Raw genomic sequence first — 144,179 nt, 5'->3', positions numbered from 1 at the left:
CATCTCCTTACAGCAGAGGGAATTTTATCCAAACATACAAAGGCTCCAATTGAGAGACTAAGAACATTCCTTTGGGGGCTGGGATTGTGGCTCAGAGGTAGAGTGCTTGCCTAGCATGTGTGAGGCACTGAGTTCAATCCTCACACCACATAAAAATAAAATGAAGATATTGTGTCCACCTATAACTAAAAAATAAGTATTAAAAAGAAAATACTCCTTTTTCAGGCCTTTTGCTAGAGCTCAGACTATATAACACTGAACAGAGGTTACAGAGTATAAAGCACACACCAAGTCCAGATTGTAGCCCTTTCCATAATATTTTGTGTACTCATGAAACAAGATATGGGTAATCTGCAAAGTGTAAATGTAGTCTTATTCCTTCACAACCTTGTTTCCTCCCATGTTGCAATCTGAAGAAGCCATTTAGCATTGTATCATATGATGAGATTACAGATGCTCTATGACTTAAAATGGGTGATGTTTAAAAATCCATCATTTATTAAAACAATTAAGTCATGGTTTTGAAATAACCATCTTGGAGTTACTGGCATTATTATGGAACCTTAAAAATATTATGCAGAAACTTTAGAGAGAACATATAGGTCCTCCTTAACTTATGATGAAGTTACATGCTAATATATCAACAGTAAATTGAAATTTTCATATGTGAAAAATGCACCAAACCTACCAAACATCCCAGCCTAGCAACACAGCACGATGTGGAGTATTGGCTCTTTTTCTTGCAATCACATGGCTGACTGGGAGCTGTGGCTCACTGCCACTGCCCAACATTATGAAAGAGAATTGTACTGTACCACATATTGCTGGTAGTGTAAAAGATCCAAATTTAAGATTTGAAGTACATTACAAAGTGGTATAAGAAGAAAAGGGGGTTTTAAGAAGAAGAAATTCACAGTCAGTAGAGAGAATCAGTAAGCAAAAGATTGAACAGTATTCTTTAAATTTGGTAATTAAAAAGTTGTTGAGGGGCTGGGGCTGTAGCTCTGTGGTAGAGCATTTGCCTTGCATGTGTGTGGCACTGTGTTCCATTCTCAGCACCACATATAAATAAATAAATAAATAATTCATCATGACAAAGACCACAATTTTCAAAAAAAAAAGTTATTGAAAACTTACTGAAGGTGGTTTGATAGTGTGTGTGAAGTTTTGGAGTACAAGAAATTTGAAAATGGAAAATTCAAATAATGGTATAATCCAGTGAGGAGAGGAGTATGCCCAGGAAAAATGGCATCGAAGTAAAAAGAAAGTAAAAATCAGTGAGTTAAGATCAAAGAATATAAAACTAAAGGTGCTGTTGAAACATCCCAAGGTGGCTGTTTGTGCAGGGAGTTGTGGTTAGATAAGGTACCAGATCTCCAATGGATGTTGTAGACCACAGGCCCATATATTAAAAAGCAGTGAGGAGGGAATGAGCGTGGTGTGGTCACCTACTCTAAGCATTCAAAGTCACCAGGAAATGAGAGACAGAGATGGGCAAAATAATGCAAATCAGCAAATGAGGAACCTGATTGATGCTAAAAATCTCACCCTCCAAACAGGCAGCAGCCTGAAATATCTTAGGTTTGGCAGAATAAGTCCTCCCCAGTACAGAAGACCAGAAGAGGAATGGACCTAGTCCAATTCCCCCTAAAGTGGGCAAACCAGAAGTGTAAGATGTTCTGCTAAAGGGTAGAGGATATGTCTAGAAGAGATGATGGCTGATGAGGATGGGGTGTGCAGGAACTTGACAAGAAGCCAGGATGTAACTGATGAGCCTCAAATGTCCCCACTCAGGCACTGGATGTATGGATGTCAGAATGGACCTGGTACCGCATGTGGTATTGAACCTCAAGGGAATAGGGAAGAGGGATGGCTCTCCTAGTCTCCTGGCTAAGTTTCAGTGCTTCCTCAGAGGAAATGGTTAGAAGTAGGAGAGAGAGACATTGAGTGTGAATTTTCTCCTTAGGATGGTTAATCCACGATCAGTTCCCTCACGCCAAAGTTTTCTTATTTTCTTTTTTAAGTTTGACTTTATTTTTGATTGACTTGTCACACAATTGTACATTTTGAATGGGATTCATCATGATATTTCAACACATGCCTATATTGTGTAATAATCACATTAGGGTAATTAGAATATTCATCACCTTAAACACTTTTCATTTCTTTGAGATAAATCTCTTCCAGCTATCTCAAATATACATGTTTGTTAACTATGGTCACCCTACTATGCAATTGAACATTATAAATTTTCTTATTTCAGTGAGTGCAACAAGGATCAAGAAGGGATTTCCCCTACCATTTAGGGTCTCCTATTCTCTTTCTCATGAAGCTCCTTTCCTCCAGAATCTTCCAGACTCCACCATTATCTCCCTTCCTTAACACATGCTTTGACGATTTTATCAGGTATAAGTTTGATAGTACAGAAGTTATTGAAATGTCCCTAGTGTAAAGGGGAATGACAGCTGACAGGCAGTGGAGAAATAGGCAGACTCCTGAAAACAAGAGTCAGGCAGCTGAGTGTGAGCCTTAGCTAACTCTATGTACCGTCATGCACGCATGATGATATTTCTGTCAATTACAGAACATGTATCAATGGTGGCCCCATGTGGTGTTATTACCTAGGAACTGCATAGTTGTTTTAGTTTGTCTTAGTTGTTTAAGGACAGTCCATGAGGGTGACACACAGTGAAGAAATTGATGAACGATGCTTTTCTCAGAATGTTTCTTTGCCATTTATCATGCATGACAGTACTAGTTTTATGGTTTGAGGCAATTCCCTCCACACATCTATCCAAAAAATACATTAATATCTATTCAGAAGGAATTTTCTTGGGATTAAAAGATGTTGGCCCAAACACTTTTGATAAACAATAAAGCCTATATTATATTAAAGATGTTAGGGAATATGGTAAATGGGGTAAGAAATGCCCAAATGGAATGATTTGGATATTCATAGAAGAGAACACATTCCCCACATATTATAGTTGATTCTTTCCTGATGATTTTACTCTTTATATGGACATAGAAGATAGGTGGTGCAGAGCACACCTGTAATCTCAGCAAGACTGAAGCCTGAGGCAATAACACAGAAAGATGTAAAAAATCACAATTTTCCCTGAAAATTGTCTCAGAATCTCTTCTCAAGTCAAACAGGTCCACAGTCTCCTCAGTAATATTTTGTAAGTTAAAACTGCAAGTTACAAATGCTTATTCTTTTTTTTAATTAAGTCACCAAATTTTCTTTCTTTTTTAAAAATATCTTTATTATATTTACTTATTCTTATATGGTGCTAAGGATGGAACCCAGTGCCTCATGTGTGGGAGGCAAGCGCTCTGCCACTGAGCCACAACCCCAACCCCCACAAATGCTTATTATTTATTTTCTTTATTCCTAGTAAAAGGCTTCAGTAAGGAAGGAGTCAAACAATTTTATTTTTTTAACCACAGCTTAGGTAAAAACTTCCTATACAGATAAGAAAACCTTGTAAATCTTTAGCCTCCAAGTGCTTTAGAACTCAAAAACAAATAACAGTGAATGTCATTGTGAGAGTTGTTCTTGTTCATTTATGATCTTAAAACCCCTTGTACCATTATCAAATCCCTTCCAAAGGCAGGGCATGGTGGCGCAGTTCTGAAATCCCAGTGGCTCAGAAGACTGAGGCAGGAGGATAAAGAGTTCAAAGCCAGCTTCAGCAAAAGCGAGGCACTAAGCAAATCAGTGAGACTCAATCTCTAAATAAAATACAAAATAGGGCTGGGGTGTGGCTCAGTAGTTCAGTGCCCCTGAGTTCAATCCCCAGTACCAAAAAAAAAAAAAAAAAATCTCTTCCAACTCCAAAATAAACTAAATACATGAATACTTTTTGAATTGCAGCAAGTTTTTCACACTCGTGAATAAGTCAATTCTGTTACTATTTTATAACCTGAATAAAATTGCAAAGGAATGCTGATTTTGGTCCAAAAAAAGGCATTTTATCAGAATTCTTAGAGCATTCCTTACCCATCCATACTTGCAAATCATGGGTGCAAAAACACAGACAGAAAAATTGTCAGAAAATGTAAATGTCTTTAAAAACACCTCTATGTGAGAAATCATTAACATAAAATGGTGAGGCAAGTAAAAATGAATTGCATAGATAACAGCAAAACACATTACTCTTGAAGCAATTTAACTAGGATTTGCATTTATTTGAATGAGAGAAATAATTGCTAACATGTATTGAATGTTTGCTTGCAATAGATATAGTTGTAGTCATTATACCCTTATTAATTCATTAAATCCTCACAACACTATGAATTGCAATTACTTCCATTTTACAGAGGCACAGAAAGATTATCCCACCCAAGCTTCCAAAATGGAACTTAAAGCCAAGATTTACAGCTAGGGACTCTGGCTTGAGAGGTCATGTCCTTAGACACAAACCATATCACTTTCAGACCCTCACTTGATGAGAAGAGAAGTATTTATTAAAGCTGTGGCATCCAGAGGACATTAAAACTATGGCTTTAGAACTCAAAAACAAAGAAACAATGAATGTCATTGTGAGAGTCTACTTATTCATTTATGATGATCTTAAAACCCCTTGTACCATTATTAAATCCCTTCTAAAGGCTGAGCACAGTGGCATGCACCTGTAATCCCAGTAGCTAGGGTTCAAGAAGAGAGATCCAGGAAGGAGGTGGATCTCATTCCTGAATGGGGGTTCTGAAGATAGCATGCCTAAATCTGTCACTTGTTAAATGATCCCTTCTCAATTTCCCATAAGTTTCCAGATAGCCAAAAAGAATTTCTGCATTTAATAAATTAAAATCTCTGAGGAAGATGGGAAAGTGAGAGATGATTTTCACTCCATAGGGAGTTAAATTCTAGAAAGTATTTAAACCTAGATATCAAGAACTTGTGTTGAATATAGGGAAAAAAAGAGATGAAAAGAAAGAATGTAACTATTTCTATAAGTAATTTGGTTATGTTTAAAAAAGAACTAGTGGACTTTCAGACAGACCACAGGTGACAAAGTACTGATACAGAGCCCTGTGATGATTCTGGTATGGTTAAAATAAGTAAATGATTAATCAAGGCAAAGAATACATTGTAAAAATAACATGACTGCTCTACAGAAGCAAAAGGATGGTAGGAGAGAGAGAGAACACATTGATAGCAGATTTACCTTATAAATCAGACAATTAGAGGAAGACAAATGTCAATTACTAAAAGTTTCCCAAGGCAATTGATGCTTCCAATCCAGACCATAGTTTATATATAGCAATGGTTCTCAAAAGTGTGGTCCACAAATCACACTTGACTTGTTAGAAATGCAACTTTTCTGGTCTTACCCCAGACCTCCTGAATTAGAAACTCTAAGCAGGAAATAACAATCTTTAATAAGACTTTTAGGGTTTTGATACACCCTAAAAATTTGGAATCTTAGTTTACAGTTTCTTTTGACCTGGAGGATCCTATTTAGATAGTCAACTTGTACTTAAAACAAACAAACAAAACAAAAAACCAATAAAACCTCTATTGAACTAAATGTTCCTCTGAGAAGTATCTGAGAATTTCAACTTCAAAAGAAGTCTATAGCCTTGCTTATGGCCAAAATAGAATAACAGAAACTGAGTGTATCATTCCAATGAAACAATAACAAAACACACACACACACACACACACACACACATTATTTTTAAAAAATAAAAAGGCAAAATGAGTTTTTAAAAAATCCTAGACAGCAGGTAACACAAGATAGTAATTACTGAGAGATAGGAAGCAAACATGGTGAGCCTGCTAATTGCCCCAGCTTCCTTCCCCCAGAGTTTCTAGGGTATGATGTAAGAAGAGGGAACAGTAGCAGATCACAGCATACCTATTTACAGGATAGATGAAAAACTAGCAAACCTGAAACCTACAACCCAATACAAAATGGAAAAAGGTTTGAACAGATACTTCACCAAAGAACTTTCACACAGGTGACAAATAAATGCAGAAAAACATCATTAATCATTAGGGAAACTAAAAATCACAATGAGATGCAGTAGATCTATTCAAATACCTGAGATAAAAAAAATTGACTATACCAAGTGTTAACAAGCATCGAAGCAAGTAGAATTCACATATTCTGCTGATGAGAACCTACAGTGGTGTGCTTATTTTGGTACTGTTCTTAAAAACAGATAAATACCATCATATGATCAAGTAATTTCATTCCAAGATAATACCCAAGAGATAAGAAAGCATGTGTCTATACAAAGACATATACAAATATTCTTTGCAGCTTTATTTGTAATACACATAAAATTGGAAACAACGCAACAACAATTGTGTAAACAAATTTATTCCAGCAGAATGAACTTAACTATTGATGCACTCAATAACACAGATGAATCTCAAAATAATATTGCTGAGTGAAAGAAGCCAGTCCAAAAGTGTGTGTGTGTGGGGGGGGGACTACACACTGTATAATTAAATTTATATTTAATTCTGGAAAATGAAAACTAAAGAAGTGACTCATAGGGGGTCAATAATTGGGTGGAGATGAAGGAGAAGACAGGAGATGAAGGAGGAAGAGAGGAGAAAAGAGCATGAGGAAAACCGTGGAGGTTTGGGGTATGCTCATTATCTTAATTGTGGTGTCTATTCTGTGCCTCTTTTTGCCAAGACTTGTTTTCCAGAACTGGAAAATCAACTAAAGAAAGGTAAACTCAATTCTGCATTGGCTGACAAAGGCTTCCGGCGTATTTACATTTTCACAGGAAACTTAAAATCTAAGGAAACTTCTAGAAAGAAAGAATCCTCTCTAGAGACAGACTTATATGCTGGGGCAGACACTGTTCAGTAGGGAAGCAACTTTCTGGAACTGCTCCAACCATGTTTCCCCCATGAGTTATGACTTTGTTCCCAGGGTAACCAAACCTAGGTAACACATCCATTAAAACTGGATTCTACACAGATGGACATTATTAAAAAAAAAAAAAAAACCTTTTTATGGTTACAATTAAAAAGTAGTTAGTAGAGTGATATTTTCTATTTTTCAACAACTTTCCCCCCAATAGTTGTATCATATTGAACCCAGTCTTGAAAATCAGGATCAGGTCCTTGTTCCCCCAACTCAAGAAATGCCAAGACAAAAGCAAAAAGTAAATTTTATTTAAAAAAACAGAATGAAAAAAGAAAGAGAGAGACACTCCTATGGAGCAGAGAGAGCCCAGAACTGGTGCCTGAAGGAGTGGAGGTGTCTTGCCCCTTTATAGATTTTTGGTTTCCTTTCTTTTCATGTCCCCTCCTCTTATCTTTCCTTTGTGACCAAAAGGCAAAGTGACCAAAGGGCTGGAAAGAACTGCCCACTGGGTACCTCTCCATATTTTACACACCTGCCCAAAAGGCAGGAAAGGAACTGCCCAGGGGGTACTCATTAACAACTCCTTGCTGGGAGGAACAATTCCCTGGAGGCTGAGGTAACCTTGGAAACCAGTTGCAAGGAAGGGGGAGTGTTCTGGGGTATTAACATTTTATTTCCTTTTGAATTAGCTCCCACCTTTCTGACTCAATTATTCCTTATCTACCCTGACTAAATGTCCTTTGCCCTAGTCTCAATATCATGAGGATTCTTGCCTCAGTCATTACAGTGGGAGCATGGTGATTTTCCAGTTCTATCATTGCTAACATGTTTCCTATTTTTAACATTCAGCAAACTACTCCGTTGATGAGACAAGTTGATGTCTCTCAGGATGCAAAGAGCACACGAATCTAATTCCAACGTAAGCTCAAACATATCTGAACCATCTACTGGAGAAGGAGAAATAACCTTGCTGAGTTCTAGAATTCACACAGAAGTTCTGGGTTTTAACATTTTGAAGTACAAATATAAGATTTCTATTCCAAAACTATAGTTCTTGAGAGACTATATTCTTACTATATCATAAAATACAAACGCTTGAGGATCCAGTCACAAGACGAGGCACCCACCCTTGGAGATGATCAGAAAATACCATACAAATATGAATACTCATGCTGCCCCAGTTATAAAACCACATTTTTCATCAGGCAGTGCCTTTCTAGACATTTTAATTTGAGTCTATCTTTCTCTGCCACAGGTTGACTGTATTCCAAAAGCATGAAAACCTGCTGGAAATGAGGATGGCTTGGCACAAAGTCCTGCAGCCTCTCGGGGGACAAATGCCTGCCATGACGAGGCACACTGTCCTCAAACAATGCCATCTTTTTATTCATGCTCACCATCAAACAGAACCAAATGCTCAAAGTTTCTTAGATTTTCTTGTGATCCTCTTCTTGGAAGAAGATTATTTTCATATCCAGTACCTAAACTTCTAAGCACATTGTCTCCTCTCTATAGCAGGCTGCATTCCTGAGGCTTCTGTGCCTTGGATTAGTAGGATCACTGTGTGGTTCCTTCCAGACATCCTCCCACACTTGCCCCCACCTGCCCAGACCTGGAGTTTCTGTCAGATCCCCTGTATCTCCCGTCAGAGCCCCTGTAGCTCTCATGCACACAATTCAACATCCACCTGACTCAGGTCCCAACTATGCCCTTTGGTCCCAACTATGCCCTTTGGTCCTTGAGAGGATCATTTTATTCCTTCTCTAAGAAAAGTTTTGCTTGGAAGGAAAAATCAACAATTAACATAGGAAATGAGATGAAGTGTCAGGAAACTAGGATCATCTCTACATCTCAAGTAATGATAATAATGACTACATACTACACACTTCTCATTTTAAAAATTATTTCATATGCTGAACACCTAGATGCCTGAAATTACAATGATGATTAGCTTCCAACAGTACCAATCTATTTTTTCAAAAAGATTTAATACTCTCAAAATTTGACCATTAACTTTCTTTTAAGGATCTTTGAGATCTGGTTAAAATAGTACAGATAATTAGCATAGAGATCCAGTCAAAGTGTAGAATGGCCCTCCCCTTCTGGACCAAAATTGCCATCACATAGTTTGGGCTTAAAAAATTGAGGAAACTTTGGGCTGGGGGTATAATTCAGTGGTTAGAGCACTTGCCTACTGTGCAAGAGTTTCTAAATTCAATCCCCAGCACTGCAAAATAGATATTTAAGAAACTTGAGAAATTGCTAAAAGCCCCTGCTATCTATCTCCCTGATTCCTTTGTGAACACATCAAGTCTTTACTAAGACAAAATTGACACAGGAAGGACTCCACTAGAAGTAAATGATGGAAACCTAACTCATATTGGCTGAAACAAAAATGGACTTTATTAGCTCATCAAAATGAAGTCAAGATACACATTTGGCAGATGAATTCAGGAGTAAAGACAGTGTTCTCTAGCTGGGTTTCCATCTCCTGAAGCCTGCTTCCCTTCCTATGTAACTTCATCCTCAGAGGGGCTTTCTCCATGGGCCCAGAAAGGTCACACCTACTCTTTGGCATGTCCAGTCCTCATAAGCAGACATTTCAGAGGAAAGAGTAAAGCCTCCTCTTGCCTGCTGTCCACACTGTTGAAGTTCTTCCCAGTGACCTTTCTCTATAGCATCTCAGACAGTTGATCTTCTCTTTCTGCAGATTCTTAATTTCCATGTTATTACGTTCTTTGTCTGCCTTCTCAGATCTCTTCCCTTTCATGCCTCCTAAATTTTGGCATTTCCTAAAATTCTGTGCTTAGTTATTCTTTTTAATTAGAAAATGTGTAAAATAATATATACATGCATACATATTTGAAATATTAATTTTTTAATTATACATGTAAACACATTTGTAAATAATTCTACTGGATTTAGTTCACATAAAATAAAAGACATCTGTTTTCAGTGACTTTTGGCAAATGTAGTAATGTAATTACTACTGCAATAAAAATATAGAATGCTTCCTCTTCCCCCCAAAATCTCTCATACCTCTTTGCCTTCAAATCCTTCCCCTACCTACAGCCCCAGACAGCTAATCTTCTTTCTTATTCCTAAGAAATAAGAATAATTTTGTTTATTCTAGAATAAAAATAGAATCATATATATATATATATATATATATATATATATATATATATAATTTGTATATAACCAGAATCAAGTAATATATATTCATATTTTTGTAGTACTAGGGATTGAACCAAGGGACCTACCACTGAGCTATACCCCCAATCCTTTTATTATTTTTTATTCTGAGACAGGATCTTGCTGAGTTACCCAAGCTGCCCTCCAATTTGCTATGTTCCTATCTCTGACTCACAAATTTCTGGGATTACAGGCATAGGCCACCACACCCAGCATTTTTTTTATGGATGGTTTCTTTTACTTGCCATGCTATTTTGATATTTACTCATGTATTGATATTTACTGCATGTATTTATAGTTCATTTTTTATTAATGTCTTATTCCTTTGTACAGATATACTAATTTATGTATCCATATACCAACTGGTTAATGCTCAGGTTGTTATTAGTTTGAAACTAGAATAAATTATGTCACTATGAACATTCTTCTACAAGTGTTTATGTGGCTATGTATTTTCATTTTTCTTATGTAAACATGCAGGAGTGAGATTGCTGGTTGTTGATAAGAATGTGCTTAACTAGGGCTGGGGATGTGGCTCAAGTGGTAGCGTGCTCGCCTAGCATGTGTGCGGCCTGGGTTCGATCCTCAGCACCACATATAAACAAACATGTTGTGTCCGCCGAAAACTAAAAAATAAATATTAAAATTCTCTCTCTCTCTCTCTCCTCTCTCTTAAAAAAATGTGTTTAACTATATGAAAATAGTTCTACTATTTTTCAAAATAGTTCCAAATTCCGGCACCATTTTTCATCACCATCACCAATGAGTGGATGTTCAAGTTACTTCATATCCTTGCCAATGTTGCTATTGTCCAGTTCTTTAACTCTTGATAGACATGTGGTTTTAATTTTCATTTCTCTGATGATATAGGTAACATTGAGCATCTTTTCATGTGCATAATGACCATTCATATATATTCCTTATGAAATCTATTCAAATGTTTTACTCACCTTTAAATAGGTATTAGTCATATTATTCAGTTGGGAGACTTTTTTATATATTCTTCATACAAGTTATTTGTCAAATATATGCCGCATCTTTGCTAAAATTTAAGCTCTCTAATGATATATTTGCCATTTATTGTTGTACTCTTAATGCCTCTCACAGTTCTTGGCATATGGTACTCAATAAATAATTGTTAATAAGCGAATGAACAAGTTTCTAAATGTGCCCAGTAAACTGCAATGGAGTCAAAGACAGATTTAAGAATTGCAAGATGTCCCCACCATCTTTCCTTAATTTCAGAAAAAAGGGATTTTTCTCATTTAAAAAGTACACGGAAGTGCCTATCATCTAGCCAGGCTCCAGCCTCAAATTGTATCTCCCAAACCTGCTCTCTTTCTACTTGATTCTGGTGAAACCAGGGAGACAAGGACTAATTTGACTAATGGCAGATGGCCTCAGAGTTCCCTCCTGTGTTTAGTGGCTTCCGGAAAAGTGATATAGGCCAGTAGCTATCAAACTTGAGCAGTCATAATTATTCCCTGGAGAGCTGATTAAAATATAAACTGATGGATTTCATTCCCAAAAGCCCATTCACTAATTCTCCAAAGAATTCTCAATTATCAGTGGAGCTACTCTTGGTCCAGTAATCACACTTTGGGAACCAGGGTTGTAGGTAAATGTTTACCAAGTAAACAGTCTAGAATGTTCTCCATCAGACACCCTCATACATAACAAGTGGCATGGGAAAAGAACTCATTTTAGTTCCTAACATCAGTATAGATAAATGCATGCCAGGCACAAGGAGTTGTACACGTCAACCTGAGTATCAGGTATAGATTTGATCAAGGAAATCTGTCAACATGTAAGTGAAAACAAAACAAAATATAAATAAAACCATAAACAAATAGGCCTATAAAAATATTCTAGGCCTAAAGGGAAAAGGATAAGTATCCTGAAAAATTAAGGAGGGAGCACATCTCCCTCTACACAATTCTCTACAGGAAAAGATACAAACTTATCTCAACATTTGCTTGGTATTCTTAATAAAGAAGCACACCATTTCTGAAAATGGAGCAAGAAAAACCATGGGAAAGATTAGAAGTTCTCCAGGAAAAGTCCCAACAGGCACAAGAAGGCTGAAATAAGAGAAACTAAAACACTGAAAAATAGAGGGCAAAAACTAGATCCAGTTTCAGATAATATAGTTTGGCATTTACACTACAGAATATTAAATAAGTTATCTGAAAAAAAAATTCAAGAAGGTCTTCCAGAATACAAAGTAAATGCACAAGATAAAAATGAAAAGAGAGAAGCTGTTGGATATGGGCAAGGTAAGTGAGAGAGAAGAGAGGAACTTAAGACTAGTAAGGCTCATGAAAGAAGTCAGAAGTGACCAAACAGAAAGGAAAACATAAGGATATAACAGAGACTTCTGTTTTCAGCAATATGGTAGACTAGACTTCCTTTAAAAAAAAATCAGCACAAAATATGTAGATATGATAGATAAAACCAAACAACTATCCTTTTAAATTCATAACTGACCTTCCAAGAAAGTAGGAGAAATCCTCAAAGACTCCAAAAATGAAGCAGAATTTGGAGCTCTTTTGAGTTATTGCAAGTATCACCAACCAAAAAGTTTAAATTTTTGTTAATGTAATGAAGCAGATAAGGTTTCCGGCCCATATTTTGAGTAATGTAGAAGTTAGAATTGAGACTTCATGGAAATCCTAGAGATATCAAGGATTCCTTCTCAGGAAAAGACTTCCTGTCAGCAATGGAAGAGGACATGAAAATTTGTATGTCTTATCCTAGGCTCTGAAAGAGTTGGAAATGCCTTTCCTTGAAATCATAATTTTAAACTTGACTTTGTGAGAACTTAGGGTCTAAAAGCCCACTACTTGCATGATCATGAACCCCCAGGACAAAAGCTTCCAATAGCCCTAAATGGGGACACCTCGGTGAAACACCTGGTCAAAGAGGGATAAAGTCTTCTTGAAAGATATCCAAAATTTCCAAAGATGAAGCCTGGCTCTTCAAACATGATTCATAATTCAAAATATAAGGAAACTAGAATTCACAAGTAAGGATGAGAAACCATCACAAACAGTAGAATAAGACCCCCAAGAACTTTAGCCTAAGTAAATATCAGTTTTAGAATAGATGTTGAAGGAAATTAAAGATGAAACTGAAAACATGAGATAGGAACAAGATACTATAAAAAAGAAAAAAATTTCAAAGAATCATATAGAATATCTAAAAATAAAAATATAACAATTAGCTGGGCGTGGTGGTGCACGTCTGTAATCCCAGCAGCTTGGGAAGCTGAGACAGGAAGATTGGGAGTTCAAAGCCAGCCTTAGCAAAAGCAAGGCACTAAGCAACTCAGTGAGACCCTGTCTCTAAATAAAATACCAAATAGGGATAAGGATGTGGCTCAGTGGGTGAGTGCCCTCGAGTTCAATCCCCAGTACTCAAAAAAAAAAAATATATATATATATATATATAAAACAATTAAATTTTAAAATTTAATGACTACAATAGAATACCAAAGTATGTAGAACTGAAAAGAGAATAACTGAACCAAAAGATGCAATTAAATAAATAATCCAGAAAGCAACACAGAAAAACAAAGAGATGGTAAATAAGAAAAGTTGATATAAACTTTTTTTTTACACCAGAGTGTAAAGTTAATTTACATGTCATGGAAATAGAAATAAATGGAAGAGAGGAACCCTTTTATTCCTCACTTAATTAAATTAATTTTTTACTCAAAATGTTAAATACAAAGTCATTAAGTGAAAAATATTTTATTCATGTTGACAAAATTTTGATGCATTACACCCCAATCCCAAGATAGCCAAAGCAATTTTCATACAGTAAATTATATTGATCCTCCAATGAAAACAAGTTTATGTAATAAATTGTAATATAAAAGTAAGCAAAAATACTTTTTTCACAAACTTTAATGTAATGGAAGTTTATTATTTATTTGCTTTGAGAGAAGGTAGTGGAGGTAGAGAGGTATAGGAAAGTCATACTTTGGGTAGTACATTTTTTTTTTCCTTTACCTTTGGGAGAAATCATGATTATCTTGCATTCAAAAGAACAGAGAAAAATAACCATAGGAAAAAAATTAAGGGGCTGGGGTAATAAGTCAGTGGTAGAGTGCTTGCCTAGCATGTGTGAGGCACTTGGTTAAATTTTCAACACCACATGTAAATAAATAAAATAAAGATCCATTGAAAACTAAAGAATATTTTTTTAAAAATCAAAGATAAACATAGTATTACTTCAAACTGGATAAATACTGCACATGTAACTATAAAGTCATGGGAGATTCTACCACGTCAACTCCATGACAGAGAACAGTTCTGGATTCACTGAAAGTGTTCAATTCAAACTAGTTTGTATGATATTCCCTGACAGTGAACTGTTGTGTTGAGTTAACTGATGAATACAGTTTTGTCTGAAACAGAAATTTAAAATAAAACATCTTCTAATATATTTATTCTGTATGTTACTGGATTAAATAAAACCATTATGCTGGGAAAAAAGAAAGTAATTGTCTAAAAAGTGGTAAGGAGCGTTATTAAGGCAGAAAGTTACTAACAGAACACTTACTACAGAAGATAATATATACTTGAAGGATTAATGACCAAGACATTTTAAAAGTTGAAGGAGAATACAAATCCTTAGGTTCAGGAAGCACAGTGATTCTCAGGAAAGAACAACTAAGGAAGTCTATACCCAGACATTTCAAGGGGAAACTGCAGAACACCAAAGGCAAAGAGATAGCTTAACACCAGTCAAAGAGAAAAGACAAATTATTTACCAAAGAACAATAGGTAAGCTGACAACTTGATTTTCAATAGCAATAATAGAATAAAAAAAAATCAGTAGAATGTTCTCAAAGCTATGAAAGTAAATAATTGCTAACCTAAAATATGTGCCCAGGAGAGTATATGGTTCGCTCTCTGACAAAAGGTACTGATACCTCCTGGTTATACCCATCTTTTAAGAATGACAATGAAATAAAGACATTTTTAGACAATCAACAAACAAGTCAATTCTCTCTCTCTCTCTCTCTCTCTCTCTCTCTCTCTCTCTCTCTCTCTCTCACACACACACACACACACACACACACACACACACACACACACACTTCTAAAAGATATACTTAAAAAAAGAGTATTTGGTCTTTGTCCACAGGTGAGTACGGTCTCTTGGTCCACATGGTGTCAAAGTGGGAATATCTCTAAAGTAGATTGCTCCAAGTGGCATTGCCCAGTGGGCGACTTCCTTATACATCCCTGCAAACTGCAGCTTCCTCCATCAGAAGGCTGGAAGCCCCAGTGGTCATCCTGAGTTCTAGGATGCTACTTTGGTCCCAGCATGAACATTACAGTATTGTCATTTCCCCCTGAAGGCAGATTATAAGAGACCAAAATATGTGATCCTCCATTGAAGCAAGAAGACGAACTGGATAGTAGAGGAAACAAAGTGGAAAGAAAGTCTGTCAGAAGAAGCTTAAGAAGAGATGAACAGATAGAGAGGCAACAAGACTTGGGAGGCAAGCTGCATCCATCTCCAATAAACTATAGAATGAGGGGGGAAGGATGTGACTGTAAGAGCAGTCATAGACTATAAAAAGGATCTTGCCTGTGCTCCAATGGCTTTCTCTACAGAATCAAATAGCAGGCTTTTTGACCACAAGGGGTCTTGTTTGTTGATCCCTGACCTAAAAGTTTAACTGTAGCTGGAGTATCTGCTTCTAAAATTTGGTGCTATTGGCCAGAGACTGCAATATTCCTCATCTCCCAAGCATGAGTGTCCTAACTATATGATGGCTTGCTTGCTTCCCCAGAGTGGGTAATCCAAGATAGCAAGAAAGAAGTGGCAATAGCCTTTAGGACATAGCCCCCAAAGTCACATATTAGCAGTTCAACTGTTTTCCACTGGACACTCAAACCGAGACTGATACTTTGTTGGTGGGGACTACACAAGGCATGAATACCAGGAGGCAGCCATCAAGTGGCTACCACTGTCAATTCCTTAAATAAAATCCTTGTGGGTTTTGTTTCTCTCATCATACCCATACAGAAGTAAGAATAATACAAACTTTTATATTCCAAAAAATAAAATTAAAAAAAAAACAGTCATTTTGGAAAAATGCTTCATAATAGTCCAAGAATATTCTAAATTAATTCCAAATATTCATACTAGACATGCTTTATTTATAAAAAAAAATAAATCTCAAGAATATTTATAAACTTGCAAATATCCAAGTAGGGGAGAGAAAAAAAAAACAACCTTCTGTGAAAGAAATCAAAATTAAGCTGCTTCCTCAGACCCTCCTACCCTGAGGTCCTAAAGAGGATGGGAATATTTGTACAGACTCTGAAGGGGAAATATACTCAAAGTGACAACCATGTATCCATGAGGAAGACACAGTCTTAGAAAACTGCTCATGGATACCTGGCTGGATGAGGAAATACAAAATTAAAAACTAAAACAAGAAAACCAAAATCAATTAAATAAACAGGCCTACACATAAATAGCTGCTGTAAATATAATTAAAATTCAACATAGAAACAAAAAGAAAATCTAACTATTAAAAACAAGGAACCAAGGGTAGAGAATGAATAATTATATATAAATAATATAGGTCTGTTCCTCTGATTAACCATAAGAAGCTAAGAAGCCTGAGAAGAAAGAAATGGAAGTAAATGTGCTTTCTCCACAGGACTGGATAAAAATTATGACATCTAAGCTGAGGTTGGAAGAGCAGTGGGAGATGCTCAGGAAAATGGTGGGGAGTAGGGGGCATTGGTGGCCAACAGCAAAAATCCACTCTGGATGAGACAAACACAATTCAGTTTATGGGAAGGAGACAAGAGTTCACAGATGCAGTTCAAGGGCAATAGTGCTGAACTCAGAAAGACAAACAGCAACACTGTAGAGTAATCACCAAGGTTAGCCCTGTGAACTTGTCAGAGTACTTCCCCTGACATAATGAACCCTAAGCATGTTTCTGTATTGTGTCATTCTTCCTAAGATTTGAAATCCCTGTAGGTCACACCAATGCAAGCCTGCTATTAGCCAGAGGCTGGCAGGACTGTCTTTGATGCCCCACAGGACAGCTCATGGTCCAAGAAAAGTACGGGAAATTGAAACGCTGTTATCAACAGGAGGAAGGTGGATGCCAGGCAACTTCAAAACCGGAGAAATGAGGAAAACAGGCTGATGAGTATAGCAGAAACCAGACCACAAAGAGCCTTTTAAGTCATGCTAAGACAGGTGGATGTTTTTCCACATAAAAATGGGAATAAATAAAATTCTAGAGCAAGAGAGTAACAGATTCAGTTTCCATTTCATTAAAATGACTCTGGCTGCCAAGTGGAAAGGAAACGGGAGAACTAATAAGACTGTTGCAGTAATCCAGATATAAGGAGGTGGTCCAAATCAAAGGAGGCTCAATCCTCCTATTAGTGGTTATGCATCGGCCAGTTCAAACAACCATGGATGAGAAATATCTGGGGAAAATAATATATGTCTTTGCTGAGCACGTACAGATTTCTTTCTCTTCTTATGGCTCCCGAAACAATGCAGTATAACAACTATTTAAAAGTATTTATAGCGTATTAGGTATTACAAGGAATCTAGAGATGATGTAAAGCATATGGGAGGATTGATCTGGCTGTATGTAAATACTATGCCATTTTATATAACAAACCTGAGTATTGGTTCCAGAATCCCTCCCAGGATAGAGAGGGACAACAGTAATAGCTATGGGTCATGGAAAAACACGTAGACCCTGAAAGAGTAAAGCAACAGTGACCCAGAACCAACAGATTTGGATTGGGGCATGGTGCAAGAAAGTTAAAGTATCAGAAAACAATGTGATATAGGAAAAGCTTAGTTCTCCACCCCTCCAACTAGTTGGCATGCTACATGCTATCCATATCAGAACTACATAACTTAATATTTGGCTCAGAGGCAAATTTGAATCTCATTCACATAAACAATGTGTACTCCTGTCATTTATGACCTTCTTTTCCTTGATTCTGACTTTTACTCTCTTTATTTGTTTTAGTGACACTATGTATATATCCTTTTTTGGTACCGTCACCTAAGATATCTTGAAATTTTGAAAGACTTCACCATCTCCATTTCCTCAACTGAAATTCATTTTCCTGTCTACCTGAGTTCTTAATGGCTCCATCATGTTCCCTATAACCCAAGATTTGTAGCCTTTGTCAATTAACAGTATCGTTCCCCCCTTGTCTTTCTTCTGTTGCTCACCTTGAAATTTTATGTATGTGAAAAAATTTTTTAATATTGTCACATTTTTCATTCCCATGTACTACTACTTTAATCTCTTTTCCTCTTACTTATCCATTCCATTAGTGTCCTAATTCTCCCCTCCATCCAACTGTGCATGTTTTAGTCAACTTTTTCACAGCTGTGACCAAAAGACCTGACAACAACAATTTTAGAGGAAAAGTTTGGGGTTCACGGTTTCAGAGATCACAGTTCACAGACAGCCAGCTCCATTGTTCTGGGCCTACACTGAGGCAGAATCATGGCTAAAGAGTGGGATGGAAGAAAGCACCCCAGGACAAGGCAATCTGGAAGCAAAAAGTGTTCCTCACAGGAACAAAATATATGTCCCAAAGGCAAACCCCCAGTGACCTAACTCCTCCAGCCACACTCTGACTACAGTTACCACCAGGTTAATCCCTATCAGTGATTTAACACACCGATCAGGCTCTTATAACTCAATCATTTCACCTCTCAATGTTCTAGTATTGCCTCAAACATGAGTTTTAGGGGGACACCTCATATCTAAACCATAACAATGCACCATTGCCATATTAAATTCTTCTTTTAAACACTCATGATTCGTCAGTGCTAATAAATTAGGTATAAGCCCTTCCTTAAGGCATTAAAGATTCCCTCTCAATATATTATAATATGACAACACTAGGAACACTTAAGACTCCCGTAAGTTGAAATCACATATTAGGGCAGTGGGACTACTTTTCTTTGCTTCACATTTGTTTCTCAGGTCCTAGAAATACCCACAGCCTGTCACTCAAGGAAGAGGAGGAGTGAATAATACAATAGAAGATTTGGGAGATCCAGCTCATTCTCTTTCTGTCCCCTTCTTTGAGGGACCTGCCTGCCTAGACCATGGGCTGTGAACCATTCTCAGCCTTGATATAAGCTTAGTGCAGAAGCTGTACTGGGGGAGTTTAGAAGGGCAAGGTAAGTACTGGGATTGTTCAGGATGGGCAGGTCTGTTTGGTTCTCCAGTTGAGTATCAGGAATTTCATTATTGCCACACGCTTGAATGAATCTGGAGGCATGTGAAGATTAAAGTTTTTTGGAACTGGTGGAATTGATTGGTATAACTTTTGTGGGAATTATACCAAGTTCAGGTCATGCGGGATTTTTTTTTGGCTGGGGGAAGGGGTACCCGGGATTGAACTCAGGGACACTCTACCACTGAGCCACATCCCTAGCCCTATTTTGTATTTTTTATTTAAACAGGGTCTCACTGAGTTGCTTAGTGTCTTGCTTTTGCTGAGGCTGGCTTTGAACTAACAATCCTCCTGTCAGCCTCCCGAGCTGCTGGGATTACAGGGGTGCGCCATTGCACTGGGTCATGTGGGATTTTAAGCCTTGACAGTTTTCCATAGACAATATTGCTACCTATTGCCTGATGTTACCTGTTTTTAAAAAATATCTTTATATTTTTTTATTTATTTTTATTTGGTGCTGAGGATCGAACCCAGGGTCTCACACCTGTGAGGCGAGTGCTCTACTGCTGAGCTACAACCCCAATCCATGATGTTAGTTCTTTAAGCCTGGATGAGCTATCTCAGACCACCTAAAAATTTTGACTTGGTGGCTTTGAATATGGGCAAGAGGATCTTTCTATATTGCCTCAACTGCAAGCACTGACCACTTTCAGGTGATCTTAGCAGCCTCAGTCAACATTAGCCACAAAAGCCTTAATAAGAAGACTTAGGTTAAGATAGAAAAAAATCTTAGTCTGTAGACAGCTGTAGATAAATAAGTCACTTTTGTCCTTAATTCTATTTATGTGATGAATTACATGTAATGATTTGCATATGTTAAACCATCCTTGCATCCCTGGGATAAAACCAACTTGGTCATGATGTATAATTTTCTTAAATGTTGTAGAATACAACTTGCTAGTATCTTTTTAAAAAATATTAATTTTTTAGGTGTAGATGAACACAACACAATGCCTTTATTTTTATGTAGTGCTGAGGATCGAACCCAGGTCCTGCCCGTGCTAGGCATGCGCTCTATCACTGAGCCACAATCTCAGCCCTTGCTAGTATCTTTTTAAAGAATTTTTTTCATCTAGGTTATCATGGATATTGGTCTATCATTTTCTCTCCTTGATGAGTGCTTATTTGGTTTAGTGATGAGGGTGATACTAGTTTCATAGAATGAATTAGGAAGTGTTCCATCCCTTTCCATTTCATGGAATAATTTGAGAAGCATTGGCCTTAGTTCTTTAAACATATTGTAGAATTTGGCTGAGGATTTATTTGGTCCTGGCTTTGCTTTGTTGGAGGTATTTTTGTTACTGCTTCTATCTCAGTGCTAGTTATTGGTCTGTTTAGGTTTGCTATATCCTCTTGATTCAATTTTGACAATTCATATATACCTAGAAGTGTATCCATTTTTTCTTATTGAAATTTAAGTTTTCAATATAGTCCTTAATGATCCTCTGGATTTCTGCTTTTTCATCTCTGATTTTTATTAATTTTGGTCTTCTTTTTTATTTTGATTATTTGGTTAAGGGCTTATCAATCTTGTTTATCTTTTCACAGAATTTTTGTATTTTTTTATTTTTAATTTCATTGATTTTGGTTCTGATCTTAGTTATTTTCTTTCATTACTGGTTTTGGAATTGGTTTGTTCTCCTTTTTCAAAGACCTTTAGATGCATCATTAGGTTGTTTATTCACATCTTTCTGATTTTTTAATGTAGCCACTCCATAGATACACACTTTTTTTTAGAACTGCCTTCACAGTGTCCCAGAGGTTGCTACATTATATCACTATTCACATTTGATTCTCCCATCAGTTCTTTGCTTGCCAGTTGAGAAACACAGAGCACTTTTCAAATGGTACTTCACTGCGCAGCCTCTAGTCAGCTAAGTTAAGTCTTCTTTCTGATCTATGCCAAATTTGTCCCTTATGCTTTCTATCCCTGTGTTATCCTTCCCCCCTGCAGTTAATCAGCACAAGTGCCACTACCACAATCAGCTGGGTTCCAATGTACTCAATGTTCTTGATTCAATGCACCCAAGTTTATGAGTCGCTAAGACACTTTGTATGATATTAAATTTCAGTGAATTTCCTCTTTCCCCAACTGCTTAAATCCAACACCATGGAGAAACTAGGAATGCAGCCTTCCACTAGACCACAATCTTGAATCTCGATTGATTTATTTCTAAGAAGAAAATCTGATTGTGCAGTCCCTTACTCAAAACTATACACACACACACACACACACACACACACACACACACACACAAAATAGATAAAAAATTTTGGCAAACAAGGCTGAGGCAGATTGAGGAGTACTCACCACATCATTATAGTGAGTCACATTCCAGATATAATACAATCCACTATCTGGGTGTCTATGGCCAATAGAAGTTCGATGACTCCATGGCTACATACCTGATACTCCAGCATCAGATAAGCCAGGGGGCAAGCTACAAATTCCAGCTGAAAGCTGTGCATGTAAGGCCAAGACCTAGCCCACACCTCTTGGATCCTTCCAGTTTCCCTGGCCTCCCAAAGAGGAGTATCAGTGAACCTGCCCTTTACAACTTCCTCTTGCCCTCTGAGCACCAGATGCCTGAGGAGGCCAAGCAGTTAGGGCTGAGAAGCATCAGAAGGTCCAGCCTGCCTGCCATTAATCTCTGCTTTCTGCCTACATGGATCCCCGCTTCTGCCATAGCCTCCGAGCATGACTCTGTGCCCCACTTGCCCAGCCCCTGAGTATTCTCAGTAGATGGACTGCAGCAACAGACAGTAGCAGTTCCTTCCAAGACATCTCCACAGGGCAACCCCATGACAACAGAAGAGGCCGGAAGACAGTGGCTGGGAGGATCACCACCTGCTTTCAATGGCTGTGCTGTTGCATGCCATGTGTCAGCAAAAATGTGGCTCCCATGGAAAGAGGGCAGAAATCTCATAGGTACAGAAACACAGTGGCTCCAAGGGGATGGACAGCCGAGACAGACCTAACCAATGGATAGCCAGAGGACCTTGTGCTCTCTGGATCCTGACATCACAACGTGGGCATCAGTCACCTGGACTCAGACAGCTGCAGGAGGGGGGTGTGCTACCTCGCACAGGCTTCTCAACATGGGTTCCACTCAGGAGTACCTCTGGATCCACTTGGACATTAGGAGTCTCCTCTGCTTCTACCTGCAAGAGACATCAGAGACTATTTTCCCTGGGACACTCCTTCTGCCCTGTCTTCTCCTTTGTCCCATGCTTCTGGTATGGGAGAGATGTTTCTCAATAAATTTGTTTCTCACGACTTGTATAATAAAATTGATGCTCCAAAGAGTTTTTTTTAAGGCTAATTAGACAAAAGGGAGGGAGGCCTGGGGGTGAGGGCAGGAGCCCACCAGCTATCCTCTTTAAGGATTGAACTACTACGTTTCCCTCTCCTCTTCAGCAAAGATAGACTCACTCACCTTGAGCCGGTGTAGAGAGGACTCACTCACCTTAGACTACATAACCAGGAATTTGCTCACCTTTTCCAGCATTCATGGAAACTCACATGCCCTGAGTCAGTGTAGAGCTCTCACTTGGTTTGACCTAGAATGGACTGAGACTTACTCCCCTGGGCCAAGGGGAGATGGAGCCTCTCCTCTTGAGCCAGAGTAGAACCGACTTAATTTTAGCTGATGGCCTTTGCCACAAGGAACTCCTCTCCCAGCCTTAAGGCCCCTTGCTGAGGTGTATGGAGAGGGTGAGTAGTAGCTATTGGAGAAATCACATCTGAGAAGGCATTGGAGGGGCCAGAGTTCCTTGGCATCATTTCCATAATTCCATGTGCAGGGAATGAAGAAGTGGGACAGAGGGTAGGGGAAGGTCAGCCTGCAACAGTGACTAGGTGCTTCACCACTGCCATGCAGCCTCTCCACCCAAATCTCCTCAAGGACACTGCCACAGGTAGTAGAGAGGGAGCATATGAGATTCTTCCCAAATGTCACCTAGGTTTTACTGACTCTTATTGGGTTATTTAAAGAAGTAAACCTTTTTATCCCAACCTCCCTTTGCTTTCTTGTGGTGGAAAAGTCTTCTTGGATTGAGTACCTTTTGGCAAGTTCATGATTTATCTCTGTTGATCAGGTGGGGTGGAGGCCATTCTTCTCACCCATTTGCTAAGGGCTGTGAATTTTTACACTCTGGTGTTAACTGCTTCTAAATTGTCATTCTATTCTTCCCTCCAACTATGTTTCTTACATCCCAAGTCATTTTACATTTAAAACTAAATACTATATTCTGAAAATAGATCACTGTACTATCAAGTCTCCCCACAAAACTGATATGCGAGAAGATGCAACAATTCAGAGGGGAAATGATTGAGATATGAGAGCCTCAACCTAATCAGTGTGTTAATGCACTGCTGGGGATTATCTGAGTGAAACTAGAGACAGGTGGGGTGTGGTTGGAGGAAGTGGGTCATTCCTTTGGAGTCTTGCCTTTGTGGTGTATATTTTGTCCCTTTCTGCTTCCTGGTGCAATGTCCTGAGCTGCTTTCTTCTGTCATGCCCTTCCACCATGATGTTCTGCCTCACCTCAGACCCAGAGTAATACAGTTAGCCATCTATAGATGGAGACATCTGAACCTGTGAGCCCCAAATTAACTTTTACTCCGCTCAAATTGTTTTTCTCAGGTATTTTGGACACACCAGTAGAAAAAACAATTGACCAAACAGTTTCCAATTGTGAAATCATCAGGTGCTTGGAAAGTTTTTTGAAAGAAAAAGTCTTGGCATATTTTTTCTAAAGAGAAAAATTCCCAATGGTAGTAAATCTCCCTAAGTGAAAGCCACTTCCTAGACTGAGGCATGAGCATGCTGTGTGCTGCCAGGAAATGGACATTTTCTGATCCAGTCTTGCCTAGGGAATGGATTGCTTAATTGCTGCCTCGAAGATTGCAATGTTCAGAAGATTCTGGGAGGCAAAAGGGGCATAATGAGGAGTGTGCCTGACAGCAAGCTCGGTGCCAGCTGGACGACTCCATGTCTACAGGGGCACAGTAACAGAGATGTGCAGAAATCCTGGAGGATGGGAGGGAAGCAGTGTAGAGAGAAATGGCTTTTGTGAATTTTGCGTGGCTTTGTCTCAGGAGTACAAAGACAGGGTGTCGTGGGCTCGTATTTTCCTTTAGGCCCACCACTGGACTAGGTTGTGACTTGTCGGGCAGGTGTTCTGCTTGTGACTTCTAGAAACAGATGTTGGCCTTCCTCCTGTGGACAATGTAACTCCCCCTCTCTAGGTTAGAAGGAAGGGCTGACTTAATTAAATATGCGGATACTGAGCCCCTTCATGCTGAGGCCCTTCCAGCAAGTGGTGCCCAATCTATGGGCTCCATCCCTACAGCCAGTGCTCAGTTTTCCAGTGTGGACCCCTATTCTCTCAGAGGCCTCCTTTGGTCCACAACTTCCTACAGCCTCTTATTGCATGCTGGTCAAAAGTGCAGTCAAGTGGGAATGGATGTTTGGATCAGTGTAAGTCCCCCACTCACAGGAGGTTATGGGCAGCAGTCCAGCAACCCAGATGTGATGTTTATCTTCACAAACCCTGAGTAGAAGCAGGCCTCAGTTGCACAGGGAGAGCTAAATAGTTTCCTTTACAAAATATGAAGCCTCAGAAAACAGGAAATGGGTTAATAAATAGAACTACTTTCAACACACAAGCTTTATAATTTAAATGAAATAGATCAGTTGGTGAAAAAGCAAGAACCAAAAGAACCATAAGAATGGGAACATTAAAGGAGACCCTCATCATTACACAAATTACATGTATGACGATGTGAGGGGGAAAAAAAAAAAAAGAAGTGTGTCACATTAGATTGAGTAGAGAGAAGTGAGGGGAGGGGAGGGGAGGGGGGATAGGAAGGACAACAGAATAAAATAGACACTACTATTGCTGTATGTATATATGGGACTGTACGACCAATGTGATTCAGCAACCTGTACACTCAGAAAAAGGAGTAATTATACCCCATTTGATTCAAATGTATGATATGTCAAGATCATTGTACAGTCATGTGTAACTAATTAAAACAAAACAAAACAAAAAAAGAATGGGAACATTGAGATCTGCCCACACCAGCCTGTGTGGGAACTAGGCTCACAATAGGCCCAGGTCCACTCATCCGCCAGCAGGGCAGACACCCACTGGAGCCCAGCCTCTGGCACAGGACCACCCCTTCCCTCCAGCAGACTACTGCAAGAGCCCAGGCCTGGCCCAGATCCACCCATCAATTTGCGCAGGACCCGGTCCACGGTAGGTCCAAATTTACACCCCCTCCCCCCAGAGACTAAGCCTAACCCACTTCCATCTTGGGACACTGCAGTCATTGCCATAGCCTTCCCCACGCAGTAACCCCTAACTTTTTGATAGTAGAAAGGGCCTAGAAGCAGCTGCTTCTCAGGACAAGCATCCCAAAGAGAGTATGAGGCCTACCCTTTCAGCCTCATCTCTGTAGGACATGGTTTCCTTCTTGGGGCACCTTAATTATTATCTCGAGTTACATCAGCTATTGCTGCCACCACCTTTAGATGCAGTAACATACATTGAGGGACACTAGCAGGGTCTGGATGCCCAACAACAAGGTGAGGTATAGACAATCTGCACGGGTACTACAAGAATACAGGGTATAATTGTAATATCTCAGATCCACACTGCAAAAAGGAAGACACATAGACAACATGAAAAAACAAGGGAGGAAAGTGCCCCAAATAAACCAGGGTAGTATAACAGAACTCATGGACAGTGAAGTTGATGAAATATCAGAGAAGTTCAGAATATTCATAATTAAAATGCTCTGTGAATTAAAGAATGACCTAAATGAGAAAATACAGGAAAAAACCGATCACTCCAACAAAGATATAAAAGCAAATACAGGTAGCCAAAGATTACTTCAAGAGAGAGATAGAAACTCAGGGAAAAAAAAAAATCAGTCAGAAATCCTTGAAATGAAGGATACAATAAACCAAATTAAAAACTCAATAGAAAGAATAGCCAACAGACTAGATCACTTGGAAGAAAGAACATCAGATAATGAAGACAAAGTATACAATCTGGAAAATAAAGTTGATCACACAGTGAAGATAGTAAGAAACCATGAACACAAGAATTATGGGACAGCATCAAAAGACCAAATCTAAGAGTTATTGGGATAGAGGAAGGCACAGAGTTTCAAACCAAAGAAATCTACAATCTCTTCAATGAGATAATATCAGAAAATTTCCCAAGCACGAGGAACAAATTGGAAAACCAAATACAAGAGGCATATAGGACTTACATGGAGAGCAGGGCAAGCCCCTGATTCCCTATGACTTGCATCCTTGTATGATTATCTTTTCTCCTATCTGGTTGATTTTTGAAGTTAAATATTTTTTCCCATCTCTTTAATTTTAGATATGTTCTACAAGTATTTCTGTGTGTTTTCAATGGGCTTTCCTTTTAACATGAGAAAAAGAAACACCATACTAATGTGAAACCATTGGAGTTATAACTTTAGTAACGTACAGAAGGTTACTCCTATACATCTCCACTCCCAACCCTCTCAGTTACTGATGTCACAATGTAACAAGTATGTGCATTGTGTGTGGAATCAAGGATGAAGTGGCCTTTGAGGGCCTGTGGGCCTCATCATGGTGAACAAATTCTTAGGCATCCCCTGGACCAGCAGAGGGTCCCATGATCTCTTTAAAAAAATAAGCTATTCTGTTCCCTGGAGCTCTTGGTGGGGGAGGGGGGTCCTGCAAATTCCTGAGATGCCCATAATGTATCTTTCCTATTGTGTTTGTGCAAACTACTTAGCATCTCCTTAGAAGTTGTAATCTCTTCAAGAAGCACAAGTTTCTAATCCCCAGCTTTACATGTACTTTTCTGACCAAACTACAAGTATTTAAAATATGCTAGCTCTGTATTCGCCTCCCCATTCTCACAGTAAACCAGGCTAAAGATTGCCATCAATAGCCATGTCAGTGACTGAACATTGTGCTATCCTGAAAGTTCCTCCACCAGATTAGTAGTCCATCATTTTTACATTCAACCTCACACATAGTCTCAAGACATGGCAAAGTGTAATCAAGTTCTTGGTACCAATTTCTGTTTCAGTTAGCTTTCTTTGTCACTGTAATCAAAACTCCTGAGAAGACCAACTTAGAGGATCACAAGTTTATCCGTTTATCCACTGCTATGATTTCAGAGATCTCAGTACATAAATGACCAACTCTATTGCTCTAGGCCTAAAGTGAGGCAGCACATCATGGGTCAAGGCCCAGCAGAGAGAAGCTGCTCCCCTCATGGAAGCAAGGAAGTAGAAAGAGGGGGAAAAGTCACAGGAGAGAAGCACCCCTCCAGGGCATGTCCCCAGTGACCCACCTCCTCTAGTCATGCCCCACCTGTATGTGGTTACCACCTGTTTATTCCATTGAAACTAGGACCATCTGATTAGGTTACAACCTCACAATCCAACCATTTTACCTTTGAATATTCCTGTATTAACCTAGGAGTTTTGGGGGGACAACTCATATCCAAACTACAAAAGGCTGTCAGCCTGTCTACTTGGGACACTGAGGCAAGAGGATCATACATTCAAGCCCAGACTGAGCAACTTAGTGAGAGCTTGTCTCAAGTTAAAAGGCTGGGGATGTACCCCAGTGGTACGGCATTGCCTAAAAATGTGTGAAGCTTTGGGTTCAACTGCCAGTATCTGCAGGCAGGTGGAAATGGGGGGAGATGGTGCTTAAGGGAATGAGTTCATCCCTAATGCCCCTTTCCTTATGTGAGAATAAAGCAATGAAGTGCTTTGATCTTGAACTTGTCAGTTTATAGAACTGAAAGAAGTTAATTTCTATTAATTACCCAATCTTAGGTATTTTCTTTACAGCAGCACAAAGGGACTCAGTCATCTGGGAATGCCTTTACTTCTTCCCCCTATGGGAAGAACAGTTTTGCTAGTTCTAGGATTCTTGGCTTCCACATTTTTCCTTCATCACTTTGAATACATCAACCCCACTGCATTTTGCATTCCAGGGATTCCAATGAGAAATCTGAGAAGAGAAATTAGCTGGGTCAAATGGTGCTTCCATTCCCAGCTTTCCAAGGAATCTCCATACTATTTTCCAAATTGGCTGTACCAATTTGCAGTCCTACCAGCAACATATGAGTGTACCTTTTCCCCCCCACAACCTCACCAGCACTGGTTGTTTGACTTCAAAATGGCTGCCATTCTTACTGGAGTGAGATGGTATCTTAGAGTAGTTTTAATTTGTATTTCTCTGATTGCTAGAGATGATGAGCATTTTTTCTTGTATTTGTTGATTGATTGTATATCATCTTCTGAGAAGTGTCTGTTCAGGTCCTTGGCCCATTTGTTGATTGGGTTCTTTGTTTTTTATTCTTTTTGGTCTATACCCAAAAGATCTAAAAACAGCTTACTATAGGGACACAGCCACATCAATGTTTTTAGCAACACAATTCACAATAGCTAGACTGTGGAGCCAACCTAGATGTCCTTCTATGGATAAATGGATAAAAAAAAAATGTGGCATGTATACACAATGGAATATTACTCATCACTAAAAAATAATAAGATCATGGCATTTGCAGGGAAATGGATGGCATTAGAGCAGATAATGCTAAGTGAAGTTAGCCAATCCCAGAAAAAACAAATGCCGAATATCTTCTCTGATATAAGGGGGGTGACTCAAAATGGGGTAGGGAGAAAGAGCATGGGAAGAAGATTACCTCTAGATAGGGAAGAGAGGTGGGAGGGAAAGGGAGGGAGAAGGGGAATTGCATGGAAGGTGGAAGGAGACCCTCATTGTTTTACAAAATACATGTATGAAGATGTGAGAAAAAAAAAGAATAGTGTCACCTTAAATTGGTAGAGAGAAGTGATGGGAGGGGAGGGGAGGGGATGGGGGGAAAGGAAGGATACTAGAATGAAATAGACATTATTATTACTGTGACTGCATGACAAATGTGATTCTGTAACCTGTACACTCAGAAAAATGAGAAATTATATCCCATCTGATTCAAATGTATGATATGTCAAGGTCATTGTACTGTCATGTGAAACTAATTAAAACAAATAATTTTTTTTAAAAAAAAGAAATACAATGTCCATATAAAAGTAAAAAAAAAAATCTGAGAAGACCTTATGGGGAAATCATGATTAACCCCTCCTCCCTCTCACCCTCATAGATGTTAATACTTTACAGTGTCTTAAGGAACACAGCATTTTGCTATAGTATCACAGTGTGAGTGAGGTGTTACCATCCTTTTGAAATTAATTATTCAAGAGTTGGAAGAAAAAGGAATTGGATACCTTGAGTATAGATATGTTGAGGTCTTTCAAAGCCAAAGTAATGATAGATTCTTAGACTTAAAATGAAAAAATCCATTGAAGTTTTGTACAAATTTTAATTTCTAAACAAGTAAAATATCATCTCAATAGCCCACTGAAGCCCAAAGCTCCTGAAATACTTTTTGTTTTTTTACCTACATGAAGTTTAATTAATGAGTCTTTTCCAGCAGTATTTACTACATCACTCAAAAGAATAAGTCTTCACTGAGAAATTCAGAATACTTCATTTTCACAGTAATTTTAAGTTGTAGTGATGAAAACTTAAGACAGCTTCCTCAAAGGAAATTAAAACATTGATGAATCCAATGCAGCCAGTGTTTTGCACATCCAGCTTGACCGTCCTGTAATTTAGACTGAGTCTTTTGGAATAGTTATTCCTTTTTATTAATTGTATTGTTTTCATGAAGCCATTCGAGGAAAAAGCTGAACATTGAAAATCATCGACAAAATACCTAAAGAAGGAGCCAGCCAATATACTATAAAAAAATTGAGGGAAAGTGCATCAAAACACATTAAATGAAGTAAAAATGCCACTGCTGTTTTAAATAACTGCACATGTTAGATTTCCCCCTGCATAGGCTAAAGAATGATGCGTGGAACCATCATGTGGATAGGAATCTTGGTTCAGACCTTCTGGAAGTGCAGCAGAGTGCTGTGGAAGATAAAAGAGTAGATGGCCTCTGTGAGGATCGCTTAGGGTAAACTGGCATGGATGGGATTTGTAAGCCAAGCTCCACTGGCTGAAGTAATACTTGGCCAGACCCAGATTCCACAGGGTGATTATGCAGTACTAACCAGCTGAGATAATAACCACACTGCACCTATCTCAGGGGACATTCCTCCCAGCATCATCTGTATCATCACACCACACAAGTAGCTAGAAGTGCCCACCGGAGTCGGGCCATGCACCAAGAGGAATAGATTAGCATCATTGTCCAGGTGCACTAAGCAGTTGTAACAGAGCTGGAAGGGAGCTAGAAACTCCAAGAAGAAGGGATGGACCTGGGACCTGTGCAGCTGCGGGGGCAATCACGTGGCCCAGCCCCACCATGGACAATACAAACCCAAGGTGGAAGTGCAGGTTTCCTAGACCTGGGGCCAGAGCCACTGCAGCGTGACGTGTCTCCCCTACAATCGACTAGGGTGTCTGCCCCTGCGCCAGCCGAGGTGGTCTGTGGGCCTGAGTCGGAAGTCTGCAGCCCCGCCCCTACTCACGCCTGTGGGGTGGGACCAGCTCTAGGCCAGTGGGAGGCTGGGGAGACCCAGGGCCATCATACCAGAGGGATCCTAACCCTTTCCCGGGAATGGGAGTTAGGGGGTTGGAACCAGAGCCAGCGAGGAGAGGAGGTGAGGGGTGGCGAGGGAGCTGTGCTTGAGCGTTGGTGGAGGGGCCAACGGTCAACCAAGCAGACATGCTTGGCCTCCTTCTGCTTCTGGAAGCCGGTGTGTGGTGGGGGATGTAGGATCATTTCTTAATCTTATTCAGAAAGTGGCAAAGGTCTGGGGACTTAAAATCACTGGGGGCTCTGCCCAGGCAAGACTGGGCCATTATTGGCCCTGACTTCACAAGGAGTAAGTGAGGAAATTTCAAAGAGCAGGTATTATAAGAGATGCTGGGCCTGGGTTTTTGTCCATCATAAGTATAGGAAGCTCTTGGTGGTGGCCTATAGCATGCTTTGTGGTTGTGGTCTTTGGATATTGGTTTTTTTTATTTGATTTTGTTTTGGTTTGTTTTTTATTTTTGGTTTGTTGTTTTGATTTTTTTTTTACTTTTTTTTGTTTTTAGCTAGCATTCTTAGTTGGTGTTCCTGCTTAGGATGAATTGTAAGAGTAGTCAGACTAGTGTGGTGCTGCAGGAGCCCTGCTCCTGTGATGAGATTCCCTTCACAGACCATTATCAGCTCCTAAAGACCATTGGGCATGGTGGGTTTGGCCAGGTGAAACTAGCCCGCCATCTCCTCACTGGGGCAGAGGTGGCAGTAAAAATCCTGCCAAAGGAGGGGCAGGTGTTTCCAGTCCTCTCTGAACCAGATATCATGATGACTCTGAGCCACCCACATGTGATTCAGCTATTTCAGGTTATTGAAACTGTCCAAAATGCCTACCTCGTGATGGAGTACGCAAGTGGGGGACAGCTATCTCACCACATCCAGGCTGGTGGCATGCAGGAGGAGGAGGCACGGAGACTGTTCAGGCAGATCGCAAGGGCTGTGGACTACTGCCATAAGAAGGGTGTCGTGCACCGAGACCTGAAGGTGGAAAACATCATGCTGGATGCCAGAGGCAACATCAAACTCATCGACTTTGGCCTAAGTGCCAGGTTCATAGCTGGGCTGAAGTTGAACAGGTTCTGGGGCACTCTCTCATACCTTGCTCCTGAAATCGCCTTGCGACAAGAGTATGAGGGGCCCCCAGTGGATATCTGGAGCCTGGGAGTCATTCTGTATTTTATGTTGACAGGGAAATGCCCATTTATGGGGATCACCACTAAGCACCTGCTGAAGCTGATCGTGTGCGGAAGGTACCAAATCCCCCACCATGTTCCTACCTATGCACAAAACCTCATCTGTAAACTACTGACTGTGAACCCCAAGCAGCGGCCCACAATACAGCAAATCCTGCAGCACCCATGGCTGAGGCAGAGTGAGTATTTACCATATCATTATCATGACCCACTCCCCAAACACCCAGATCCTGCAATAATGGCAATCCTGTTTGATATGGGCTGTGACCCATACAATACCTGGGTGTCTGTGGCCAATAGAAAGTTTGATGACGCCATGGCTACATACCTGATACTCCAGCATCAGATAAGCCAGGGGGCAAGCTACAAATTCCAGCTGAAAGCTGTGCATGTAAAGCCAAGACCTAGCCCACACCTCTGGGATCCTTCCAATTTCCCTGGCCTCCCAAAGAGGAGTATCAGTGAACCTGCCCTTTACAACTTCCTCTTGCCCTCTGAGTACCAGCTGCCTGAGGAGGCCAAGCAGTTAGGGCTGAGAAGCATCAGAAGGTCCAGCCTGCCTGCCATTAATCTCTGCTTTCTGCGTACATGGATCCCCGCTCCTGCCATAGCCTCCCAGCATGACTCTGTGCCCCACTTGCCCAGCCCCTTGAGTATTCTCAGTAGGTGGACTGCAGCAACAGACAGTAGCAGTTCCTTCCAAGACATCTCCACATGGCAACCCCATGACAACAGAAGAGGCCGGAAGACAGTGGCTGGGAGGATCACCACCTGCTTTCAATGGCTCTGCTGTTGTATGCCATGTGTCAGCAAAAATGTGGCTCCCATGGAAAGAGGGCAGAAATCTCATAGGTGCAGAAACACAGTGGCTCCAGGGGGATGGACAGCCGAGACAGACCAAACCAATGGACAGCCAGAGGACCCTGTGCTCTCTGGATCCTGACATCACAGCGTGGGCATCAGTCACCTGGACTCAGACAGCTGCAGGAGGGAGGTGTGCTACCTCGAACAGGCTTCTCCACACAGGTTCCACTCAGGATTAGACCTGGACATCAGGAGTTTCCTGTGCTCCCACCTGCAAGAGACATCAGAGACTGTTTTCCCTGGGACACTCCTCCTGCCCTGTCTTCTCTGTCCTTTGTCCCATGTTTCTGGGATGGGAGAGATGTTTCTCAATAAATTTGTTTCTCATGACTTGTATAATAAAATTGATGCTCCAAAGATTTTTTCTTTTTTAAGGCTGATTAGACAAAAGGGAGGGAGGCCTCAGGGTGAAGACAGGAGCCCACCAGCCACACTCTTCAAGGCATGGCCTACTGTGTCCCACTCTCTTCTTCAGTTTAGAGACTTGCTCACTTTGAGCCAGTGTTATTGGGGACAAAATTAGAAAAGTTGCATTCACTTTTGCACCATTATAATGTTAAAAATCTTCATATGTTTGAGACAGTCTGTTTATATTTAAGTTTCAGGTAAGAGCTTAGAGGTAATTTAGGTCAAATTCATCACTGTTGAAAGACACTAAAAGCCAAAGTCATGTTTCTGACTGGTTGATTGCACTGACATTTAGGAACAGAGCCAGCCTAGAACCAAGGGTTCTATGTCTACCCAGCCTCCTTCCTTTACTTGACTCATTCATTTATTTATAGATTCCTTCAAGATATACTTTTGAGGGCTTATTTTCTGATAAGCCCTAGATAGTAACACTTGTTATTATTATTTGTAGCCAAAATCATAAAATTATCCAAGTGTCTATAAAATAATAGCCAAATCCAATACAATAGTATGTGGCAACAAAAAGGAACAATTATACACAAACAACAAAATAGATTAATCTAAAAAATTATGCAATGTGAAATGAGCCCTGTATAAATAACATGATCACTACATTGATATAAAATATTCACAAAGGAAAAATCTATAGATATAAAGTAGATTTGTGGTTTTGTAGGGCTGGAAGTAGCAAGGATTGACTGAGAAAAGACAAAAGGCTATTTTGAGGGGTGATGGACACATTATAGAACTTTTAAATAATGGTTGTTCAACTCTAGAAATTACTGAGTCTGCGTGTTTATAATTTGTGGACTTTTTGGTGGGTAACCTATAAATTTACTTGAAAGGCAGTAGGTTTGCTTGGGAGGCTAAGGTAGGAGGATCACAAGCTCAAAGCCAGAAATTTAGCAAGGCTCTAAGCAACTTTGTGAGAACCTGTCTTAAACTAAAAAATAGAAAGGGATGGGGTTGTGGCTCAGGGGTTAAGAGCTTCTGGGTTAAATCCCTGGTACCAGGAAATAAAATAAAATAAAAACAAAAACAGTAGGTTTAAACAAAATTGATAAAACCTTAGATTAAGAAAACAAAATAAAACCAGAGATTAAAAAGGATACATTAGGGCTGGGATTGTGGCTCAGCGGTAGAGCGCTTGCCTCACACGTGCAAGACCCTGGGTTCAATCCTCAGCACCACATGAATAAGTGAAACTTAAATAAACAACTGCAACTTAAAAATTATTTTTTAAAAAGAATACATTTTGTATTAGTCACAGTGACAAAAAATACTAAAAAAGAATAACTTAAAGGAGGAAAAGTTAATTTTTCCTCAGAGCTTCAGAGGTTTAGTCCATGATGGGTGTCCCCACAGCTCTGGGCCCAAGGTAAAGCAGAACATCATCGCAGAAGGGTGTGGTAGAGGAAAGTTCCTTGGCTCATGGCAGGCAGGAAGCAAAATCAAGGTACCAGAGGCAAAATATAAACCCCAAAGGCAAACCCCCACTGACCTTTCTCCAACCACATATTACCTGCCTATAGTTAACCCACTACGGTAGTCCATTTCAAATTATTAATCCACCAAATGGATTAATCCATTAAGTAAGTTACAGCTCTCATAACTTAATTTCACATCTGAGTATTGCTACCTTGTCTAATATGAGCTTTTTAGGAGAACACCTTATATCCAAATAACATAACACATTACAACTGATAATAGAAGTACTATCGTAATGAAGTAATTTTTGTTAAAATAGAAGTACAAAGGATTATTACAGATTGTTATAAACAACTCTATGACAAGAAAATTAATAACCTAGAAAAAAGGATACATTCTCTATTATAAATTCCATATACCTACACCCTGATGTGACTTGCTACACTGTTGGTTTTATAGTTATTTCATCAATAATAGTGTCACAAATTCAAACTACAAAATGTTTTATTTCTGTCCAATTCAACACGTGGAGTCACACAATTGATAAATGAGTGCACTTATGACATAAATATCCGCTGATATTTTAATTTACTTAAGGAGTAAAAAAATTGTATTTCAATGATGTCAACTACTTCTTTGCTGAATTGAATGATAGTTTTTAAATACTGAAAGAATGGTTTCTAGATTACATTTTGGTTACTGTAAAAAAAAAATACAACTTAAAGGAAGAAAGGTTTATTTTGGCTTCAGAATTTTTAGTCCACGGTCATCTTGGTTTGGGTCTGTAACACCACATATATCATAGTGGGAGCATGTGGTAGAGGAGGTGAGCTCACCCAATAACAACCAGGAAATAAAAAGTCAAAAGAGAAAGGAAAGGACAGGGATCTCAATATTCCCCTCAGGGCACACCCACAATGAACTAACTTCCTTCACTAGGCCCTACCTACTAAAGCTTCTACAACCTCCCAATAAGTGACCAGCTAAGGATCAAGGCTTCCACCTATGGTGGAGTAACAGGAGGTATTCCAGATCCTAACTATAGCAGTTCCCCAGTTTGGAGGAATTCAGACATGACATATTTTAAGTTTGCTCATCATCAACATTTTAATTCTCACTCTATTTTTTTTCTCTCATCACTTTCTTAAGTTTAGAGATAATAAGCAATAAGTCAAAACTTGCTTTGCACCATTTAAAAATTTCCATGGAGGGCTGGGATTGTGGCTCAGAGGTAGAACATTTGCCTAGCATGCATGAGGCACTAAGTTCAATCCTCAGCACCACATAAAAATAAAATAAAGATATTGTGTCCACCTATAACTAAAAAATAAATGTTTAAAAAATTTTTAAAAAATAAATAAATAAAAATTTCCATGGAGTAAACATCCCCATCATGGCTGATTTCAAAGGATCAATACGGCATCACTGAATGCAAATTTGGAAAGAGATGTGTAAACACATACAATAAATAATCTTAAGAGTATAAATAGGGGGATCCAACATGGCGGCCGGCGAGGAAGCAGCGATTCTAACGTCTCCACTTTAACGGGATAAGAAAGACCCATCGGAACAGCGGCAGCCTACCTACGGAGGAACTTCTAGCATAATTCCCTTAAGAAGAGAGCTGCCGTGAACTGGTAGGTTTATTGGAAGTAACAGTTTGTCCCAGAGAAGTGGATCTTGGACGGCCACGCGGGCACAGAGATCTAGTCCCGCAGCCATCAGCCGCTCCAGCAAGCGGCTCCCCCGGGAGGCTTAGGTCTCGCTCTGGGAGGAGCCGCCTCACCCGCCCAGTTCCTAACCACGCAGCCACAGCTACCCGGCTCTACAGGTAGCCCCGCGGCGGGTGCAGAAATCAACTCTTGCAACCAGCAACCGCTTTTGCAAGCGGCGGACACCCGGAGCGACTTGGCCTGCCCCGCCCGAACCGGAATTCGGCCTCCGCCATCCGGGCTCCCCTGGGAGGCCTAGTGCTCGCTCTGGGAACAGCCGCCTCACCTGTCCGGTTCCTAACCACGTGGTCGCAGCTACCCGGCTCTACAGGTGGCCCCCCCCCGGCGGGCGCAGAGGTCCAATCCCGCAACCACCAGCAGCTTCTGAAAGCGGCGGTGGCCCGGAGCGGAGTGGCAGCCCAAACCGGCAGACACCTCCGCCATATCGGCTCTCCCGGGAGGCCCTGCTCTCGCTCGGCGAACAGCCAAACCACCCGCCCGGATCTTAACCACGCAGACACAGCTGCCCTGCTCTTCAGGTGGCTCCTGGTGGCCCGACTCAGCTAGAAGGGTCCCTGCATGGCCCCGCACATGGCCATGCCCTCCGGGCTCTGCTAATAGCCCCGCCCACCTGGCAAACAACCGGGAAACTTCAAAATCTCTCTGTGGGCATGACCGCAAGGACCAAAGGACTCTCGACCCCCAACTCCCCTTACTGCCAGAGTCAGGCAGACCTGAGACCCACCAACGGAACAGGCCTACAGGCCTGTCAACATGGTAGATACGCCACTCCAATTGGAGTAGGGGCAGAGCAGAGCAGCCGCCCACATCCGGATCAGGCCCAACGACCCGAGGGGGTGATAGTCATATCGCCACAATTGGAGGGGGGGCAGAGCAGAGCCGCCACCCGCACCCGCAGGGTGGGCAGACCTGCGAACAACCGGCAGAGCAGGCCTAGCGGCCCGGCAGCGCGGTATTGAGATCACCCCAACTAGAGAAGGAGCACAGCCACTACCCGCCCTGCAAGGGAGATTTTTCAACTATACAAGAGCAATATAAATAATTAGGGGGAAAAACTCATAAACACAACAGTTTCACCAAGCAGAAAGAAACATGAGCAGCATGAAAAGACAAGGAAAGAAAGGACCACAAGCAATGCAGGTCAACTCAACTTTAGAAGAGGTAATAGCTGCAACAGATGGAATGTCAGATAAAGAGTTCAGGATATATATGCTTTAGATGATCTGGAGTCTCAAGGAAGACATGAGACAGCAAAATCAGACAATGAAAGATCACATTGACAAACAAATCCAGGAAGTAAAAGATCAATTTCACAGGGAGATAGAGGTAATAAAAAACAAACAAATAGAAATCCTAGAAATGCAGGAAACAATAAACCAACTTAAAAACTCAATTGAGAATACTACCAGCAGAGTAGATCACTTAGAAGAGAGAACATCAGACAATGAAGACAAAGTATTTCAACTGGAAAAGAACATAGACAGCTCAACAAGTCTGCTAAGAAACCATGAGCAGAACATCCAAGAATTATGGGACAATATCAAAAGACCAAATTTAAGAGTCATTGGGATACAGGAAGGCACAGAGCTCCATACCAAAGGAATAAACAGTCTATTCAGTGAAATTATACGAGAAAACTTCCCAGACTTGAAGAATGAGACAGAATCCCAAATCCTAGAAGCCTACAGGACACCGAATGTGCAAAATCATAAGAGATCCACACCTAGACACATTATAATGAAGATGTCCAACATACAGAATAAGGAGAGAATTTTAAAAGCTGCAAGAGAAAGAAAGCAGATTACATTTAGGGGCAAACCAATCAGGATAACAGCTGATCTCTCAACACAGACTCTGAAAGCTAGAAGATCCTGGAATAACATATTTCAAACACTGAAAGAAAATGGGTTCCAACCAAGAATCGTGTATCCAGCGAAATTAAGCTTCAGGATAGAAGATGAAATTAAAACCTTCCACGATAAACAAAAGTTAAAAGAATTCGCAGCTAGAAAACCATCTCTTCAAAAAATCCTTGGCAAAACATTACAGGAAGAGGAAATGGAAAATAACATTGAAAACCAACAATGGGAGGTAGGAAAATAAAGGGGGGAAAGTAGTCAAAGAGAATAACAAATCAGGTTTAGTAACATCAATAAACAAATATGGCTAGAAGAACAAACCATATCTCAATAATAACCTAAATGTTAATGGCTTAAACTCACCAATTAAGAGACACAGGCTAGTAGAATGGATCACAAAACAAGACCCAACAATATGCTGCCTACAGGAGACGCATCTGATAGGAAAAGATATTCATAGACTGAAGGTGAAAGTTTGGGAAAAATCATACCACTCATATGGACTGCGGAAACAAGCAGGAGTGTCCATACTCATATCTAATAAAATAGATTTCAAGCCAAAGTTAATCAAAGGGATAAAGAAGGACACTTCATACTGCTCAAGGGAACCATACACCAACAAGACATAACAATCATAAATATATATGCCCCAAATAATGGTGCAGCTGTGTTCATCAAGCAAACTCTTCTCAAGTTCAAGAGTCTAATAGACCACCATACAATAATCATGGGAGACTTCAACACACCTCTCTCACCACTGGACAGATCTTCCAAACAAAAGTTAAATAAGGAAACTATAGAACTCAATAACACAATTAACAACCTAGACTTAATTGACATATATAGACTATACCACCCAACATCAAGTAGTTACACGTTTTTCTCAGCAGCACATGGAACCTTCTCAAAAATAGACCATATATTATGTCACAGGGCAACTCTTAGACAATATAAAGGGGTAGAGATAATACCATGCATCTTATCTGATCATAATGGAATAAAACTGAAAATCAATGATAAAAGAAGGAAGGAAAAATCAAGCATCACTTGGAGAATGAACAATAGGATGCTGAATGATCAATGGGTTTTAGAAGACATCAAGGAGGAAATTAAAAACTTCCTAGAGTTAAATGAAAACACAGACACAACATATCAGAATCTATGGGACACATTGAAAGCAGTTCTAAGAGGAAAATTCATTGCTTGGAGTTCATTCCTCAAAAAAAGAAAAAAACCAACAAATAAATGATCTCTTACTTCATCTCAAAATCCTAGAAAAAGAAGAGCAAAACAACAGCAAAAGAAGTAGAAGGCAAGAAATAATTAAAATCAGAGCTGAAATTAATGAAATTGAGACAAAAGAAACAATTGAAAAAATTGACAAAACTAAAAGTTGGTTCTTTGAAAAGAAGGTTCTGTCGACCCTTAGCCATGTTAACAAAGAGAAGAAGAGAGAGAACTCAAATTACTAACATACGGGATGAAAAAGGCAATATCACAACAGACACTTCAGAAATACAGAAGATAATCAGAAATTATTTTGAATCCTTATACTCCAATAAAATAGAAGATAGTGAAGGCATAGATAAATTCCTTAAGTCTTATGATCTGCCCAGATTGAGTCAGGAGGATATAGACAACCTAAACAGACCAATAACAATAGAGGAAATAGAAGAAACCATCAAAAGATTACCAACTAAGAAAAGCCCAGGACCGGATGGGTATACGGCAGAGTTTTACAAAACCTTTAAAGAGGAACTAACACCAATACTTTTCAAGCTATTTCAGGAAATATAAAAAGAGGGAGAACTTCCAAATTCATTCTACGAGGCCAACATCACCCTGATTCCGAAACCAGACAAAGACACTTCAAAGAAAAAAAACTACAGACCAATATCTCTAATGAACCTTGACGCAAAAATCCTCAATAAAATTCTGGTGAATCGGATTCAAATACATATCAAAAAAATTATACATCATGATCAAGTAGGATTCATCCCTGGGATGCAAGGCTGGTTCAATATACGGAAATCAATAAATGTTATTCACCACATCAATAGACTTAAAAATAAGAACCATATGATCATCTTGATAGATGCAGAAAAAGCATTCGACAAAGTTCAGCATCCCTTTATGTTCAAAACTCTAGAAAAATTAGGGATAACTGGAACATACCTCAACATTGTAAAAGCAATCTATGATAAGCCACAGGCTAGCATCATTCTGAATGGAGAAAAATGGAAGGCATTCCCTCTAAGATCTGGTACAAGACAGGGATGCCCTCTCTCACCACTTCTGTTCAACATAGTCCTTGAAACACTGGCCAGAGCAATTAGACAGACGAAAGAATTAAAGGCATAAAAATAGGAAAAGAAGAACTTAAATTATCACTATTTGCAGATGATATGATCCTATACCTAGCAGACCCAAAAGGGTCTACAAAGAAGCTATTAGAGCTAATAAATGAATTCAGCAAAGTGGCAGGATATAAGTTCAAAACGCATAAATCAAAGGCATTCCTGTATATCAGTGACAAATCCTCTGAAACGGAAATGAGGACAACTACTCCATTCACAATATCCCCCCAAAAAATAAAATACTTGGGAATCAACCTAACAAGAGAGGTGAAGGATTTATATAATGAAAATTACAGAACCCTAAAGAAAGACATAGAAGAAGACCTTAGAAGATGGAGAAATATACCCTGCTCATGGATAGGCAGAACTAACATCATCAAAATGGCGATATTACCAAAAGTTCTCTATAAGTTCAATGCAATACCAATCAAAATCCCAACAGCATTTCTTGTAGAAATAGATAAAAGAATCATGAAATTCATATGGAATAATAAGAGACCCAGAATAGCAAAAACAATGCTAAGCAGGAAGTGTGAATCAGGCGGTATAGCAATACCAGACTTCAAACTATACTACAGAGCAATAGTAACAAAAACAGCATGGTACTGGTACCAAAACAGGTGGGTGGACCAATGGTACAGAATAGAGGACACAGTAACCAATCCACAAAACTACAACTACCTTATATTTGATAAAGGGGCTAAAAGCATGCAATGGAGGAAGGATAGCATCTTCAACAAATGGTGCTGGGAAAACTGGAAATCCATTTGCATCAAAATGAATCTGAATCCCTATCTCTCGCCATGCACAAAAGTTAACTCAAAATGGATCAAGGAGCTTGATATTAAATCAGAGACACGGCATCTGATAGAAGAAAAAGTTGGCTACGATCTACATACTGTGGGATCAGGCCCCAAATTCCTCAATAGGACACCCATAGCGCAAGAGTTAACAACTAGAATCAACAAATGGGACTTACTCAAACTAAAAAGTTTTTTTCTCAGCAAAAGAAACAATAAGAGAGATAAATAGGGAGCCTACATCCTGGGAACAAATCTTTAATCCACACACTTCAGATAGAGCCCTAATAACCAGAATATACAAAGAACTCAAAAAATTAGACAATAAGATAACAAATAACCCAATCAATAAATGGGCCAAGGACCTAAGCAGACACTTCTCAGAGGAGGACATACAATCAATCAATAAGTACATGAAGAAATGCTCACCATCGCTAGCAGTCAGAGAAATGCAAATCAAAACTACCCTAAGATACCATCTCACTCCAGTAAGATTGGCAGCCATTAGGAAGTCAAACAACAATAAGTGCTGGAGAGGATGCGGGGAAAAGGGCACTCTTGTACATTTTTGGTGGAACTGCAAATTGGTGCAGCCAATTTGGAAAGCAGTATGGAGATTTCTTGGAAAGCTGGGAATGGAACCACCATTTGACCCAGCTATTCCCCTTCTCGGTCTATTCCCTAAAGACTTAAAAAGAGCATGCTACAGGGACACCGCTGCATCGATGTTCATAGCAGCACAATTCACAATAGCAAGATTGTGGAACCAACCTAGATGCTCTTCAATAGATGAATGGATAAAAAAAAATGTGGCATTTATACACAATGGAGTATTACTCTGCATTAAGAAATGACAAAATCATAGAATTTGGAGGGAAATGGATGGCATTAGAGCAGATTATGCTAAGTGAAGCTAGTCAATCGTTAAAAAACAAATACCAAATGACCCCTTTGATATAAGGGGAGTAAACAAGGACAGGGTAGGGACGAAGAGCTTGAGAAGAAGATTTACATTAAACAGGGATGAGAGGTGGGAGGGAAAGGGAGTGAGAATGATATATAAGAGGAAAGGAGGGGTAAGACAAGATAATACAAATGGAAGAAATGATTTACAGTAGAAGGGGTAGAGAGAGAAAAGGGGAGGGTAGGGGAGGGGGGATAGTAGAGAATAGGACTGACAGCAGAATACATCAGACACTAGAAAAGCAATATGTCAATGAATGGAAGGGTAACTGATGTGATACAGCAATCTGTATACGGGGTAAAGTTGGGAGTTCATAACCCACTTGAATCAAACTGTGAAAGATGATGTATTAAGAACTGTGTAATGTTTTGAACGACCAACAATAAAAAAAAGAGTATAAATAATGGTAAAATGGAGTAAAATAATTAAAAATAATTATAACTGAAAAGTGATCAATATTGAGTTTTTAATCATATTTGTCATACAATTTAAGTTCATGAGATTTGATTTTTTAATACTGATAGTATTTAACTCTATGGCTTATTAAATTTCTGGAATTTTAACAACCCACCCTCATCAACTAACTCCAGTAAGCCACTGACTCCCCTGTTTTACCATTGAGAAAACTGAAATTCAAAGAGACTATTACTAACTTCCTATGGTCACACAGAACAGTGTCAACAAGTTGTCTAATTCCAAATCTCTCCCTTAACACTGTTACTGATGGTTTACCCACACTATACCCTAACATCTTCATGTGAATGGATTTATTATTTATTATATAGTCATTGCCTTCTTTTCCAATAGGTCAAATGATAACCTAACCAGACCAAGAGTAATGAGTAAGTAGAAAAAGAACATTTATCTACGTATGCTTTGTTAAGAATACAGCGGGATCATTCCCTCCTAGGATTTGACTAAGAAAGAGATCAACATTTGCTCATGAACTGGTGAAAATAATAGATTGTTTTTTAAAAAATATTTGTCATCTGATGTTTCTTTTCAGATATTTTCACTGTATTTAATGAAAATGTTAAGACTTACCTTAAAGAACACAATGAAGGACAATGTTCAATTGTGACCTGAATGATTCATGGACACTTATACATATTCAGACCTATTTTTGTTTGTTTAGTTTTGTCTTGCTTTGTTTGGGTTTTTGTTTTATTTTTTGTTTTTCTCATTCCTAACATCTTTTTAAGGCAGTTCTTTCTCTTTTTTATTTTATTTTTATTTTTTAGTTGTAGTTGGACACAACACCTTTATTTCACTTGTTTATTTTTGTATGTGGTGCTGAGGATGGATCGAACCCAGGGTCTACTGCTGAGCCACAACCCCAGCCGCTAAGGCAGTTATTTCTTATAGATAAAAAGTTTGAGGACTAATATATTTCATTATACTACAGCAGTTTTGTTCTTATACTATTTTACTTTTATTTTTACTATTAATTTTTAAATTTTTATTATATACATCTTTTCTCTCACCTGTTTCCCTTGAACCTCTTTATGTCTTTTCCTCTACTAATAGCCAACCTTAACTGATCTATCATTCCTCCTCCATTTTCTACTTCTATTTTCTCTCCCCCTCCCTCACAAACATCATTTCCTACATTATTTCTTTTCTATCTCTGTTCACAACTTAAAAGTGTAAGTATGTACATAATCCTACTGTATTAACTGTGGACAACACCTAAACACATCATCTCTGTTTATTGTGAAAATTAACATAATAGATATCTAAGCAGGAACTATTTGGTTAGATGCTATAAATGGTTTGTATTGGTTGATGTATTATCTGTCTCCCCCTAAATTGTAAGGTACTAGAAACCTTCAGAGTTCTTATAAGTCCACAGGGAAGAAACTCTACTCCCTCAAAATCATACTGTCAAATGAGTAGACACCCAAACAACATGAAAAAGCAAGGGAAAAAAATCATCTCAAACAAATAAATATAATTCAATAACACCACAGTGGAAGAAATGACAGAGAAGGAGTTTAGAATGTTCATAGCTAAATTGATCTGCAAAGATAACAATGATGTAAGGAAGAAAATACAGGAAGCAAAAGATCCAATAAAGAGAGGTTCTTAAAAAAGAAAAAAAAAACGAGCAGAAATTCTCAAAATGAAGAAATCAATAAACCATTAAAAATTCATAGGAAGGCATCACCAGCAGACCAGACCAATTGGAAAACAGAGTTTCAGGAAATAAACACAAATTATATAATACAGAAGATAAAGCTGACCATGGAGATAAGATATTAAAATAACATGAACAAAACTTTCAAGAAATATGGGATCGCATGAAAAGACCAAACTTAAAAGATTTATCAGGATGGATGAGGGCTTGCAGATACAAATCAAAGGAATGCACAATCTTTTCAATAAAATCATATCTGAAAATTTCCCAAACCTTAAGGATGAAATGAAAAACCAAATACAGGAAGCTTACAGGACCACAAATATATAAAATAAAAACAACAGACCCACACCAAGTCACATTATTATGAAAATATCCAACATCCAGAATAAGGACAGAATTTTAAAGGCTGCCAGAGAAGAATGTGAGATTACTTTCAGAAGGAAACCAATCTAGATCTCAACTGATTTATTTCTCTGGGTTGATCCTGAAGGCCCAGCAGTTCATGGAATAACAATACATACCAAGTGCTGCACAAAATTGGATGCCAACCAAGAATACTATACACTGCAAAATTAAGCTTCAGATGTGCAGAGAAATAAAAACCTTCCATGACAAACAAAAGTTGAAAGAATTCACAACTAAAAAGCTTGAACTACAGAACATTCTCAGTAAAATATTTCATGAAGAAAAAATAAAAAATAAAAGTGAAAAACAGCAAAAGGAGGAACTACACTAAAGGAATAGCCAATCAAAGGAGAAACTAATTCAAAATAAAAAAACAGAAATAAAGCACAATGTCAGGGAATAAAAATCATTTTTCAATAATAACATTGAATGCCAATGGTCTAAACTCATCAATCAAAATACATAGACTGGCAGATTGAATTTAAAAATAAGTCCCAATAATATGCTGCCTCCAAAAGACTTACCTCATAGGCAAAGAGTGAAGGTAAAAGGATGGGAAAAAAACATATCATTCACATGGATCTCATAAATAAGCAGGTGTCTCTATCCTCATATCAGATAAAGTGGACTTCAAGCCAAAAGTTAATCAGAAAGGACAAAGAAGGCCATTTTATACTTCTTAAGGGAACAATACATTGACAAGACATAACAATTTAATTATTTATGCCCCAAATAATGGAGCACCTACATACATCAAACAAACCCTTCACAATTTCAAGAACCAAATAGACCACAACACAATTATACTAAGTGACCTTAATATACCTCTCACCACTTGTTAGATCTTAAAAAAAGAAACTTAATAAAAAAACTACAGAAATAAAAAATACAATTAACAATTTATACTTAACAGACATATATAAAATATTTCATCTATCAATAACTGAATGCACTTTCTTCTCAGCGGTTCATAACTCCTTTGCTAAAATAGATGATATCTTGTGCCCCAAAGCAACTCTTAACAAATACAAAAAAAATAGAAATAATACCTTGTATTTTATCAGATCATAATGGAATGAAATTAGAATGCAATAATAAAATAAAAAACAGAAGCTGGAGACTTAAATAATACACTGTTGAATGACCAATGGACAGCTGAAGAAATCAGGGATGAAATAAAAATATATATACTTAAATGAGAATAGCGACACAGTTACCAAAATCTCTGAGACACTATGAAGGTGGTTCTAAGAGGAAAGTTCATTGCATTGAATGTATTCTTTAAAAGAATAGAAAGTCACCAATTAAATTGCCTAACTATATGTCTCAAAACCCTAGAAAAAGAAGAGCAAATCAACACCAAAAGCAGTAGAAGACAGGGAATAATTAAAATCAGAGCTGAAATTAATAAAATTGAAACCAAAAAACAAATCAAAAAGCAACAAAAAATAAGTTGGTTTTTTGAAAAAAATACATAAAAAATTGACAAACCCTTAGCCAAACTAATGAAGAGAAAGATAAATATCAAATTACTGAAATTCATGATGGAAAAGGAAATATCACCACAGACACTAGTGAAATACAGAAGACAATCAGAAACTACTTTGAAAATCTATACTCTAATAAAATAGAAAATCATTAAGACACCTACAAATTTCTAGAGATATATGACCTACTCAAATTGAATCAGGAAGACATAAAAAATTTAAACATATCAATTTCCAACAATGAAAGTGAAGACATCATCAAAAGCCTTCCAACAAAGAAAAGCCCAGGACCAGAGGGCTTCTCAGCCAAGTTCTATAAACATTCAAAGAAATATTTACACCAATACTCCTCAAATTATTCCATGAAATACAAAAGGAAGGAATCCTTCCAAACTTCTATGAAGCTAATATCACTTCGATACCAAAACGAGACAAAGACACATCAAGAAAAGAAAACTTCAGACCAATATCCCTGATGAACATAGATGCAAAAATTCTTAATAAAATACTGAAAAACTGTATACAAAAAAAAATATATTTAAAAGATAGTGCTAAGCTAGACCTATAGCTCAGTGGTAGAGCACTTGTCTACCACAGGTGAGGCACTGGGTTCGATCCTCAGCACCACATAAAAAGTAAATAAATAAAATAAAGTTATAAAAAAGTTTTTTTAAAAAAATATAGTGCACCATGATCAAGTGAGGTTCATTCCAGGGATGCAAGTTTGGTTCAACATACAGAAATCAATATGTAATTCATCACATCAATAGATTTAAGGATCAGAATCACATGATTATCTCAATAGATACAGAAAAAGCATCTGACAAAGTTCAGCATACATTCATGCTAAAAACACTAGAAAAACTAGGGATAGTAGGAACATACCTTGGTAAGCTATATATGCTAACCAAGACCAACATGACTGTAAATGGAGAAAAATTGAAAGCATTCCCTCTAAAAACTGGAACAAGACAGGAATGCCCTCTTTCACCACTCCTATTCAACATAGTCCTGGAAATCCTAGGCAGAGCAATTAGACAAAAGAAAGAAATCAAATGGATATAAATAGGAAAAAAAAGAGCTCAAACTATCCCTATTTGCTGATGACATGATTCTATATTTAGAAGACCCAAGAAATCAGGGATGAAATAAAAATATATATACTTAAATGAGAATAAGGATGGGAAAAAACATCTAGAAGCTTTCTAGAGGAGTTTTTCCACCAGAAAGCTTCTAGAACTCATAAATGAGTTCAGCAAAGTAGCAGGATATAAAATTAACACCCATAAATCAGTTGTATTTCTATACACCAAATAAGAATCAGCTGAGTCTTCATTGGTGTATAGAAAAACTATACCATTCATAATAGCCTAAAATAAAATAAAATAAAATATTTTGGAATCAATCTAACAAAAAAAATGAAATACTTCTACAATGAAAACTACAGAACACTAAAGAGAGAAATTAAAGAAGACCTTAGAAGATTTTCCGTGTTCTTCAATAGGCAGAATTAATATTGTCAAAATGGCTACACTACCCAAAGCACTATACAGATTTAATGCAATTCCTACTAAAATTTCAATGATGTTCTTAATATAACTAGCAAAAGCAGTCAGAAATTCATTTTGAAAAAAAAAAAGAGGCCCAGAATAGCTAAAGCAATACTTATCAAGAAAAATGACACAGGAGACATCACAATATCAGACCTTAAATTATACTTCAGAGCTATAGTAACAAAAACAGCATGAAATTGACACAAAAACAGATATTAAGAACAATAGAACAGATTAGAAGACAGAAAGTCATACCCACATAAATATAGTTATCTCATACTAGATAAAGGCACTATAAATATACACTGGAGAAAAGATAGCCTCTTCAACAAATGGTGCTGGGAAAACTGGAAATGCATATATACTAGGATAAAATTGAACCTCAATCTCTCATCCTGCACAAAACTCAACTCAAAATGGATCAAGCACTTAGGCATTACACCAGAGACTCTGCACCTACTAGAAGAAGTGGGCTTAGAAATGAAATTCCTTAATAAGACTCCTATAGCACAAGAAATAAAATTAAGAATTAAGAAGTGGGATGGACTCAAACTAAAAAGCTTCTTCTCAACAAAAGAAACAGTCAATGAGGTGGAGAGACAGCCTACATTTTGGAAGCAAATTTTTGCCACACACACTTCTGAACTCAAAATACTTAACACCAGGGGCTGGATTGTGGCTCAGTGTAGAGTATTCACCTAGCATGCACTGGGTTCAATCCTCAGCACCATATAAATGTAAAATCAAGATATTGTGCCCACATAAAGCTAAAAAATAAATATTAAAAAATACTTAATACCAAAAAAAAACCACAACCCAATCAATAAATGAGCTAAGGAGTTGAATAGACACTTCTCAGAAAAAGATATACATTTGATCAACAAATATATGAAAAAATGTTCAACATCTCTAGTAATTAAAGAAATGCAAATCAAAACTACTCTAAGCTTTCATCTCATGCCAATCAGAATAGCAGTTATCAAGAATACCTACAACAATAAATGTTGGCAAGGATGTGGGGGAAAAGGCACACTCATACATTGCTGGTGGGACTGCAAACTGGTGCAACCAATCTGGAAAGTAGTATGGAGATTCCTTAGAAAACTTGGAATGGAACCACCATTGGACCCAGCTATCCCACTCCTTAGTCTATACCCAAGGATCTTAAAATCAGCATACTACAGCAGGTCAATATACAATAGCTAAACTATGGAAGCAATCTAGATATCCTTCAAAAGATGACTGGATAAAGAAACTGTGGTATATATACACCATGGAGTATTACTCTGCAATAAAAGAGAATAAAATTATGGCATTTTCAGGTAAATGGATAGAGTTGAAGAATATCATGCTAAGTGAATTAAGCGAATCCAAAAAACCAAAGGCCGAATGTTCTCTCTGATAAGTGGATGCTGATCCATAATGGGGGGCGGCGTGGGGGAAAAATGAAGAAATTTTGATGAGGGAAAGGAGAGGGTAGAGAGGGAAGGAGAATAGGGGCAGGAAAGATGATGGAATGAGATGTCATCATTACTGTAGGTAGAAGTATGACGCACATATGGTGCGACCCATTATGTACCACCATAGACATGTAAAATTGTGCTGCAATTGTATACAATGAATCAAAATGCATTCTGGGGGCTGGGGTTATAGCTCAGTGGTAGAGCACTTGCCTATCATGTGTGAGGCACTGGGTTCAATCCTCAGCACCACATAAAAAAATAAATAAATAAAGGTATTGTGTTCGTCTACAACTAAAAACATTTTTTAAAATGCATTCTGCTGTCATATATACTCAATTAAAATAAATTAATAAAATAAAAAGGAATCAATGAGATGGTATCAAACTAAAAAATTTCTTCACAGCAAAGGAAACAATCAAGAATATGAACAGAGGGCCTACAGAATGGGAGAAAATCTTAACCAACAGCACCTCAGACAGAGCATTAATCACCAGGATATACAAAGAACTCAAAAAAAATTAACATCAAAAAAACAAATAACTCATCAAAAAATGGGCTAAGGAACTGAATAGGCACTTCACACAAGAAATCGAAAGGTCAAAAAATATCTGAGGGCTGGGATTTTAGCTCAGTGGTAGAGTACTTGTCTACCATGTGTGAGGCACTGGGTTTGATCCTCAGCACCACACAAAAATAAATAAATAAAGATATATATATATATATATATATATATATATATATATATATATATATATATATTCTTACATCTCAGGCAATTAGAGATATGTAAATAAAAACCACATTGAGATTCCATCTCACCTTAGTCACAATGGCAATTATGAAGTATCTAAGCATCAATAAATGTTGGCGAGGATGTGGGGGAAAAGGTTCACTTATACATTGCTGGTGGGACTGCAAATTGGTGCAATCACTCTAGAAAGCAGTATGGAGATTCTTTAGAAAACTTGGAATGGAACTACCATCTGACTCTGTTATCCCACTCCTTGGAATATACCCTTAAAGGACTTAAAATCAGCATCTACAATGATGCAGCTCTTCAATGTTTATAGCAGCTCAATTCATAGTATGGAACCAACCTAGGTGCCCTCAGACAGATGAATGGATAAAGAAAATGTGGTATATACGTACACAATGGAATATTACTTAGCCACAAAGAAGAATGAAATTATGGCATTTTCATTTCATCCAATAAATGGATGAAACTGGAGAATATCATGCTAAGTGAAATAAGCCAGTCCCCAAAAGCCAAAAAGACAGAACGTTCCTTCTGACATGTGGATGCTAACCCACAACAAGGAAAGGGAAGATTAGACTTGACTTTGATCTAGACAAAGGGTAATGAAGGGAAGGGAGGGGAGAAGCAAATAGGAAAGATGGTAGAATTAATCAGACATATATTTCCTATCCTTATATATGAATACACAACCAATGCAACTCCACATCATGTACAGCCACAATAATTGGAACAAGTTATATTTATTCTATATTTGTATTTCAAAATATACTCTACTGTCAGGTAAAAAAAAAAAAATTAAAGGGGGCTGCGAATATAGCTCAATTGGTAGAGTGTTTGCCTTGCATGCACAAGGCCCTGAGTTCACTCTCTAGTACTTTTTTTGTATACACACACACACACACACACACACACACACACACACACACACACAAACTCACGTTTCATCATTTTAATCCAACCATGAGATGTAGTAACTTCCAGCAGGACCAGAGTGGAACAAACGGACAATTCTTTAAAAAAAATAATCTGTTCAGTAATTATGTTGTATAAAAATCAGAGTAATACTAAACCCATCAAAAAGGAATATGGTAGAGAATTCAGAGTTAGAAATAATTACAGCGCTTGCCATAGAGGAGTGAGACATGAATAGTGAAAATTGAATAAATAGCTCTCGTTCCACAACAAAGATGTGTACAAAATGTAATGTGGGGCTGGGATTGTGGCTCAGCGGTAGAGCGCTCGCTTGGCACGGGCGGGACCCGGGTTCGATTCTCAGCACCACATAAAAAATAAATAAATAAATAAAGGTCTCTCTCTCTCTCTCTCTCTCTCTCTCTCTCTCTCTCTCTCTCTCTCTCTCTCTCTCCTTTAAAAAAAAATGTAATGTGGACCCTGGAAAGATTTGAAAATGGAATTAAAATCAATCCAACTCTGAAACATACAAAAACATGTTTAGGAAGTATCTTAATTTACACAGTGGAATTCCAATAGAAAAGCAGTTTGAGAAGTTCTAAATAGAGTAAGTTCAGCCAAAAAGCGTGTGGTCTTGCCATACTTGACCACGCAGCACCTCAGCTTCTGTTTCAGCGTCTCCCGCCAGAGAATTTGGGTTTAGCCGCACATGCGCAGTCAGTCAGGTCCCACTCGGCCCCGCCCTCAGAGACACCGAGCTCCAAGAGCCGCTGCCGTCAGGACGCTCACGAGCGTAGTGCTGCGCAGACGCAGTCGGGGTCCGTTCGCGGACCTAGCGCCTTTTCCTGTGGCTTGGCTGTCTTCTGGTTTGTCAAGTGCCGTTGGGCTCCGTAGGTGCTGAAAATCTGGGGTCGTGGACCCCGGCCAAGACTCAGCAGCACGGAGGTGCCGGGTGTCGCCGAGGGCGCGGGGCCGGGCTCCGGAGGCGGCGTGCCCTGCCCCGGGGCCCCGGTCCCTGCTGCAGCCGCGGCCCTGGCTGCTGCCCCCATCGCGGCCCCGGCTTCTCAGTTCACTCTGCTGGTGATGCACCCATGTGGGGGGCAGGACGAGGCCTCCGCGGAGAGCGTCCTGCGGCAGGCCCCGCTCCCGTCGGGCAGCGTCGGAGTGGGACAGCCGGTTGGGTACCCGTGTGAAGTGTCAGGGGATGCTGAGGAGGACGCAGGGGAGGATGAAGCGGACCTGTTGGACACTTCGGACCCCCCAGGGGGAGGCGAGAGCACAGCCAGCTTGGAGGATCTGGAGGACGAGGAGACACACTCTGGCGGCGAGAGCTGCAGCGGGGGAACCCGGAGACGGGGCAGCGGCGGGGGCAACATGAGCAAGACTTGCACCTATGAGGGCTGCAATGAGACCACGAGCCAAGTGGCCAAACAGCGGAAGCCGTGGATGTGCAAGAAACACCGCAACAAGATGTACAAGGACAAGTACAAAAAGAAGAAAAGCGACCAGGCCCTGAATTGTGGTGGGGCCACCTCATCTGGCAGCGCGGGAAACGTCAAACTGGAGGTATTGCAGGGGTCCTGGGGAGTGGGAGATGGAAGAAGAGACCCCACGCTTGCCGAAAACCCTATTGCCAGGACATGCCCACTTATTCCTGGATGATGGAGGTTGCAGTCACATCATTTTCTGTGTGGTACTACCCTTTTGAATTATGGTTTTTGGAATTTTAACTTTTCAGAATTATTATTTTGGGGATTTTAGACATTAGAGAACTTAGGCTTAAGTGATTTTGATCTCTTGGAAGTTCAGTACTTGGAATTATGGCATTTGGGATTGTATCTTTTGGAATTGTCCTCACCACTTACTAGAGGTAAAAGGAGTCCTTTGACAGTCTGATAAAACCTAATGAAGACTGTTCCAGAAAAAAAAAAAAACATATACAGATGTTTAATGTTGCATACAAATTCATACAGTTCAGGATCCCTGTAGATCCTAGACCCACCTCTATTCTTGTAAAATAATATATTTTACCAGATCTTGGATTAAAGAATTTATGCAAATAATCATCTTACTTAGTACAGAATGGAAGTTAGTAAAAGGAATCAGGTTTGTCCCTTATATGTTCCACAGGTACCCATACACTTCAGAATTCTTTACAGAGAAAAGATAATACTCCTCTTCAAGGAAGTATTTTATCCTTGACTGTTTTTGTTTACTTGTTTTGTTTTTTGTTTTTGTTTTGAATTACCATCATGTACGTCTGTAGTGTGGGGGGAAATGTATAAACGACAAATAGATAGTAAATTAGCATCTCCCTATCCATAACCCCTCCCCAAAAAGAACTTTAATAATTTCTCTGTTTTAAAATAATTTGCATGGGTTTTGTTTTGTCTTTTTAGGGAGGAGAATTAATTACTGTAATACTAGGCCATTTGTCTTTTCTTGTGTGACACTTCCCCAGTTTTGAGGAGATTATAAGAGCTCTAAGTCTTGATCTTTGTTGAAAAGAGCCATTTAGAATATAATAAGGGCCACCATAGTACTGCTATAGTAGTTTAAGGTGGAATAGCTCATTGAAGGCTGAGATACTCTGGAAAGGCTTTGCAGAGGAAATGTGTATAGGCCAGAAAGGAGGCTGTTTCTTCTGTGCTAGGCTGTAAGTGGAGTCTCACAACTCTTCATCAGTGAGGTAGGTTCTGTATTACATAGATGGAAACTGAGTCACGTGAAGGGTAAGTAATTTGGCCTAGGTCACACAGCCAGCAAGTGTTCAAACATAAGCAGTCTAATTGTAGAGCTTCACTTTTATTCCCATACTGCTCCATGAAAGGAGAGTCAGAATACTTCAGATAATTGGAACAGTATTTTGTTATGCCAGGGAAATTGTTAAGTACTTTAGATTTTCTAAGGTAACTAGGGGTATATATTTTTAGTAAGTATGCTGATTTGTTTAGATTTTGATATCTGAGGGTAATGTCATCATTATAGGACTTACCGGTTTTATTTATATCAGTGGCAAGAAACTATTTATGCCAGTGCTCTCTAATACTTTCAAACCAATTTCTTTTTTTCCCCCTAGTGACTCCTACTGAATTCTGAAAGCTGTTTATCATTTGCTTGTTTAAGCAATGTTTTATTGCCTCACCCTTATTTTGGTTATAAATTGGGCTAAAAACTATCTAGTGTCTCATTAGCAGTGTAAAATTGCCTCTGAGTTCATATATTTCATTCAAAGGCAGGCAGACTCTGTATCTTGACCCAGATAGCTCCATATGAGGAGAATGTTCAATTCCGCTTGACATTTTTTATAACAATGAAGATAGCTCTGAAGTAACTCATCACCCTCCCACCCCAACTTTTCCCCCTTCAACATGCAGAAGAATCCAGGTTGAAATCCTGGAGGGCGGGAACTGAGGAGATATAGTTAACTTCCATAGCACCTCTCCTATGACAATGAGAGGCTTTCCCAAAGTTTCAGAGGAACTGGGCAAAAGGAAGAGAAGCAAAGATGAGTTCATTACATCTCTGAAATGCTTACCATTGTGGGTTATTATGCTGTTAACTATTAATATTGTTTGTTTTTATTATATCCCAGGAAAGTCCAGACAATATACTCTCTATTGTCAAACAAAGAACAGGATCTTTTGGGGATCGTCCTGCAAGACCTACTCTTTTAGAACAAGTGTTAAATCAGAAAAGATTGGTAAGAATCGGCTTGTATAATAGTTGCAAATCTATTAATGAAAGTTGTTTGTTGTAAGTGGAACTGTTTTAGTGTTTGAGATTTTTAAAATTTATTAACTGGCTAACAAAATTGTATTTTGCCACTTGCCAGCACACGTTGAATCTCATAGATGTCGTGAGGACTGTAAGAGCAGGAATACTTTTAATTCTGTTTCTTCAATGACTAAACTAAACTTTGACTATCTGAGAAAGATAGAATTCTAAAAGAGACTTTCCTTGTTTTCTGAGGTTTATGGAATAATGCTTTAATGTTGAAGTATGATTAAGCCAATATTTAATACAGATCTCTATTGCAAATTTGATAGAAGGAATCAGAAGTAAATAGTAAAGGATCGAATGTTCACTGATTATTGGAATATTAGTAATTTGAGGTCATAAAAGAATATACCCACCCACTGTACACCAAATTCCTGAATCTTAAAATTTTTAAAAAATAGAATTGGGATTTTATCTAAAAAATTTGGCATTAGGTGTTTCTAGCTTAAAAGACAAAGTAACAAAAAAGATTATAAATTTGACCCATAAAAGTGAATGCTGTAGTCAAAAACAGTAAAAATCAAAATGCAAAGTAACAAAGGGAAAAAAATAATTGCCACAAATATAAAAGTCTGTGGTTATTATGGTTGAGATCTTTTCTTTTTTTTCGAGATAGCATTGTTGTTGTGTTACTCTGGCTGGTCTCAAACTCCTGAACTTAGGCTCAAGCAGTCCTTTTATCTCAGCCTTCCAAGTAGCTGGGATTGTAGGCATATCCCACCCTGCCTGGCAAAAACATTCAAATAATTTGATGAGGAAAAACCTTTAGCCTCAATATACTGCAAATGATAAAAAACAAAAGTATTAGTATCAAATGGAATGGAAAGGTAGTCAATATCAATAAAATGAAACAGTAAATAGTAAGTGAAAATTATTTAATAATTGCACACAATAATGGTGAAGATTTCATGAAATGGGCACTGACATTCTATTGTCCTATGTTGGTACAGCAGTTTTACAAAGCAGTCAAGCAGTATATATCAGGAGTCTTAAATGGTCACCTCTTGACTCAAATCAAAACTAATATTTTGCAAAAAGTAAATTCTAAATATGGATAAAGTTAAGTGTAAGGAGAATGCCAGAAATGTATTTATCACAAGTTGTAAAATAATAGTTAAAAAGCAATTTAAATATCCAGATGTATCATAACAGCTTAGTAGATAATTGTACATTTACTTAATAAGATTTTGGACTATCTTTACCAATACTTTTTAAATCAAACTGTTCAATAAAAAGTAATATAAAATAATTCATAAAATTTGAAAATATTTAATGATAATATTCCCACTTTATTTGGTTTTTCTTTTTTAACTTATTGGGGCCAAAATCACATCAAATTTTATTATTAGTTTGCAGCTTGATTGCAGTCCATCAGCTACAACAATGAGTTTGATTAAGGCATGTTTAATTTTGTAAATATAGTGTTTGTTGTGTAGGGACACATCAGAATAATTCTATAGCATGAATACAATCTGACTATATAAGAGTAACATTCTTAACAATTTTTTTTCTTTTTTTTCTTTAAGTCATTACTAAGAAGTCCAGAAGTAGTGCAGTTTTTGCAGAAGCAGCAGCAGCTATTAAATCAGCAAGTTTTGGAGCAAAGACAGCAGCAGTTTCCAGGAGCATCTGTGTGAGGAAACTTATCAGGATCCTCAACATGTTTTTCTCTTACTGTAATAGATGAACATATTTTTATACTAAAGATAATTGGGTAAGATATGCCAGTAGAATATAAACATTTTCCTGTAAATGTATGTGTGCAATTGGGGATAAATAAGTACTGCACTTTTTGCATCCTTTCAGGTGAACATGAGTTTGAAAATATCAGTTTATCTCCCCAGAGTAGCATTTAATCAAAATTTTTTCTAAAAGTATGTTCCACTTCAGTCATTGTTACTGAAGATAATGAAGCCAGTTACTTTCTGTGCAAGCCATGAAGTTAACAGGTAATAATCTTGGAATATCTAACTCTGTGGTTCTCATCAAAAGGTAGTTGGACATATGTTTTTTAGGTTGTCATAGTGGACTTAAATTGCTGGTTTTTAGTGAGTGGGCCAAGAATGCTGAATGTTTTGCAGCGTCTGGATAGTCCCACACAACTAAAAATTATCTTACCAGCAATGTTAATGATGTTTCTCTTAAGAAACACTTAAGATAGCTAGTTGTAAAGATATGATGTAGTTAGAGCACCTAGAATTGGGTTCTGACAATAATCTTTCTTTGCAGTTAAGATTGGAGCTGACAGAGAGGTAAGCATGTTTTATACATCTAAGGAAAGTTATCATTGATCATTATTTGTCTGTGCAATTAAGAGATGTGCCGGTGGGCTGAGGTTGTGGCTCAGCGGTAGAGCACTTGCCTAGCACGTGCAAGGCCCTGGGTTCGATCCTCAGCACCACATAAAAATACATAAACAAAATAATGGTATTGTGTACAACTAAAAAATAAATATTTTTAAAAAAAGAGAGATGTGCTGGTAAAACCTACATGAAAGATTCAAGTATGCCAGAATGAATACATCTCCTAAAGTTGGCTTCTCACTTTTCTGTTACCTATTAGTGTTGCTCTCCCACTAGACAAGACCCTTTTATGGAATGGAAAGGTAGTACAGATACAGTAGGGGCTGGGGATGTGGCTCAAATGGTAGTGCACTCGCCTAGCATGCGTGAGGCACCGGGTTCAATCCTCAGCATCACATAAAAATAAAAGATATTGTCTCCACCCAAAACTAAAAAATAAATGAAAATTTAAAAAAATTTTTTAAATGATACAGTAAATAGTAAGTGAAAGTTATTTAATAACTTATGTGTTGAATTTATGAATAGTATAGATGTATCTCAACTGAATGCTGGGACAGACAAATCTTAATATTTATTTTTCATTAAGAAAATGAAAAAGAGATTCTTTTCAAAAAGAAGAATCTAAAAATAACAGCACTTCAACATTTCATCAATGGTTTTTGATGTTCAACTATTTTAAGACTGTGTTTTAAGACTGTGTTATTCCTAAATACTATTAAAGAATGATGGGTAATCTGAACACATTTTTTTTTTTTGTATTTTCTCCTAGGAAAACTTTGAAAAGGCAAAGCTACCAATAAAAATAACAAATCAAATATCAAGAGATATTAGAATAATAAATGTATGTGTCCCAAGATGAACTTACAAAAATTTGTTAGTTTCTTGTTTTTTAACTCTGAGATATATATTATGTTAAAGTTAGTCATAGCTGTTCTAAGAAGCACTTATGGAAAGAATGTTTTTCTTCATTTTTATGTATGTTTTCTACTTAAATATCTGCAGAAACACTTTTGCCAAAATTATATCATTAAAGTTCAGTTGTTGACCTTTTCAGTTGTCTTATTTATTTGTCTATTTTCTTTAATTGTTTCACATTGGATGCAGAGGAATATACTTCCTATTTGTTATTGTACTGACACTATTGAGAGCTCTATTGAATCCTTAGAGCTTAAGATGATTTTTAAGGAGGAACAACAACAACAAAAAAAATCAGCTTTTGCTTCTTCAGATGGAATAAGAGGAAGAGGAAAGGAGGAAAAGTAATAGGCCAGTGAAAGCTGAGTGGAAAGGGATGAAATATATGTAGTGAGTAGAGCTTTGAGATGATTACTGCTGTTAAACCCTAATGAAGTTCATTGAATGGCTCGGAATCTTCATCCTAGGATATATTTTAGAATAAAGTAGCTGTCCCTTTACTATTTTGAATTAAGAATAGGCAGTTTTCGGATACAATTTAGTTTTGTTGCCTACCACATTGAAAAATTTATTCCTTTAAAACTATGAAAGCAATGAAGTTTTTTCTTATTTGGGATAAATTTATTTAGTCCCCAGTTTTGTGTTCTTCTGTGTACTCATGACTTTGCAGCTCCTGCCACCAAGACTGAATTTATTTTCCTGCCCCTTAAATCTAGAGGACTGACCTATGATTTGTTTTGACCAAGTTAATTCAGACTAAATAACAGTGAATCAGCCACAAGTAGACTTCTTAAGGTTTTAAACTCTTCCACCTATTTTTTTAGACTTCTATCCAACAACTAGGGTAATAGCCTGACCTGCAAGACAGCTTACTGCAAATAAGTTTGATGCATCCAAGATCAGCCGAGCCTAGCTCAGATTTGCAGAATGATCCTATTGACCTATAGATTATGAAGCAATAATAAATGCTAAAAATTGTAAGGGACATAGTTCTAGGATGGTTTATTAACACAGCATTCATGTTACAGTAGGTAATCCATACACTATTACAGTTATTGCTACATAGCAAGTCACTAAAAAATATGGTGGCTTAAAACAATAACATTATTTCTCATAGATCTTAATATGATTACTATGATTTTAAGTGGTTATGCCCATGCTTTTGGCCTAGGAATGCCAAGTACAAGGCTCCCTCACACCTGCTCTTATGCAGTGTGACCCATTAAGAATTGGATTTTACTTTTTCACCTCCTTGAATCTGTGCAGACCCTATGATGATTGTTAACAGAATGTGGCAGGAGTGATGTTGTACCAGCTTCATATTAGATTAAAAGAAATTTTGTAAGTATGGATGTGTATACTTGTAATAAAAACAAAGGAATAGGATGGAGTTGTAGCTCAGTGGTAGAGTGCTTGCCTAGTAGCATTGTGAGGCGCTGAATTTGATTCTCAGCACTGCATATAAATAAGTAAAGATTCATTGACAACTAAAAAAAATAGTTAAAAAAACATAAAGGACTTCACAACTTCCATTTTCCAGCAAAGTTGGGAGAGAAATAATCTGTTAATATGGGCTACAGGAAGTGGTAAAGGACTTTATAGAAAAAATGTTCAGTAACTACCTTAAAGCCAATGAGAGAGGTAACCAGCAGCTGGTAGCCTGCTTTAATGGTAATGCACTTTTGATTAGAAATGAAGCCCTGCAACAATAATATATAAAATACAATTCTCACATTAATATCATGCCAAAGAATCCAGACAAATAATGTGTGCATGATTCCACTTAATAAAATAGAAATGCAGGTGCAACTGTGCTCTGAGATCACAAAACAGTGGTTCCACATGGCAGGAGGCTTCCAGCATTCTGGTGCTACTCTGTTGTTCAGCATTCTGGTTATGCATTCATATTCAATTAGTGAAAGTTCAGCCGTTTATGTATTTATGGTTTTTACCTTTGCAGTATATGTTTTGAACTTCAATTTTTTAAATAGTTGTTTGTTTAAAGATATTCTCAGTGGTCCTTGCAGGTGGATGTGGCATGAATAAATTCTGGCCTGTAGAATATTGAGCAATAGCCATGTGTACAACTTCCAGATAGTACCTTTAAAAAGAGAAAGCAACCAGTTTCCCCTCTTCCTCCATCCTGCTTCCTGGAATGTAGACAAAGCAGTAGATCATCCATGGGCCAAATGGTCACTCACTGGGGAAAGTGAAATAAGATAAAAGGAAACTGTGCTTGGATGGCCTCAGGGAACAGAATCACAGCCCTAGCCTGGGATGCTTTGGGATTACTTACTTGAAAGAAAAATGGAATGTATTGTTCCTCCCACCCATGGTCATTTTAATGTCTATCATAATTGTTGTTAGTATAGCCAGCCAAATTTGTACCCCAAATGATACTGAAGGTAAAAGAAGTGGCAAGTGGCATTAAAGACTTGGACTCCTGGGAGCCATAAATTTGTCATGGTGATATTATTTGACAAGACTTACCCGGCAGTGATAGTAGAAAAGATAAATTATAGGTTTGATCTAGAGTCCAATTAGTTGACAGAGAGGATGAGGGCGTTAGGGTGTTTTTAACAGTACTTAATAGGAGATGAGAGTTAAGGCTGAGCAGAGAATGAATGAGACCCACAGGGACTAAAGGTTTCTGTGATGTTGCAGTGCAAGTGTAGGAAGAGAGAGGATACAAGAGATTTTTAAGGAAAAAATCCTTGAAGGTAAACAGTAAATACTACTCATTATAATAAGTTAATGGCTACCCCAATTTTTATTATACTTTATACCAATGTATATCAATTAAGTAGGCCCTTTGCTCAACTAAAGACCCTTCCTAGTCTGCTTCTGGAAGAATTTGACTTAGAGCATTGGATAAACAAAGCTAAAGGATTTAATGACAGAAGGGGAGTTAGGGAAGGCTCACTTAGGAGGAAGCCCATGGCAATTTGTTACAGCTCATTAACCAGCAGCTCTAAAGTATGTAGAAATTTAATTTTTTTAAATGGCAAGAAAGAAAAAAACTATAAAATAGTTGTTTTGCTTCAGGCATAGTCAGCTCAAACTACTATGGAGAAAAAGAAGGCAATCAACCAGGTATCCTTCCAAAAAAGTGTGTCTCAATATTTGCCAAGAATGGTAAGTAGATGGTAATTAAACTCTTAGTTGCTATTCATAAATAGGCAAATTGTAGGTTACTAAAATTTGGATATGCATGCAGACATACATGTATATAGAATTGGAAATTGCTTTCATAAAAGAATATTGGGGGCACTGGTAGTTTGGGTAGGAGGTCAGGGCCACAAGGGTGGTCAGGAGACAATCTTGTTGAAATAACCTTTTATACTACTTAAATTTTTACATTGCACATAGAATCTTTTCAAAAATATTTTTATACTACAAACTAAAAACTGTGTCAGAAATTAAAAAGAGTAGACACCTTGTACTTAATAATTATTTCTCCTTTGCTTTCTATTTGAGTCTATGGAAAAAAATAAGCTTTTACTAATGAATCTTCCTTTGCAAATATGTGCACATATTTGTAGTGAGATTCATACACCCCCCATTTCAGTTGGCTTTTTCATCATTGACAATTTTAGGGGAGGAAAGGATTATTTGGCATATACTGTTTCAGGGATCTCAGTCCATAGATGGCCAATTCCATTTCTCTGTGCCTGAGGTGAGGCAGAAAACATGGTGGAAGGGTGTGGAGGAGGAAATCAGCTCAGGACATGGTAATCAGGAAGCAAAGAAAGAAAGCTCTACTCACCAGGGACAAAATACAAACCCAAAGGCCCAGTGACCTACCTTCTCCCACCACGCCCATTCAGTTATCAACCCATTAATCCATATCAGTAGATTAGTTCCCTGATTAGGTTACAACTATAATAAACTAATTTCACCTCTAAACATTTAAAAAATTGTTTTAGATGTTGATGGACCTTTATTTTATTCATTTATTTATGTGCAGTGCTCAGAATCAAACCCAGTGCCCTACAACATGCTGGGCAAGCACTTCACCACTGAGTCCCAACCCCAGCCCCTCACCTCTAAACATTCTTATACTGTCTCACACATGACCTTTTGGGGACATTACATATCCAAACTACAAACCTCTCCTCACCCAGAGTTTCTTACCATCCATCTTGAGGTCCCAAATGCATACTTCCCTACTGAAAGTGCACAAAATGTAAGTTAAAGACAACATGAAACAAACAAACAAAAAAAACCAGTTTCCTAGGACTTTTATAGTTTCCCAAACAATTCTACATACTTAGGTGCTCTTTGCAACAATCTATAATACGTGCACAACTGTTATTATAGATACAGAAGCAGGATTGCAGAGTTTAAATCAGTTGTTTAAGATAGCACAGATACTGGACTTAGATGCCCTCTCATCCCAGGTTACTTATTACATACTATTGTAATCATTGCAGTGAGGCCAGTGCAATATGAAAACGCACCTTGCATCCTGAGGATATATCCACTATCACTGGACCGTAAGAAGAAGACTTTAAATATATATATAATAAAGCTTTCAAAAAATATATATATATAAAATAAAGCTTTAAATATATATAATAAAGCTTTAAATATATAGATAGATAGTAGTTGGACACAATACCTTTATTTTTATGTGGTGATGAAGATCAGACCCAGTGCCTCACATGAACTAGGCAAGTGCTCTGCCACTGAGCTTAATCCCAGCCCCAGAATAAATCTTTTCTACAGATTAAGCCTTAGTTTTTGCAATGTGTTAGAAGTTGAATTTTATTTAAACTAACCCTAATTATATTACTTTAGAAAGTAATTTCTTATGTGCTAATTCATTTAAACCTCAAACTATGACAAGTATTATTGTCTGTTTTGGGATGAGGAAAGAAACTCGGAGAAGTTTACAGTAACTGTAAAACAGTTCTGTTAGAGGAGAGCCAAGATTTGAACATCAATCTACCTCCAAAAGTGGTGATCTTTCCATAGTGATATGTTGTTGCTAAAGTAAACACTTACACTTTTAAATAAGTGCCTAATATAATAGGCATTTCAATAGATGGTAAACAAAAACAAACAATAGATGTACTATGACATTAAATACAACATTAAATAAACCAGTTATAATCATATGTTCTGAGCTTCTTTCCAGATCCCCCATCTTGTTTTGTTTTCTTTTTTTTTTTTTTTTGGTTCACCCATCCTGCCTTCCACATATCACCCAACTTCAAGGTAATCTTTGTCACAACCCAGTATGTATTTTCCCATGCTTATTTAATTTTATATAAACACATATACACATTTAGAATTGTCATTGTTTCATTAAAATATGGGCACAGTATACATTCTGGTCCATGAATTGCTTTTTATGCACCAGTACTATGTGGCAATCCCTTGTGTAGACAGATGTTAATCACTCCTTCAGATGGTTGCAAAGCATCTCCTGATGTGCGTGTACCATTGTTCATTCGGTCCATTTCAATGGTGGTAGTCATTAACTGGTGTGGTTTTCTACACTGTAAACAATGCAGCAGCAAATATCTTTACATGTCCTGGTGTGTATTGGTGGTTTCATGGCCTTGCAAAAGACACTCGGATATGGGATTGCTGAATGAGGATTATATAAATTTCCTGCCAATAGATGTGGCTATATTCCTTTTTTTCCAAAAAAGAGTTTTAACACTTCATATTCTTGACAGCAATGAGAGGGATAGTTCAGTTTCCTCATATCTTTACCTGAAGGAGTTAACTGTTCTTCTTAACTCTGGCCTTTCTAATGAATATGTACTGCTACTTATTATGTTTATTAGGATTTCCCAGAACAATTAGTAAATGAGAGCATCTTGTTGGCTGTTTGGATTTGCTCTTTTATGAATTGTCTTGTCATAGCTTATGCCCACTTTTCCATTAGGCTCTCTTTTCCTACTCAATGCACATAAAGTCTGATAAACATTCTGAAAATGAACCCTTTGCCATTTTTATCCCATTTTCCCAAATCTAAAGTTCACTTTTGTGTATTGTGTTTTGCCATAACAGCTTCAAATTTTTATATTTCTCAATGTGTGCAACATTTCTTTTAGGGCTTCAGGGTTTCTTTAGAATCTTTATTTTATTTATTTAGTATTATTTTATTTAGTATTATTTTATTTATTTAGTATCTTTGAAATGATCCCTGACTTATAATTCCCCATTCTCTTTTATAGAAATAGAAAATATAATTAATATGGATATTGACAAATAGTCCTAATTCCTTAAGTATAACTATAATATGGAAATTTTAGTACTCTTTATCACATTACTCCCTCATTTCTTTCTTTAGCCAAGAAAATGAATATTATCCTTAACAACAACCAATGCTCTAGGTGGACAATGAGTATATGAGTATTATACTCAGAACAGCTGATACTGCGGTTACGTTAAATCCTGTGCTCACATAGCAATATTATTGAAAATGAGCCAAACTATCATTTGTCTAACAGACTTGCCTCACATAGAAAAATGTCTGAGTAAATGCTGCTGTTTTGGAGTTTGAAGTCACCAAGTATTTTCTTAAACATTCAATGAAAATATTTGACATATTTAATAATTAGGTAAGTTGATCTCACCTTTCAGTTAAGAGATGGGCTATTTACCCCTATTATCCTTATCATACAGTATTCCAAATAATCATTTGTATTATTCTAAAGTATTAGAGATGAGCTTTTCTTGTTATTGTTTACTACAACAGTATAAATAGGTCTGTCCTCTTCATAACTTTACCCTAGTAACAAAAGCACATGGCTTTTCTTAAGATGTATTCAATAAGAACAAATGCTGGTTTTCATGGGCTATTTGTTAACTTGGGATTAAGAGGACTGAAGAGTATAAGCAGCATGAAAACAAAAACAGAAATCAGATGAAAACAACCAAATAAATTATGACTGGTAGAATTTTCTGTTTGTTTTCCTCCTGTAGTTGCACCTTAAATGATCTACTGTTCTCAAAGTGAAGATCACAGACATCACTAATAAGATTTTATACTGGTTGTCTTTGAAAAGCTAATAAGATATGTTAATATTAGTATATTAGTTAATATTAAATATTTCCACAAAAATTTATTGCCATATATTAGGGTAATATGATTGTATTAAACTTTGCATGCAAACCTATACTTGCGCTGTCATATTGATTAGATATACATCTGCAGAAACTCATGGGGACTAGTGAAAGTCATTGTCACAGCAGTATTTCCCTTCAGAAAATAAGGGAGCCCCAGGTATTAGATCCATGTTTCCTAAGATCAGCCAAGATTGTCTTAATATGGAAACTTCCGTTTGCTTTTAGTGGGGTCATGTTCAGAGACCCTTGTTTCCAAGCTCCTATTATGCTTCCAAAAGTGGCCTTTTCTAACTATCCCTCATGATATGTACATCATACCTTTCTCTTGTTCTAATTAGTGGACCCTAGAGCCAGGGAAATGCCTGTCTAAGAAAAATCAATCTCTTACCTGCGTGTCCCCATACTTCTCTGATGAGAGATGATGTTACTGTGTTTCCCATATCTGTTCTATTTCTTGTTTGCCTCTTTGTGCCAGCAATAAAGAATTAAGTTTGCTCTTAGCAAAATAAAGTTTGTTCTTTGCTTACTAGTGCCAGATATTGGCGTCATAAAGTCTATCCAGTATCTCACTTCTCTGAATATTTCCTGCTTTGTTAGCAATTGGGCCCCTGCCCACCCAAGCACTACCCATTCTGAAGGGCATCAAGAATATTGAACTCATTCTTAGGGACTCACTTTGGAAGGGTAGTGAAGGGTAGTTGGGGGGCTTTCTGACTATCAGAGCAGCTTAGACCAGCCCACTGAAGGTCAGATACCAGGACTACCAATGCAGTGACCATGAAAAGAACAGCAGCAGCAAGAATAACAATGTCCTGAGCCAGTGCTGCCTTCCTACATGGTGCCCTTGTTAGGAGATGCATTGGAATAGGAGGCAGGAATGGATGAACTTATTTCTAGCAACCAAAATGGCAATTCTTCCTATATAATATGAATGAGAGTAATAGGTATTTTGAACAGGATTCTTTTAAATAGCTGCTATATAGGCAGAGCAAATTGAACGAGGATACTGATCAAAAGTAAATATTGATCATAATGCATTGTAGGGTTTTATTTTTAAAATTTTTTTTTAAGAGTTGGGGTTCTCACTATGTTGCCTAGACTTACCCCGATCTCTCATGCTCAAGCAGTCCTCCTCCCTCGGCCTCTCAAATATCTGGGACTACAGGTGCACAGTACCACACCTGGCTTGAGTAGATAGATATTTTCACATAATTTTGCCTATATTTTGTGATGAGCTGCTCTTATCTGACCTCTTGATTAACAAAAAGCAAAGTGTTATCAATGTTCCACATATCTGATAGAATCAAGACAACTGTTTCAGTTTTCTAACACGCCCTCCAAAGCATAGTAGCCTGAAGTGACTTTTGTTTTTGTTTGCTTGTTCATAGTTTTTGGTTCACAATGATCTATGTTTGCTGAGCCTAGCTAAGACGTTCTTGTAATCTTTCTTGGAATGTCATGTGAGGCTGCACAATGTGGCTTGGGAATGTAGCTGTGACTGGAACATCCAAGGTGGCCTTTCATACCTACATAGCACGATGTAGTAATCCAAAGGCCCCTAGGCAAATCCAAACAATAGTTTTTGTACTTCCATAAGCAGTAGTTTTTACATTATTGGTATTTGGTAAAACTAGCTTTTACAATATTTAAATAGATACATTTTTAATATAAATCTCTTAAAAAGCTGATGTATAGGCATAGCAAATTGAACCAGAATACTAACCAAAACTAGAATAACAATCATAATGCATTGTAGGGCTTCTTGTTTCTTAAATACTTTTATTTTGTTTATTCAGTTTGTTTTATGTGGTGCTGGAGATCACACATTCTAAGCAAGCACTCTACCACTGAGCCACAACCCCAGCCCGCTAAATTTTTTAAAAATTTTTGTGATGTGCAAAAGTTACAGAAACTTAAATTTCTGCATTGATAAATTTTATTGGAACAAATCATACTTGTTTATTATTTATGTCTGCTTTCTACTACAGTGGCAAAATTGAGTGCTTGAGATAATCAAAGAGCCCACACAGGTCATAGAATCAAAAACATTTACTGTTGGGCCCCTTAGGGTGTCTTCTGGCCCCTGCTTTAGAACCTCTGTTCATAGACATGTCTTCACTCAGTATTCTAGCCAAGATTCTTATATGGGGACAAGCCACTGTGCCAGCACTTACCAAACCTCTGCTTGGTATTTGCTAACATGCCATTGGCCAAATCAGGTCACATAACTAACCCAGAGTACTACTGTAAGCAGCCAAGAATACCAGGATGTGTGGTTCACTGGAGGTCACTAAAGTAAAATCTACCACAGTTCCTCAGTTAATAGTTCAGAAACCTAGGTTTATTGGACAGCTGACTATGAGAATGACCTAAGAGCAGAACAATGGACACAATCTAATAATTTTTATCTTTAACATCAATAGTTAGTGGCTCTTATCAAGAAGCAAAGTAAACTAATGTGTCCTTGTGAATACCAGCACTCAAAGGTAGATATATACTAATTCCTGTAATTGGTGGCTGTTACTTTATATGGCAAAAGGGACTTTGCAGAGGTGATTAAATTGAAGATCTTGAGATGGAGAGATTAGATTGAATATTTAGGTAGGTTCTAAACATAATCCCAAATGCCCTTGTAAGAGGCAGGCACAGAGCAGGGCACGGTGGTGCACACCTGTAATCCTAGCAGCTCAGGAGGCTGAGGCAGGAGGAGAATCACAACTCAGTGAGACCCTGTCTCTAAATACAATACAAAATAGGGCTGGGGATGTGGCTTAGTGGTCGAATGCCCCTAAGTTTAATCCCTGGTCCCCTCCACCAAAAAAAAAAAAAAAAAAAAAAAAAAAGAGGCATGAAGAGGAATATTTGCCTAAAGAAGATGAAGTAGCTGTGATGACAGAAGCAAGTTGAAGGGATTCAAGAAAAGCTTCACCAGCCAAGGAAATGCAGGCAGCCTACCAAATCCAGAAGTTAGAGAAAACAAGAAAATGGGTTCTCTCCCAGAGTCTCCAGAAAGAACCATCCATACCAACGCCTTGACATTGGCTCAGTGAGACTGATTTCAGACTTATGCCCTCCAGAATTGTAAGAGAATGTTGTCTGAAGTCACTAAATTTGTGGTACCTCTTATTCAGCAGAGAATAGGAAATTAATACAATATTTCAAGAGGTGGTAGCGAGAGAGGCTGGATCTCATCAGGTTCTAAGCAAGCACTGCTTAGAATCTCTTGCTTCTCTTATCTAAAAGAAAAATTTATCCAATGTAAAAAAACTGATGAACTGAATTTAATGCTATAATAATTACAATTGATGGGGCTGGGGTTGTGGCTCAGTGGCAGAGTGCTTGCCTTACAAGTGTGTTGCACTGGGTTTGATCCCCAGCACCACATAAAAAAAAATAAAGATATTATATCCATGTATAACTAAAAAGTATTTTTTAAAAATTATAATTGAACATAAGAGAATTGATTGCATCCTTTTTTCAGTCAAAAGGCATTTCCTCTAATAATACAGAATATGTAGTATTTACTGTACCCTTAGTACAATAAATATCCTTTTCTCCTCACCAAAGCTTTCTAAACCTCAACCAGCTCTTTCTAAACCTCAACCAGCTTTTAACTGTAAAACTTATAAGCAGCAGAACAATTTGGAGCCTCAGACTCCCAAATATGGAGAGCTATTTTCCAAAGCAATTTGTAGCTTTCCTGAGGTATGATCCCCAAGAGGATTTTATCATGCTTGGCAATACTCTTGCTTTTTAACTAAATAGTACCACAACTTTGATTTGTCATTACAGATTTAAGAATGTGTTGTCCTGAAGTCTTGGTTTAGTATGCAGGAACTTTACCTCCAAACTCCTGCCTATTTCTACCTCTCCTTTACTTCAGGCCATTGTGAATTATTTATATGATATAATGCCAAAGGATCGCTCTATTTCACCTAAGTTCTTTCTACTACTTTGAGTTATTTTCTACTCCTTCAATAATTGAAGAAACCTTTGTAGTTCTTCGAAACCAAGCTTTATATTTCCTTTTTATGCCAGACCAGGAGAAACAAATACCAGCTTTGCCAACTTTTGTTTCCAAACCTTTTTCATAGTATCTATAATGTAATAAACTCCCTCGGGAAAATATCTAATAAATTTAACCTTTTTTCACAATGTACAAAAAATAAATGACACTATCAAGAGAGTACAAAGTTAACCTATAGAATGGGTGGAAACATTTGCAAATCATTGATCTGATAAGGAAATCATATTTAAAACCTGGAGAACTCTTACAATGCAATATGCACATACACAAAAAATGATTTTAAGAGAGACATTTTCCTAAATATCAAAATCTTTTAAACATACATTATAATCATTTAAATGTACAGATGCTCCTTGACCTACAATAGGGTTCCATCCTGATAAACCCATTGCAAGTTGAAAATATCTTAAGTAAAAAATGCATTTAATACCTCTAACCTATTGTTTTAGTCAGCTATTTCACTGCTATGACTAAAAGACCCAACCAGAACAACTGTAGAGGAAGAAAGGTTTATTTAGGGGCTCACGGCTTTAGAGGTCTCAATCCATAGACAACAGGCTCCATTCCTTGGCATGCAAGGTGAGGCAGAACATTATGGTAGAAAAGTGTGGCAGAGGGAAGCAGCTTACATGGTGATCAGAAAGCAGAGAGAGAGAGAGATTCCATTCACCAGATACAAAATATATACCCCATAGCCACACCCCCAATGAACAACTTCCTCCAGCCACAACTCACCTGCCTCCAGTTACCACTCAGTTAATCCCACCAGGGATTAATTTGCTGATTAGGTTAAGGCTATAACCCAATCATTTCTCCTCCAAACCTTCTTGCATTGTCTCAAACATGAGCTTTTAGGGGACACCTCACATCCAAACCATAACACATATGGAACATTATAGCTTAGAAACACAGTAATGTGCAGAGTGTCCATTGTTTTCCAATAATCATGTGACTGAGTTGGACCTGCGTCTCTCTGCTGCTGCCCAGCATCACCAGAGAGCAGCAAGCTACATATTGCTAGTCTGCATATGCAAACTACTGCAAATCCAGGTTTTAGCTGAATGCTATGGCTTTCACACAATTGTAAAGCCAAAAGATCATAAGTTGAGCTATTGTACATTATATTGAGATAAAATTTACTTTTAACATTCACTTAGTGATGATTTACATTTAACATTCACATAGTGATGAATTATATTTAACTCTTTTTAAAGTAATTTTGTCAAGAAAACCAAAATTGTTAACAAATGAATTGTAAGATGGTATCATGTTTAGTCTGAAAACTAAATATATATATAAGAAAATACAGATTAAACTGTTTCATGGCATCAGAATTAACAAAATACCTTTATAACTTGATGTTTGGAATTCTTAAAATTGTTTTTTACACATCAGTGGGTTATTCTGATAATTTGGTTTTTTTTTTCTTTCTAAATTATGAAGTTAGCCTGCCACTTGCAAGAATTATCTCTAAATAACACATTGCAGGTCTGAATAGTTTCTTACTGAAAAGCCAAACTGAATATAATTTTCATTATATTTGCTCCATTTTAACACAACTTTTCATTTTATTCCTAGTGAAATTCTGAGGTCACATCTAACATTTTTATCAGATGCATGCAAATTATAGAGCCATTGGTGACCATGAGGAAGTAAATTTTAAAATCAACAAGATCTTTTTGTTAATTCAGCAATGCAACATCGGAGTTCCTGGTGCTTCTTGCTATTTTCAGATTCATATTTTTGAGAATAAACACTTAGAATAAGCCAGTTTAGAGTTGTCAAAACTTCTGCTATTGATGTGTAGCTGAAGAACTATTTTCAAACTGAATCATAAGCAGACTTACCTGATGACCTGCTGTGCATAGTCAATTGACATGTATTGGAGATTTGCAATTATTATTATTTTGAAGGTGAGAAATCCAATACTTTACCAATTTTTTAAAAAAGGCAATGGGAAACAAATACCATTTCTGCCTTTAGATGCCCCAAATATCTTTCTAACCAAAGTTGGAAAATGCTGAAAATGAGTAGGTGCAAACCCAGCCCTTAAAACCTCCCAGCTGCACACCTATAATCCGAGGGGCTCAGGAGGCTGAGGCAGGAGGGTCACAAGTTCAAAGCTAGCCTCAGCAGCAACTTAGTAAAGCTCGGAGCAACTTGGCAAAACCTTGTCTCAAAATAAAAAATAAAAATGTCTGGGGATGTGGCTCAGTGGTTAAGTGCCCTTCATATAAAAAAAAAAAAAATCTCCCAGCTGATAGAGAGATGTACAAATAAACAATGTGGCACAGGAACAGATAACTAACCATTGATGGGCATAATTATTATGGGAGCACAGAGGCCAATCACCTACCCTGGCTTATGAATGTCTGGGGTGACTTGCTAAGGGAACTGATGGCAGGAAGAGAAGTTGAATCAGCCCAGGCCTGAAGAAGGTGTCACTCCTCTGATCCTCCCAGCAGCCTTCATAGGTGATAGCAAACTGAATTTTAATGATTTACATATTTATCTTCCTTCACAAAGTGGTAAGCTCCTTAAAGGTAGAAAGTTTATTATCATTGTACCAGCTGCATAAAAGCAATCTGATGAATGAATATATGGAAGTTTCTAGGACGATGAAAATATTACTTCTGTAAGATGGGATATGTTTAACCACAGTATTTTATGTCTATACCATGGTGTATTTTAAAACATATGTTTGAGAAGGTATGTTTGAAAGCCAAATATTAGTTGCAAGAACAGGGTCAGGAACTATGGAGATACAGGAACAGAGAAGCCATTCCTGCTCTGCAGAAACAGGTTTACCATTTTTTCTTTCTTCATACTGAAGATTGAACCCAGAACCTGGCCCATGCTAATCCAGTGTTTTACCACTGAGCTATATCCCCCATCCTCCAAAAACTTAAACCTAAAATTTCATGATCCCCACCTGTTTCTGAACCTGTATGATTTGTCTTTCAACATTAATGTTTTAGGGTTTCACAAAATATTTCTTTTGAATAAAGGATTCCAGTGCTTAAAAAAATTGAAAATTCCGGATCAAGTTAATAAGAAAGTTAATCTTTTAGAAATATCTACAAAATATTTAGATTTTTCCTCCTGTCTTTGAAGACTACATGGAAATTTATATGGAGGGATTTTAAAAATTATATTTTTAGATATGGACTTCATCTTAAGTTTTTCCTCACTATCCTTTTTTAGCTTTTTTGTGGGATTGAACTCAAGGGCACTCAACCACTGAGCCACATCCTCAGCCCTATTTTGTATTTAATTTAGAGACAGGGTCCCTCTGAGTTGCTTAGCACCTCAATTTTGCTGAGGCTGGCTTTGAACTCTCGATCCTTTTGTCTCAGCCTTCTGAGCCACTGGGATTACAGATGTGTGCCACAGCACCAGGTCTCCTTAGCATCTTTTTAATAGGCAATGTATAACATTGTACAGATGTTTATAATAGTAAAATTCATCATTCTTTCCTATACATTGCATATTGCTTAATATTTGCTACTAACCTGAAAAATCCTTCTATGTATAAATAGTCCCTGATTTAAAATGGTTTGAATTATTTTTCATGATTTTTCAACTTTAGAATGGTGTGAAAACAATATGTATTCTGAAAAAAATCACACTTCAGATTTTGAAGTTAGCCCTTTTCCCTGGCCAGTTAGAGGCAGTATGAAACTTTTGCAATGCAGCAGGAGCAAGCCACAACTCCCAGTCACATGATCTCCAGGGAACAACCAATACTCCACAGTGTGCTATGCTGCTAAATGGAGGATTTTGTTTTTAGATTAGGTGTATTAAATGCATTTTTCACTTACAATACTTTAGGGGTTTATTGGTATAACTCCATCATAAATTGAGCAGCATCTGTATATCATCTATAAAATTTCTACAAAATATCTTCTTTGGTTCCAAAGCCCTGGTAGCTGAAATTTTTTTTGCAGTTGCAGATGGACAGAATGCCTTTATTTTGTTTATTTTTATATGGTGCTGAGGATCAAACCCAGTGCCTCATGCATGCTAGGCAAGCTCTCTGCCCCTGAGCTATAGCCCTAGCCCCAAGATTCTATTCTCAATGCCAGTCATCCCAAGATGCTTAATTCAGAACCACCACCAAATTTCTAGACAGCATGATGAATTTTTTAATATCCCACTTTCAAAATAGAACAGTTTGAGACGAATTGTCTTAGGATGCTATAGGTTCATGTACAGTGAATCCTTGTATGAGACTTGCAGGAAAAATGAGCCAAAAGACATATCGGGTACAGTATTCTTTATTATAAACAATCAGATGACAATATAAGTATGATTTGAAGGATAATCGAAGCCAAGGTTATTATAATCAAAAACATTGCTCCACTCAAGTAGAGATAGTTTCTTTTTTTTGTTGGTGTGTCTTACATTCATTGGAACTTATCTTTAACATGTGCCAGGATCACCTAACCTTCTCATACAGTTCAGCTGTTAAATCATAATAGGAATGACAATTTGGAATGCATGTTATATTCTGATTATTTATTTATTGAATATATATACCAAATATTTGGGACACAAAGTTAGGATCTTAAAGTCTACCAAGTATATTTATAAGATGCTTTGGTTACTGTTGTCGTTTGCTGTTATGGGAATATCCACATCCACAGGAGAGAATAAAAAAAGGATCCTAAATGCTAGCAGTTGGCCAACTTTTCTTGATTTATGCTGAGTATAAAAAAAAAATAACATATCAAGTATATGTGTTAAACAGTGACATCTTTTTGGTTCCAAAGCCCTGGTAGCTATTAACATATCATCTAGCTAAAACAAACTTTTCACATCTCCTTTTTAACAGACAATAAAAAATACTGGCTTTCTTGTGAGTAGGCCTAGATGTTACTGTTCTCTGTCTCATGATCTTTGTCTATTGCAACCTGAAACATGACGGTGGTGGTGATGCATTCAAAGGCCTACCCTGTCCACTTTGTTCACTATCCTATAAAAGAATTATATTCAATTTTTTGGCTTTTCTAACTCACAGAATGAATGCTAAATGACCACACTAAGAAGTCTAAAATTAAACACTAAATTACAATTTTGGGGAACTCTTAGCAGCAAAAGAAAAAAAAAAAGTTGATTAAAATGTGACCATTACAATAAACAGAGGGTTTACTTATCAATGCTCAATTCTGAGTTTTACAAATATCCTAAGAAAGGCTTTTGGTGTGACATTTGGTGATACGTGCCGATTTCATAATTTATTTTTCACCGAAAAAGTTCAGGTGCACTGCAATAAGTCGTCCTAGTTTCCCAAAGCTGCATGGAAATGTTTATATTCTTGGTCTTGTAAATGTCATTTATAAGCCATTACTACTGATTAATTCTGTGAAGATATGGATTACAAGAGGATGAGTTTGACAAGTTGTGGGAAGATCAAGAAAACTGTGTTTGATCTCAATAGCAAAAGCTATGTATTCTTAATGTTCCCCCATAGAATGGTACTAATATGAGAACCACCATAATTATTGACCTCTCCAAGAAGGGAAAATGGGGGAATGATTAGAAAATGGGGAGGCAAGTGCCTATTTCAAAAGAGAGATAATAATAATAAATCAGTTATACATTTTTAAGCAAAAGGAAGTTCACGTTTTGTTCTAAAACAACAAAAAAAAACATGTTCTGAAACATGAAAATGCAAACGTCTATGCAAACGACTTCACTATTAGACTCTCTGCTCCACAAAGGTTGGGACTGTCTCGTCTGCCTTTAATTCCATAGTACCTGACATTGTACCTGGCACATATAGGTGAACAATACAGAGTTGATGAACCAATAAACTATGGGTTTTCTAAACACTAAATGGGCCATCTAGTTTTAATGTAAAATGGAATAATTACTTTCTATTTTATATATATGGAGTTTCTATTATATAATACTAGTCATTATAAGAGGTGAAAATAGCAGCTCACTCATATCTTTTTCACATGATCATTTCTATCTTGAATACAATTTAATGAGAAACAGCTACATGTGCACTAATGCTAGATAGAATACCTAAATGAAACAACCTCCTGGATTACTGAAGTGCTATCTGTTACGAGCTTAAACATTTTTAAGAGGGTGTGAAATATTTTTCCAAGCAATGTGGTGTTTTGTGGGTGGCAAGTATCTAAAAATTTCCCTTTATCATCCAAAGAAGAATATGTTTTTAATATTAGGTATATTTTAAAAGATGTCCTGTTATTCTGTACCACTGTTCTCACAAAATTATATGACCATATATGAAATTATCCTTACTTGTGAAGTTATTTCCAAGTAGGAAACTAGCTTTAGAAGAGGCTACCAGATGTAAACAGTCGATAATTTAGTCAATACAGGCACAAAGGTAATGAATTTATAAACTTCATCCAACATTGTGTCTAGATGTCTTCAGAGCTATTACTATTATTTCAATAATCTGTAAATAGTTAATATCTGCCAACAGGCAAGATAATGTAGCAGAAGGGTTCCCTGAAATAGAAGCTTTAATTTGGGAATGGGAGTAAATGTTATGATTCCCTGTTTAACCCTTTGATGTTACTGCTTCTCTGCACGGGACTTAACACATGGCAGCGTCACACACAGCAACAGACTCAGAAGTCGAATCACCAGGAAGACCTGAACCTGATTTCCAACATGGAAACCAGGGCTCTCGTTGGGTGGTTCTTGGACTAAATTCTGGACTTACCTTATAATTGGGATTAATAGTGCATTCCGTGCAACTTTCTTATTTATTTTCCCTTACTGGACTCATTTGTTTTTGTTTTTTACAGTGGTAGGTTGAGGCAATATGATTCTTGGCTTCACAGTTTCTCTCTTTTCTAATCATGGTTTAAATTCATTTAAAATGTACCATTGATATCAGCACAATAGTCCAGCAGAAATAAAATAGCTGTGGCTTACCTCACATAATTCCTTGTACAAACTTGATCATTTTTCCCCTTGCCAATAGCACTAAAAGTGAGATCATTTAACCCATATGGTTTTAATTGCTTGGTTTTGGCTTTGTCTAAAAGTGTTGTTTGCTCTAGTGCTACCAAAACCTGACTTTGGCCATATGAAGCGGTTCTGTTGGGCCATATGACATGCTGAGTTGCCTGGGCTCCATCAAAGGCCTCACATGTTGCTGATACTGTTACCTTTCATTTGTTTTCTCCCACAAAAGAAGTAGCATGGGACTGAAAACCCTGCTTTTCCAATCACACTGTACAGGCCCCAGGTTAACTAGGTAGCACAAAACAAATGGTGATAAAAAATATGTATAGTGTATATTATATGTATTTACACATGTATTTAGAAATTTGGGTTAGTTGCAAATCTAAAATGATATAAGCCACTGCCTGCAATAGCATCTATTCTATAGCAATTAAGCTTAAGACATAGCTGTTAAGACACTGAAGAAATGGGGTTATGCGGGGATCCCATCTGAGTCAGAACCTTGTCCAACCACTGCAGTGGTCCATGAAGGTGAATCTCAATCCAACAGGGGGTGCTCGTGACATCCTGGCGATGATACTCAGCTCCCCAACCCTGAAAAGCAAGAACAGAGCCAGAATGATTGTATCAGCCTCTAATGCCTCCAGGCAGAGCACAGGATCCTTGGTAGAACTCACACACTGGGCAGGTCCTGACAACAGAGAGCCAGACCACTGCATCCACCAGATACCAGAGGAGTCTGAATCAGTGCACTTGCTCTGGGTTCACATGACTCTCTGCCAACCTGGAGGTCTGGGGTTCCAGGCCCAACACCCAGGAAATGCTGGCAAGTCATCTCCCCTCCCATAAGGGAAGAAATGCCACCTTACGTTCTTTTACCCTTTGCATTCTGCACAGAATGGTTATGGGCCATTAATTATTATGGGCCATTAATTATGGGCCAGTAATCTCTGTGAAGAAAACTAGAGGGCCCTCTTAACTTTCAGGGTTGATTACCAAAACTTGCTTACCTATAACTATATTTTACATATCAATAGAAAGTTATTTTTAAAAATAAAGGTAGATCACACCCAAATGTATTAATTTTGTTACTGGGAACAGTGAATCTATTCTTGGTAGAGTTATTTAAAAATTGGAATTGACCATGGATGGTCACATTTTATATTTGTGACTACGATTCTAAAGTGGCCCTCTACTGCCACCTGGCACCACATTCCCCAGTCTTGCTTCCCCTTCTAGCTGACTGCTTCACCCTCACTCCTATTCCCAAAAGCCCCTAGCACCTGCTCCCCTGTCTGCACTTGAAACTGATGATCTTTTTTTCCCCTTATTTTCATAAGAAAAATGAAGCCATTGGAAATGAGACTCTCCACCCACTTAACGTGGCTTTTCTACCTCTTACCATAGATAAATCATCCGTGTTTCCAAATAAGCCCATCCATGTACCCATTATTAGATTCACTAATCCACTTATGCATTATTAGAGTTTTGGTCCAACTGCTTTGCTGGTTGGGCTTTCTCAGTTTCCTTCACTGGCTATTTCTCCCTCACCTTCTAACACTGAAGTACCTGGGCTCAGTCGCAGACCTCCTGTGCTCTCAGTTTAAACTCAAATCTCATTCAGACTCAGGGAGTTAAATACCATCCATATGCAGACAATTCCACATTTACAAATAGACTCTTACCTCTAACTCTCCACTCAACATCTCTGCTTGAATGTGTGACGGATATCTCAAAGCTGCTGTTACCAAAACTGTACTTTATCTATAAGCCTGACTTGCCTGCATCTTCTCCATCTTGGTCAAAGACAACATTTCATCTTCCTAATTCTCTTTCCTCACACCCACCTCAAATCTGCCTTCGAAACTGGGAATCCTTCTCCTGGAGCTCTCCTGGCAGGAGCGCACCCATCATCTCTCACCTGAATATTGCAACAGCCTTCTCACTTCTCACATTCCCTGCATTCATACCTATTATCCACGCAGCAGCAGAGTGATCCTCAAAACTGTAAGTCAGACCATGAAACCTCTTCACAGGTAAATACCAAATTCCTTGTGGTGGCTTATGAAGGGTTGCTCTGATCTCCTCCCACCACATGCAGTTGACTGCAGTCACACTGGCCTGCCTGTTTCTCCAAATTTCCAGGCATACCCATGGTGTTAGACTTTTTGCTTGCTCATTCCCCAAAGAGTCCCATGACTAACTCCATCATCTTCAAGTCTCTGCTGAAACGTCTTCAGTGAAGCCTACATCATGTGACACCTTCCAACCATAGCAACCAATTCCCTTTACCTATCTCTACATTTTCTCATTATTATGGCTGTCATTTATTGCCTTTCTCTCCCTCCTACAATATTGGTTCCATAAGGGCAGAGATCCATGAGTAACCATCAGAATATTCCAATGCCTAAAACAGCGCTGGGCCTGGTACATGGAAGGTGCTCAGTAAGTATTTGTTGATTGAATGAATGAAGGAGTCCTAGGATCCATCAGTAAACATCAGAGTCAAAAAGATCTTAAGAAACCCTAAAAAGAGAAGTAGAAGAAGATCTTAGAAGATGGAAAAATATACCCTGTTCATGGATAGGCAGAACTAACATTATCAAAATGGCGATATTACCAAAAGTTCTCTATAGGTTTAATGCAATGCCAATCAAAATCCCAATGGCATTTCTTGAAGAAATAGATAAAGCAATCATGAAATTCATATGGAAAAATAAAAGACCCAGAATAGCAAAAGCAATTTTAAGCAGGAAGTGTGAATCAGGCGGTATAGCGATACCAGATTTCAAACTATATTACAGAGCAATAGTGACAAAAACAGCATGGTACTGGTACCAAAACAGGCGAGTGGACCAATGGTGTAGAATAGAGGACACAGAGACTAATCCACAAAGTTACAACTATCTTATATTTGATAAAGGGGCTAAAAGCATGCAATGGAGGAAGGATAGCATCTTCAACAAATGGTGTTGGGAAAACTGGAAATCCATATGCAAAAAAATGAAACTGAATCCCTTCCTCTCGCCATGCACAAAAGTTAACTCTAAATGGATCAAGGAGCTTGATATCAAATCAGAGACTCTGCGTCTGAGAGAAGAAAAAGTTGGCTCCGATCTACATATTGTGGGGTCGGGCTCCAAATTCCTTAATAGGACACCCATAGCACAAGAGTTAATAATAAGAATCAACAAATGGGACTTACTTAAACTAAAAAGTTTTTTCTCAGCAAGAGAAACAATAAGAGAGGTAAATAGGGAGCCTACATCCTGGGAACAAATTTTTACTCCTCACACTTCAGATAGAGCCCTAATATCCAGAGTATACAAAGAACTCAAAAAATTAGACAATAAGATAACAAATAACCCAATCAACAAATGGGCCAAGGATCTGAACAGACACTTCTCAGAGGAGGACATACAATCAATCAACAAGTACATGAAAAAATGCTCACCATCTCTAGCAGTCAGAGAAATGCAAATCAAAACCACCCTAAGATACCATCTCATTCCAGTAAGATTGGCAGCCACTATGAAGTCAAACAACAACAAGTGCTGGCGAGGATGTGGAGAAAAGGGTACTCTTGTACATTGCTGGTGGGACTGCAAATTGGTGCGGCCAATTTGGAAAGCAGTTTGGAGATTCCTGGGAAAGCTGGGAATGGAACCACCATTTGACCCTGCTATTGCCCTTCTCGGACTATTCCCTGAAGACCTTAAAAGAGCATGCTACAGGGATGCTGCCATATCGATGTTCATAGCAGCACAATTCACAATAGCTAGACTGTGGAACCAACCCAGATGCCCTTCAATAGATGAATGGATAAAAAAAAATGTGGCATCTATACACAATGGAGTACTATGCAGCAATAAAAAATGACAAAATCATAGAATTTGCAGGGAAATGGATGGCACTAGAGCAGATTATGCTTAGTGAAGCTAGTCAATCCCTAAAAAACAAATACCAATGTCTTCTTTGATATAATGAGAGCAACTATGAACAGAGCAAGGAGGAAGAGCAGGAAGAAAAGACTAACATTTAACAGAGTCATGAGATGGGAGGGAAAGGGAGAGAAAAGGGAAATTTCATGGAAATGAAGGGAGACCCTCATTGCTATACAAAATTACATATAAGAGGTTGTGAGGGGAATGGGAAAATAAACAAGGAGAGTAATGAATTACAGTAGATGGGGTAGAGAGAGAAGAAGGGAGGGGAGGGGAGGGGGGATAGTAGGGGATAGGAAAGGTAGCAGAATACAACAATTACTAATTGGGCATTATGTAAAATTGTGGATGTATAACCGACGTGATTCTGCAATCTGCATTTGGGGTAAAATTGGGAGTTCATAACCCACTTCAATCTAATGTATGAAATATGATATGTCAAGAGCTTTGTAATGTTGTGAACAACCAATAAAAAAAAAATAAAAAATTTTAAAAAAAAAATCTTAAGAGATGATCTGAACTATCACCCCCATAGTGTTTGATCTATAATTTTTTAAAATATTATTTATATGATCTATAATTTTAAAAAATATTTTTAGTTGTAGTTGGACACAATACCTTTATTTTATTTATTTATTTTTATGTGGTTCTGAGGATAGAACCCAGGACCTCGCATGTGCTAGATGAATGCTCTACCACTGAGCCACTATGATCTATAATTTTTAAACTAATCATATATAATTATATTTTCTAGATATTTTTTAAAGTCACTGTAATACTAGCAACAGTTTGTTTTTTTTTATAAATTGTCTAGCTTTACAAACTTAAAAGCTGAATACCTGAGACATATATCTAGTTGATCTTAGACAAATTCAGATTTCTATGAGATGTTGGCATTCCATCCTAATTTTAAAAATAGACCTGGATTTAAAAAAAAAAAAAAAAAGCCATAGGGTTGGAATTGGAATGATGGTTCATTAACAGCAATTCAATGCCCTCTGCTGGCTCTAAAGCAACAGAGCATTTGAAAAGATTTCTGAAATTTGTTAATTAAGTTACATGCAAAAATGCTATTCAAACAGTGAATGTGAATAAAGCTGCTTTGTCATCATGAAAGAGAAATGGTTTCAATAAACCATTTTTTTAAATTTCAAACTATGTACTCTTAACATTTGCTTTTCATATAATTGCTAAAATTATTTTAAAAACAGTAAGAATTTAATTTGCGTACAAAAAAAAGAGAACAATCTTTTGTCTTGGTCACTTTAAAGGGCTATTAAAATCTACTCTGAGGGCTGGTGAAGTAGCTCTACATTTACAAAAATCAGCTCTTTTAACTTTTTTTTTTTTCCAAAAATAACATGCTTAGGAACTTTCACAAAACTGCTAAACAAGACAATCCATACTCATAGAAGAGTTCTTCTTAAAAACTACTAACATAATTTTTAAAAAAAGAGAGAGAGGATTGTTATCTACTTGAATTGTCTGTACAACTGCCACATCCACCAAAGAATGCTTCTGCAGTTTGTTCTGTTTTTTTTTTATTTTCTGGTTTTATAATGTAAAAGCAATTACTCCTTACCTTAACAAAACTCATCCGAATAGTGCACATCTTGGTTAACTCATAAACAACTTCAAAGCCATGGTGAACCGACTGGGCAAGCAGCTGAGCGAAGAGTTGGTTGTTGAAGACCTTGAGACTGCACCCACTGGGGATCTTGCAGACCGTGGCTGGGTGGAAGCCGTGCTGATAGTTGCAGTTCCTGCTCTGCACAAAGATGCTGCTGTCGCTCACACACTCGGCATACACCTCTCCCCCAACGTAGTACAAATGCACGCCTGTGGACACAAAAACACAACGCGGCCTGCAAACATTGTTCTCTTCTCAGTGACTCTTACCTGCTGGAAAGATGGGCCTCTGCTGTCAGGTGCATTTTCCTATCACCAATCACAGATGTGTGAGTTAGACATGTGACCCAAATCCCCACTTGTTTTCCCATTGTCATTTCTGTCATTTCCACAAGTCCATTTAAAAATACAATCCATGGCTGGGTGAACATGTCTGTAATCCCAGAAACCCAGGAGGCTGAGGCAGAAGGATTGCAAGTTCAAGGCCAGCCTGGGCAACTTAGTGAGACCCTGTCTCAGAATTTTTAAAAAGTAATAAAAGGGGCTGGGAATATAGCTCAGTGGTAGAGCACCCTGGGTTCAATCTCCAGTAATTCCCCTCCAAAAAAGCAACCCATGTCAACAGTAGACTTTCGTATACTATTGCTTCCATCACTCTCAATCTCATGCTTATTTGTTCCAAAATACGGTTTAATAATATTAGAAACAAAATAAATACATCATTCAAAAAATAATCCTTCATATGCATATGCAAACAAAAATTTAAATGACAATTAATATCACAAAAATGTTACTTAAGTAGATGCAATAAACCCACTCCAGAGGAAACAATAAATAAAATTTATTTTACTATCAGTTATAAATCTTTTTGTCTTAATAGAACCTTCAAAGCAATCTATTTCATTTAAAAGGTGTATCACCCCACTATTATAAGTCAGTTCATACAATGTCTATATGACTTGTGAACAATGACGTTCCCAACACTTGCGGACACAGTCGTATAAAAACTCACAAGTAAATACACCACTTTACCTAACATTATTGGAGAGATATCATTTTAAAGAGCACCCTAAGAATGTTGCTGCTCCTGTGAATTTTTATTCCACCTTAAATTTTAGTTGATTCTTTCTTACCTGATGTCAGGGTTTGAGATTAACAGCAGGGGACTGGGGTTAGAAAAAATGAAGACATTCTAGTCTAGTGAATATTAAATACAAGAATAATTTTTCTCCAATTTTAATGGAGGAAAAACTTTAACACTAGATGTCAGCACAACCACCATGCAGTTAAGAGGAATTTGTCAAAGGGATCCAGAATATAGATGTCATAATATGTTTTGGGTTTCCTCAAAATGAAAATACAAAACTTTTAATGAAAAGAGTTTATAGATTGCCCCCTACGGCTTCTCAGACCCTAGTGTAGGAAACATTATGACAGAGATGCTCAGTGTGTCAAGTTATAAGAAGCACGGGAGGTGATTTTGCATGCTGTGTGACTGACTACCTCCCAGCATACTTATTTCTTTGCCCCTGTCTTCTTTCCCTTAATTTGATTTTGCCTGTATCTACAGAAGAGAGAGAAGCCTGAGCAGGTAGACAGTAGAGAAGAAGAAATTCCAGTATTGTACTCTCCAGCCACATTGCTCAGAAGAAACTGACCCAGAGTCCCACAGATAAAGCAGAGCTCTGGATTTTCAGGCCACTGTTACACTTCCTGTGTCAGATTGGCTCCCCTTTTTATTTCCCCAGCCTTCCTCTCCCTTTTCTTTCTCATCTCCATTATTCATTTTCTCTTGAGTGGCCTGACACTCACGACCCAGGCACACTAGGTAGAGAGGAAGCAGGACAGAAGCAGGAAGTAGTGACTTGACTGGTCCATAGTGAGGCAGTGCCAGCACAGCCCCCTTAGCCCCTCTGTGCTCTGGGGGGAGGCCTACCTCTTAGGCAAGGGTGGAGTTAGGGGGCCCTAAAAGAGGGGAAAGCAGGTGGAGAAAGCTAGAGTGAGGCCCACTAAGCCTTTAGTATGCATTTGAACTGAATGACCTTCAAATATATAATCCTACTGGAAACTATTAAGTAGAATAGATAAGATTTTTGTTATCTGACCCTGATCTTTATTTAGGGGGTGGTTTTCAATCCTGTTAAAGGCTTATCTGCAACCACAGTACAAGTTGGCCAAGAGAGAAGAGCAGAGGAGAGCCTGGGCAGATGGATGGGTAGTGGCCCAGCATCGCAAGAGAGGAGAAGAGAGCCAAGGTGAAGAATGTGGAGACTACTGCAAACACCAGGCGAGGTCAGAACCCAGGCCCAGCTTTTGGCCAGAGACAGCGTCATCAATATAAGAATCCAGTAGACATGTGATTTTATTTGCAAAAATCTGGAAGGACAAAATTGTGGCTTTCAACCATATGTATCAGATTCAATATGGCCACAAAGTAAAACAGTTCTCAAGCTTTAACCTGCACGCAGATCACCTGGAGGGCTCATTCTACAGATGCCTGGGCAGGAAGGTGGGGGGCACATAGCTCAGCCTCAGCAGTAGAGCGCTTGCCTCACATGTGCGAGACCCTAGATTCCATCCCCAGCACCACAACAAAATCAAAACAAAAAGCCAGATAGCTCACTGACTCAGTAAGCCTGAAATCAGGCAGACAATTTGCATTTTAGTAAGTTTCCAGGAGAAGCAGACACTTCCTCACTTTGGGAAGCACAGATAAGCAACTCAGACTACCTTACAGATTAGTCTACAAAACTGGAAAGGCTGGATTTTTAAGCATGGGATACTTGACAACTATTTTCAGACAGCAATAACATAGAATTCATTATTTCATTCTGATCATGAATACTAGCAGGTGGTCCCATAAAATTTCACATCTCTGTCAGAATTGAAACCTCATTGCAAAAAGTTATTATTTGTGAATTCCCTGATTTATGTGACATTTCTTGAAGCCAGTATAGGAAAAAATGAACATGTGCAGATTTCATTACAGCTACATTTGTCAGTTGCTGATGAAATCATACCTATTCTCGTTGCAATAAAATATGCCCTTAAAGTTTTATTATCATGGAGAAGCTTTAGACAAAGCAATGTAAACAAAGCTATTGTTATAATCCTATAGCTTGTTCTAACTTCTAGCAATAGGGAATAAGAAAAAGCACTACTTGATATTATCATATTGTGAGCCTGCACAAATATGTAATAAAGAACCCCTACTATTATATATAATTATAATGCACTAATAAAAAATTATGGAGGAAAAAGAGAGGTTACAAGAGAAACCAGGCAATGTGGTCCTATGGCAGGTTCTGCTCACACTTGGGCTGTGTCTTTCTTTATCTAAACTTTTCATTTGTCTGGGACTGCCACTCACTTTTTATGAGAACAGTGAATCTTGTGTGGTGGCACTTTGGGTTTGATTTGGGTCTGCAGGGTCAGAATGCAAATGTGTCCCTTTAATCCTGTTCTATTGTCTCAAAGTAGAGACACAAGGAGGGAAGAATGGAAGGAGAGCAATGCCACCACAGGGAGAGTACCCAATGCCCAGGGATCTACTCATAGTCAGGGGAGGAAGTCAGGAAAGTGTAGGTATGCACATCGATCTTCTGACTGGGACAGAGGATAAATGCCCCCTCCTGCTCAAAGAACTCAGCCTCTCTACCCTGCTAAGAGCAAAACCTCAATTACTGTTATGGATTTGATCTGGAATGCCCCCCAAAATGGGAATGCTGCAATGTTCTCATATGAAAATATTGGATTATGAGAGCTGTAACCTCAGCAGTGGATTAATCCGTTTAGTGAAGTAATAATTTGAATGGACTAGTGGTGGTAACTGTAGGCAGGTGGGGTACAGGGTTGGAGGAAGTTGGTTACTAGGGGCATGCCCGCAGGAACTATATCTGTTCCTGCTCCCCCCCTCCCCTTTCTGGCTGTCATGAGCTCTGCAGCTTCCCTCTGCTGGGCCCTCCTCCATTATGTTCCCCATGACCTCAGGCCCACAGCAATGGAGTCAGCCCATCATAGACTGAACCTCTGAAACTTTGAGCCAAAAATAAACTTTCCTTCCTCTAAGTTGTTCTTGTCAGTCCTTGGATCACAGCAACAAAAAGCTGACTCACACAACTCAATGCCTCCCTGGAGGTTACTTGACCTTGCCTTTGTCTTTGCTGCCTTCTCTTCTGCACAGCTACTTTAAAGCCTAGCTGATTATCAGGATCATCTAGAGCTTTAACAAAGTACATATTTCTAGGTATGATAGTTATATTTTTAAAAAATTTCTTATAAAGTGAGATACATACTGAAATAGATGGACAAAAGGTTACAAAGTCTGAGATTTGCTTTAAAATACTCTAGCAGGGACTGAGCATACAGCTCAGTAGTAGAGAGCTTGTCTAACATGTGTGAGGACCTGGATTCAATTTCTAGCACCTCAAAAATAAATAAATAGATACATAAAAATAATAAAATACTCTAGCCAAAACAGCTTGGAGGATAGATGAAAAAAAAAAAAAGAGGAAAGAATGTCAATCATTACTGGTGCTAGAGATGACACGAAGACTCATTACACCACTCTCTCTAATTTTGTGTATATTTGAAGTTTTCTACAATGATGTATGATCAATACAGATTTCCAAATCCACACCAGAACCTACATCAGAGGACAGGGCTGTGTCTTCCACAGGACTGTTCCTAAAGCACAACTCCAGGGTTTGCCTCATTGTCTTCCAAACTTGGTATAATTATTACCAAGAGGACAGTGATTTCTCTTAAGGAAGGGGCACCTTTTCCTATTGTGCATAATCACTTCTGGGCTGTAGTAAGTCTGTACTTGAAGACTAAGTCTTTGTGGACACAGATGACCAAGCAGGTTTGGCTCCAACTGCACTATGCTGAATGTCCCATCACTGCCAGTCACACACTCAGCCACTCAGCCTGCGCTGGGCTGAACTGGGCCGTGACTCTTCTCTCTCACTACTGTGGTAGTGTTCCCAGTGCACCCTTATACCTTCGGGATCCCCATCTACACATGAGCACTATAGAAAATCTAGACATGGAAAATTAAAGCCCACCACAATCCCACAGCCCCCAAACAATCACAGCTAACATCCGCTATATATATCTTTGTCTTTTGTGAAGTACATTTTAGAAAAACAAAATTGGGGGGCTGGGATTGTGATAGAGTGCTCTTCAGTGGTAGAGTGCTTGTCTAGCATGTGTGAGGCCCTGGGTTCGTTCCTCAGCACCACATAAAAATAAATAAATAAAATAAAGGTATTATGTCCAACTATATTGAAAAAAAAAAGTTTTTAAAAAATTGGAATCATTCTCTACATGATGTTTTAAAACTCTCTTTTTCATTTAGTAATATATTATGAGGGTTTTTCCAGGATACCAGATATTCTGCAATGTCAAGTTTAATGACTGTAATAGTTATGACATTCTATGTTAAAACTTTTTTAGGCTTTGTTTTTCAAAATTGAAGAAGCCATACCCATGCTCAAAAGCAGAATGGAAGGGTTATTTTGAGGAAGGGAAACTAAATCCTTGGGGAAAAAAATAATTCTAATAACACCTGGAAGGGCAAATCCTCCTTCCAAGAAACTAACAAGGACCAGACTCTGGCATCAGGATGATTCCTTTCATGAACAGGAAGAATTTCTAGAATTCTATGGAACTTAAAACATGAAAGAAAATTAAGATTTGTAAAAAGTGAAAAATTTGTAAAAAAAGTGAAAAACTAATTCCCAAAACAATGAAATGACTTGGGATACATGAGAAATTTTGACGGGGTGATCTTGATTTACCTCAGCAAACTCAACAGCTGGGGTTAATGCCTCAGTAATTATCATAATGACATCTGTTTTCTCCCACAGAGAGAAGAACAAATATCAAATGCCACACATCTACACCTGCAGAAGGGAAATGAGCCTATCTCTTTCAAAGTGTCACCTAGGGAAGTGAGGAAGTCAATAGGGATAGCCATCATCATTACCATCATTGTTTTACTCTTTAGCAAGTCACTGGAAAGCATTCAAGTGTGTTGCTTAGTTTTCAAAGAAGAATGTGGACAGATCCCAGATTAGAAATTAGTGTTGCAGACTCTTCGAGTGTCGAGAGCCATCAAGGGCTACGAGTGGGCTGCCATGCGTTGTAACCTATTAAATAGAAGAATCTGGTGTCTGAGAATGACAGGTGGACATTTCCTCTGGCTGACTGCCCTGACTCACTGTGAGCCATAAAGCTCTGCCAAAGGTCCCACAGGGCACCAGAGATGGGGTAAACTGCTAAAACCACACAGATGGGTGTGTGACCTCCAAGATGCCAATCAACCTGCTGACTGCAAGACATCACGAAGCAAGACTCCACCTTTGAGACTTTATCCCTGCTTTTGATGGATCCCCCTTCAATAAACCATGGGAGCCATTTTCTATTTGTCTAGTTCCAGCTCTTATGTGGACTGGATGTATTAAGGGCTCCGCTTTTGTAAACATATTTCTGGCTCTTTGTATTTTGTTCTTCACTAATTATTTTAAACTTTAAGTTTTCAGGTGGCTTATACCCTTCTCTGCAGGAAGAAGAAGAACCCCCACAATGAGACACTGGCCATTACCCCTGTTATTCGAGGGGTTGCTCTGCTGTTAAGAGGTGGCTCTGGTTGCTAGTGCTGGCTTGTTAGCAGCTACCTGAAACATTTTTGCTGGTGAGGTCAGAAGAATGGGTTCAATTCCCTTTGCACCAGATAACTACTGCATGGCTGCAAATGCATGCCTCCTACCAGCCCCACTGCCTCACGGTATGTGCCACTGGATGGAAAACGGAGTGAAAAGGCCTGGGCAGCCTAGCATAAACCATCTGCACCAGAGGGCACACAATCCGCAAGCATGCACTGCCACCTGGGAAAAACACAAACTTCTTTTTGGAGGGCCTACCAGCTTGGCTAAATTTAAGTAACAAAGAACACAAAATAAAATGGTTGCAAAGCTAACAGAAATTCTTTAGAGGAGAAATGGCTCATCATTAACTATAATAAAAAGAATTTTTAAAGCCATCTTCAACCTTTAGCCTCTCCCCAGTCTAATCTCAAAAAAAAAAATTAAAAAATACATACATACATACATATATATATATATATATATGTGCTTGCAGTGCTCAGATCAAACTTGAGGCTTTGTGCATGCTAGGCAAGCACTATACCACTGAGCTACACCCCTAATCCACAGGATCCTTTTATATCCTATGAACTCTTGGCTTAAATCTATTTTCCCATTTCACACTCAGTCATGCTCTACCCCTGCTCAATTTTTCTCTATTTGACATACTGTATAGATTATCTCCTGCCTTTCTTTCCCTAGTTGCCCATAATCCAGGAAGGCAGGTGCTTTTGTTTTCTCTTCTGCCCTTACCCCTGGTGTCCAGTTTGGCTGAGAACAGGTGCTCAGTATGTATGTGTGAGATGGATGCATACCTCTGAAATTTGCATCTCTATTAGTTAACTCTGCAGAGCAAGTTCACTTTCTTGCTAACTTAGCAGTGTATTACAGACTTGGGCTGGTGCCCCAGGAAGCCATGCTGCTCAGAAGCAGATAATCACAGCAGTTCCTGAGAGCTATTCTTGTGATCTCATAGATCAATGCCCCTTGATTTAAAATATCCCAAGCCAAAACTTTTTGCTGCCATGCTTTATGACATGCCTCATAGTGTCTCTTAAAAAAATCTTTTCTTTTTCATATTAGAGTAATTCCTAAGTAGATTTCTGAGACTATTGGGACTTTGCCTTGGAGACCAAACAAAAGTAGAGAGCCTGTCCTTCCATTTAGGTGGCACCAACAGAGCCAGGTAGCCTGGGTTTTGAAGCAGGTTGCATCCTGGCTCTTGCTTTTATAGATTAGCTCTTAGTCAGCAATACAGGCACCTACTCTCCTTGTCCTCATCAATAACACCTTGAACAAGCTCTTTAATATTTTAATTCTCTTTGGAGTCACTAGCACCAGGAGAAGTCTACTATGGAGACCAATCTGTAAGGCCTTCAGTGAACAGCTCCACAGTGCTATGTGTTAATGTTTTGTCTTTAGATTTTACTGAAAGTGTCTCATACAAAAATCATTTAAAAATAGAGCCACACCTGAGAAACTTGTTTAGGAATTCATTCAAATAAAATTATTTCTTCCTTAGAGTAACAACTATTTTGCCCGTTGGGATAAGAACTACATAGAGATTGAGTTTCCTCTTTCTGCACTCCCTCTCAGGAAACCTAGCACAAAAATCACAAGCACAGGCCCAATGCTCTCTCTATGGATGACACACAGTCGTTCGTTGGTGTCTGGAAGGGTTTGGTTCCAGGACCCATGGCAGGTACCAATCTCTGAGGGTGCTCAGGTTCCTAATATAAAATGGTGTAGTGTTTGTATACAATTACACACATTCCTCCTGTATACCCTGGATGTCTAGGTGACTTAGAATATCTAATACAATGTAAATGATACCTCAATAATTGTTACACTGCATTGTTTGGGGCACAATGAAAAGAGATAAGTCTGTACATGTTCAGTACAGAAGCAATTTTATTTCTGAATGTTTCTGATCTGAGTTTGGTTGAATCCACAGATATGAAAAACCCATAGACAGATAGTGACTGTACTTGAATTCTCTCCCTCCCCATCTTGGTTTCTGATTTTCTATTTTATAGTTATCATTTCAAAGCAAAAGTTTTCTTGTAAGCCTCCTCAAAGGTGCTACGGAAGAATCAGAATGTAAATAAACATAAAGTAACTGTCTTCATTAAGCATCAACATCAATGAATGAATTCCACCTGTTTCTAATCAATGGCTGGTAGGCTTAATACAACAGGGGACATTTGGGGGGTATGCAAGAAAGACTTCAGGAAGCATCACAAAGTGAAATAATGAATCTCCCTGGAAATCTGAGAAAAAAACTTGAAGTCCTACTTTTCCAGATGGGAAGAGAAAAGATCACCCAACTCTAAAGGTTCTTTCTCTGTGACTCCTGAGTAGTATCAGGCAGACAGCAACAATTCTAAAATAAAAGAAAGTATTTAAAGACCCTCAGCCTGGCCTCGTACTCTGCTGGGATGTGCTACCCTTGCTAACGTGGATGAGACAGGCCCCAAGGCTCACAGGTGAGAGACCAGTGAGGCCTGTGCCCACCCACGAGCTGTCACAAGAACGGCCAGACCCGGGAGAGCCCCAGTCACCTATCAAAGGCTTGCAAGCATAATTCTTTCATATTTTTAACTCCCTCACTTCTAAGTGGATGCAGATCACTTTACCTCATGTCGATAACCATCCAGTCAGAATTCTTCTTCAGAAATCATCCTAGTTGGCATCGTTAGGCAATTCAAAGGTAACACATGATCCCTCCACTGAATAATCCCATCCTTCTTCCAAAGGTGTCATCTTTCTTGGGTTTGCAACACACCACCCCCAAAGGTGGCCTGCTGACTGCAAAGGCAGAGAGAGCAGGACCCTGAAAGCCCATGAGCTCTCTCCTTTGGTGATGCAAGAACCCGCCCACGGTTTGCCAGCCCTGGGTTCTTTCCACAAGGCCACCCGGCCAGTTTGTGGCCACTCGTCCAGCTCACAAGGCTACATCAAGGCATGACACATTTGCTCTTACCCTTTCCTATGTGTCTCCTGGTGTTCTCTATGGTGGAGTTTCTGTTTACATTCGAAAGGAGTCCAAGACAGAACCTGTTCCTGTTGTTTGAAGGGTCGGTGAAGCCATCTATGAGCACGCTTCGGGAGGAAGCCTGGAACGTCTCCCCCACTCGGTTGTTGAGTTCATAGTAGGCGACCGAGCACCAGTGCTGGGGCTCCTCGTAACACACTGGACGGAAGTCTGAAAGAAAGGAAGCCAGACAGCACTTCACGACTGTCATACCTGGACCCCAAAGCCCGAGATCCACAGGGAAATGGAGATGAATGCTTTCAACCAGAAGGTTGGCTGTTACGACTAGCGAGGCTACTCTGCAATCTTTTAAACCTGCCTAATGGAAGCTGTTTGGGGGGTAGCTTGTGGAGCGGAGGCTTGTTAATCTTCCATGGTTATAGCATCCATCAAGATGCTTACTGATCATGATGGGGACAGGGAAAAGATGATATGAACAGACTGATGTAGAAAATCAACACCCCTGAAGCAAACAGCTCAAATGAAGCTAGCAGGTAACTTCATCTTTACATATGAAAGATAGCATCTTACTCTTTATTATGCCAAACTAAATCCCTAGGCCAAAAAGTATAATTTCTTAAAATTAAAAAAAAAATCATTTGGGTATGATAAAACCCAAACCAAAATAATGAACAGAATTTTATTTAAGAAAGAAAGAAAAAAAAAATCTTATCCGGGCTTACATTCTCCTGGGATATCTAGTTTCAAATGGCATAAAAGTACTTTAAAGAAAGCTGGATATTTCATCTGCAAGCCCATGAATGTTATGTTTTCACCCCACACATTAATGTTAAAGCAAGTGTTCCTGTAACTGTGGCTCCCAACCACAGAACAGAGTTCTTCCTTTCTTTTCTATCCACACCCTTTCTCTTTCTATTGATATTTTTTCCTTGAATACATTAGTAATTCTCATATCTAGAATTCATTCCTATATGCACTAAAATATGATTTTGTGAAACCAATAAATTAGGATTGCTATTTGATTTACAAAATAATCGCCACTTAATAAAGAGATCCTTTAAATAGTAAACTCCTTTAGACCCTTCCTACTCAAAATGTGGTTCATGGAACAGTTATGTCTCCATCACCTGAGATCCTGCAAGGAGTGTTGATTCTTGAACCCCTACCCCAGATCTACAGAATCAAAAACTGCATCTATAGTCAGATTGCTACTTGGTTTGTAAGAACATTAAAGTTGAACAACTCCTCTACCTATAAACCTATGGTGCACATATATTTTTACAATGGAACAAAATCTCTAATTTTTTTTAAGTCCCCAATTCCATACTAAATGTTAATAACTATAAACTTCAATGCCAGGCAAGATGATGTGCGCCCAGCTACAGGGAGACAGGAGGATCACGTAAGCCCAGGAATTACAGGCAAGCATGGGCAACACAGTGAGATCCGGCTTCAAAATAAACAAAAATAAGACTAAACAAAACAAAAACCATCATCACCATCACCAACAACAAAGCCCTACAAACTTCTAAATGCTAGGTTAAAATTAAAAATTAACTTACTTTTGTAACAAAGGTGATAAAACATTCATTCTAAGCACTGAAGAACACCAAATTTAAAATGCAAAGCCATGCTATCTGCCTCTTAAAACACATTTTGTTTTGTTTTTGGGTAATAGGAGACTCTCTTGGAGACATTTAGCTGTTCACCTGTGATTTATCACCGTCAGGTACTGCTTGTACTAAAAGACTATATCGGCAGTGGCATCTACAGTGCAGCCATTCTGGGTCCCTGGGGTTTATGGGGCATGATGAGGTGAGGGGGGTCAATGACAGGAAAGCAGTGAAACAAAGGCTTTGTCAGCTGATAAACTATGCATAGTCCAGTCTGTTCTGCTGTTAAACTTGTGGGCTTGGGGGGCAGTGTTACTGCTAAAGAAAGACCATATTAACATAACAGAATGCTTCTAAAGTGACATTTTGAGTGTCTTACCAAAGAAATTGGTTGTTCTAAGATTCCCTCTGAAAAGTTGCTTAGTTTTACCTCTGACTTATGAATTAGCATTGAGTCCAAATGACTTTAAGATCTTCAAATTGAGAAGCTGTTCTCTGAGCTTTCATCAATAGAAGAGTCTGTTACCTGGTTTGTAAAACACATAGAAAGCTGACTCTTCTTTGAAATTATTTATTTTCCGTTCCCAAATTGCCATGGATTGTACAAAGGTCACAGTAATGAATTAGTTGTTCCTGAGGAGCCTCAAGATATGCCTCCAAAACAGAAGAGTTGAAAATTGATTATAACCTTGGGCCCAGGGCATACTGAGCAGAGAGGGTCATTCTCCTCTAGTATCAGTCCTGATCAGACAGTGACCTTAGCATTACATAGATGACAGCTGATCAGGAAGTCATTCATAACACAATAAAAACTCTGAGGCGGTGGGAAAACTTCAGAGAGGACCTCAGAACAACTGATTCCTTCGGTTTCCATTCCTAATGTTGGTTCAGAAGGGTCTGGAAATGCTCCTAGTGGAATCCAACAGTAGAGAAGAGCAGATCAGTACAACGACTACACAAGTAGTTCTCCCACTGAGGAATGAACCAAAAAAGCCAGTGGCACTTGCTAAAAATGCAGATTCCTGATCACACGTCCAGAAATTCTGATTGATCAGATCAGTAGGTGCATGTAGCCATGTACATTTTAAGAGGTCCTGCCAATTCTAATGCAGGAGCTTATGGGCCACACTAGGAAGCCATGAATAAAGTATTTCCTTATGACAAAATGGACTGTGACCCTAGTGAAAAAGTTATAAAGCAAGATGGCTCTTTTACAGGTCCTGGAGTAAATTGATCTAGACAATTCAGAAGCTGGATACAAAATTATCATATGACTCAGCAGTCCTCTCCTAGGTCTACACCCAAAGGAACTGAATGAAGTGACTCAAACAAATACTTGCCTGCGAGGGTTTGCAGCAGAATTCTTCACAAAAGTCAAATGGTGAAAATAAGCCAAATATCTAACAACTGATAAATGATTTTTCAAAAAAAAGTTGGTATGTCCACACAATGGAATATTGTTAAATCACAAAAATAAAGTATTTTTACACTCTAAAACATGGATAAACTGTGAAAACACTTCATTAGGTGAAATAAGCCAGGTACAAAAGTACAAATATTATATGCATCTTCTTATAATCAGGTACCTGGAATAGGCAAATTTGTAGGGATAGAGAGTAAGTTGGAGGTTACCAGGGCTGTGGATGGTAGGAAATAGGAAGCTATTGCTTAATAAGTAAGGTGTTTCTCCTTGGAGTGATAAAAAAAGTTTGCAAATAGATAGAAGTGATGAAGGCATGACATAGTGAATGTACTCAATGCCACTGAATTGGACTCTTAAAAATGTCTTAAATGACAATTTTTATAATGGGCATATTTTACCACAACTTAAAAAGATTAATCTTATATACCAAAAAAAAAATCACTGAATTGTATACTTGAACTAAATCAATCATATGGCATGTGAATTAGATCTTAATAAAGCTGTCTAAAAAATTAGGGACAAACGAATTAATCTCAAAAGTTCCTTTTACTTATGTATGGGTCTGTTATTCAGGTTGGCATTTGTGGTTTTGTGGTTAATCATTCAGAGAAGAATAGTTTTCTCTGAAATGCACAGTGCTATGCCTTCCGTGAGAACCTAATCAGCTTCTGCATCCTGGTTGGGCTCTGCCCTTCGTAGACAGAAAGTGGAGGGACAATATCACCTTGCTTATATAACCAGAGTCAAAATGCAAAGTCCGTACAGGAAATCATTATAGCAGAGATGTGTTATGTAAATATGTATTTTGCAACATATTTATCCTGTCCCTTTACCAGAGTTCTGCCCTCTCTGTAATGCCTCCCTCTCAGTGAACTTGGCCAGGTACAGGAATTCAACCACCTGCTCCCACACTCTGTGAGGACTTCTGAGATTTTGTCCAGGACCTCAATCTGTCCTCCATATCAAGTCCCACTGATTCTGCCTCCTCTAATTCATTGCCTCTTTCCAATCCCACACCCGTATTTTACTTCAAGTCCTTGTAGTCACTGCTGGTCACAGCCTCTATCGCCTGATTTACATGATGCTCTCTATAGTCACTGCCGTGTGAAGGTCAGAGGCCAAGGTAATCATTATTGCACTTCTAGTTTTGTCGGGGTGCCGTGCACTTAACAGGTGCATAGTCATTAGTACACTGAGTCAATGAAACCTCTTATCTAGAATTCTGAGCTTTACATGTTCCAAACACCTGCGTGGTAATTTCTTTATTCAATAAGCAACTAACGAATAGCTCTATGCCGGCTCTATGCTGGACACAGAAAAAGAAAGAATCATAAAATATAAAGTGATAAATGTGAAAGTATGTATATAAATAACTTGCTGAGGAGGCAAAAAGAAAAAGAGGCAACTCCTTTATCTTTCCCCATTTTACAAGTTCTTTGAGAAAGGAACAATTTTTTTTGAACATTTAATTCCTTTTTCAGTAACCTAAGGCAATGTCTGCATTTAGAGTTTAATAAATATCTGTTTTTAAAAGTGAATTCATGGGGCTGAGGTTGTGGCTCAGTGGTAGAGCACTTGCCTAGTTTAAGTGAAGCACTGGGTTCGATACTCAGCACAACATAAAGATAAATAAATAAAGATTTTGTGTCCATCTACAAGTAAAAAATATTTTTTTAAAAAAGTGAATTCATGAATAATAAATTGAGTGCAGCAGATTGTAACCACCGCTGGCACCAAATGTATTCACGTTGACCTTAAGTAAATTGTTAGTCCTGGGATATTATTTATCTTACATTTATGAGTGTACTTAAATCTCTTCATATGTCAGCTTGGACCCACTTCACAGGTGTGGCAGCACATGCAACTACGGCTGTGTGCTCAATTCTCCCTTTCCCTTTTATATGCTTTTTCAATTCAGCAAATAGTTACTGAAGAGCTCTCTATTCAGGCTGGTGCCCTGGCTTCACAGAGCAAAAAGTAAAAAGCATTGGCTGGAAGAAAGCTCTGCACATATCTTTTGTAGCCAGGGACTACCTTTGATGGTTGAAAGAAGCCACCAAAGAAAAGGCCTACCCCTGACCCTCCACTTTGCCTGCCCTCAGGTCAAGTCTTTCTGCTTGGGCTAGAGATGTATTCTAATCTTATTTCTATTGCTTAAAAAAAAATAATTCCTGGATATTCCCAGGAATGGTGTTCAAATCTTTTTAGTTTCTGAGAGTGTTTAGAAGTGAGAATCAGAGCAAAAACACGTTGGCAAATAGGGCACAGTCCTGATCCTTTTTGGTTCATAGGCATGATGATCACTCTGTTGTGTGAGCCTCCTGCTAAACATTGTTATGATGTTAGCACATTCCCCATATGACATGGAAAAAAATGGGTACAGTCCTGATCATCTTACAGAGAGGATCCAACACAGTCTATGGAGATTATCTTGTGACCTGTAGAACACTATACAAGTGTCAGTTACAATGACTATTATTGTGTTTGTCCACTATAAATAGTAGCTTCAGGTCCTAATTTCCCATAGTTTCCCACAGACCATGGCTCTTACTGACCTGAGTGTTGATATGGAGACTCTGGCTCAGAAGGACTTCCTGGGGAGTGGGGGTAACTGGCTGAGCAGGGGGACTGTGAGAACACGTGGCTGGGCGAGGGAGGGAGCGCAGGACACGGAGGCTGCTGGAAGGATTCGGGGTAAGTGGCATTGTGTGGCATGAGTGGCTCGCTGTGCAGGGAGGCGCTTCGGAACTTGGCGAGGAGGCTGAGCTGGGGGTTGTATTCACTGTGTCTTGGCACAAGCACTGGAGGCAGCACTAGGAGCAGAAGGCGACAGGAGAGTGAGCGCTCAACGTTGCTCATCAGGAGAGAACAGGGGGGACACTTGCCTTTCTCATCTGTCCGCTTGTTGATGGTAAAACCATTTTTCCTTTGGGAACTGCCCCTGTGCTATTCACTGTGCTCATCATACAACTTTCCATGACGATCCCATCTCCACCCAAGAAGTGAGTATGTGGGTCACACCAAACCAACAGCCTTCCTCCTTGCCACCTGCATCTTAAGCAGAATGTCACAGCTGATGACAAAGTTCAAAGGAGGATCTTCCCAATGTCAGCACTTCAAAGAGACTGCCTATGCACTCCCACCTTGAAAATGACCTAATACTTGGCTTTCTAGAGACCTGATTGTTTGCATCTTCTTTAATTCTGCCAATAACGTCTTTTTTTTTAAAGGCACAATTGGTTTCTATTGCTTGCAATAAAACCCTAAGTGATGCCCAGAATATTTTTCCTTCAGGGACCATGTTGAATTATTTAGATGATCAGCCTCAATTTCAGGTTCAGTAATGCTACTAGTATAAAAACATCCTATTTGTCCTTACAAAAAAGATTTAAAGATTTAAAGGAAAGATTTAAAGGCAAGGAACTAAAAGTTATCAACTAAAATATCAGTGGTAAAAAAATAATAAGGATAAACAAGTAAAAGATAAGCAACAATAAGAAAATCCATAATTAAAATTTACTCGTTTTAGTAGCTTCCTTTGGGGTTCCATTCTTTAAAAATACATAGGCGCTCCCCAGCTCTGACCTGAGCTGATAAGAAACACAGGACTGAATTCAAATGCTCAAGGGTAATCTTTGTCTGGGCACTCAAAGCTCCCACGGACTAAAGCATCATATGCTGGATAAAGGAGATGCCGTAAGGGTTGAAGTGTAGCCTGTGACCAATATGGGCCCGGAGAAACAGAGAAAATGGGGACATGATCAAAGAAGCAAAGAACTAAAAAACAATTTATTGAAAGAAAAGGTTTCTGGAGATGTATGGGGTAGGTTTAACTTCTAAGCATACTACTGATTTATCACATGCAAGTATTGATTTTAAAAGATCTCATGAAATGTACATATTCTAACAGTGCTCTAAAAAATAAGGTCTTATAAAAGTAAATATCAGACAATAACAACAGAGGTACAATGACATAAAACCTATCATTTGCTTTTTTTACAATACACTTATCTCTTTTAACAAGCAATAATTTTCAGTTTTATGAACAAAAAAATAAACTCCAGCAGGTAAATGAAAGGTTTTAAACTAAAATCATTATAGGTGAGGGCAGTAGAGAATTAGAATATTTCTTCCCCCTTTACAAGCTAGTATTTATATATTCTGCCTTATGATATTAGAGACCAAACATTCAAGACCACCATGCAAAAGTGACATCGATGATAAACCATGATGTTTCCTTTATTGTATTTTCTGTCTCTACAGGTAAAAGATGACGTAGCTCCTGAACAGAGGGGCTGACACGGTAAATGACAAATGGCTTCTTTTCAAGTGATATTTCTTCATCATAATGTTAACAGTGTTCAAATAAACACACATTTTTTTTTTATAAAGAAGAATTTGAATAATCTCTGTGACTTCGTTTTCAATGTAAGATGTCTAAGTGTTACCTCCTAACACTGATGAACATGATGTCTCATGCCCTTTTGAATGCAGGGACTTCCATTTCTTCAATAGTAGATCTCAGGTACCCAAACAAACAACAACAACAACAAAAACAAAAAGATAGTTTCCTCTAGGGTAAAACATATTTTGAGAGTATGCATTTTTACCATCCAGGTAAAACCAAGAATAGTGACTGTTTGTAAAGAAAACTAATGGTCTTATTCTGGTTGTTTTGTTTGGGGCTTGTTTGGGCTTTAACTCAGTTAACCTTAGATTTGCACTTGATGGCATATTCAAGGCTAGCCCCAGCAACTCAGTGAGGCCCTAAGCAACTTAGAGAGATTCTGTCTCAAGATAAAAAAATTTTTAAAAGAATGGTGATGTGGCTCAGTGGGTTAAATCCCCAGTACCCAGTACCAAAAAAAAAAAAAAAAAAAGAAAAGAAAAAGAAAAGGATTTGCAACTGGTCATAATTTTAAACACTTTCACTTAAAACAAAGCTATCCCTAATTAGCTAATGCCATTTCCACATCTCCACAACTGCTTACAAATGAGACCTGGATTACAAATTTTCATTTCTATTTTGAGCCACCTTTTAAAAACTATTGCCATCTTCATATCTCGGTGTTACAAGGGGGAAGTAGCAGGAGTTACTGGGCACATGGAGTGCAGTGCAAAAAACAACTTTGGTCTCTTATTCAAAAGTTGTGTGGTTTTGATATAGTATGATTATTTTATATATAAAAAAATCACACTCCTGCAATAACATCCAGCCACATGGAACAAAATCATCGTGAATGATGTAAACATTTTTTGCACAGCTTTTACTAGACCCGAGCCAGGCAACCTGTGGCCTGAGGACTAGAGACTGTTGGATACCAGTCTGAAAAAATTGTATTGAAATTCAGAGTTAAGTGTTTAGAAACTTTCAATAGCAATTTGATGAAGTAATTTTTGTATCTATCTCAAATGATTTTTTAAATTGACCTTGTATTTTGGAAGTCTTTTTTAAATTTCATTTGCCCAGCAACTCATTTTATTGTAAAAGTACTGCTTCCAAGGATTAGAAATGTAAAAATTTACAACTGGTCTCTTACTACAGATAGCTTGAAAAGCACTGAAGACAACTATTTAAGTGATCATAGGAATGAAAAGAAAATCAGAATGAAAAGAAAAATTCAATGTACCTAAAATAGTAAAAAAAAAATGAGATTTCAAAGACAAAACTTAACCATTTATAACAACTAGGTATTCAACAAACTTGTTAAGATTAACATTTTTGTTGTTCTCAAACTATTTATTCTGCACATGGCTCAATAGCTAGATGTAAAAGCTGATTGTTCTATTAAAAATATCAGTTAGAAATAAAAAAAACCGTATACATTAAATGTTACTTTAAATTTATACCATCCTGAGTCATTTTTCTAGAAATTCAAACCTAAGATGATATGAAATATATCTACAGATGTAAAACATTCACATATCATCCTACAAGAAGCTTCGCATGGTATGAAAATCTAAATAATCAAGTAATTCTTTAAAAGTATATTTTTTAATATCCAAGAGGAAAAATTAATATATATATATTACAAAATACTTCTTACAAGCTGTTATGTTCTATAACTACATTACTTAGGAAGATAAATTATTTCTTTTTTCTTTCTTTTTTGGCACTGGGGATTGAACTCAGGGGCACTCCGGGCATCCCCAGCCCTATTTTGTCTTTTATTTAGAGACAGGGTCTCTCACTGAGTTGCTTAGCACCTCACTTTTGCTGAGGCTAGGTTTGAACTTGCAATCCTCCTGCCTCAGCCTCCTGAGATGTTCTTTGGATATGCATTCTAGATGCCAAATATAATTGAAATCTTTTGAGACAAAAAAGAATCAAGCCATTTTTTTGTCATAAACTCAGACTTTTTTTTTTTGAGATGGGGTCTAACTCAAGAAATTTGATGGGATAATGTTTGTATCTCAGATAATTTTTTTTTTAACTTGTATTCTGGAAGGTTGTCTACATTGGCCTTGAACTTCTGGGTTCAAGGGATCCTCCCACCTCAACCTCCAGAGTAACTGGGACTAGAAGCACACCACACTACTCCACATTTTTAAAAATATGCAAAGAGTTCAAGAGAAGTAGGAAGAAGGGAAGAAAGCAAAAACTTCTGTGATCTAGGAGAAATGTATCAGATTTGCCAAGAACATAGGACCTTCTAATGGTCTTCTCAGGGTCTGTCTGCATGGTGGCCATAAGAAGCCACTTCGTCATTACATCCCTAACAACCACTTGGCAACATGATAGCAAATTTGGGGACCCTGAAAAGATGCCTGCCTAAGACTGACATGAGCCGGACTTGGAGATATTGCATTAAGGAGAACTGGACGTGCAAGCTGCTCCCTAGACAGCCCTGTCTCCTGATGGGACCGAGACAATCTTCTGGAACTAATGTGATCCTTCGGTTTCCTGGAATGAGGCAGATGACCAATGAAAAAGAAAAGAAAAAAAAAGCATAAAAACTGTATGAATTCTGCCCAGAATTCCGTAAGAACAATCAGTCCAAATAGAATTTCAATAAAACTATTGAAGTCTGTGCAAAGGAACAAAGAGGTAAACACTAGACTTCTGCAAAATGGGGGTGAAACACAGAGACACATACATACAGATATGTGAAGAGTATTAGAACAGTACTCTTCTTTAGTCAGAACCATATTTAAGGGCTGAGGGTATAGCCCAGTGGCAGAGCACTTGCCTAGCCTGTGAGAGGTACTAGGTAGAAACCCCACACTATAAAAAATGTCTTTAAAAACAACCACTGATCTCCCCCCCAACCTGGCCCCTGGTGTTTTCAGTCCTGAAATAATTTTCAGCAACTCTTTCTTTGGCTGTTTTCAGATCCAGAGATGAGCTAACTTCCCTTTATCTAAGCTTGAATAAAGTGGAAGCACAAACAAACAAACTTTGGTTAAGCTCAATACAAATCAAAGATCAATTCAGTTCATTTAGTTCAGTGTGTGTGTGTGTGTGTGTGTGTGTGTGTGTGTGTGTGTGTGTGTGTCAGGGGTTAATTTTCCAGGATACTTTAAGCCCTTCCAAGGCCTTAAGAATTAGGAAAAGGTCATGATGATTTCTCCAAAGTTCATCAAAATAAAATGCATTTTTCAAAATCACATAAAGCTTCCATATACTTCGAAATTAAAATATGTATTTTTTCTAAGTTTTCCTGACTACATAATTTTGGATTCATTCCTAAAAAGTTTTAAACCTCCCTCTCTTCTCTCTATAGGTAGAAGTCCTGGTCTGGTGGGTACCCCACCATTCTCCACCAGTGGAACTTTAACTTCCACTTTGAAATAGACTGGGACATCATGAACAAAACCCACCTGGAGTCTCCACCCGGCGGTAGTGGTAAGGGTTAATGCACACCTCTTTCTGTTTGGAGCCAAAAGGGAACTCACAGCACTCCAATGGCTTCAACTCATGGTGGGACTGGAGATCTGGCCATCGCCACACCCGGCAGTAAATGACGTGCGGCAAACCCTTGCGGTGGGACACCTGCAGGCGCCCATCCAGAGATCTGGGGATGGTGACGCATTTGCTGGGTTGCCCAGGACAGCTGAGGGCCCTCTCCAGCTCATCCATGGCTCCTTTCTTCTTCTTTAGTTTCTTCACTAGAGAGTCCACGGCCTTCTCTGCCCACTTCTCCTCTTCATCTCCTTGCTTCCAGCCAAGCAGTCTCTTCACTGCGGGGCTGGTGAAGGAGAAGAGGGAGCTGATGGGGGTGCTGGAGTGCATAGGAGGTGGGCCACCGACGTCCCCCCAACACCGAAACCGAACTCACGGCCCTTCACGGCTGTTCAGCAGCCAGGAACTCTCCAGGGAGGGCATAGGTACAAATTGGCCTTTTCTTCTGGAAGCAACTGTGACTGATTCCAGTTGGGAATTGTGCTGACTTCTTCCTAAGCCCGTGCATGGGTTGGCCAACCCTGAAAAACAAAGTGAGACTTGCGTGAGCTTCATCAGGGTGATTTTCAGAAAAGGAAACGCCGTTCCAATGTTTTAACTTGAAAATTCAATCATCTTTTGGACACTGCCCTCCCTTATACCCCTTCACCCAGGTCTTGGACACTGGCCTTAAAAACCTCTTTCAGAGTTTGTCTTTTCTCTCCATTTTCACAACACTTGGGGTCTGGACCTTGTGGTAAAAAGGACTCCCTCAGATCATAGTGGCAACTTGTGACTTCCCTCCTGCCCTCCTCCTGCTCTAAGCCATTTATTCCCAAACCTAATTTGGACCAAGTCATTTTCCCATTTAAGAAATGATGCGGTTCATTGATTTCCCAAGTGTAAACTTCTCCACCTGGGTCTCTAAGCTCCTGTGCTCTTCCAGCAATATAGACCTTCTTTCTTCATTTATAGGTTGCACAGGTAATCTGCCCCTCCCCATTGTACGACATACATACAAATGAAAAGGGAAAAAAATAATTAGGATCACTGTAGTCTCCCCACTGGGAACAGCCACTCTTGCTTGAACCTATCTTCTTCCAAACTACCTAATAGGGTGGCAGTTCTCAAACTATGTTCCAAGGCCCCCTGGGAGTCCCTGAGACTCTTTCAGGGAGCTTTGAGTTCCAAATTACATATCTGTGTGAGCTAAATCCACTTCTTGCTCTTCAACCAAAATAACAAATCACAATAGGTTGTGTGCGGAAGGGGATATGAGAATCTGGGTCTCTACCTGGCATTAAAGAGATCTGCAAAGATAGAAAACAATGGCACTCTTCTCACTAAAGTCCTTTTGAAAACATAATTTCTAGTAGAATAATGTGCTTGTGTTCATATGTAATGGATTTATTTTTTTAACATTTATTTCTTAGTTGTAGTTGGACACAATACCTTTATTTTATTTATTTATTTTTATGTGGTGCTAAGGATAGAACCCAGAGCCTTGTATGTGCTAGGCGAGTGCTCTACTGCTGAACCACAACCCCAGTCTGGATTTATTATGTTTAATGAATCAATAAGTAGTTCTAAAAATGTCTCAGTTTTAATTCCTAAAATGGAAAACACTGACAGACAAACCCACATACGGGTTATTTGGAGTTCTCCATAACTTCTACAGTGAACAGAGGTAACAAGAACAAAATGGGTTGAAAAGTGCTTTTCTCCAAGTTCCACACAGTCACATACATAGATGTGAACACCAAGAAGTGCTGTCCTCACATTTGATACTCTGCTGAAGATCAGCTGGATTCTTTACCCTTTCATCTGAAGGTGGCACTACTTCCTGGGCATTCAACAGACCCATTGAAGTTTCCTGGGGCAGAACTGCATTTCCTCCTCTGTGAAAGCACTGGCTTAAACAAAACCTCCTCTTTCTAACAGATTTTAAAACCAGCCACCTCATTAATGTTCAGAGTGGCTGCTTCTGAACACAGTTTGAAGAAAGCTGACTCATTTTAATCTCTGGGAATCAGTGTCGCTCACAATCTCCAACAATTGCTTAATATGCATTAAATATAATTTTCTCCTTTGCTTCCGTGGAGGGAAAAACTGAACCCTTGCCAGTACTATAGTGTGCCTTTAAAACAACAATAACAACAAAAAACTAGGTATTGAACACAAGGGTTCTCTATCATTCAGCCATATCTCAAGTTCTTTTCTTTTCTTTTTTTTTTTTAAATTTCAAGACAGGGTCTCTCTAAGCTTCTGAGGCTGGCCTTGAACTTGTGAGCCTCCTGTCTCCCTTCCACGTTTCTGGGACTACAGTGGGGATGTTGCTTATTGGTAGAGCACTTTCCTAGTATGCACAAGGCCCTGGGTTCAACTCCCAGCATTGGGGGGGAAAAAAAAGAAAAAAAAATTGAGGCTGGATGTAGAGACAGAGGAAATTTCTCGATGGGAGAAAATCGATGAGATTTAATGAGTAGGATGCAATACTTACATCACTGGATTCCTCATGTGGACCTTATTTAGGATTATACAGAAGTAAACTGTGATGAAAGGAGAGTTAAGGACTCAAAAGTTGTTATTTTTCAGTTAGCAGTTTGACTTAGACCCAGTTTTATTTGGGAAGGTTGATTTTGAGGCTCAACAGTTTGTGAATTTATAAAGTAGAGTGCTCAAGTTATGTTTATCTAGACAGGTCGCTTCACAGCAGTGGTTGTAGGGTTGAGGGGCTTTCAGGAGACTTGGCATGACACAGAGGAACCCAAACCCTTACAGAGCTTTAGATGCTGCTTAGCATTACATCGGATTTGTTTTTCGTAAATTGCAGCATCAATCTTTATGTTTAGGTCAGTGGTAGAGAAAAGCCTTTTATAAAAATGTTCACTAAAGTTCAACTAAATACACTTTCTTAAAAACTTTTGCTGTATAGAGCAAATGACAGTTTGCTAAAGTGGGCTGAGTTTGCCTTTTGTTTTTTTAAACTGTGACTTCCTCTCTATCTAATGGCCTGTGAAATCAATTTATCATCGGAACAAAATAGCTTTTGGAAAACCAACAAAACAAAACAGACTATGTTGCAGGACAGCTAACAAAGAAAAAGTAAGCGTAATAAAGTACGTGTGTATAAGCTCATTCCAACTTTTCATTCAGAGGCATATGCTCTGTGTATGTGTGGTGTTTACGGTATATGTGGAGTATGAGTCCAAAATGCAAAATTTATTTACTTTTCTTATTGCACCTTGCAATCAAAACTACTTAAAAAGCATTACTCCTCAACCATACATTTCCTCAAACTCTCTGAGGTTTACCTTGATTAGTGACATGCAGGGGCCACTGAATTCCTTGGGGAATTCCCAGTTAATACTGAATCTAGGATCTAAAAAGCTCTAAGCTAATATAGCTCTTAATCCTCCTGAATTTAGGCTCTCTGCTGTCTGAGGTCACTGCCCCTTTAAAATAATTAAAGTAGTCTCACAGTGGCTCCAAAACCAAGATTTTATAGTTGCAAGACAGCTCCTGTCCAATTAAACAGAGGCCTTTGCATTAAGGGAGACCCAAGAGTTAAATTTAGAATCTCAGAATGATAAACACCAAATTCATAACAATGACTTCCTGGTAACAGAATAGAAAACAGCAAAAAGTTAAACTTTGGGTACACCGAAGTTGAAAAGATGATTCTCTATACTTGTTTGTATGTTTTGTGTATTTTTTATAGAAGAAATAAGTATTAAAGTGAATCAAACTTAGAAACCCACAAACACTAAGGTTCTTGTTTGTGCTAATAGTTTCTATAAAATAAATCAAATTTGGACTCTCACAAAGATTTTTGTCTATGTAAATAACTTCTGTTTATCCAGGCAGAGACGTTTAAGCTTCATAAAGATAAATTCATTCTCATTCCTATATTTTAGCCATTAAAAGAACAAAGGGCCTCTTGTTTATCCCCAACTAGCCATAACATTAGCATCAACAGTGAGGTCTCCAACTGTCCCCATCTGCTCAGTACTGTCAACCTGGCTCCCAGTAGCTTTGCCCATAGAGTTGAATGCCCATAGACTGCAGATACTAGCCTACCATGGCCTCCTGAAGACACCATGGCCCAGGCTCACATAAACTAAAATAGAGCACTTCCACGGGAGCTTAAAACAAACAAACAAACAAAAAACTACTGTTGCAAAAATGAGAGGGTCAATTAATTCTGCTCTTACAGTTACGCTGTTTTAATAAAGTACAAAGAAGAACAAAACAAACAAACAAGGCACCTTATATAAAGATAAATGCACAGGAGGTATTTATATAGAAACTAGCCAGTTGATTCCCACATAAGATAGCAAAAGCTATGAAAGATAGGAGGAGATGGTGGTGTATGAACAATTCTTACTCAACCTGGAAGGCTCTAGAAGGATTCCTAATAGGATAAATGAACTGCACTTCAAAGGATAAAAATCACAGTTAATAAAACTGACTTGGTAGACCAGGGAAATAGTCTAAGATTTCCTTGTGCAGTTCTAGTCTCACAAGAGAATGGTGCAACCCTGCCACAGACAAGCTGTGTGGTTTCAGACAAGTCACGTGGTCTCTCTGCAGCTCCTTATTTTCTCATTTGTGGATCTGGATGGGCTCAGCCTTTGCTTCAGATCTGCGTGGGTGACAGTGGTTCCATGATACATGGCTATTGGCTGGATGTGCCACATGGGAGCATATGACTCATTCAACTGCCGTTGATGCTGCACCACTACCGCTGGTGTGAGATTTTCATGCATGACTCTCCGTGGCACAGGGCAGGGCAAAACAGCAACTGTTTTCCACAAGCATCAAACTGACCCTTTGAATAACAAATGTCATCCAGCAAGCAGCACAACACAGTTTCTACTTTGTATTCCAGTTGTTTCTTTCTGGAATTACTTTTTATGTGTGTGTATGGTGCTGGGGATTGAACCCACCGCCTAGTGTACGTGAGGCAAGCATTCTACCAACTGAACTACATCCCCAGCCCTGGAATTACTTTTGTGACTGCAAAGGCATAAGAGTAAAAACACATGCTTGGTGTCACTGTGTTTGATGCTATTAGTTGGTGCGTCATCTGGCACTCAGAACCCCAGATCGCTCAAATGCCTTCTGCTGACCATTGGAGCTTGCTGTCTTTGGGCAGAAAGAAAAAAGTACCATGGCTGTGCTTGCTCTGAGTCACTTGTGGCTTGCTTCACATAACTGCAGCACAAAAACTGTACTTCTTTCTTTTCCTGGCATCCAAGTTTTACAATAAACTCCAACTGAGTGAGCAAAACAACTTCTCATTTTTTTAAAAAATAAACAGGCCCACTTAAAATAAAAGCAGAATTGGCCACATGCACACACTACAACTTAACTGTACGTGATTCCATGAAAAAAAAAAAACAATATACCAGCTACATTAAAGTTTGGGAGATAGGGGTTTTTTTGGTAACAAGTTGTCAGTTTAAATCCCAACTTCCCTTCGCATACTAAAGATTATTTTTCACTCATTGGGGCTCCTTGAAAGAGTCAATTAAGGATTTTTAATCCTGTGGGGAAAATATTTCTAAAAAACTGTTTAAGGTGAATATGTTGATAGGCTTTTCTGGAGCAGAGCTAAGCAATGAGCACATGAAACTTTTGAGATTCTTTCATGGGCACTGCTTTGTGGTCAATTTGGCCAAGGGAAGTGTCCATCACTGCTGTCAGCCTGGGGATCAGGTGACATTCTGCTCTACAAGGACCCGAAGAAGAGACTACCACCACGTCAGAACATCTTTGTCTTTTAATTTTTTCAATTTTATCACTTTTGCCTCTCTAATCCTTCCTCAAAAAAATTCATGGCCAACATTAAGAATACCTTGGCCTCCCCTCTAGAAAAGTTTACTAACCAAACTTAGAATCTGAACACATTTTCCAAAGGAATATTTAACCCCATTCAGGAAATAGACTGTTTTCTTGATGGCTTCTGTAGCACTTTTTATACACTAGTAATTTTAAGCAATAAGTTGTGCATTTAAAAATGTTAAAAACATATCCAAAAGAACACCAACCTAGAAAACAGGTGGCTGCTATTATCAGCATTGGCATGTATATAGCATGTCTCATTACTGTACACATTTTTAAAGAAACTTGGTTTAAAACACACATATACAGAAGTAAATGTCTGATTAAGTCAACTTTGTCCTCACTTAGTCTAGCCTGGCATCCCCATGTGTTTCCAAATGAGTAACAACCATAAGGTTGTATTGTAAAATGTAAACTACCTCATGTGTGTATCAATTTAATTTCATGTAGTTGGATAAACACAAGAATGGTATCATAATGTCATATTCTGGGCAAGAAAATTCCCACCTGTCTTGGGAGGTTTCCTACAAATCTGTGAAGGAACAGTCCCAGTTCTCGGGTGTACCAATGAGCATCTCATTGCAGGCTGGAAGACCTTCAGTCCACAGCAACAAAGAAGACAGAGATGCATTACTATAATGAGGACTCGGGGCACCTCTGGATCTCTGAATTATCTGCTTATTCTGTGTTTTTCAGTCAGATTTTTCATCGCTGTGACTAAGAGACCCAACCAGAACAACTGTAGAGGAGGAAAGCATTATTTAGGAGCTCACAGTTTCAGAAGCCTCAATCCACAAAGAGCAGGCTCCATTCCTCAGGGCTCAAGGTGAGGCTGAACATCATGATGGAAGAGTTTGGCAAAGGAAAGCAGCTCACATGGTGATCAGGAAGCAGAGAGAGAGAGAGACTCCACTCTCCAAGTACAACATATATACCCCATAGCCATGCCTCCAATAAATCACTTCCTCCAGCCACACCCCACTAGCCTCCAGTTACCACTCAGTTAATCCCATCAGGGATTAGTTGGGTTGAGACGAAGGAATGGTATCACGTAATACTGATTGGGTTGAGATACTCACAACCCTATCATTTCTCCTCTGAAACTTCTTGCATTGTCTCACATGTGAGCTTTGGAGGACACTCACATCCAAACCATAACACTGGGTGATAGTGTAAATATAGATTTTTTTCTAGGGAGACAGTCCATAGGTATTTTTCTTCAAAATCTCCAAATAGCCTGTGTGACCTACCCCCAAAGATTTTTAAAATCTACTGAATTAGAAGGAAAGGAGAAAGTGAGAGAAAGTGAACGAACTAAGGAACAAAAGAGAGGAGCTGATTAATCTCACTAACTGGTGCCAGGAGAGAGCCTCAAAAAGCCTACTTGCCTCAAAATAAAAAATAAAAAGAACCACAAACTCAGTAGTTAAGCACCCCTGGGTTTAATTCCCTGTACCACAAAAAAAAAAAAAGAAAACTAAAAGAAAGAAAGGCTTAAAGCCACTGAGTATTCTCATGGTAAGTGCTTTATGTACACTTACATATTTAATCTCTGTCCTGGCATATGAGGAAACAAAGGCACACAGAGATCTAGTAACTTGTCCAAGATCATACAACTATAAAGGGGCCCAACTCACCATAGTTTGACTTATGACTTTTGGACTATGTAACTGTGTGAAAATGACACGCATTCAGTAGAAATTGTACTTCAAAGCTTGAATATTGATCTTCTCCCAGGCTAGCAATACACCATCCATGCCTACCCAAGAGGCCAAGAGGCTGGGTAGCAGCAGAATCCATAGCTCCCAGGCAGCCTCACCATCACAAGGGGAGAGGACTGACAGTCTCCACATGCTATGCTGCTAGCACTTTGGGGATACTGTGTCTTATGTTTTTACGTTTTTTCCTTACGATATTATCAACTCACTATAGGTTTATCAGGACATGACCCCATCGTAGGTCAAGGCACACCTGAAGCAAGTGGTAGTGCTGAAATTCAGACCTGGGCAGTCTGGCTCAGACATACACCCTCCCTACTGTAACACCACCTTCCTCCTAAAGGAGATGGGACAGAAGCAGCATGTATCCTCAATAGGTATGGGTTGAGAGTGAAAGAGCCCAGCACCCAGGGCTGGGCCTGAGCTGGACTGAAAGGGAAGACAATGTTGGAAGGAGCCTGGATGGCAAGAAGGCCCCCTCATTCTCCAGAACATGGCAATTCTAAGGGGGAAAGTGGAAGAACAGCAGGGCTGGCTCCATGTCCCAAAGGAAAGGATAAACCAGAGTCAAGCTGTGTCTGTCAATCACCATTCGTTCATTCATTTCTCTCAACATTTCTGCCTACTCTGAATACCTACTAAATGCAAAGCAGACACAGCCCTTGCCTTTCCAGAGCTTAGAAATTTGCGTGGATATTTAACAAGGAAGGATTGACAAACCATGAAGTACTATGCAGGAGACTAACATGGTGTTAGGATGGATGGAGGGGCAAGGAACTCATGTGGACTATGGCGGAAGATTGCACTGAGGAGGAAACAACTCAGCCGAGAGGATGAGAAAGGACAGCCACTCCAGGAGAACTGCCGAAGAAAGAGCGAAGAGCACAGCTTAGGGGTGGGGAGGACTGGGTGCATCCGGGTAAATGAAGGAAATGAAGCCTGAGTTCCAGGAGGAGTCAGCAGGCAGTGGCTGGAGGCAGCCCAGGCTGGGCCTGGAAGGCATCATACAGAAAACAGGTTTTCCTGTAAGTGCAAAGGAAGGAAGCCTTTGAATAGGTTTTGCAAGCAAAGGAATTAAATGATCTGACTGAATTTCTAAATGATTGCACTGGCTGCTTGTGGAGGGATGGATGGGAAGGGAGTGAAGGAGACGGGGCTTCTAGAGGCATCTTACAGATTGAGAGGAATTCATCAGTGAGAAGGAGAGATTCATGTTGCACAAGAGGGAGGAGGACAACAGAAGGGAAGAAAGGAGAACAGAAGCAGATGCAGGCGGGGGTCCATCAGGTCACAGCAAGACGAGACGTTTCCTCTGCAAGAGTCTCAGGGCGGAGGCTGATTTGAGTGAGTCCGGGAGTGGGAGTGTGTTCTGGATGGGAAGCAAAAGGCTTGTTCCCACGGGGCCAGCAGCCAGCACTGCTGACAACAAAGCCATTGTGAAGGTCACCCTCTGCCAAGGACCTTCAGAAAAAGTAGTTCTGCTCTCAAAAACATGAGCCCTGACCTTTTAGGCTGCCCAGTCCAGTCCCAGAGTCCACTATGATCAGACTCACTTCCCCTTCATGACACAAGGGGACAGCTAGAGCTGGATGAAGACACAAGTATGTGGAGGAAAATGAGTTGGAAAAATATCTCTGCCATCAGGTAAATGGATGGAATTGGAGAAGATAATGCTAAGTAAAGTTAGCCAATCCCCTCCAAAAATTGCCGAATATTTTCTCTGACTGACTGACTCATAGTGGGGTAGGGAGCGGGGAGCATGGGAGGAATAGACAAACTCTAGATAGGGTAGAGGGGTGGGAGGAGAAGGGAGGGGGCATGGGGTTAGCAATGATGATGGAATGCGATGGACATCATTATCCAAAGTACATGTATGAAGACACGAATTGGTGTGAATATACTTTGTGTGCAACCAGAGATATGAAAAATTGTGCTCTATATGTGTAATATGAATTGTAATGCATTCTGTCATTTATTTTAAAAAATCAAAAAGAAAATACATATAAAAAATATCACTGCGATCAACTCTCAAAATACAAACTGGTCACATTCCTACAAATGTAGGTGGTGCCATCAAGTGGGGGAAAAAATAACACTCCTGAGTATTTTTTGTGATGAGCTGACCACTCGGCACTGGCAAGTGAGGAAGCCAGAAGTTCTGAAATGGTAACATAGGTGTTCACATTCCTTAGAGAAAGCAGTGAGAAACTTGTCTTCTGAATCCTTTTAATGTAATGGCTTAGAAAAAGGGACTAAAGATAAGTACTTTCACGTCCCTCCAAGGATGCACAAAAAAACTGGTCACATTATTGACCCTACAAAAGTCACAGGGGCCAGGGGAGAAGAAGCGTAGAAAACATTTCACTTTGCATTCTGTATCAGCCGGAAAATGCTTCTACCAGAAATATCACAATGGAAAACTGAGGAGAGGTCTGCAGAAAAGTGGGAAATATTTTGACTATTGTTTTGCCAAGCTCTGATTCTGCTTCAGAAGAAAACTCATAGAGGAATTTCTTCTTAATAAGCTTTTTCTTTTATCTTTTATTGATTTTATTTTTTTAAAAAATACATGACAGCAGTGGAATGCATTACAATTCTTATTACACATCGTGTCTCTTTATATAAAGTATGTTCACGCCAATTTATGCCTTTATACATGTACTTATTTTGCATTACAATTCTTAATATACACATATACCACAATTTTTCATACCTCTGTATATAAAGTATGTTGACACCCAATTCAAGTCTTCATACATGTACTTTGGATAATGATGTCTGTCACATTCCACCATCCTTGCTAATCCCCTGCCCCCTTCTTTTCCCTCCCATCCCTCTTCTCTATCTAGAATTCATCTAATCCTCCATGCTCTCCCTCCCTACGCCACTATGAGTCAACCTCCTTATATCAGAGAAAACATTCAGCATTTGCTTTTTGGGGATTGGTTAACTTCACTTAGCATTATCTTCTCTAACGCCATCCGTTTACCTGCCAATGCCATGATTTTATTCTTTTTTAATGCTGAGTAAAATTACATTGTGTATATATGCCACATTTTTAGATATCCTTCAATAGATGAATGGATAAAAAAGGTGGCATATTAATAAGCTTTTTAACAAATCATGTTTCTATCCACCTCTTTCTCAACGTGTTTCAAAGCAGTACCATCTGATTAGTCTCTGGAGTGCCCAAATATCTTGGTCCAGCTCTTGCTAAGACTATAGAAAACTGAATTTCCCTTATCCATTCAGAAAATATTGTTCCCTTTGCTCTAAAATGTGGCTCCATACTTCTTTCACTCCCAAGATAAGACCTGGGTTTCTGGATAGACAGTAAGTAGTGACCATCTTACACACACAGGAACAACCCATTTATCAGGAGTTTTTTTTTTTTTTCCTTCTCTCTTTCCTGGATCTGGAAGTTGAATTCAGGGTCATTTTATCACCAAGCTACATCTCCAGTCCTTTTATTTTTTATTTTGAGACAGGATCTCACCAAGTTGACCAGGTTGGCCTCAGGAGTTGCTGGGATTAAAAGTGTGCAAACCATTTACTGGGAGTTCTTACTTGTCCTAAAATGTTAAGATAACCAGAACTAAGCAGAGAAACAATGTAAAAGGACCAAAATGGCCTTTAAGGAGCAGTTGAATCCAAACAGCATTGCAACAAAATACTCTGTCACCCAGACCCTTTCTTAATATAGACCTCAGTCTTTATTTGTATTAAATTGCTTTGATTGAAATCTCATGTGTACACAAACTTATATCATCCCATTACTAACAATGCAATTCTTTCTTTCTTGCACTGTATATTTGTAACTCTTCATGTGTTTATAAAACATCCCACATTCTCAAGGAGAATAGGAGACAAGGCCAAGCATTTAAGCATGAATGATTTATGAATTACAAATTGAAGATCCTTAGAAATCTATTTTTACTGAATTGTTTATAAACTTGTGAATAACTGTTTCCCTTAAAAAAAAATTCTTAGCAATTTATTCTTAGAAAAGAATAAACCAGACCTTAGGCAACACAAGATGACTTTCGTCCAAGCATGTCTGACCCATGAAAATCCGGATTTACCACAAATATAAACTTGGGAAAGATTATCTGTCTTACAAAATAAGTCATAATACATGTAAAAGCATGGTTCCATTTACAAAAACCTGATTCACATTCAGCTTTTTCAGGAATAAATAGCCTTCCATTCAGTAAATATTTACCAAGCTCTCTACATTGTAGTTCTTAGAGTTAACTGCTAAGCTTTAGAAAACTGACTCCTAAAGCTATATCGAATTCTGTAGTCAGAAACAATCTAGATCCTTTGGTAGAATTAAGAGATCTCACTTTACATTTCTACTTCCAAATATAATTTTAACCTTAAAATTATATCATGCCCATCTTACCATCTAAATATTTTTGTTGGGCACCAAAGAATACCATTGTCAGCAAACTGTAGAACAAATCAAATTAGTTTTGAGGACATTTTATCTTATAAACGCTTTGCCCATCAAAACACCAAACATCCTTAAAACTTTAAGAATTTTATAACCATTCCAGCTTTTGTGTAACCGATACAGTATTATTTTATTGCCATCATCAATGAACCCCCTTTTTAAAAATATTCCCAGCATTTCCTTCAGAAAACAGATAAGCTATATTATTCTAAATATCAGATGATATCCATGCAGAATAGATTAGCTCCAATATGGCAAATGGATAGTTTTCTTTTTTTTAATAAGTACTTCAATTTGGAGATAACTTGGTATTTTTTACATTTTTCTGGTTGTTGTAAAGTCACCTTAAAACAACTTGGATCCCATTTTTTAACCCTGAAGAACATGTAGGAACAAGAGAAATGGGCTCCCCTCTAAGATATGCATTCCCCCCTCCTTTCTTTCTTTATCAAATGCAGTTCAGCCCAAATGGGGAATTTAAGCCACCTGCATGGAGAGAAGAGTGCCACACAGCCCCTCCACACAGAGGACAAAGCATGTCTTTGAAAACATCCCCTATGGGATGAAGGGAAGTGAGGGGAGTTGGGAAAAGGAATGGCAGTAGAATGAATCGGACATTACTACCCTATGTGCATATATGACTACACAACCAGTGTATCTCCACATCATGCACAACTAGAAGAATGGGAAGTTGTACTCTATGTATGTATTAATATGTCAAAATACATTTGATTGTCATGTATAACTAAAAAGAACAACAATAACAAAAAATATCCCTTATATTTTGTTCAGGATCTCTTCTTTGCCAAAACACAAATCACATTTATGGAACTTATGAAAAAAAATGTATGAACTTCCTGAAATCCAGCCCGCAGTTTATAGTTGCAAACAACAACCATCACCTTTCCCTTCTCCTCTCTCCCACATTGGTCCTCTGAGAAATACACACCTCAGGAAGGATAAATGGACATTTTGCCTATACTACCAAGAACATTTTACTGCTTAGGAGTAAAAAGTCCTTTAAAATATCCTCTCAGAAGCCTTCCTGAACTATTTCTCAAGGCTCTCGTTCATTGTCTGAGTCCTTCACAGGCACTGATTGAGGCTCTGCCATGTGCCTGATGCTGTGCCACACGCTACAAAATGCACATGGTTTCCCAGAGTCCCCATCCTGAGCAATAGTAGCTCCAAGTCAGAATATAGTGCCATGGACCTGCTTCAAATACAGAGAATCTTTAGAATGTCATAAAAGATATCTGAGGGCTATTTCTGCCCTTCCTAAAAGGTTTACTGGGGAAAAAAAATATATGTTGCTTTTTATTTTTTTAAATTTTTATCTATAGGTAGAAATGAAATGATATCTGTAGAACTCTGGGAGCAGTCCAGAAACTATGTTTATTTCTTACAATAAAGGCCTGGTGAGGGAGGCTGGAGTTGTGGCTCAGCGGTAGAGCACTCGCCTAGCACGTGCAAGGCGCTGGGTTCAATCCTCAGCACCAGATAACAATAAATAAAATAAAGATATTGTGTCCAACTACAACTAAAAAAAAATTTAAAAATAAAGGCCTGGTGAGATCCACTAGCTAACTGGTACCCATAGGATAGCTTCCTTGGCTCCCTGGACGTGAGCTGGGTCAACTCCAGGACCAGCACCAGAACTGCTCCAGGTCACCACCATTTTCTCCAGGTGGAACTCCCTGAAAACACAGGTTTGATATAACTAAGGAAACGACATCAACTGGAGTCCTAATGTTTCTGCACTGCAGATTCATCCACTCCTTTTACTGTTACATGACTACCACATAAGCAAGTGCCTCTTTGGACCTACAGTGTGGATTGTCAATGTTGGGAAAGAATTCTAGAAATTAAAAACAAAACCAAACTCTGAAATAGCCCTGGGATAAGTGAGCTCCTTTAAGTGAGCAATGAGCTCTGTACTTTATCAAGCTGGACAAACGAAGAAGAGAACAGAATGCCACACTATGTGGGAAATAGTTTTGTTGACAATGATGATAGAGTTGTTGAAATATATATAATATGGCATAATTGGGGATGAGGCTTGATTGTACCACTGACTCAAAAGATTACACTTCAGGGGAGTATAACTTCTAATAGAATCACCCAGCTCCGAAACATGTTCAGCAAAGTGCCTGACACAGTCGTAGCTGACCTCACTATGGAAATCAGCATGGAGGCTCTTCAAAAGACTAGGAATGGAACCACCATATGACCCACCTATACCACTCCCTAGTATTTATCCTAAAGAATTAAAGTCATCACACTACAATGATACGTGCCTACCCATGTTTAGAGCAGCACAATTCACAATAGCCAAACTACAGAACCAGCCTAGGTGTCTGTCAATAAATGAATGGATAAAAAAAATGTGATACATACACACAAAGGAGGAGTTTTATTAGGCCATAAAGAAGAAGGAAATTATGTCATCTACAGGAAAATGCATAGAATTTGAGAACATTATATTAAGTAAAATAAGCCAAACTCAAAATGTCAAGGGCAGAATGTTTTCTCTCATACATGAAGTTAGAGAGGAAGAAGGAAAAGAAAGATTGAGGGAGGGGAGGACAGTCCCATGAAAATCCAAGGGAGATCAGTAGAGGAGCAAAAAGGGACTAGGGAAAGAGAGAAGGGGAAGGAAAGGGGGAATACTGGGAAATGGTATTGGCCAAATTATATTGTTAAATTGTGTGCATGTATGAATATGTAACAAAATCCAATCATTATGTATAATTATAGTGCACCGATAAAAATATGAAAAAATAGAAGAGGGAAATGAAGTGTTCAGATTAAGTCACTGCATCTAGATGAACAAGTAGTTGTTATATACTGAAGAATCATGAAATACAGCAGAAGCCAAGAGGGGATAGACCAGCTTACAGAAATAGTACCCTAAAAGGATTAAAGAAAATATCAAGAAGGACATTCTCAGTCTTCCGAAAGATGATAAGTCCCATAAACTCACTAAACTAAGCCGTATCCAAGTTTTAGAGACAAAAGTGCATGTGTTGACAAAATCAACACAAACATTTCATCCAACAACCTACTTATTTAAATATAACCAAACATTTGAGCTTTAAAACTAATCTCACTAAATGTCCATAAAATTCTTAGTCCTTTTAGAAATGAATTGTGTCATACCACAGCAGAACAATATGTTTTCTCAGTAGGTTTGAGTTTTACTTAGCAGATAATTTTCAGGGACACTTAACTTCAAAATAATCAAGCCCCAAACCACAACTGAATTATACCAATAGTTGCACCCTTGATCAGCAAAGCAAAGAGAATAATAAACAAGATGCACTTTTAAGCAAAGAAAATATGAGGACATTCCTATGCATGAGCTCAAATCAAATATAGGACAACTCAAGCTTGTGCAGTCTTCTAAAAACACTGGCACTTTACTGGGCTAGAAATTTTTAGTTGTCAAATTAGAATATAAGAAAAAATCATTAATACGTGCTCATATCATTTGCCAAATTAAGACTTCTTATTGAAAACCTATCTTTGTCTGAAATGCCAAGTGTTGATAAGGATACAATTAAGAAGAATTTGTAGGAATGATTGGATACCACATTTTGGGAATCATCTGCCATCATCTTATAAAGTTAAAATTTGCATATCATAATAAGACCTAGCGATTCCACAACCTGGAATATAATCTCAGGTAGAAATAATAAATGAAATCAATGTATCAGGTCTCTACCAGCATTTTAAAATATAGACTGGATTTTATCAGTCATTTCTCATAGCAGGGGGAAAACAGTGGTTTTTTTGTTTGTTTGTTTGTTTTGTTTTTTATTTATTTATTTTTAAATTTATTTTTGAAGACAGAGATTTGTGTGTATGTCCTGTTGGGTTATAGTTATTAAAAAGTTTGTAAGTAAATTCTTTAAGTAAACTATTTCACACAGTATAATATTCATAGCAGAATTCTTTAAAATAGAAAGAATGTAGAAATCATCTAATCATTCCTCATCTGGAATAATGAATAGACAGAATGATGAAATAATGGATATTATACAGTATAAAAATACATTAACTAAACCCACAAAGATTAATCTGAGGAACATAATGTTAACTGTAAAAGGCAGAGCCTAGAAGTAATGAATATGAAATCAATTTTATAAAGTGCAAAATCAATTTTATAAAGTGCAAAAATGAACACTAAGTACCATGGGGATACATACATATGTAATTGAGTTATATTTTAAAAGTCAAGACAAAGAAAATAAAAAATTCAAGACAATAATACTTCTGGGTAAGAGGCAGAGATGTGACATTAGTGATATTATAACATATTATTATATTACATTGTTATATTATAATGTTATTCTATTCCATTATAACTTTTATTAATGCTGCACATATTCTTTTGAATGCATCCAACATTACAAAATAAAACAATTAATTAAAACAGAATCTGAGAGGACATGTATATCATGGTTCCTTTCATAAAATTAAGGATATTTCTTGGCAGATTTTGGTTTAATTATCAAAGATTAACAAAAAAATAAGAACTCTAATCTATAACCAGAATAGTCTTAGAACAATGACCAAGAAGGTTAAAAACAAGTATCTATTGAGCATCCACTATCCACAAGTTATAAAGTTTTACAAAACTAATGTGAAACCATTAGTCCAAGAGCTAAATTATTCATTATGGACTACGAACCTTCCTGGCTCTGAGTCTTCCTTAATGCCTTTCTGCTTTCTTATCTCTTCCTCTCCCCTCTTCAAAGCCCATCACTTATAGAGTTGCTCTGATCTATTTATTCTGTTACCTCCCTGCCTGACACTCTGTAATTCTCATCCTCACTTATGCAGTGTTGTGGCACACTGATTGGGACCCAGTGGAGATCCCTCTCACCTGAGGCTGGGGTCCCTTGAACCGCCACTCTCACTTAGAATCCTGAGCAAACCCATTAAAAAGATGGCAGAGGAGAAAAACCCTTATTGATATACCATTCATATTTATTATGTCATTTACTCTTAGTTTCCATGGGAAATTTGATTATCAGTTTTTCCTGAATAGCCTGGTAATGAGGGGGGCTCCAAACTGCCTACCTTCTACCACTTAACCTCCATCTGCTGCAGTCAGTTCCTGCCAGCCGGTTAGCTTTAGGTCAGTTAACTCCTCAAACCTATATCTTCCTCTGTATCCTCATTTCTTCCCCTTCCCCTTCCCCTTCTTCTTCTTCTTCTTCTTTTTTTTTTTTTTTGTACCAGGGATTGAACTCAGGGGCACTCGACCACTGAGCCACATCACCAGCTCTATTTTGTATTATTTAGAGATGGAGTCTCACTGAGTTGCTTAGTGCCTCGCTGGCTTTGAACTCCTAATCCTCCTGTCTCAGCCTCCTGAGCCACTGGGATTATAGACATACGCCACAGGCCCTGCTCATCTCTTTTTAATGAGCCTCAGCTCTCTACACTCATATGCACAGTGATTGCCCATAGACAAGGCATTGTCTGGAACCATATCCCTTACTGCAATCTGAGCGGCCATGAAAACTGTATCCATCAAAGGATCTAACACAAGTTTCTCAATCTCACCACTCCTGACATTTAGACTTGGTCTCTCACCTGGGAAACTGTTCTGTGCACTGATGAAAGTTTAAAGCATCCCTGGTCTATATCTACTTGATACCAGTAGAGCCCACCAACAAATGTGACAACTTAAAATTATCTGCAGACATTGTAAAATATCTTCTGTTACCCTCTGCAGACACCCACTGATTTAACATAAATCATGATTCTGCACAATTACTACAAAGTCTTTTAGATTTGGATCACTGTTGAGTACAAATGAAATAGAATTTCAGGGGGGAAAAAGAGATGTGTTTAGTGTAGATGTAAATATTCAGAGAGAACTTGTTCAGCTAATGACTGCACATGAAGTAAGTTTTAATTCTAGTCATAGAAAATTTAGTACTTTTAAAAAAAGTGATCCTAGGGAATGTTACCTAGTACAGTTATTTAAGCTAAAGACACTAAAAGGATTTGGATCATGGTTTTATATTCATATATTAATTCATGTGAAAGAAATTCCGTTTTCCTGGCCAGTTTGAAAGTTAGTGGTTCTGGGTTATTTTGAACCATCTTAGCAAAGGTCCAAAGATTCAGACTCCAGTCACTATCACAGAAAGAGAAGAATTGCAGTTTCCTATTTTATGTCACCTAAATCAAAGAGTGATGTGCAATTACAAAATAGATTTGAAATTACTTCATTTTAAATTGACAAACATAAAGGGAAGAAAACTAACCTCTTCCTCAATCTCTCATTCCACCCCCACCTACCTGTTGATGATTTTATTCAGTTTTTACTTTCTAAACATCATCCAAACCCATCTCTTCTTCATAATCCCCTGATCTCCCACCACTCCTCCCAAATCTCATCTATAAATTGTCAGATTTCTAAAACACATTTCTAATCCTACCATCATTTTAAAATGTTCCCATATTCCCTGTACTACTGAAGCATGTTTGGAATTGCTAAGAATTTAACATTCCCTTTCCTCATTTTCCTTCCCTGAAATTCATGTTCATTAAAAAAAAAAAAAAGTCTAGAAAAGATTAAAAAGTTCCAGAAAAGAAGGTTCAAATAACCATTGTTCATCCAACCAGAGAAAATAATCACTATTAACATTTTTACATTTATTTTTCTTTTTTCTACATCAACATTTTAAAATAGGAATTCATGTATTGCTATGCCTTCAATTCTGCCTTGTTAGAGTCTGTAAACAAGTCAAGATGGCACCTGGCATTTTGCAGAGGGAGTGGTTTGTGAAGTAACGCCAACAAGCCATTAAGTGTGGAGATTCCTTATTGGTTGACTGCTATATCTAGTTTATGTTAATTAAGATAAGCTGTGTGAAATGTATATATACCCCTCCTGACCTACAATAAATAGCTCCCACTCCTGCTGTATCAATGTACACAAGTTGCTCGTCACCCCCCAGTTATTTTGCTGCAGCCGGACTTCGGCACTGCCTATTTCAATAAATAGCATTTTCATGTTATTAAATATTTTGCTTTTATTATTTCATGGTAGCCAGAGTAATATCCAACTTCTAATTTTAATTCTAAATTACATTTAACTTCACTGTCTTTGTGCCATAATTAAAAAAAAAAAAAACAGGTTGGTTTACAACAATTTCACAATAATTGCTAACAAAAAGAAAAACTTAGAAGCATGTCCCCTGTAGTCATAAATAAATCTATCAAGGCCATTTACAGTTCTAAAAACACAAGTTCTACAGTAAGCTATTGTTATCATAAAAATTTAAACATTTCAGAAAAAGTTAAATCTCAAGTAACCATGAACTACAAATCCCAAATCACTATTCACTCTTCCATTTAACTATTACTAGTTTGTGCTTACTTCTAGATATTTTATTCTGCATATTTATAACATATCAAGATCCTCAATATTCATTTGAATATTCATTCAAATATTATAAATATTCATTTGAAATTTTAAAAATATTTAATCATTCTTCAGCTGGATTGAGGATATTCTCTGTTAGTATTATATAAATCTGTCATTCTTTGTGAGTGCTTCATAGTAGTCTATATATGACAAAGCCCTGCTTAAGGGCTTTGTATATATGACAAATGTTGAGAGCCACAGCCAAAGGGGCCCCAGCAAACTTCCAGCTGCCAGCAAACTTCCAGCTGCCGGCTGATGATTGGCTCACAGTGGCCCCAGCAACATTTAGCTGATTGGCTCCTCTGCGGTGATGTTCATTGGGCTATTTCCCTGCCCTTCAGACTGCCACCTGATGATTGGCTCACAGTGGCCCCAGCAACATCTAGCTGATTGGCTCCTCTGCGGTGATGTTCATTGGGCTATTTCCCTGCCCTTCAGACTACCAGCTGATGATTGGCTCAAAGTGGCCCCAGCAACATCTAGCTGATTGGCTCCTCTGCGGTGATGTTCATTGGGCTGTTTCCCTGCCCTTCAGACTGCCAGCTGATGATTGGCTCACAGCAGCCCCAGCAACATCTAGCTGATTGGCTCCTCCACGGAGCTGCTCATTGGGGGACTTCTTTGGCTCTGCCCACACAACCCAGCCAATCGGCCTCAAGAGCAGGAGGATTGTGGGAGGTGGAGAGGCTGGTGTGGGGGTGAGAGGCGTGTGGAAGCCGGTGGTGGCAGTTGGGCTCTGAGGGTTTTTTCCCTGAGGAGCTGTTTTGTTTGGCGTTTGTAGTTCTAAAAATAAAGTTAGTTTCTTTTGACAAGTGGCTCCTGATTTGTGCCAAGCCAGACTTCGGCAGACAAAGTTCTGCTTAAGCCAACCCTGCTATTCAAAATGGTCTACCACAGGGCTGGGGATATAGCTCAGTTGGTAGAGTGCTTGCCTTGCATGCACAAGGCCTTGGGTTCAATCCCCAGCACCATACACACATACACACATAAAAAAAAAAGAAAAGAAAAAAAATAGTCTACTCACAGGCTGGAAATATAAAATATATCCATGCCCATCTGTTTGAAAACTGTCACTAACTGAGGGAATATGGGACATCTTGAGAGGAAATCCTAAGGTTAACATTTTTCCTAAACAACAAAAAAGAATAATGCAGAATTTTGATAACTTGTTTTTTTTTATAAAAATAAAACACAGAAAAACTTCTATTTTGATACATATTAATGAAATTAAACTACCACATGACTAGAATAAAGAATACTGCATTTACATTTTCAGATGTAATTGCCCAGTTCACGTAGTTCTCAACTTATGGGGGTTCTTTATCCAAAGTTCATTAGGAAAAACACTCAAGGGTAATGAAAATATCTGATAGACTAATAAGAGGGTAGATTACCCTTATTAATGATAATCAACAAAGAAGTTGATTTTTTATCTACACAGAAAGAAGCTTAAAATTTGAACTACCTTATACCTACAAAAAAAAAAAAAAAAGCCCTGAATTTTTACTTAATAGCTCGGGAGAAATCACTAGGCCCAAATGGGTTCACTGACAAATTTTATCAAGCATGTAGAAAAGAAATAATACACAAATTTTTAGAATATGGAGAAAGAAACACTTTCAAAGGTTCCAGTATAACCCTGATATAAAAATCTAATAAGGATATTATGAGAAAAAAGAAAATATACACAAATATTACTCAAAAATAGAGATGTAAATATCCTTAGCATAACACTAACAAATCACATGCAGCAATATAAACAGGGTTAATGAATCATGACCAAGTGAGTTTTATCACCAAGATGCATTTGAAGATAAGCAGCATCTTTCACCATATTAACAGAATAAAGTAAAAATGTCACATTATCATCTTAAAAGAGACAAAACATTTGACAAAATTTAGTATCTATTCATGAGTTTAAAAAAAAAATTGCTAACTTTTAGCAAACTAAAAATAGAAGGAAATTTCCACAATGTGAACAAGGCAACTGCAAAAACCTATAGTAATATACTACTGAAATACTAAATGTTTTCCCATAATACAGGAAATAAAACTAGGAAACCATACTCTCTCAACTGCCATCATGATTGTACGGATGTCCTAGCCAGTGCAAGAATGCAAGAAAAGAAACAGGTCAAAAACTAGAAATCAGGGGCTGGAGATGTGGCTCAAGCGGTAGCGCGATTGCCTGGCATGCCTGTGGCCCGGGTTCCATCCTCAGCACCACATACAAACAAAGATGTTGTGTCCACCGATAACTAAAAAATAAATATTAAAAAAAAATTCTCTCTCCCTCTCTCTCTTCTCTCACTCTATCTTAAAAAAAACAAAAAACTAGAAATCAGGATGAAAAGCTATCTGCATTCACAGGCAACAGAAACAACAAAGGCAGGAAATCCTACAGAATCTAACCAAAAACAAACAAACAAACAAAACCTCACAACAATAAAACTAGTAAATTTAGAAAGTTGCAGGATACAAGGTAAATGTACAAAACCAATTGCATTCCTAATTAAATAAAACATTTAAAATAGCATCAAAAGCCACAAAACATTTTGGAATATAACAATTTTTTAAACTAAAAAAGGGGGAGGGGACTCTACCGTGACAACTGCAAAATACTGCAGAAAGACATTAAGCGGAGAGATGTGCCTCATTCATGGATTTTGTCTCAATATTGTTAGAATTTCAGTTCTCCCCAAATCAATCTATACATTATATATATTATTCTGACCAAATTCCTGGCAGTGTTTTTTGTATAAGTTGACAGGGAATTTTAAACTTTGTATGAGAAAACCATAGAATTTAAAATATCCCAAAATCTTGACTGTAAGGATCAAGAGGCTATGAGAAGTTCAGATTTCTTGGGCATCTGAGTGCTGGTTGGTAATGATCAAAATCCCAAAAGACATAATTCTAAACACCATAATCATGATATTGAAGTCCTCAAAATCAAAATCTTTATAAAGTTTAAAAATCTTAAAACCATACTTATGAAAAATTAAAGTTCCATATGTAAAATCTGGAAAATCAAATTTTCTTTTTGGCTTTTTGTTTTTTTTCTCTTTAGTTTTTTTTTTTTCCTGTGCTATTTTAAATTGTTATTTTTTAAAATTTGCTATGCTATTTAATCTTTGCATAATTTCCCACAGTGGAGATATATACTGTGAAATGATTTTATGAGAGTTCTAATTTGTTTTGTGCATTTTTTTTTTTTGGGCAAATTTGACTCCACAAAAGGTGCATTACTGGGGCTGGGGTTCAGCGGGAGAGCACTTGCCTGGCGTGTGTGAGGCACTGGGTTCGATTCTCAGCACTACATATAAATAAATAAAATAAAGGCCTATCAGATGGACATCATTACCCTAGGTACATGTATGACTGCACATATGGTGTGGCACTACATAGTGTACAACCAGAGAAATGAAAAGTTGTGCTGCAATTGTGTACAATGAATCAAAATGTATTCTGCTGTCATATATACCTAATTAGAATAAATAAATTAATTTTATTAAAAAAATAAATAAAGGTCTATAACAACTAAAAAAATTTTTTTTAAATGCATTACCATAACATTGACTTTGTGTGTAAACACTATACATACAGCTGTTAAAACTTCTTCAACAGATGAAGTGATGTCTTTTTGGACGTCTCTATGTATTAAGGATAAAATTTCTCAAAATCTTGACTGGACAATTGTATATGCAATGGTAACTCATCTCTCTCTCTTTTTCAACTGATCTCAAAAGACTTACATTGTACATCACAGGCAGATGACTGCAATCATAAAGTGGGGAACTTGCAACTACCAACCACAGTGATATGCAATTACTCATTTTGCTTTTTGATCTATTTCTTTATGATTATGGTTCATCTGCTCTTAGCCATTAGACTCTTATGTCTGCAGTAAGCCTAAGCAACTCTGCTTGAAAAAATCATTTTTTGCCATAGTTTTACATCTTAGAATTTAAGACAAAGAATTTTAGACTTTACAGAATGTTATTTTAGAATTTCAATACTCAGGATTATGACTTTAGGAGTAATGGCCCAAACCTGGTGATAGGATTTCATTCATTAAAATGGCAAATTCATGAAAAACTGAAGTTGCAGGTGATGTAGATGTGATGAAATCCATTTTGAACTTGCTGAGTCTGAGGTGGTGAGGTAGGTAGAGGGTTGGAGGGGGGAGTAAAATATCACAGCAGAATTCAATCAGCAGTTCAGTTCAATATCTGGAGCTCAGAGAATGAGGTGGAAGAGGAAGGAAGGAGTCTCTAAGTTATTAGCATATAAAAACAGAAAACTATAGTTTGAATGAGACTGTATCACTCTTTAAAAGCAGAAGCAAAACAAATTTTATTGAATCATTCAAGTGGCCTTCTGATTGGTATTCCTGTTTCCCAGTTATCCCTCTGGGTTCATTTTTAACACCAACAGCCATGTCAACCCTATTAAAACAAATAGGTCAGTTCAAACCCCTCCAATGGTTTGATTCACTCCAAGTAAAATCAAAGTCCTTTCAATGGCCCTCCCAATTCTATACCAATATTTCTCTCCCCTGGTGGCATATTAGAATGACCCTATTTGAGCATGGATCTGTTACAGACTCTGACCTCCTTTCTTTCTACTCTCTCCCTACTCCTCCCACAAATGCCTCCTTACTTTCTCTTGAGCCTGCCAGGCACGTAACTACCTCAGAGCATTTACTGTGTTCCCAATACTCTTCCTGCTGGTGTATACATACAGGCCATCCGCATGCCCTTCACGACTTTGCACAAATATCTCAGAGAAGCTTTCCTTAGCCATTTTAAGTTGAAGAATACCACCACTATACCACCAGCCTTTCCTTATTTATTTTCCCGAAGGGGCCTTCTCAGTTATATACTATGTGTCTTACTAACTTTTTAAAAATTTGTTAAAGTGAAATCACCCATTTTATAGCAAATAATTCAGTGGAATTCAGTACATTCATTACAATGTGCAAACACCATTTTTACCTAGTTGCAAAATATTTCCATCACTCCACAGTAAAATCATATATACATTCAGCAGTTTCCTCCTATATCTCCCTCCTACCATGCCCTGGTAATGACCAGTATGTATTTGCCTATTCTGGATATTCAATTAAATCCTATAATAAACGATCTTTTATATCTGGCTTCTTTAACTGGGCATGTTTTCAAGGCTCATTGACACTGTACTATGCAAAAGTATTTCCTTCCTTTTTCTGACCAAATATGCACCCACAATAAATAGATAAATTACACACACACACACACACACCAATATGTCATTCCATTCAGCCATTGATAGACATTTGGTTGGTTCCATCTTCAGGCTATTGTGAATAGAGCTGTTATAAACATTTGTGCACAAATATTTGTTTGAGCATCTGGCAGGGGGCATAAACCTAGTAGTGGAGTTGCTGGCTCATGTGATAATTCCGTTTCACTTTTTGAGAAACTTGTGAAACTACTTTCTATAGCAGCTGAACCATTTTGCACTCCCAGAAAAAGCAAAGTTCCAATTTCTCCACATCTTTACCAACATTTATTTTCTGTATTTGGGGGGTTGTTTGTCATTATAGCCATTGTAGAAGATGTAAAGTGGTGACCCTTGGGATTTTGATTTGCATTTTCCTGAGACTAATGATACTGAACATCTTTTCATGAGTTTGCTGGCCATTTATATATCTTCTTTAAAAATCCACAAGTCCTTTGCCTATTTTAAAATTGGGCTGTGTGGGGTTTTTGGTTGTTACATTGTACGAGTTCCTTAAATATTCTGCATACACAGACCATGAGATAACTGATCCACAAATATCTTTCTGTGTATTGTCTTTTAACTTTCATGGTAATGTTCTTTGATGCACAAAGGGTTTTAATTTCAATTATTTTCTGTTCTTTTCCTTTTGTTACTAATGATTCAGTGTCACATTTTTAAATCCACCATCCAACCCAAGATCATCAAGTTTCATCCCTATATTTCCTCCTAAAAGTTTTATGGTCTTAGCTTATATATTTAGGTCATTTATCATTTCCAGATAAAATTTGTATACGGCAAAAGAAAGGGGTCCAACTTTGTTTGTTTGGGGGTTGTTTTATTTTGTTTTATACATGGCTGTCTAATTGTCCCATATTATTTTTTAAAGACGCTATTCTTTGCCCATTGGATGGTCTTGATACACTTGACAAAAACCAACTAGCTACAGATGTTTGAGTTTATGGAATTTCAATTCTATTCCATTGATCCCTGCCTATCCTTATGCCAACACTATACTCTTTTGATTAATGTGAGTTTGTAGTAAGTTTTGAAACTAGAAAGCATGAGTCTTCTAACATTCTTCTTCTTTTTCAAGATTGTGTTATATTTTACTTTTTTGGTTTTTTAAAGTGTTAGTTATCTATCTTTCTCCAAAAAAGGGAAACTTAGGAGGTGGATTTTTGACCATTTTGTTCACTGTTGTACATAGCACCTAATGGGCTCTGGCATATATTAGGTGTGTAACATTATATATATATATATTCTATTTATTTGTTTTTATGTGGTGCTGCTGAGGCTCAAACCCAGTGCTTCACACGTGCTAGGCAAGTGCTCTACCACTGAGCTATAGTCTCAGCCCCTAGGTCTGTAACATTTGTTTAATGAAATAAATGAGCTCCTGAGATGACTTCATCTCTAGCTGAGATGAGTGTGAGGGTTGGAGTTGTAGAAAGAATGGAAGAGAAAACCGTGGTTGAGGGATTCCTGCTGGAGAAGAGTCCCGGGGGCAGGAAGGAGGAGTACTAAACCTTGACAGGAAAAGCAAGCAGCAGCCATTAGTCTTGTGTACAACTCTGTCTTTACTAATTCCCTTGCACTAAAACTAAAAATCTGTCACACTGAATGAACACTGGATAAGGTAAAGTAGAATAAATAACAATGTATTGTTTTCTCTGAACTGAGAGAGAAATTAGCTTTTGCATCTTATCTCAAGACTCTCCAAAGCCTTTAGTGCATATAAATAATTCCTTTTGAAGAGTTAATAAAATTTTACAATCATATCAGAAAATATACACTGCAATGCAAAAAGTGCCACAGTGACCTTTGTAAAAAATTCTGAACAAAATCTTAAATAAACACTTTAATCATGTTTAGTCAAATTAAATAACTGCGCAGTGACATCAGCAAGTCTGAACACTGTTGTTGCTAATGGGACAGAAGCCAGTGAAGAAAAAGCAGAGCTCCAGGGAACATTTCATGCAGTTTAAGAAATTCAGCAGCAATTTTCTCTAATGCATATTATTTTGTTTCTTAATGTTAAAATATTTAAAATGTAAATAACTATGGAAGTCTGGAAAGCACCATTACTGTTAATATATATTATGTAAACTGCCACTGAATAATTGTATTTATCTTACATAACAGCGAATACTGCTGCTATGACAGCAAGCAATATATTGCCACTCTACAAATTAAGCCCATATGGTCCCATCTGTTTCTAGGTTCCATTACAGTATAGCGACTGTTGATTAATAAAGGAATTAATAATAAAGGACTGTTAACCAAATGATGCAATTGTGCCTCTTTCTGTTTAACTTTTTCAAAATCAACAATGGGTTGTCAAAACTTGGCAGGGAGTCTGACATATGAAGGAAGGAAGCTACCTACCTCCTGATACTCTTGCACCAATGAAGATATAAAACAGTACATGAAGTATATAAACCATCACTAAAATTGCAAAGCTCTGGGATTTCCAGGTGTTAACCACTCTACTCAAGCCTCAAAGAAATGCACAATTGCTCCAGGCAATCATCTCAGCCTTAATTATGTTCCAGGCCTTTTACTCCTGGGACAGACATGACAGCCTAAGAGATCTTGTTCTCAAGCTGGATCTTCAACTTAATAACCAATATGCATGGGTGATTCATTGCCTCACTGGTTTCACTGCAAAACCCAGTTCAAGGGGTAACACATCTATTCATCTTTCAAACCCAGCTCAGATCACAGGTCTCTGTGACTTCCCCAGATGGAATTCTTCTCAGCAGTGCCTCATATACATTTCCAGCTTCACTTTTTTTTTTTTTTTTTTTTGGTGGTGGTGCTGGGGATTGAACCCAGGACCTAACTCATGCTAGCCAAGCAACTGTCATTCATATCTGTACCTCCTCACATAAAATGGGTACTCAACTACCCATGTCATGACTATGCCACTGAGGTCCAGTGCCTAGAATAGAATAAACGCTTGTATGTGTTAATTACTGGTCATTTCCTTTCTTCACTCTACTTGGGATTTCTCTTGTTCTCATTCTTTCTTCACCATTCTGCTATGAGAACTCAGCTCAGGGTTTTAACACACTGGATTTCAGCTCTCAGTTAAGGAAGAGGGGTGTGATTTTGCATCCCAAGAGGACATTTGGCAATGTCTGAATACAGAGTTGGGTGTCACAACTTGGGAGGTGCCACTGGGAGGAAGCAAGAGATGCTAATGCCACAGAGTTGTACACTTAAAAATGTTTAAAATTGTAACTTTAATGAATATTTTATCACAATAAAGACAGATTCCATTCCAAATGTTGTAATAATGTGCTTCATCACCTCTTCAAGGACTTTACAAATGAAATCTCCTTTTGCCAATTAGAGGAGTTTTTTGATAAACTTGAATTTTCCAAAGGAAAATAATGTGCCACTGGTGCATGGCAATCAGAAACCCTGTAAAGTAAATGCTGGAAGATCTTCATATCCCACAGGCCCAATTATACAGGTGACCCTCCTTCCAAAAGCCTGCACTCTCTGAAGGACAGCACACTCTGTGAGGTCCCTATGCTCTGTCTGCCTTTCGGGTCTTTCCCTGTACTAAGTGCCAATTCATGTAAACATATCCATTTTCTACGATGGCAGTGGTTTGGGGGAAAGAGGGAAGTGCTGTTTTAAAAATAGCATTTGCTTCAACACTGAGAAAACAGGGAAAGTATGGAATAACCTCTACAGAGATTGTTTTTCAAATAAGATTATCTATGTTCTATCTCAGAGCCAACCAACAATATATTTATAGACCATTAATCAATATTATTCCACTTTCTTTTTCTCAGAATCAGCTAATCTTATAATGCAAATTATAAACCTTCTCCAGTCAAAACAAAATTAAATTCAACAGATATTCCTAGGTTCAATAACTATGAGCAATTTGAAAGAAAGCAAAAATATAAATTTCTTTTTGTGTACTAACACACCTGATATTAAAATTTGTGTTTAAACTTACTAAGACACCAGGATCTCCATAAATTCAAATAATTTGAAGCTCATTCGTTTTATAAAATTGGCTTTATGATCCCTCCTGGAATAGGAATATAATGGAACATACTGCATTAGGACTATCATTGGGTTAACCAGATTTAAGTACACTATTTAACACAAGAATACTTGGAGCTCATTTTAAAAATATATTTTTATCATCACTCCTGGATGTGGGTACATGTAATTCAGAAGAAGTGACATAATGATTGTTTGAGTCTCATCTAATAAAAGACCACAAAATAGGCGACAAAAATAAGAAAAACAAAATGAAAGTAATTGGGTGGGGGAAAAAGCCAATAATACATACATAGTTTCACTTTGAAATTAGAAACACTACAACAACAACTTGATTTCTTATATTAATACTGCATTTCACATAAAACTGAAGGCCCTAACTAAAAGTGATTTATTGGTCCAAAATATGACTTGGTTACACCAGGCATCCTTTTGCTTGTTCTATGAAGTATTAAGGTAGACTGATGTCTTTGGAAATTACACTTAATAAGTCATTTAATCCCTGAGGTACAGTTCTCTTGGCCACTCATATAGTTTGATTTTTCAGCCAGATTACTGAAGTGGATTAGACATCATTTCATTTTTTTTAATGATTCTTTTTTTTAAATCATTTTTCAAGCTCTCTTATTTTGTTTATTTGTATGTGGTGCTAAAGATCAAACCCAGCTCCTCAGATGTGCTAGGTAACCACTATATCCCAGAGCTATAGCCCTAGCTAAATACCTTAAGCTATATAACATCTTTAAGTTTCAATGGAAATTTTAAATTATTTTATTTATTTATTTATTATTATTATTATTATTTTGTGTGTGTGTGATGTTGGGGATCAAAGTCAGAGCACTGCTCATGTTAATCAAGCACTCAACCACTGAGCTACATTCTCAGCCTTAAAATTATTATTTTTTAATTAAAGAGACAAAGGGGAATAAAGGGAAGGCAATGAGGATGGGAATAAGAAAGACAGTAGAATGAATCAAATATAATTTTCCTATGTTCATATACGAACACACGACCAGTGTAACTCCACATCGTGTACAACCACAAGAATGGGAAGTTAGACTCCATGTGTGTATAATGTCAAAGTATACTCTACTGTCATATATAACTAAAAAGAACATATAAAAAATTTTTTAAAGGACAAAAAAAAGAGGCTAGATAATTTTGTGGCAAGTGGCTTGCAACCACTTCTTTTGAAGACAAAATAACTCTCCATTCCTGTTTGCTATTTTATTAATGCCAATATACAGCAAAGGCAAAATAGAAAGGACATGAAGCCAGCAAGGAAGAATATCTAAAGGACATGCTTAATAGTTTGGGTCACTTTTAAGGAAGAATTAGAATGCTGTATTTTTTTCAGGCAATATTTTTAGTATTGAGCACATAATTGAACATTGTAATGGTAAGCAACTCAGAAGAGAACGCCCACGTAATGGTAGTGAATTGCTTATCATTACAATGTTCAATTTTGTGCCCAATACTAAAAATATTGCCTGAGAAAAATACAGCATTCTAATTCTTCCTTAAAAGTGACCCAAACTATTAAGCTTAACTTGCCATCATTCCAACCTATATTCTTTCTGGTATATGTTTGGAAATACTTATTATTGAGTTTGGAAGGGCCCATGATTTAGTGCTTCCATGAACAAGAGGTAACATGAGGTAATATATAAAATACAAGATTTAGAGAAAGAAGACTGAGTCTGCATGCTAGCTCCCTTACTAACTGTGATCTTCAAGTAATTAATTACTTTGATGTGGTTTCCCCCTCTGTACAATGCAAACAATAATCTAGACCTTTCATACAGAGATGCTGAGAGGAATGTGTGACAAAGCAGTTTAAAACTGTAAACTATTGCAATATTATTTTTTATTACTAACAGATAGTTATACTTCAGTTTATTCCTCCTGCATGCCTCATTGTAAGAGTAAAAACATGCCCCCTCAATGAAAAACAATCTCAAAAATAGATCAGAGATGAAAAGGAAAAAAAAGATAAACACTCGTATTGCTAGGCAATTATTTTAGGCTGGGTTTAAATAAGGGTATTTATATAATTTCCAAACTTACTGAAAATTTGAGCATCAAACTGGGAGAGGGGGATTGAGTTAATCAGATTTCTGTTGCAGTAACAAAGTACCCAAGAAAAGCAACTTAAAGGAGGAAAGGTTTATTTTGGCTGACAGTTTTGGAGATTTCAGTCTATGGTCAGCTGCTTCCATTTCTTTTAGGCCTGTGATGAGCATCATGGTGGAGAGGGTGAGGGAAAGGAAAGCTGCTCAGCTGATGGCAGCTGGGAAGGTAGGATGGGGAGATGAGGTGGGGGGAATACCCTTTCTGAGCACACCCCAGCGACCTACTTCCTCCAACCTGGCCCCACCTCCTACAGTTTCCACTATCTGCTAACAATGCCATCAAATTATGAATCTATCAATGGGTTAATCCACTGGGGGTTTCAGAGAACTGGTGACCCAATCACCTTCCCACAGGCTCTACCTCTGAACACTGCTGTATTGGGGACCAAGATTTCAACACAGGAGACTTCATCTGACATTCCAGCTCCAAACCAGAAGAGCGAAGCTCCCAGCAAGTGGTGCAACAGCAAAGTGACTTCAAAACCAGAAGCCTGACCACTCTCCAACCACTTGGTCAAGCCAGAAACATGAAGTCACCCTAGACAAGGCCACTCATGTGCAAATTATCCTGATTTCTTTTCCTCAATCCCATATTCAGTAGATCACCAAATCCTGATGACGGGCCCTGTCACATTTTGCTAGACATGTCCCACCTCAGACTTCCCTAGTGACTCTCTTCCACCCCAGGTAACTGCACCTGCCCTCATCAGCCATCTCCCCAAGAGCATCCACCTGTTAGGGCCCCTCACAGGATTTCATTCCAAGCCCAAAGAGGATCCCACCACACTCCTGCAAGACACCTTGCTATGTATGACCTGCAGCACTATTCCTGTAAATTGAGATTACAAGTGTCAATATGTGTGCTTTAAAATGTTTTCCCCAAACCTCTATAAGTATGTATCTATACATGTCACATTTATAAAACAAGCACGATGGGGTGAGGGTGTGTACCTATGATCCTAATATCAACTTCAGGCAAAGCTCTTCAAAAGTGTAGCCTCTCCAGCCCACATTCTGCCTCATCTCCCCTCGCTCCCTGGATAATCACCTGCTCCTCCTGAACCCAGGGCTTCTGTGCAGCTATATGCTGCTCCTCCTTCAGGACAAAGCTAGAAGCCAGCTTCCTGGAAACCTTCCCATGTGCCTCCCAGGCAGTGGTGGCCATGGCTGTCCTCTGCCCTGGCTTCCTTAGCACCAAGCATATGCCTTTATAATTGCACTTGTCACACTTGACTCCTTATATGTTATGTGCTTTCCCCAAAAGATGCTGAGCATCTTTTAAAGTCCACAGGCCATGCCATATCATGACCCATACCACCAGGTCTAGCATGCAGAAGGCCAGTATTAAATGTTGAGTAAATGAAAGGTAAAATCCAGTTTTATTGATAACATTAAGCTGTAAGTGATCAGTCTAACTTCTGCACTGCTTTGTTAACGTGATACCATTATGCTGCATATGATCAGTCTAACTGTGCACTGCTTTGTGAATGTGACACTGTTAGGTAGCTAGTCAATCACGGAATGGGTGAGCAGGATAAGAACAAGGAAGGGCAAGTGAAAACCACAGGGAGCCTTATCTGACAGGCAAACACCTAGAAGATGGGACTTGGTATGTCAAAACCTCCCCCTGCCTAAACTACATCCCCTTAAGAAAACCTCTTGTGTCAAGATCATGTCACACCTGACCAGGTAGCCTGGACCCTCCCTGATCACCTAAACTATCACAACCTCCATCACCTTGGCAATTAAAATATCAAAACCCTCACAAAGAAAGCTTGCAGAGGGCCACTTAAAGGGTAGCAAACTGATTCAGGGGGCAGCAAATTGAGGCAAAAACACAGCGACTCGGTTTCCTTAAATTCCAGCTATGTGAGCACCACACCATCCTCTCTCAGAGGCAGTTCGTGCACTTCCTGTGCTGTCAGTCAAAAGTCAAGAGGTGGACCTGGATAAATCTCTGGAAACTTCCCTAGGACCCCCAATAAATCTGGAAGGAAGGAGAGGCATGCCAGCCTTCTTTTCTCTCAGAGGACCCACTCTCTCCCTTGAGAATTACTCCCTTTTCCGTTTTCCTATCCTTTCCAATCAACTCATGCCTATTACTTTAAGTGAGGTCTGAAATCTATCTGGCATGATCACAAGAAGTTGGGTCAAGAAGGGGCCTCTGAGCTGTCTCAGTTTTGCGGCAAAATACAATTAATTGTGTAAAACATTGTGTGTGTGAGTTGTGTAAAAAATACACAATTTATAAATTGTGTAAAAATACAATGAATTTCTTTGAAATTAAAGTGATCTTATATAAAACACCACTGGAGCACGAATACCTGCAACATCCTAAATGTTTTAAAAGAATGGTGAGTGGGCGATTTTAAAAGTTTTATTGATGTGTATATTGAGGGCAGTTTCCTGGCCAAAGGCTGCCTGAGGGGTGGGTTTACAAGCCAACAGAGAAGACTTCAGTAATAAGCTGTTTCAGATTGCTGTTTTGGGAGCTCAGATTTATAACTGTGACAGACACCCACGAAGCAGTAGCAATGGAGTGTCAAGTTCCAGTGCACCTGCTTTGCTAGGTGTTAATGTGGCCATTAAAATGAAGTATGCACACCACTGCAGTTTGTCTTCCCTCTCCCCCAGATGGCCCTTTGATCATGTCATTCTCCTATTCATGCCCTTCAAAGGTTCTCTTGGCGACAGGTTAAAGTTGAATAGTTATTCTTTGTCTGAAGATTAAAATCCAAATTGAATCTCCCCTTCCACCTTACTTACAAAAAAACCTCAAACTATTCTGGAAAGAGAAAGGAAGGTATCAAGGATGCTAATATGAGAGTGCTATTATGCTGAGGCTGAGTAGTTCAAGGTCAGATAGAGTCCCTTTCCTCCATGACATTATAGTGCACAGGAGAAACCAGAAATCGAAACACGTGATTGGCACATAGGTAAAAATGCACTATTTTAACTGTGATTAGAAGAATCCCCAGCCAGCTGAAAGGGTTGGGGGAGGCTTCCTAGAAGGGGTTCAAACTCATGCTAGGCCCATAGCAGGGCAGGAGGAGAAAGAGAGGATTAACTTCCCGACAGACAAGGCCCACAGCCTGGTCATATCCTCAGTGTCCTGACACTCTCACAAAACTCTATATCAAGAACCTCTGTCCCTCTTATGCCTTTTATTTTGCCTCTGTTTATATTCTCAAACCTCAAATGAGATCATCTTTCTTATCCTTGTCAAAAGTGACTTAAAATTCACACACTGTAAAAATGGAATTCTAACCAGAAAAACAAGGAGAAATACATCCAGGTATGAGAAAGGTATTGGGAGCCTGGGGAAGCATTCTGATGTCTGCTTTCCTGACCTCCCTCATACTCTGCAGCTAGGTGATAAAACCCTGGAGACGAGGATTTTATTTTTGTTTTGTGACTTCATTTTGTGGATGTAGTCCCCCAAGACCTGTTTGGAACCTTGTATACAATTAAAATACAACAGGCACAGAGTAAATAAAGATTGCATGAATAGCCTATAAAGCTCCATAAATGTACAAGGCCCACATTTGTGTGTGTGTGTGTGTGGTGTGCTGGGGATTGAACCCAGGGCCTAGTGCATGCAAGGCAAGCACTCTACCAGCTATATCCACAGCCTCCAAGGACCACATTCTAAAGCAATTTCTACATCTACAACATCCTGATATTTTAAACCCCCGAAATGAAATCCACACAACATTCTGGGGGGGAAAAACACACAAAAAAAATATGTACTTAGAATATCTTGCAATGAATTTAGGCGAAATGACAACAGAAAGCATAGAACAATATAATGTATACATTCCACTCCTTTAAAATAATATCTAGGCACCAACTTCTCATTGTTTGCAAACACAGCCAACACCTAATGATGGCTTTGCACAAACACATAATTAGTCAATGAGCTGTAAGGAAGCATTTCTGTATACAAAATTTTTGCATTCAGCCAAAACAACTCCTGTTCCTGAAAATGAAATTCTATCACCACTAGAAAACAAGGCAAGAATGATAAAAATGCATCAAGAGAAAGAAAACCTCATGAGACCTTAGACCTTTTTAACCTAAAACATTTTCTTACTTTCCACATTCCTGAGCACTATTTTTGGCTTTAGTGGTCACTCATATCATTAACAAGAATCACTCCTACTGTTGATCAGTGGTGGTTTCACTTCATGAAGAAGCTGTACTCTATTTCTAGGTTATCACTTAGAAATCAGAATTCATTTTCCCACAGACACAATGTTGTGAGTGCTGATGGACTTCCCTGGCCAGCCCACTAAGACCTTCTTCCTTCCTAAAGCAGGCAGTCCTGAATACTGCTAACCCCAGGCCAATTGTGATGCTTACCCTTGGCATCTGCCCACCTGCTTTCTACAGAACTCTCCCCTTACTCCTGAGTAACTCACACCTTCACAACGGCACTAATGCCAAAGTTATAAAATTACTTACTCTTCCTCCCTCTCTATCCAGTCAAACACCAACTCTCTCCTATGCGATTCTCAGCAAACACAAAGGCAAGGTAAATTCATGGATTTATAATGAAGTATAAGTAATAGGAGAAATCAAATATGCTACCACATGGATGAAGACAGATAGAATCTTCTAACCCTTTTCCGAGTTCTCACTATTTTCTGAAACGTGATCACTGCCAAGTAAGTTCAGATACAAAAGTTGACAACACAACTGCTCACACTTGTATCCAACTCTCCTTAAAAAACAGATCTGTAAGGGCTAGGGCTGGGGCTCAGTGGTAGAGTGCTTTTCCTAGCATGTGTGAGGCACTGGGTTCAATTCTCAGCACCATATATAAATAAATAAATAAAATAAAGGTCCATCAACAGCTAAAAAAAAACAAAAACAAAAACAGATCTTTAAGTCTGTTCCACATCTTCTACAGCCCACAAGGACTTAGGACAAAATCCTTCAAGGACTACATTAACCATTTAACATTTCCAGCATTTCATCAAAACAAGTCCAAAGATATGCATGGACACACTAAGCAAAGACCGGCTTCTGAACAATTTGACAGATTTAAAATGAGAAATATTAGGCTGCATGGAAGAAGATATTTGATGGATTAAAGTAGGGTTTAGAAGGGGAAAGGTCTGCATTATCTAGTGATGGGCTCCTGGGATCAGTGCGTTTAAGTTCTATTCCCAGTGTTTGCACTTTCCTGCTTCCAAGCCTTCTCAACTCAGAATCCTAGATGTCACCAATGTAGCTGAGTGACCCCACAGCATATGTGTACATTCCAGATTCCTCTGTCCAGTGGTAGAAAACAGGGAACTGGAGTGCTGGAGTAAATGGTTATTTCTGGCAATCCTTACGTTTGTAAACCAAAGACTGCTTTTCACTACCACTGCCCTAAACCATTCCATGATGGAGGGATGCACATTTTCTATTTATAGTCCCCTCAAACTTAAACTTCAGAAAGAAGAAAAAGGAAGTGGTCAGATATTAAATATTAAATTTCCCCAGTGGGAAGTTCATGTAAAGATAATTCTATCAGTGATGTCAGCTAATTAGAACACCAGGGTCCATAGGGAGAGTGAGAGAAAGTCGGGGAGAAAGAGGAAGAAAAAGAAAAAAAAGAAAAAAGAATTTGATATTTGTTATTTTTAAAAAGAAATTAAAATTGTCATTAAAGGGAAAATCAGAACCATGTAGGTCTCCTTTATATTTATTTTATGGGTTCAACTTTTTTTCTTTAAATTAAACATAGATTGTGAAATAAGGCCAAAGAACCATAACCTTTCCAGTGCTTATGCCTTCTGAAGAGCTACTGCCCTGCACTGACACATTCATAATCTATTTCTTAACAATTCTGTATTTTAAGTCAAATAGAATTTAAATTGTAGAATGTATTCTCCTTGATTCTTGGAAAATTGATTTCAAGTTGATTAGAGCTGTGATCCTGCAATCTGTACACGTGGAAAAATGAGAATTCATACCCTATTTGAATCAAATGTATGATATGTCAAGATCATTGTATTGTCTTGAGCAACTAATTAAAAAAACTGTACAATCACATATGTTAACCAGGCATGATACTTATACACAGATTCTATTTTTTTACATTATTGTGTATTAACACTATAAATACCGAATCAATGAACATAACATGATGAATGTTCAGATGGGATTTAGTACAGTAAGAAGCAAGGGAGAAGGGAGACCCAGTTCTCTGACAAAGCTGATAAGACCCTTTATACATTCTACCCCAACAAAGCTTAAGCTCATCTCAGGGACCCTCTGCTTTCTTTCTCTGAGGGGAGTTTGAAACATATACACTAAAACAGTATCAATTTTTATGTGGCTATTGGTGGGAGGGGGAGTCAGCATACGGTTAGCAATTTTCTATGGAATCACATTAGAGTTTCATGGTGGTGGCCTTATCACATTAAAATCTGCCTTTTCTTTTTTCTAAATGGCTTCCATTGTGTATTTAGTGAATCTGATATGGAAAATTGCTAATGCAATAAGGGTATCATAGAACCTTTCCTGACTATAATGCTCAGCCACAATATTCCAGAGGAGGCCCAACTGGGCAGGGAGATCCCAGGCTTTTTGTCACAGTCTCTTGACAGGTCCTTAGCTCCAGGTCAACACTGGCTTCTTAAAAGATGGACCTTTCAGACCTAGTCTACCGGTGAAATACTTTTACAGATTTTTTATTTCAGAAGGGACCATGGGTTCAGTGAAAATATTTGCCATTTAATTACTATTTATTGACTGACTACTCTATAGGGCTCTGTGGTCAGCATTATGGGAATTAAAAAAAAAAATAGTTGAAACACAACCCCCTCCCTGCATGGATCTTGTAAGGATCATACCAGAGGAAGAAATAAATTAGTGTATGAGTAAATAATCCAAGACACAACAAAAGTGGAAAAGAAAAAGAGCCACAGAAGTTGGAAGGAGGTCACACCTGGCACAAGAGCCACCTACAGAAGGCAGCATCTGAAGGCTGATACACACCAAGGAAATTGGGAAGCAAGGGAGGGCTATTCTATGCCTTAGTGTGAGTAAAGTTACAGAGAAAAGAAAAGGGTATGCATGGAAAACTAATAATTAACTCTTTTAACTGCAGTATACAATATGGAAGGACTGGGAAGAAGAGCTCAGAAAAATGGTTTGGGGGTCGACATGAGGCTAACACCTAAGGAGTCCGGTGAATGAGGCAGATGAGCGTGACAGTGGTGATCAGCATGGTTTTGGGGCGAGAAGTACTAGGATGAAGAGCTTTAGGAAAAGCAAGCAAGCATCCCTTAAGTTTCTTAACAGATAATTTACAGGATTTAAAAAGTTAGTTTATTGCCAGAGAATATTTGTTTATATTTTGCTATGTCATTACTCTTCACATATTCAGTTGATAGTATAACACAAAATTTTACTGAAAAAAATATTATTATAACAAGTACTTATGAATTTATTGGTCATTTTCTTTATTTTTGCTTTACAATAACTTTTCAACTCACTAGCAACAGTAACCAAGGAAATATAAATCCAACAAGCTAGAATTACAACAATTTGAGATTTGTGTTTTCAACATACTGCTATAGTTATTGTTTTATTTGGGACACTTCCCTGTTTCTGAATTTTTCTCTACTTTTTCAAAACAATAAACAGAAAGTCTGCACTAAGCTTCAAAAAAAATTTTAACATTTAATGTAGTATACAAAATAAAACCCAAACCAGTTATTTGTCATAACCTTTACCTACCCTTAAATCAGAGAATATCCTCTAGAGAATTTTCTGACATATTAAAGTGGAACACACTGAAACTACTACTTTATTTTTTACTGAGTAAATGTCAGATATAAACTGATCTGTTGCCTTCATGCTATAGTGACCACTTACTAAACATTAGCCCTCCAACTAAGCAAAGCCTATTGCACTCTTTAATCAGAATTAAACTATTTGCAAAATTAAAATTGACTATTTTTATTCTTAGGAAAGAATTTCTTGATAATTTTCTCCTCCAACTGACCACATGACTGAAAAGGATAAACAAATTTACCATTTATTTTTTTAATTACAGATACCTTTAGTAATGTTTCATTAAGAACAATCCAAAACTTTTCTTTCTCATACCATGTCCTTGTCAATCAGAGATGCAGTAGTTGAGATCTATGGATATTTTCTGATTACTTGTAATTTGGGGATATACAAGTAAGAAGAAAAGACTGTAAAAGGAAAAAAAGTCCAAATAGCTTATGTTGACTTTAAAAAGGCTGATGTCAAAGATGTGAGAATTGAAAGTAATTAGTGGGTTAACCTAAATTTTATCTTTGATTTTTCAGTAAACATGGTACTGATAAAAACAAGTCTGCACAGATCAAGAACATGTTGGCATTCTCTTAAGCATAGCTTGAAACCACAGAGTTCCAGCATAAAACAGCTCTGACAAAGATAGCGAATCAAGCATAAAAATGGGAGTTGGTTATGTCAGAATACATGGAGGCCTAAAGGCTGTCTCCTGGACAGTTGTCCTGCCATCAAGGAAGGTGATTCTGGCCACTAAAAGTTGTTTTTCTGATATATTATTTAAAACTTCTGTCATCTTATCATATTTAAAATGTTCCTTATTTATAAATGACCACATGGGTTTCTTATCTGCAGTGTCCTTGGATAACCACAAACTTGAAACAGGTCCCAAATCACGTTCGTGGTTTTCTACAAAGCAAAGGGAAACTTGTTTATTCCATCTTTGTCTATTTGGAGTGGGGAAAGTGTTTGGGTTTTATTTTTACTTCCTTTTAAAATATAGATCACTAGTTTTTAAATGTAAACATCCAATGGCATTTCCTCACCCCTGACAGCCACCCTGAGGCAGAAAGCAGTCTGGAGTACTCACATTTCACTCACCCAGAAGATGCTGCGAATACTCCACTGTTACTGCCTAGGAGGTAGCCCTATTAAATGTCTTGACGACTTTACAACTATCCTCCATTATCCTTTCTAAACCACATTTCCAAAAAGATCATCCGAGAAATCCAGCAAGCCACTGAAATGTACTTGTAAATTGGATCCATCGAAAGCAACCCAAAGCGTCTGTGGGTGTGTATCCCACTGAATTACTGGGTAAAGAACTTACATACAATTTTGTTCCAAAACTAGATCTACATCATTTGTAGCTTATTTCTCAGGAGGTACCAATTCCAGCCCAGAAATAAGTCCACAGAGTGTTTCCAAACTATCATTTCGAATTTCCACGGTCAAGGGTGGGAGGAGGAAGAAGAGAAGACTTGTCGGCGATTAACCATCCATAAAAATGTTTCCCCCGCGCTCCTCCTTGCGATCACAAAGCTGGCGTCAGTCAGTCTCCTGTATCTGTCCCCCACCTCGCCCCCCTCCCCTCTGCGGAGAGCTGGCACAGAATGGCAGGCGAAGGAAAAGACAAACATCCCGGCTCCGAACGCGATCCCAGCGTTAGCCCAGCGACACTTGAACAACATTCCTAACTTTCTCCCGTCACTTCGCGTGCCCCAAAGGTAAGCAAAGTTTAAAAAAAAAAAAAAGTATAAAATAGAAGGCCAGCGAGCCAAAGGGTTTCCGGGAAGTTTAAAACATTTCCTCCAAAGAGCCACAACCTAATCTAACACACACACACACACACACACACACACACACACACACACACACACACACCCATCTATCCACTGTCCCAGCTCTCCAGCTACAGCAAACGGTTACTCAGCTCCAGTCCGGGATCCAGAGCGTCTGTTCTCGGGGTGCTGCCCAGGCGCAGAGCTCTGGCCACCGGAGGACCGCCAGGGCGCATCTCTGCTTACGCCCTAGGCCACGGCCCCGCCCGGCCGCCGCCCCCGCCGCGGGACAGGCATCCTCTGACAGGTCCCAGGTGCTCCAGACGCCTGGGTGGCAGCGGGCGCGAAAAACGCGCGCGTCTCCTGGGCGTCCGCGATCGGCGCGGCCAAGTCCTCGGAGCAGTGCCCCTCTTACCCCTCGCCCATCACACCCTCCCCACGCAGACAGGCTCTCCCGAGCAACACAGGGATGAAGAGTACCAAGAGCCCAACCACTCAGCAGAGGACCTCAAACACTTGCTCTGTGCAGAAGAAAAAAAAAAAAAAAACTCAGCTACACACACACACACACACACACACACACACACACACAGCGCGCCGCCGAGGAGGCTATCTCTTACCTGTCCCCACGATGCCACTCATCCCGCCCCCCACCCCAGGTCTGACTGTCCCCCGCCCCCTGCAGTGGGTCCCCCAGGCTCCCGCTTCGAGCACCGCGCACTCACTGGCTGGCTGCGCGTGCCCACAGGCTGCAGGGACCGGCGGCGGCGGCGGCGGCGGGGACCGAGACAGCGGCTGCAGCGGCGGCGGCGACGGCGGCCCCAGCCGGCGTCAGTCAGACTGGAGCCGCGAAGCCTCATCGCCCGTATTAGTGCGCCGACCTGGAAAGCCGCCAGCGAGCCCTACTCCCGGGCCCGCCCCGCCCGCCGCCGCGCGCGCTGGCCGCTCGGGGAGCCGGCGAGGAGGGGGCATCGCGGCCGCGGGCCAGAGGCGGGGGTGCAGCCGGCCCCACAGCCACGTGCGCGGAAACTGGCGGCGGCGGCCGCCGGGGCTGTGCCCTGCAGCCGCGCGCCGCGCCGTGGCCCCCAGCCCTGAGCATACTCCGTGTTCCTGAGCGACCCTAGGCTCGTCCCCTGCCTGAGATCACACCCTGCAGGGGGCGGCTCCAGCCCACGGGGTCACATCAGGTCTCCTTCTTTCCCCGTCATCCCCAAGACTTCTCGCCTGCACCTTGAGCTCCCGATGATGGATTGTTTTCAGAACAAGA

The 144,179-nt window shown here is 38.5% G+C and overlaps 3 protein-coding genes and 2 pseudogenes across 12 annotated transcripts; 3 read left to right on the top strand and 2 right to left on the bottom strand.

Annotated features, from left to right (window-relative positions):
- Window positions 1–29,923: 29,923 nt before the first annotated feature.
- On the bottom strand, window positions 29,924–31,132 carry LOC110598763 (aquaporin-11 pseudogene; annotated as a pseudogene).
- A 262-nt stretch (window positions 31,133–31,394) lies between these two features.
- LOC101966365 (sperm motility kinase Z) lies at window positions 31,395–33,070 on the top strand. Its single transcript, XM_005317151.3, has one exon. It carries the CDS (start codon window positions 31,481–31,483, stop codon window positions 33,068–33,070), a length of 1,590 nt encoding a protein of 529 aa, XP_005317208.2. The 5' UTR covers window positions 31,395–31,480.
- An 18,968-nt stretch (window positions 33,071–52,038) lies between these two features.
- Rfxap (regulatory factor X associated protein) lies at window positions 52,039–58,393 on the top strand. Of its 3 annotated transcripts, none has more exons than XR_005732146.2 (4): window positions 52,039–52,823; window positions 54,853–54,960; window positions 56,564–56,751; window positions 58,110–58,393. XR_005732146.2 is itself a non-coding variant. In XM_040281589.2 (3 exons), the coding sequence occupies exons 1-3, from the start codon at window positions 52,341–52,343 to the stop codon at window positions 56,672–56,674; spliced, it is 702 nt and encodes a 233-aa protein (XP_040137523.1). In that variant the 5' UTR covers window positions 52,039–52,340; the 3' UTR covers window positions 56,675–58,393. The 3 variants fall into 3 exon arrangements, 1 of the variants encoding a protein (XP_040137523.1); XR_005732145.2 differs by having other exon boundaries at window positions 56,564–57,289; XM_040281589.2 differs by having other exon boundaries at window positions 56,564–58,393.
- A 15,236-nt stretch (window positions 58,394–73,629) lies between these two features.
- Smad9 (SMAD family member 9) lies at window positions 73,630–143,851 on the bottom strand. Of its 8 annotated transcripts, none has more exons than XM_078016105.1 (7): window positions 143,638–143,851; window positions 102,853–102,997; window positions 102,395–102,762; window positions 97,129–97,386; window positions 91,526–91,747; window positions 81,849–82,105; window positions 73,630–76,916 (listed from the first exon to the last, which is right to left on the bottom strand). In XM_078016105.1, the coding sequence occupies exons 2-7, from the start codon at window positions 102,897–102,899 to the stop codon at window positions 76,773–76,775; spliced, it is 1,296 nt and encodes a 431-aa protein (XP_077872231.1). In that variant the 5' UTR covers window positions 102,900–102,997; window positions 143,638–143,851; the 3' UTR covers window positions 73,630–76,772. The 8 variants fall into 8 exon arrangements, with proteins under 8 accessions (XP_077872231.1, XP_077872230.1, XP_040137519.2 ...); XM_078016104.1 differs by lacking the exon at window positions 143,638–143,851 and adding an exon at window positions 143,016–143,192 and having other exon boundaries at window positions 102,470–102,762; XM_040281585.2 differs by lacking the exon at window positions 143,638–143,851 and adding an exon at window positions 143,016–143,171.
- On the top strand, window positions 96,847–96,937 carry LOC120888807 (small nucleolar RNA U13; annotated as a pseudogene).
- Window positions 143,852–144,179: the final 328 nt, after the last annotated feature.

This window comes from Ictidomys tridecemlineatus, chromosome 6 (assembly GCF_052094955.1).
Source record: "Ictidomys tridecemlineatus isolate mIctTri1 chromosome 6, mIctTri1.hap1, whole genome shotgun sequence".
Classification (NCBI taxonomy): Eukaryota; Metazoa; Chordata; class Mammalia; order Rodentia; family Sciuridae; genus Ictidomys; species Ictidomys tridecemlineatus.
This window is presented reverse-complemented; position numbering and strand designations above follow the sequence as displayed.

Excerpts from the sequence above, each read along its gene's own strand:
- LOC101966365 (XM_005317151.3), top strand. The coding sequence starts at position 31,481 with ATGAATTGTAAGAGTAGTCAGACTAGTGTGGTGCTGCAGGAGCCCTGC.
- Rfxap (XM_040281589.2), top strand. The coding sequence starts at position 52,341 with ATGCACCCATGTGGGGGGCAGGACGAGGCCTCCGCGGAGAGCGTCCTG. Across the intron at positions 52,824-54,852 it reads CGGGAAACGTCAAACTGGAG|GAAAGTCCAGACAATATACT; the intron begins GTATTGCAGGGG and ends ATTATATCCCAG. Across the intron at positions 54,961-56,563 it reads TGTTAAATCAGAAAAGATTG|TCATTACTAAGAAGTCCAGA; the intron begins GTAAGAATCGGC and ends TTTTTCTTTAAG.
- Smad9 (XM_040281585.2), bottom strand. Across the intron at positions 91,748-97,128 it reads GTCTCCATATCAACACTCAG|ACTTCCGTCCAGTGTGTTAC; the intron begins GTCAGTAAGAGC and ends CCTTTCTTTCAG. Across the intron at positions 76,917-81,848 it reads TTCGGATGAGTTTTGTTAAG|GGTTGGGGAGCTGAGTATCA; the intron begins GTAAGGAGTAAT and ends CTTGCTTTTCAG.